The sequence below is a fragment of the Phyllostomus discolor genome, chromosome 8 (assembly GCF_004126475.2).
Source record: "Phyllostomus discolor isolate MPI-MPIP mPhyDis1 chromosome 8, mPhyDis1.pri.v3, whole genome shotgun sequence".
In the NCBI taxonomy this organism is placed as follows: domain Eukaryota; kingdom Metazoa; phylum Chordata; class Mammalia; order Chiroptera; family Phyllostomidae; genus Phyllostomus; species Phyllostomus discolor.
The window spans coordinates 69,867,122-70,001,580 of NC_040910.2; the positions used below are offsets into that span (position 1 = coordinate 69,867,122).

General features: G+C 45.8%; 1 protein-coding gene and 1 pseudogene across 4 annotated transcripts; one reads left to right on the forward strand and one right to left on the reverse strand.

The window, feature by feature from the left end:
• The first annotated feature begins 38,683 nt into the window (after positions 1 to 38,683).
• Positions 38,684 to 107,779, forward strand: PIK3R5 (phosphoinositide-3-kinase regulatory subunit 5). Of its 4 annotated transcripts, none has more exons than XM_028534358.2 (19): positions 38,684 to 38,825; positions 81,529 to 81,644; positions 83,445 to 83,545; positions 86,192 to 86,260; positions 87,029 to 87,167; positions 94,539 to 94,608; positions 97,014 to 97,188; positions 97,759 to 97,912; positions 98,581 to 98,664; positions 98,936 to 99,656; positions 99,787 to 99,949; positions 100,284 to 100,409; positions 100,965 to 101,093; positions 101,282 to 101,375; positions 101,599 to 101,675; positions 104,125 to 104,218; positions 104,300 to 104,382; positions 104,952 to 105,064; positions 105,201 to 107,779. In XM_028534358.2, exons 2-19 carry the CDS (start codon positions 81,542 to 81,544, stop codon positions 105,346 to 105,348), a joined length of 2,643 nt encoding a protein of 880 aa, XP_028390159.1. In that variant the 5' UTR covers positions 38,684 to 38,825; positions 81,529 to 81,541; the 3' UTR covers positions 105,349 to 107,779. The 4 variants fall into 4 exon arrangements, with proteins under 4 accessions (XP_028390159.1, XP_035888900.1, XP_035888898.1 ...); XM_036033007.1 differs by having other exon boundaries at positions 100,968 to 101,093; XM_036033005.1 differs by lacking the exon at positions 38,684 to 38,825 and adding an exon at positions 38,926 to 39,526.
• Positions 107,780 to 116,161: 8,382 nt separating this feature from the next.
• On the reverse strand, positions 116,162 to 118,360 carry LOC114515323 (annotated as a pseudogene).
• Positions 118,361 to 134,459: the final 16,099 nt, after the last annotated feature.

Sequence of the window (134,459 nt, forward strand, 5' to 3'; positions counted from 1 at the left end):
AAGCCAATGTGGGCTCCGCCCTCATGAAGCTCCCAGCAGAGCTGGGAATTAGGCATTGCAGGGCCCTACAATCTGCCAGGGGCATGAAACGCCCTCCTCCCACCTGGGCACGAGAATTTCCATGACTCGTAAAAAGGAAGGGGTTTTCTTCATCTCACCATGTCCTGATACTTAGGTATTAACTTGTTCTTCTCCCTCCTGCCCTGGAAGAGATGGCTGCAGGTGGCCCTACAGATTCAGCATAGTTTTTGACTTTCAAAATAGTGTCTTCCAATAGAGGAGCCTTGCAGGGCTGAAACACGATGACTGAGAATAGCAACTGTGAAAAAGAATAGCAAATGTGGAGGCAGATGCTGGGGTTCAAACCCCAGCCCTGCCTTGAACATACTCAAGACACTGACCTTCTCTGTGCCTCAGTTTCTTCACATGCAAAATGGGGGCAACAGTACCTGTGTTCTTCTAAGTATTGTGTAAATTAAATGAGTTAATATATATAAAATGATAGTCCATGGTAGGCACCCCATAAGCGTTAGCTGATGATATTCGGTTATTATTGATAACGATCTGAAAATTAGTGTCCTATTTCTCACAAACCTGCTACTTTCCTGTGTCCCACTAGGTGGCGTAGGTGCAACACCTGGGACAACATAAACGGTCCTAGGTCCCTTGCCTAGAGGACTCTGGGCTTTGATAACTGATGCAAATCATTTGCTAGTGCTGTTGTTGTGGTTCCATCTGTGAGCTATATATGGCAACATCGCCTATAATTCAGCAAAGTTTCCTATTCAGTGCCACTAACTGGACAAAATTCTCTCTAATCCAGAGAAACCAGTGCTTGTCTACAAATCAAGTGTGTGGTTAAGCTAAAACATTAGCCGCCCACCAGCTGGTGTTCCACCACCCACCCAAGGCATTGAAACCCACCTGGGTCTCCCCACAGCACCCTTCTCGTCTTTACCATGAGTATTTCGTGACACCCACCCTGACCACCCTGAAATGAGGTTTCTAGACAATATAGTTTCCTGGAACGCATAATTTTCTCCCCCATCAACATAACGGCTGATGGTAATATAAGGAAGAAATAAAAAACTAGGTCACACATAGTAAATTAGCATACATTTCAATATGTAAATGCTTGGGCACAACTACATTAGATGGCGTAACTGAATGCTTCCATCTAAAAGTAGAATCACTGAGAAGATCACAGTAACAAATGACGTCTGATAGAGGTGTGTCATCCTGCTGACCAAACATCCTGAGTGGTGTTGCACAAAGCCACACGATTTTCCAAAGTGGCCAATAGTTCTTGGTCAGGTTACCTCTCTGGAAATGCTAAGGTATGTTAAAACTGTGCATCAAGATGAAACCTAACCAAGCCTTTGTATTCATAAATGAACTAAAGTTACACTCTGAGCACAGATGATTTTTCATCTGTGAGTGTCCAGTGAGACTTTTAAAAGCTGCATGGGACGTCGTGCTGTGCAGGACTGTCCCCTCTGTGTGCTGCAAATTCTGCAGATGCCAGGCACCTCTGGCCCCTGACTGCTGAAGAGCAGCACTCCCAGTCACTGTGGCTGTCTGAGCCCCTGCATCGCAAAGTTTCAGTGGAACAACCGCATCTCCACTGGGAATTTCTGGGCCGGGGTCAAAATTGCTGTGTGCATTGCTAGCAAAGTGAGCACTTGGTTTGCGAAGGGCTCAACTTTGTTTTTGTTTGTTTGTTTTAAAGATTTTATTTATTTATTTCCAGAGAGGGAAGGGAGGGAGAAAGAGGGAGAGAGAAAGATCAATGTGCGGTTGCTGGGGGCCGTGGCCTGCAACCCAAGCATGTGCCCTGACTGGGAATCGAACCTGCGATGCTTTGGTTCACAGCCTGCGCTCAATCCACTGAGCTACGCCAGCCAGGGCGAAGGGCTCAACTTTTAAAGGGCATGTGCTTCTGGGACTAGAGCTGGGGCTCAAGGGGGTTCCAGAGAAAAAGAGGCTGTGGAATGGGGCCCCTTCCCCTGTCTCCCTTCGCCTTAGCTCTTTGTCCAGAGAGGGGAGGCTGCGCCTGCCAATTTTTGGCATAACCTGGGGGTCTCTTTGAGGCTCTTCCTAAAATCCAGCTGGGAAGTAAATCAGCACAGACATAATCCTGATTTTAGCCAGAGGGGCCGGGGCCTCTGAGCAAACGCCTGATTTGTGAATATTTCCTGCCGTCCATTTGCTTGGCATGTCAGTCTCAAGCTATTCTCGCTCTGCTTTCTAAGGGAGGGGCTAGCGAGACCAGGACTCCTTGGGACAAGGTTTTGACAAGTTGGCATGTATAGGCTCGCTCTCTGGGCTCCATTAATTATGTCCACCTCCACCTGCTATGGGGCTTTTTCCGGTCCATGCATCTGGCCCTTCCTTTCTCTCAGCAGTTATGGTACCTCCCTCCTACCCCGCCCCAACTGTCAGCTTGTTTGTCTTGAGAGGCAGGTAGGACATGACCCAATCTCCCCACTGGTATTCCTGGAATTCAGCTGCTTTAGCAAACCAAGGCAGGCTCTTTCCTGAGCAGGCCAGCTGCAGGTTTCTGTACACATTCCATCACTTCTGCCAATTGATGTCTCAGGGCCAGCTGGTCATCTACAACACAGGTTTTGATGCCTCAAGAATTCCTTCCCAGACTCTTTGGTCTACAAAGGGCAGCTGAAGGGCCCAGAAGCTTTCCCACCATCAAATGAAAAGGTCAGAAGCCTGTGACTCTGTGTACTTCTGTTCTTCAGACAGTGGTCCAGATGGCTTCTCAGGGAGGCATCCGTGCACCTGCAGCTGTGAGCCTGTGTGACTCACCCAGGGCGCAGGCGCTTACTGACCACCTCCTGTATGCCAGGCACTGTGCTTGCAGCCGAAACTGGGTAGACACAGGCCCTGTTCTCACAGGGCTCGAAATCTGATGGGAAAGGCAGATATCCAGTAAACAGCACGCAAACAACCAAGATGTGACTGCAACGACGGTGAGCATGACAAGGAGCACAGGAGCGCAGTGAGGGACTGTAACAAAGGCTAGGCAAGGCAGGAGTCTGGGACACCGGCCCCACTGAAGAAGTGACATTTAGGTTGACATGGAGGGGTGTGAAGGGGTTGTCCAGGAGAAGAGAGTGGGGAAGAGCCCCTCCAGCGGTGGTAACCGCAGAGGCGAAGGCCCTGAGTCAGAAGGCAGCTTGACGTGGTCAAGAAATCATGATCGTCGACACTGAGTGATCCCGCACTGTGTGCCCAGCACATCCTTACAGCTTTACCGTGTTGGTTCTTCCGATGCCCACGGTGCTATGACATAAGATGCTATCGGCCCTGTATTACAGAGGAGGAAACCAAGGCACAGACAAGTTAAATAACTGTCATACAGCTACAAAATGACAGGGCCAGCATGGGGACCCAGGTCCTCTGACCCTGGAGACTGTATCTTTTTTTTGAAGAAAAATTTCCCCCAGCTTTATTAAGATATAATTGATATATAATGTTATGTGAGTTTAAGGTGGACACTGTGATGATTTGATACATAAATAGGTTTGAAATGTTTTTACTGCAATAACGTTAGTTTCCACGGGCTTCACCTCACAAAATCACCATCTTGTTGTTTTTGCTGAAGTGAGAACATGAAAGCTCTGCTCCCATAATGACTCTCATGTACACAAATACAGTATTGTTAACTATAGCCACACACTATACACTGCATCCCCAGGACTTACTCATTTTATAACTGAAAGTCTTTACCCTTCATCTCTCTATGTCCCATGCCCCATAGCCCCTGGCGACCACCTTTCTAACAGGTGTGAGATGGTATCACATTGTGGTTTTGATTTACATTTCCCTGGTGATCAGTGATGTGCAACATCTCTTCATGTGCCAGTACCTGTCGGCCATCTGTACGTCTTCTTTGCAGAAATGTTTAGTTAAGTCCTCTGCCCGTTTTAAAATCTGATTGTTTGGGTTGTGGGTTTGTTTATTTATTTATTTATTTATTGCTGTTGAGTTGTATGAGTTCTTGTATATTTTGCCTATTAATCCCTTATCAGATTCCTTTCTATTTTTTTCTTTTTTCTCTCCTCTGACTGGGTAATTTAAATTAATCTGTCTTCTAACTGATGGATTCTTTCTTCTGCTTGGCCTAGTCTGCTGGCGTATGTCTGTTGAATTCTTCAGTTTGTCATTATATTCTTCAGCTCCAATATTTTTGTTTGCTTCTTTTTTATGTTTTCTATCTCTTTGTTGAATTCCCATTTTGTTCTTGTGTTGTTTTCATGATTTCATTAATGAGTTCATGTGTTCCTTTGTTGCTCTCTGAGCATCTTTAGAACACTATTTTTAATTCTTTGCTGGGTCCTTCACGCGTGTCCATTTCCTTGGGGCCAGTTATTGGACACCCACTGTGTTCCTTTGGTGGGGTCATGTTTCTCTGGTTTTTCACGGCCCTGCAGCCTTTCATAGGTGCCTGCACATTGGAAGCGGCAGTCACCTCTTCCAGATGTCATGAACAGACTGCAGTGTGGAAAGCCCTGCACCTGTGGTTGGAGGATGCTGGAGAGAGCTGTGGCCCTGGGTCTAGTGGTGCAGGTCCCCAGGAGCAGGGGCATGTGGAGGCGCTGGGTTGGAGGGGGCATGGTGTCTCACCAGCTCCGGCCACTGGGGTCCACAGCATCAATAACTGCATGGCTCTTGGCAAGTGCTGTGGGACACCTGTAGTGGCTGCAAGGGCTGTTGGGGTCCTCAGCACTGTCTCCAGGTCCAGCAGTTAGGGACCAAGGCAGGCAGCAGTGGTTGCTGGAGCCAGTGGTGTGGGGCCTTCTGCAGGTGCTTGTCTGGTGGCACAGGTCAGCTTTAGACACAAACACATGCCGTGGTGGGGCCGAGGCTGAGGCCAGCAGTGAGGGCCAGGGCCAACGGCAGGCAGGCCAGTGGTTGTGGGAACCCAGGCTGTAGGTGTGCACCGTGTGGTCTCACCTTGGGCATGCACAGGGCAGTAGAGAGACTGGGGGATGAATGGGGCCAGGCCGCTGGCACGCAGGCACACAGCTGGAGGGCCTAAAGCTCCTCAAATGAACTGAACTCTCCCAGAGCTATTTTTGTTTGGGGATGACTGTCTAATTGTGGGTCTTTGTCAGGGGACAGTGGCTGGGGTCTCCTACTTTGCCTCTTGGTGATGTCACTACCGGAGACCGAATCCTTAAGCTCTGTGTCAGATCAAAAGCTGTGGTCATAATAGAAATATATATGTTGCGCATGTGTATCCACAGTAGAAGGGTGAATGGACTACACTTTCTGATTTTCTGTACCCTTGATGCTGGGGCATCTGGGGCCTTGCTGGTTCTGGAGGGACTGGCCTCCCAGGGTTATCTCTAATTCTTAGAGATAGCAAACAGCTCCCCTGGGAGCATGCCTTTGATATGCAAACCAACCAATTCAGAGCCCACACCCAAGCTACCACAGGTTGGGCCACTATCTCTCCAGTTCTAATTACGCCACAATTAGAGACATCCCCTTTACCTCAGAGCTGCTGAACTGATTCAAAGTAGCCAATCCTGAGGCTGTTCACCCCACCTTACCTTGTCTTTCCCATCAAAACCACAGTAGAGGCTCTAGTCACAGTTTCCTTTCATTCCTGTGTCTCAAGGCTGATCCTGGTGCTTCCCTGTGTGGCGCCCCGCAGGGCACAGGAACTGTAACAAACAACCATTTCAGCAGCAGCAGTTGTCTCCTGATCTGTTGGCCTCACCACACCTGCATAATAGTAAAACCTACCTTTTAAACCAAAGGGACCCAAGACATTTTGCTGAGGCTCATGGAAGAGAAGCACAGAAGTAGGACGAGATGCAGGTCTCTGGGTTGTCTCCTATGCTTGTTCCACTGCTCTGAAGAGACAGTAGGGAGGGGTGGGGCAAGTTTGAGGGGGAAAGGAATAAACTCTTAAGACAGGGCAAGAAAAGCCCTGACTGGTGTGACTCAGTTGGTTGGAGCATCATCCTATACCCAAAGGGTTGCAGGTTCGATTTCTAGTTGGGGCGCATACCTGGGTTGCGGGTTCAACCCCCCACCTAGGAGCATGTGATCCCTGGTCCAGGCACGGGTGACCCCAGGTCAGGGTGCACACAGGAGGCAACCAAATAATGCTTTTCTCTCACATCGATGTTCTCTCCTTCCCTTCCTCTCTCCATTCCTGTCTCTCTAAAGCAATGGGAAAAAATGTCCTCAGGTGAGGATAAAAAGAAAAGTGGGGGAAAGACTAATTTCTCAGATAAAAAGTCACAAAGAGCCCTGGCTAGCGTAGCTCAGTGGATTGAGCGCAGGCTGCGAACCAAAGTGCCGCAGGTTCAATTCCCAGCCAGGGTACATGCTTGGGTTGCAGGCCATAACCCCCAGTAACCGCACATTGATGTTTCTCTCTCTCTCTCTCTCTCTCTCTCTCTCTCTCTCTCTCTGTCTCCCTCCCTTCCCTCTCTAAAAGTGAATAAATAAAAAATATTTTTTAAAAAGTCACAAAGAAAGAAAGAAATTGGAATGGATGTTTGGGTAAGTGGAGTTAATAAGGACAGAAGGAATAGCTGGAGTGTTTTATTTACTTATTTTATAAAATTCATGCCAATTATTAAGAATAGCAAAACCTCATTTGACACTTATGTGATCTGGACACTCTTCCAGGTGCTTTCTAAGCAACATGTCATTTAATCCACCTAACGACCTTATAAGGTGGGGCTATTATCTCCACTTTGGAGGTGAGGAAATGAAGGCGCAGGGGTTAACTAACTCACATAAACTCACATGTATAGTAGGCAGCGGGGCCAGGGCTTCTAATTCGGGTTGTCTGGACGGTGCTTCTTAACTACTCCACCACCCTGTCTCTCAGATGAATTCAAAGCCAGCTCAGGTAGCAACAGAGCGCGTGCGAGGCGGGGAGGGCTGACACTTTCCTCTGCTTTGCGTCTGGGGAATGGCAGCGACACAGTTAAACTCTGCTCCCAAAGAAAGTTATTTCCACTCCCGTCTGTGAGGCACTGGTCAGGGAGACTGCCACAACAGGGAGCTCTAGGATCACAGCATCACAACTCAGGGTGCAAGCGACATGCAGATCACTATTCTCTCAGGAGGGGCCCCCAAATATGGGCAGAGAACTTTCCAGGAAGCTAGTGACCCTCCAGAGATTTCATCCGAAGCTGCCCCCGTGGGCCCTGGCTTCCCCACCGGCCACAGAAAGAATGGCAGGGCCCAGGCCGGCGGCCTGGAACCGGAGCCCGTGACACTCCTGTGAATTCTTGCTGGTCAGACTGACCTGCAGTCAGGACGATTGTGACAGCCAAGGAAGGGCCCAGCCCTGGGCAGCTTTGAGGCGCGTCCCCCACGTAGGCAAACCCTCTGCCTGCTGGCTGGCGGATGATTCACCCTGAGAAGCCTCTGTGTGAGTTACAGACGATTTCACCTACAGTAACCCCTCCCGTCGACAGGTGTGTGTGAGGGAGGGGGATGGAGGTGAGGAAGAGACCGTGTGGGGTGCGAGATGCGAGGCTCAGCGGAGAACAGGGCGCGAGACTGGGTCTTGGGTAGTTTCTCTCCCTCCGCTAGAGGAGCTAACGCCTCTTTCTAAGATGCTTGCGCCCCCTCGTGGGAAGACGTCTCCATCCGCACTTCAGGATTCTGCACCTGCAGTCGCTGAACTGAGAGGAGAAAACACACATACCTTAATTTTCACCAGCCTCCAACCGAAATTTAGCACTTCCTTTGATTTGCACGCAAAAAATCATAGTAGTGTCAGCAAATAGTACCAGTGACTTTGTTGCAATGAACAGGTGTTTTTATTCGGCATTACAGTTGTGGCAGATAACTTGCAGTATCATTTTCATTTATCACTATGTCCAACTTATGCCAGCCAACAGGTCTGCCACTGGACCGTATTATTGAACACATTCATAAAGAAGCACACGGGTTACTGATTTCTAATTTTTTAAATGGCACGTTAAAGCTGTAATTCAGTATAATCGTTTTCCTTTTTATCTTACGTATTTTATTTTATGGATTTCAAAAATTATTCTGAAATGGAGTCCATAGGCTCTATTGGGTTGCTAAAGGGGCCTGTGACATAACATGGTTAAAGACCCCTGCTTCAGACGAAGTTGGTTCAGTTAGCCCCTCTTCCGTCACTGAGGTAGGGGCTGCTGACCCACGGTGCGGGTGTGGGGTTCTGGACAGCCAGGGTCAAGGAGAAAGGAGTAGGCAGGGAACGATGAACACAGTGTTTTTCCTTCAACCATGCACAGCTGACGCAATGGTTTGAGTTGAGACATCGAACACTGGAACTCCAGCGGGGCTGGTGTGGCTCAGTGGACTGAGGGCCAGCCCTCAAACTGAAAGGTCACTGCTTCGATCCCCAGTCAGGGCAACCAATCGATGTTTCTCTCCCTCTCTTTCTTCTTCCCTCCCCTCTCTAAACGTGAATAAACGAAATCTTTTTAAAAATGGAGTCTCCAAATCCTGCAGGTTTTAGTACACGAGTGTGGCAGTGGGACTCTTCCCAGGTGCCAGCAAATACTAGTGATGAGGTTGCCTGTGAGAGAAACACACAACAATGCGATGAGGCAGAGTTCAGTCTCACAGAACCGGGCAAAATTATCTTAGGGAGAGAAAATGGCTTCCAGATCTGAAAAGAGTATAACATCACTGTGTATGCTGATTTAAAGAAACAAGATGTCTACCTTCAAAGAACTTAAAAAACAGCATATGTGCACAGCATAATAAATAATTATTAAATGTGTTAACTACCACCAAGAAATAAAACACTGACCATCCACATCCACACCTACCATGGGCTTCTCCCTGATCACCCTCTCTTTCCACAGTTGACCACTCTCTTCACTTTGCATGTGATTTTTCTGCTCACTACTAATAAGCTTGTGCATCTTATTGGTTTATTGGCTATGCTCTTGTTTCCTGTGAAATGCATGTTCATGTCTTCTGTCCACTTTCTACTGAGATGTTTTCTTTTTTTTTAAGATTTTTAAAAAAGATTTAATTTATTTATTTTTAGAGAGGGAAGGGAGGGAGAAAGAGAGAGAAACATCAATGCGCGGTTGCTGGGGGCCGTGGCCTGTAACCCAGGAATGTGCCCGGACTGGGAATTGAACCTGAGATGCTTTGGTTTGCAGCCCAAGCTCAATCCACTGACCTACGCCAGCCAGGCGAGATGTTTTCTTTAACTTATTGATTTACATGGATACAGCAATCAAGGTATTAAGTGTTAATTATATGTGTTGGAAAGATATCTTCTATATATTTCTTGAGGTTTGTTTTTTTATTTTATAGTGTCTTTTAATTAATATTAATATTAACTTTAAGGTGGTTTAAATATTACAATCTTATTTTATGATGAAGACCTTCTACCATGTTAAAGAAGTCCTTCTTTAACCTGTGGTCATAAAGATAAGTTTGTATGTTTTCTTTTCAAAGTTTTAAAGTTTTATCATCACTTTTAAGTGTTTGGTCTGTATGAGGACTTCTAGTTCCAAGGAGAGTATAGTAAGTAGCACTAAGCTTCTGCCACAACAATTAGAAACAACTGGAGAAATTACAAAAATCATATTTTTAAACACATCAAAGAGCGGAGGAAGTGAAGAAAATTAGATTAGCTAGTGGGGGGGGGGAATGTAGACAACTGTAATTGAACAACAATAAAGTAATTTAAAAAAAGAAAATTAGATTAGCTAAAATTTCAGGAAAGGAAGAATGTTTCTCAGGTGAGCCAAGATCAACAATCTTTTTCTTCCAAAGGACATTTGTTGAAACTGAGCAAAGACTGAGGATCTGGCTTGCCATAGTGGGAGGCTTCTCAGAGGGGAAAGAGAAATGAGCAGTGCCTTCACCGGCTGCATGGGCTGGTGTGATGGTCTGAGGTTGGGTGGTTCTCCAACTGAGCATTGAATTTGCCCATGAGATATTTGCTGAGTGCTGGGGCAGCATGGAGGCTGGGGAGCTGAGCTGTAAATGCAACATGAGGTCTCCTGTAGTCTCGTAGTACTAAGGAATCAAAGTTCTGCTGGAGAGAGTTGCAAATACATCATCGATCTCACCATGCAGACACTGAAAGCAGAAGTGGACTGAGGGGAAATGGAGCTGGGCTCTATTATTGAACTAGCTTGTTTCTGACTGGACTGAGATGGTCAACCTCTCACTCCATGAGCCTAACCCAGGAAAGGACAAACTCTCACTGGAAGAAAATAACATTGACTTCAGTGTTCATGGTTCCTTTTTAAACATTGTCCAGAATACAATGGAAATTAATGGAACAAGTATGGAGGCAAGAAAACATGAACAATAATGAAGAGAAAAAAACCAGGCAGCAGACTTGCAGGTGTCCCAGATGTTGGAGCAGCCAGACAACGACTTTAAGATGACTATTATAAGTATGTTCCAGGAAACAGAGGAACAAACAGACAAAATGAATGAAAAGATGGAAAACTTCAGTAAAGAATTGGATCTAAAATAGAATCAAGTGGGCATTCCAGTACTAAGAAATATGGTATCTAAAATTAAGAACGAATGGATTTAACAGCACTCCTGGTAAACTCAAACACAGTTCAACAGAAAACAGACTGCTATAACACAGAAGGAAAAAGATAGGAAAAGAAGAAAAATAATTTTGATTCGCAGATAGCATAATTGTCTATGTTGAAATCCCAAAGAATGTATAAAAAGCTATTCCACCAATAAGCAATTTTAGCAATGTTTCAGGATACAAGGTCAGCATGCAAAATCAGTTATATCTCAATAGACCACTAACAAATAATTAAAAACTGAAACTAAAAAAAAACAATACTTTTTACAATAGTGTCAGAAAATATAAAGCACCTAGAGATAAATTTGGTAAAAATATTGAAGGCCTATATACTGAAAACTACAAAATATTGCAGAAATTAAAGAAGACCCATGTAAATGGAAAGATATATCATGTTGCTGGCTCAAAAGACTCAATACTTGTAAAATATGAATTCTGTCCAAATTGATCTATAGATTCAACAAAATCCCAAGTGAAATCCCAGTAGGCATTGTTTTGGTTTAAACTGACAAAATGATTCTAAAATTTATCTGAAAATGTAAACATAGACTAGCAAAACAACACTAAAGTGGGAGCATTACTACACTTGATTTCAAAACTTTATCAAACTACCCTAATCCAGACAGAGTGGTACTGGCATGAAAATACACAAGTACATCAGTGAAACAGACAGAATCAAGAAATAGATCTACAGAGATTGCAAACTGGCATAGCCACAACGGAAAACAGTTTGGAGGTTCCTCAAAAAATTAAAAATAGAACTACCATATGACTCAGCAATCCCACTACTGAGTACTTATTGAAAGAAGTGCAAAACACTAATTTAGAAAGGCATATGCACCCTTATGTGCATCACAGCAGTATTTACTAGTAGCCAAGGTATGGAAGCAACCTAAGTGTTCATCAGTAGACAATTGAATAAAAGAAGATGCAGTACATGGAACTTCCAGCCAAGATGGAGGCATAGGTAGACACACTGTGTCTTCTCGCACAACCAAAAAAAACAACAACAATTTAAAAACAAAAAACAACCAGAACTGACAGATGATCAAACTATATGGAAGTCCGACAACCAAGGAGTTAAGAAGAAATATTCATCTAGACCAGTAGGAGGGGCAGAGATGAGCAGCCAGGCTGAGAGGACTAAACGCAAGGTGGTGGCTGGTGGTCTGGGTGGTCCCACATTTGCGTGCAGATAAACTAGGTGAAACAAAGGGGGAACAGACAGACTATGCAACCCAGGACCCCAGTACAGCGAAATAAATCCTCAAACCTCTGACTGAAAACACCTGTGGGGGTTGAGACAGTAGCAGGGGAAACTCCCAGCCTCACAGAAGAGTTCATTGGAGAGACCCACAGGGTCCTAGAATGTACACAAGCCCACCCACCCGGGAATCAGCACCAGAAGGGCCCACTTTGCTTGTGGGAAGTGGGGGAAGTGACTGAAATCCAGCAGAGAGCGGAGCAAGCACCATTGTTCCCTCTCCGACTCCTGCCCCACATAAAGCATCACAACATAGTTATGTGGGTTACCCCACCCTGGTGAACCTAAGGCTCCACCCCTCACTACAAAACAGGTGTGTCAAGACAAAAAAAATGGCCCAAACAAAAGAACAGATCAAAGCTCCAGAAAAAAATACAACTAAGCAAGTGATGAAGAGATAGCCAACCTATAGGATGCGTAGTTCAAAACACTGGTAATCAGGATGTTCACAGAACTGGTTGAACTTGGTTACAAGTTAGATGAAAAAATGAAGGCTACGCTAAGTGAAATAAAGGAAAATGTATAGAGAACCAATAGTGTTAGGAAGGAAACTGGGACTCAAATCAATGGAGTAGACCAGAAGGAATAAAGAAACATCCAATCAAAAAAGAATGAAGAAACAAGAATTCAAAAAAATGAATAGAGGCGTAGGAACCTCCAGGATACCTTTAAATGTTCCAACATCTGAATTATAGGGGTACCAGAAGGAGAAGAGGAAGAGCAACAAGTGGAAAACTTATTTGAACAAATAATAAAGAAGAACTTCCCCAATTTGGCAAAGGAAATAGACTTCCAGAAGTCCAGGAAGCTCAGAGAATCCCAAAGAGTTTGAACCCAAAGAGGAACACACCAAGGCACATCATTAAGTTACCCAAAATTAAAGATAAGGAGACAATCTTAAAAGCAGCAAGAGAAAAGGAGACAGTTACCTACAAAGAAGTTCCCATAAGGCTATCAGCTGATTTCTCAAAAGAAACCTTACAGGCAAAACGGGGCTGGAAAGAAGTATTCAAAGTCATGAAAGACAAGGACCTATATCCCAGATTACTCTATCCAGCAAAGCTCTCATTTAGAATGGAAGGGCAGATAAAGTGCTCCAAGATAAGGTCAAGTTAAAGGAGTTCATCATCACCAAGCCCTTATTATAGGAAATGTGAAAGGGATTTATCTAAGAAAAAGAAGGTAAAAAATATGAACAGTAAAATGACAGCAAACACAATTAACAACTACACCTAAAACAAAAACAAACTAAGCAAACAACTAGAACAGAAACAGAACCACAAAAATGGAGATCACATGGAGGGTTAGCAACAGGGGAGTGGGAGGAGGAGAGAGGGGGAAAAGGTACAGAGAATAAGTAGCATAGATGGTAGGTAGAAAATAGAGGGGGAGGGTAAGAATAGTTTGGGAAATGGAGAAGCCAAAGAACTTATAAGTATGACACATGGACATGAACTAAAGGGGGGAATGTGGGTGGGAGGGGTATGCAGGGTGGAGGGGAGTGAGAGAGGGAAAATGGGACAACTGTAATAGCATAATCAATAAAATATATTAAAATAAAATAAAAAAGAAGATGCAGTACATATATACAATGGAATGTTATTCAGCCATAAAAAGAATGAAATCTTGCCATTTGCAACAGCATGGATGGACCTGGAGGGTTCTGTGCTAAGTGAAATAAGTCAGAGACAGACAAATGCCATATGATTTCACTTATATGTGGAATATAAAAACAAAATAAATGAACAAACAAACAGAAACAGACTCATAGATTCAGAGAACAAACTGATGGTTGCCTGATGAGAGAGGGGGTGGGGGAGCTGGGTGAAAAAAGGTAAAGGGATTAAGAAGTACCAACGGGCAGTTGCAAAATAGTCGTGGGAACATAGAGAACAGCATAGGGAATATAGTCAGTAATATTGTACTAATTGTGTACAGTGCAAGGTGGGTACTAGACTTATTAGGGGATCACTTCATGTGTTATATTAATATCCAACCACTACGCTATAAACTTGAAATGAATATAACATTGAATGCCAACTATAATCGAAAAATAAACAAATTAAATATATGTAACTGTATTAAATTAACATGTTGTACACCTTATACCAAGTTATATGTCAAATATATTTCAATAAATAAGAAAAGAGAAAAAGAAGGAAAAAATGAAAAGAAAAAGAAGTATACCCACACACAAATAGTCAACTGATTTTTGACAAAGAGGCAATGTTGGTAGAACAACTAGATATCCATATGTATAAACAGCAAAACAACAACTAAAAAACAGAAATTTGGATCCATACCTCACAAAAATAAGTGAAAATGGATCATAGACCTGTGGGGGAAAACGCGGAGAGGGATTCTGGGGAAAGTAACCTCACAGGGTGAACTGATTATAAATTCCTAACTGTGCAGGTCATAGTTGGTAGTCACACACCAGACATACATCGTCTTCAGTAAAAGGTTCGTCTTTGCAGTGGGCAAGCCTTATCCATTGTTTCTGTGCATCTAGGTGAACACACCTCTGAAATGCCTTTTTTCCCAGACCTCTCAGAAGGGTAACCATTTTCAAGAGAGCACACAACTATGTTGTAATCCAATCATAGATATTTCCCTGACTACCTTCCTCATGCATTCATCTGGCCTTGCTCCCTCCTTGATTTCAAATGCATTAAAAAAATACAAACTGTTATCCTGGGAACCATTTTTCTCAGTCCATTGAGATCTTTCTTCCAGGCATATCCTCTGTTGGATCAAACAAACTCTAATAAAAATATTCTACAGTTTGGGACATCCTTACATAAAAGCAGGTAGCAAATAAAACAGATGTCTGATCTAATTAGCTACCCAGGAAATGCGAAGTGAATCCACAAGTAGACACCACTACATATACAGTAGAATGGATTTAAAAAATGTAAAGATAATACTAAATTGTCAACCTAAGAATGTCCAAACCTGTAGAAAATGTTTCTAAGAGTTCCCCAGAGATTATTGGAGCCCAACAGAGGGCACACCTGGAAACAAGATCTCAAAAGACTGAGAAAAATGCTTCCCAGAGTGATAGTTTGCAGTTTCTTTTATGCATTTAGAATTAAAAAGGGCATAAGGAAGGATGGAGAGAAAGCAAGACAGGGAAATTCCTATGATTGGCTTACAGGATGAGTAACAGGATTATGTGCTCTTGTGAGGGTGGTTACCCTCCTGAAGGGTCTGAAAAAAAAAAGCATTTGGAAGATGCATTAACTGAGATGTACAGAAACATGGGCAGGGCTTGCTTAAGGCAAAGACATCCTTTTGCTAGGGAAGTTATAGGCTTGAGGTTAGTTTTGGTTAGATTAATTATAGAGCCCCTTCTTTTGTCCACAAAATGTTAGCAAGGATATGGAACAATTGGAACTCATACATATTGGCGGGAATGTAAATAATACAACCAGTTTGGAGAACAGTTTAACAGTTTCCTAAAATGTTAAATGCATGCCTATCATATAATCCAGCCATTCCCTTCTAGGTATTTGTCCAAAAGAGATGAAAGCATATGTCCATGCAAAGGCTTGTACGTGAACGATCATAGCGGATTGATTTGTAATAACCCCAAACTGGAAAAAGCCCAAATGTCCATCAAAGGTAAATGCTTAAATTATGGTAAATCCATGCAATGAAATATTACTTAGCAATGAAAAGCAGTGTGGATAATCACTTGTGTCAGCACCATCTTATTGAATGTGTTTCCCATCCCCGCTGATCTGTAGCACCGCCTCTCTCATAAACCACATTCTTGCGTATATGTAGACCCGTTTCCACTGACTTATGTTTGTCTAACCTGCAATAATACACATAGTCACAACTTTACAATACATTTTTATCTCTTATAAGAAAATAACCCATCAGAACCTCTGCCCACCCACATAGTCTTCTTCCTAAGGAGTGTCTTGTATATTCTTAGTCATTTGCTATTCCCCATCAGTTTAGAACACCTTTGCAAGTTCCAACTGCAGCTCTATTGAAATTTTTCTTGGTGCTGCATTAAATCTTCATCAAACTTGGTAAAACATGCCCTGACCAGTGTGGCTCAGTGGGTTGGGCATTATTTCACACAGCAAAGGGCACTGGTTTGATACCTGGTCAGGGCACATGCCTGGGTTGTGGGTTCAGTCCCGGTTGGGGTGCATACGAGAGGCAACCAAGGAATGTTTCTCACATCAATGTTTCTCTCCCTCCATTTCTCTCTCCCTTCTACTTTCTCTAAAATAAATAAATAAAAATCTTTTAAAAGTTTTGGTGAGACATAATTCTCATACTTCTTTTAACCTTTAGACATATTTTTTTTAGTCCATTGTATATATGTATAATGGCTGATTTAAAGTCTTTGTCTGGTAAGCACAACACCTAGACTTCCTCAGGGACAGTTTTTATTGACTATTTTATTTCCTGTGAATAGCCCATTCTTTCGTGGTTGAGTGTCATCATTTTCTGTTGAAAACAGGACATTTTCTTAAAAGATTTTATTTATTTATTTTTAGTCAGAGGGGAAGGGAGGGAGAAAAAGAGGGAGAGAAACATCAATGTGTGGTTGCCTCTCATGCACTCCCTACTGGGGACTTGGCCTGCAACCTAGGCATGTGCCCTGACTGGGAATCAAGCCAGCGACCTTTCGCTTTGTGTAATAATGCCCAATCCAGAGCCACATAAACCAGAGGAAAAAAACAGGACATTTTAAATGTCCTGGAAATCAAATTCATACCCTAGAATTTATTGTTGTTTCTGTTTATTGTTGCTGCTGCTGCTGCTGTGTTTTTAGCAACTTTCCTGCACTAATCTTGTAAAGTCTGTCTTATTTGTTGTGTATGGCCATGGAAGCCAGCTAATGATTAGAGAGAGCTTTCCTTAAATGCCTTCAACCAGTAAGTATCCCACCCTTTACCAGGGACTGTGTGTGTTGGGTAACACCCTCAGTGCTCTGAAAACTTACAACTCTGCCTTAGCTTTTACTTCCTGTTTGAGCAGATCTTCAAGGTCAGGCAGAGGTAAAAGATTAGGACCTTCTCAGGTCTTTGTGGGCATCCGCAGAGCTCTGCACCTGTACACGGCCTTCTCAACTGCCAGGAATAGGTTAGAGCTTTACAAAGCCCCCATCAGACAGCTCATTCCTCAGATTTTCCTTTTAGGTTTTTTGGTCAGCCTTTTGTCTGCCACAACTGGTGCTACTGCTTCAGGCAGCAGTACTGTTAAATAGTCGCTGAGGATTTCTTTAAACAAATGCCTGGAAGTAGAGCAAGCTCCGAGTCAGGTAAAATAAAAACAATCCCTGTGGCAGGGGCTTTTCTAGGGAGGTGTCAAACAGATTAAATAGTGACAACTCTCTGTTTGTGAGGTGTTGGATGCCCCAAATCCATTCTGCCTCCTTCACTGGCTGCAAGATGGATGATGTTCACAGCTACCATGATGTTAAGGCTGCTGATTTTCAAGTCTGCCCCAGAGGTCAGGATAAGGGGATGGAAACAGGGCAAGTTAAAAATGCCACAAAGCTTGTTGTTATTACTTAGTGTTGGACAATTTTCTTTCTTTTTTTTAAGTTAATTTTTTTAATTTTAAAGATTTTATTTATTTATTTTTAGAAAGGGAAGGGACGGAGAAAGAGAAAGAGAGAGAAACATCAATGTGTGGTTGCTGGGGGCCATGGCCTGAAACCCAGGCATGTGACCTGACTGGGAATCGAACCTGCGACGCTTTGGTTCCCAGCCTGTGCTTAATCCACTGAGCTATGCCAGCCAGGGCTTAATTTTCTTGAATAAAAATGCTCCTCATATTGTCAAAATTTGAGAATTAACCTTTGGTTAATTTCTGGAGTTCTGAAAAAGTTGATTTTGGCAGGTTTTTAGTTTGCCACCTCCGGTGATTGATAAAAACACAAGAATATTGGCAGGAAGAAAAAAAACAAAAACTAAAAAAAAACCTATCCTCAAACAAACCTGTCAACCAGTCAGAGAAAGAAAAATACTATATGATCTCACTATATGTGTAATCTAATGAACAAAATAAACTGATGAACAAAATAGAACCAGAGACACGGACACATGGAACAGATTGACATATGAGTGACAAGCTCCCTCTCAGAGGGAGCGAGGTGCAGGGAGGCTCGGTGAAAGAAGGTGAAGAGATTAGCCAAACAACGTATATGCAGGCCAAGGACACAGGACAATAGTGAGGTGAAGGTCAGGGAAGGGGGTGGGCAAAGTGGGGAATGGGAGACATCTGTAACAGTGTCAACAATTTAAAAGAAAGAAGTTTTTACTCTGCTGTTTTGGAAGTGCTTCTCCAGGATTGCATTACATATTATAGATTAGTTTGGAGAGAACTCCTAACCTGACCCTATAGCTAGGCACCTTGTTAGCATCTGTTCTTTCTATTAGTTTCTCTGTGTCTCCTTAGTTTTCTATGGCTGTTGCCATAGAAATATGATCTGTAAATAATGGCAATTTTTTCTTCCTTTACTGTGCCTTCCCATTGTATATCTTTTTTTAAACCATTTTTAAATTGTTATTCTATTATCTTAATGTTCTGGCTAGAATTTCTAATACAATGTGCCTAATTCTTTTTTTTTAATCCAGTTGTTTTTATTCCAACTCCACTGCTCTTGGCAATATCCCACAGCCCATTAACTGCTCTTTAAACACAGTTTTATTGAGATAAAATTCACATACCAGACAACCAGCCATTTAAGTATACAATTAAATGGTTCCAAGACTATTCAGAGTGGGGCAACCATCACTTCCACCAATATTTTTAATACCTTCGGAAGAAAGCCCATCCTGATCAGCTGTCACACGCCCCCATGATCAGCTGTCATCCCCATGCCCCCCAACCATTGCACCCTTAATCAACCACCAATTTACTTTCTGCCTGTATGGATTTGCCTATCCTGAACATTCCATAATAAAATGGAAACACTACAACACATGGTCCTTTGTCACTGGCTGATTTCACTTAGGATAAAGTTTTGAGGTTAACCTATGTTGTTGCTTGTGTCTGATTTTAAAGAGGATGCCTCCTCTCTAAAACTGGTTGTTCATCACAGGTATTGGTAGATGCCCCATTCAGGACAAGGAAGTTCTATTTCTATTTTTCTACATCGAGAATTTTATCAATGCCTTCTTGGCATCCAATCAAATAGTTAATTACATGATGTTTCTCCTTTTACACTATTAATATGATTAATGACAGAATTTTCTAATGTCAAATTACCCTCTTGCATCCCTGGGATAAATCCAAGTATAATCAGTTTAGCCTTCTAATATCTCTGCATCTAGATTCAGAAATAAAATTGGCCTCTAAATTCTTATACTGTTTTTCTTGAGTTTGGATACTGAGGTTATTGTAACTTCCTAACATGAGTTGGAGGCTATTCCTTTTCCAATTGTCTGAAAGGGCTTAGTATGTGACTGGAATGATTGGTCCCTTGGAATCTTCTAGAACTCACCTGTAAAATGACCTCATCCTGGGATAGTCTTTGTGAGAGGCTTCAGTTACTGCTTCAGTGTTTTAGTAAGTTATGAAATTGTAGGCATTCCATTTCTTCTTGACTTGGTTCTACTATTATCTTTTATAGCACAAAATCCCCATTGCATCAAAGTTTTGAAATTCACTAGCATAAGTTGTTCATTGTATTATATATTTTCATAATCTTTACTGTATCTCTAATTATGTCTTTTTTATCCCTAATATTATTTACTTGTGTTTTTTATTTCTATCTATCTTGCCAGATTTGTGTTTATCTCTTCAAAGAACCAGCTTTTACTTGGTTTTCTTTTATGACTATTTGTTTTTTTTTTTCATTGACATTGAGTCTCCAAATATTTGAAAACTAGGTAATATAATTTATGTTATCTTTGCCTAGTTGTCAGATGTAAGTTTATATCTCATTGTTTTAATTTACATTTTTTCTTGTACAGTTAATTTTTTTCCTTTTTTTAACATATTTTATTGATTATGCTATTACAGTTGTCCCATTTTCCCCCTTCACTCCCCTCCATCCTGTACACCCTCTCCCACCCATATCCCCTCCTTTAGTTATGTCTATGTGTCATACTTATAAGTTCTTTGGCTTCTACATTTCTCATACTATTCTTACCCTCCCCCTATCTATTTTCAACCTACCATCTATGCTACTCATTCTCTGTACCTTTTCCCCCTCTCTCCTCCTCCCACTCCCCTGTTGCTAACGCTCCATGTGATCGCCATTTCTGTGGTTCTGTTCCTGTTCTAGTTGTTGGCTTAGTTTCTTTTGGTTTTGCTTTAGGTGTGGTTGTTAATAATTGTGGGTTTGCTGTCCTTTTACTATACATGTTTTTTCTTTATCTTCTTTTCTTAGATAAGTCCCTTTAACATTTCATAAAATAAGGGCTTGGTGATGATGAACTCCTTTAACTTGACCTTATCTGAGAAGCACTTTATCTGCCCTTCCATTCTAAATGAGAGCTTTGCTGGATAGAGTAATCTGGGATATAGGTCCTTGTCTTTCATGACTTTGAATACTTCTTTCCAGCCCCTTCTTGCTTGTAGGGTCTCTTTTGAGAAATCAGCTGACAGTCTGATGGGAACTCCTTTGTAGGTGACTGTCCCCTTATCTCTTGCTGCTTCTAGGATTCTCTCCTTCATTTTTACTTTGGCTAATGTAATTATGATGTGCCTTGGTGTGTTTCTTCTTGGGTCCAACTTCCTTGGGTCTCTCTGAGCTTCCTGGATTTCCTGGAAGTCTATTTCCTTTGCCAAAATGGGGAAGTTCTCCTTTATTATTTGTTCAAATGCGTGTTCAATCTGTTGCTTTTCCTCTTCCCCTTCTGGTACCCCTATAATTCGGATGTTGGAACGTTTAAAGGTATCCTGGAGGTTCCTAAGCTTCCCCTCATTTTTTTGAATTCTTATTTCTCCATTCTTCCTGTTTGGTTGTTTTTTTTCTTCCTTCTGGTTTACTCTATTGTTTGAGTCCAGTTTCCTTCCCATCACTATGGTTCTCCGTACATCTTCCTTCATCTCTTTTATGGTAACCTGCATTTTTCATCTAATTTGCGCCCAAAATCAATCAGTTCTGTGAGCTTCCTGATCACCAGTGTTTTGAACTGTGCATCTGATAGATGGCTATCTCTTAGTCGCTCAAAAGGATCAGTTCTGGGGCACTGATTTGTTCTGTTTTGAGCCATCTCTCCCTCCCTCTCTCTCTCTCTCTTTTTTTTTTTTTTGGTCTGGTCACTGCTGTTACGGTGAGGGGCGGAGCCTTAGGTGTTCACCGGGACTGGGCACCCCAGTCACTAGATTGTGACATTGTATGTGGGGCGGGGGCGGGAGGGAACAATGGCGGTAGCTCTGTTCTCCTGGAACCTTAGTCACTTCTCTGGGATCCTGGGTTGTGAGCTCTGCCCTGGTCCACAATCACCACCTCACTGGGTCCACCAGCTGCGATCTTGCACACCCCAGATGGCTTATGAGCTCCCTCCCGGTTGCCTTATGCACCCAGTTCAACCTGTTCTCCGCACGCTGCAACCCACGCCCTGCTGCTCCTCTCCGCCCCTCCTACCGGTCTGGATGAACGGGTCTATTTCAACTTCTTGGCTGTCCGACTTCCATTCAGATAAATTCTCTATCAGTTCTAGGTGTTATTCTGCCTCTAAATTGTTGTTGTTTTAATCTTGGTTGTGCGTGGAGGTATGGTGCGTCCACCTATGCCTCCATCTTTTGCACCACCCTCGCCTCCGAATTTTTAATATATTTATTACAACTTGTATGTCTTTGGTGCATTGTTGTGTATCTGCTCAGACCACTTTTCTTTTGAGTATGTAATTTTTTAATATACAAATGCATTTTATATTAAGGATGGTATATTTGTTGTTTGTTGCAAACATGTTGTTCTAGTATGGCAGTTGCCTTTTACTTAATGTTTATGGTAACTTTTCATGTACAAATTATTTTACTTTTTCATATTCAAATCGATCTGTTTTTTCATAATTTCTTATTTTGGTGTCATGTTTTAAATGGTCTCCTCTTCTACAATTCCAACATTATGTGCACATTTCCTTTTTTCTTCTAAATTTTTTCTTGTTTTATTTGAATTTTTACATATGGATCTTTAATTAGTCAGGAATTTTTTGTGGTATGAGATTTGAGGTAGAAACCACAATTGTGTTTTTCTCCTAATTGTTATTTGATTGTCCTAGTCCATTTATTGAATAGTCAGTCCTACCTTCTGTTACTATATTTTAAGTTCATTCAGGTACTTGTGTTTGTTTCTGATAGACTGGTTTGGCTCCATTGGTCTGTTGCACTTTCTACCTCAGCACTATGTGCTTTAACTGTGGCTTTGATTATTCTCACACAATTATTTTTCAGGATGAACTGTAAAATCATTTTGTCAATCTTCTTCCTTCCAAAGAAGCCTTATCTGGCTATTGATTGAAACTATATTACATTTATATACTCAGCTTGAGAATAATGGATATCTTTTATAATACCATTTTCCAATCCAAGAACATTAAATGTTTTCCATTTATGCAAGGCTTCTTTTGTATCCCATAATAAAGCCTATAGTTTTTTTAAGTATGTTTGATTGATTATGCTATTACAATTGTCCCAATTTTTCCTCCTTTATTCCCCCTCTGCCCTGCACCCCCCACCCCCCAGCATTCCCCCCCCCCCCTTGGTTCATGTCCATGGGTTGTACATTTAGGTTCTTTGAATTCTGTTTCCTATACCATTGTTGACCTCTCCCTGTCTATTTTATGCCTACCAATTATGCTTCTTATTCCCTGTAACTTTCCGCCTTGTTCTGCCCCTCTTTCTCCCCACTGAAAACCCTCCATGTGATGTTTATATCTCTGATTCTGTTCCTGTTCTAGTTGTTTGCTTAGTTTTTGTTTTCATTGTTTTTCTTTTTTTTAGGTTCATTGGTTGATAGTTGTGAGTTTGTTATCATTTTACTTTTCATAGTTTTTTATTGTCTTCAATTTCTTAGATAAGTCTGTTTAACATTTCATATAATAAGAGCTTGGTGATGATGAACCCTTTTAACTTGGCTTTATCTGGGAAGCACTTTATCTGCCCTTCCATTCTAAATGATAGCTTGCTGGATAGAGTGTTCTTGGATGTAGGCCCTTGCCTTCAAGACTTCAAATACTTCTCTCCAGCCCCTTCTTGCCTGTAAGATTTCTTTTGAGAAATTAACTGATAGTCTTATGGGACTCCTTTGTAGGTAACTGTCTCCTTATCTCTTGCTGCTTTTAAGATTCTCTCCTTATCTTTAAATTTGGGTAACTTAATGATGATGTGCCTTGGTGTGTTCCTCTTTGGGTTCAAACTCTTTGGGATTCTCAGGGCTTCCTGGACTTCCTGGAAGTCTGTTTTCTTCTCCAGATTGAGGAAGTTTTCCTTTGTTGTTTGTTCAAATAAGTTTTCAATGTCTTGCTGTTGTTCTTCTCCTTCTGGCACCCCTATAATTCAGCTATTGGAACGTTACAGCTTGTCCCAGAGGTTTGTAAATCTCTCTTCACTTTTTAAAATTCTTGTTTCTTCATTCTGTTCCAATTAGATGTTTATTTCTTCTTTTTGTTTCAAATCATTGCTTTGAGTCCAGGTTTCCTTCCTGTCACTGTTGGTTCCCTGAATATTTTGCTTTGTTTCACTTTGGGTATCTTTCATTTATTCTTTCATTTTGCAACCAAGCTCAATCAGTTCTGTGAGCATTTTGATTACCAGGGCTTTGAACTCTCCATCAGATAGGTTGACTGTCTTCTCATCATTTAGCTCTCTTTCTGGCGTTTTTCTCTGTTCTTTCATTTGGGACCTATTTCTTTGTCTTGGTGCATCTGTTAAGTTGTAAGGGGGCGGGCCTTAGGTATTCACCAGGACAGAGCAACCCTCCTTGTTGCACTGCAGTGCTGTCTGTGGGGGAGGGGTCAGAGATGGAACAATGCAGCTGGCCTGCTCAGCTCTAGCCCCACTTTCCAATGAACCCTCATGTGAAACTGGGAGTTTCTCCCACCATGGCAACCCCAGCTTTAGTCCACAGTCAGGTCTAAGTCTCAGTTTCCTGTTCAACCAGCCCTGCCCTTGAGGTCTCGTGCCTTGCCTCTGGTTCTTTCCATCAGTTTGTCTTACCAGCCTGGCTGGTCAGGTTGACTGTTTCTTTAATTCCTTGGTTGTTGGAGTTCCATGCAGTTTGATTTTCTGGCACTTCTGGTTGTTTATTGTTTTTAGATTGGTTGTTATCCTTCTTTTGATTGTGTGTGGAAGCAAAGGATTTCTACCTACGCCTCCATCTTGGCCAGAACTCCAAACCCCGCCCCCCCCCAAAAACCCCAAAACTAAAGCCTGTAGTTTTTTAATAACAGCTTTATTGAGTTATAATTCACATACTATATGATTCACCCATTTAAAGTATATAATTAGGAGAACTTCCAGTCAAGATGCAGGCATAGGTAAACACAGCTCGCCTCCTTGCACAACTACAGCAAAAATTACAACTAGACTACAAAACAAACACCACCCATAATTATCAGAAAATCTAGCTGTGGAAGTCCATCAACCAAGAAATTAAAGAAGCCACATTCATCCAGATGGGTATGAAGGGTGGAGAGGCAAAGAGGACAGAAAGGCCTGGAGATGTGGAAAGGCATGGAGACACAGAATGGGCAGTCTCACACCCATGTGTGGTGGATAAAAATCAGGAGGGATACCTCAGGAGCGAGGGATCCCAGCCTCACACTAGACCATGCAGCCCAGGGTTCCAGCACCGGAAAGGTAAGTCCCCATACGTCTGGTTATAAAAACCAGTGGGGGTTGTGGTGGCAGAAAAAAATGTGGGATTCTCAGGAGTCTCCTCTTAAAGGCCCCACAATAGACTTAGGACTTACGCAGACTCACTCCCTCTGGGATTCAGCACCAGGGCAACAGCCGGAAGGGCACCAGTGGCATACAGGGAGAAATTGAAGTGACTGGCATCAGGGCAAGTGCCGAGAAACAGTTTCCTCCCTGATAAAACTCCAGAGGCCCGGCAGTAGCATTGTCCCTTTGCTGAGCTATCCCCCACACAGAGCCACAGAGTGGCAACATGGGTTGCCCCACCCTGGCAATAACCTAAGGCTCCACCCCATACAACTTAACAGGTATGTTTTTCTACAATAGGCCATGCTACTAAGACAGGGAATAAAAGCAGCTCTATCTAATACACAGAAACAAATACAGGAAGGCTGCCAAAATGAGGAGACAAAAAGAAATGTGGCCCAAATGAAAGAACAGAACAGAACTCCAGAAAAAGAACTAAATGAAATGGAGATAAGCAATCTCTCAGATGCAGAGCTCAAAGCACCAGTTATCAGGATGCTCAAGGAGCTCTTTGGGTTCCTTCAACAATATAAAAAAGAGCCAGGCAAAAATGAAGATTACACTAAGTGAAATAAAGAAAAATTTATAGGGAACCAACAGTGGAAGTGATGAAGATGAGAATCAAATCAACAATTTGGAACATAAGGAGGAAAAAGAAACATTCAATCAGAACAGCAAGAAGAAAAAAGAATCCCCCCCAAATGCAAATAGGCTAAGGAGCCTCTGGGACATCTTCAAACATGCCAATATCTGAATCATAGGGGTTCTGTGCTGGAGGAGAAGAGGAAGAGTAAGAAATTGATAACTAGTTTGAAAAAATAATGAAAGAAAACTTCCCTATTTTGATGAAGGAACTAGCTGTACAAATCCAGGAGCACAGAGAGTCCAAAACAAGATGGACCCAAACAGGACCACACTAAGACACATCATAATTAAAATGCCAAAGGTTAAAGATAAAGAGAGAATCTTAAAGGCAGCAAGAGAAAAGCAGATAGTTGCCTACAAAGGAGTTCCCATAAGACTGCCAGCTTAATTCTCAAAAGAAACTTTGCAGGCTAGAAGGGGCTGGCAAGAAGTATCCAAAGTGATGAGAAGCAAGGACCTACCACCAAGATTACTCTATCCAGCAAAGCTATCATTTAGAATTGAAGGGCAGATAAAGTGCTTCCCAGATAAAGTAAAGCTAAAAGAGTTCATCATCGCTAAGCTATTATTTGAAATGTTAAAGGACCCTATTTAAGAAAAAGAAGATCAAAACTATGAACATTAAAGTGGCGATAAACCAAGAACTGAATCTAAAAAACAAACTAAGCAAACAACTAGAACAGAAATAGAATTATAGATGTGGAGATTGTAAAGGGTTATCAGTTGGGAGGGAGAAGGGGGAGAAGGTACAGGGATTAAGAAGCACAAATTTGTAAATACAACATAGACAAGGGGATGTTAATAACAGTATAAGAATTGGAGTAGCCAAATAACTTATATGTATGATCTATGGACATGAACTAAGTGAGGCAGGGGGGTTGCTGAAAGGAAGATGGGTACCAGGTGAAGGGGGTAAAGTGGGAAAAATTGGGACAACTGTAATAGCATAATCAACAAAATATATTAAACTCAAAAAATAAAGTAAATAAAGTATATAATTAAATAGTTTTTAGTATGTTCAGGGTTGTGCAATCATACTCACAGTCAATTTTTTAACATTATATCACCCCCCAAAAAATCCCACATCCATTAGCATTCATTCCCAACTTTCTTCCAACAATCCCAGCACTAGGCAACCACCAATCTACTTTTTGCCTCAATGTGTTTGCCTTTTCTGACATTTTGTGTAAATGGAGTCATAGAATTTGTGGTCCTTTGTAACTGGCTTCTTTCACTTACCATATTTTCATGGTTCATCCAAGTTGTAGCATGTATCACTGCCTCATTTCTCTTTATAGCCAAATAATATTCCATTGTATGAATATAACACATTTTATTTATCCATTCACTAGTTGATGGGCATTTGTGTTGTTTCCACCTTTTGGGTATTAAGAATAATGCTGCTATGGATATCTGGGTATAATTTTTGTATGCACAATATGTTTTCACTTCTCCTGGGTTCTCCTGATCCAGGAGTGGAATTGCTGGGTCATATGGTTACTCTATGTTTAGCCTTTTGAGGAACTGCTAGATTGTTTTCCAAAGCAGCTGCTCCATCTACATTCCCATCAACATTGTATGTATGAAGGTTCCAAATTCTTTACATTCCTGTCAACACTTGTTATCACCTGTCTCTCTGATTATAGTGGAGGTGAAGTGCTATTTCATTGCGGTTTTGATTTGCATCTCTCTGATGACTAATGACATTGAGCGTTTTTTCAAATGCTTGTTGACCATTTGTATATCCTCTTTGGAGAAATATCTGTTCATGTTTTTGTCCATTTTCAATTTACTTATGTCTTTTTATTATTGAGTTAAAGAAATTCTTTATATAGTAGCCTAGATTCAAATCCTCTATCATATGTACGATTTGCAAAAATTTTATCCCATTCTGCAGGTTGTCTTTTGTTTCTTGATGGTGTCCTTGAAGCATGAAAGTTTTCAATTTTGATAATGTATATCTTATTTATTTTTACTTTTGTTGTTTGTGACTTTGATGTTATATCAAAACCAAAATCATTTTTTTGTTATATCAAAATCAAAATCATTTTTTGTTATGTCAAAAAAACCATTGCCTATTTCAAGGTCACAAAGATTTACACCTGTTTTCTTCTAAGAGTTTTACAGTTTTAACTCTTACATTTAGGTCTTGATCAAGTTTGAATTAAATTCTGTGTGTGTTGTGAATTAGTAAAGCATCTTTTTCACGTGGATATCCAATTGTCTCAGCAACAGTTCTTTCCCCCTTTGAATTGCCTTGATGAACAATTCACTCTTGTTTAAAAAAATCATTTGATTGTAAATTTGAGGGTTTATTTCTGGACTCTTAGTTTTACTCCACTGATTGATGTCTATCTGTAGCTTTGTGATAAGTTTTACATTGGGGAGTTTAAGTTCTCCAATTTTGTTCTTCATTTTCAAGATGTTTTGGCTATTCTGCATCCCTTGAATTTTCTACACCTTGGCATTTTGTTGCTGGGGTGAATAAGCTGTATTTTCTGTTTGGTCACTGCTGGTATATAGAAAATTATTGAATTACACATATTTTTGCATCTAGCTACTTTAACAAACTCTCTTATAAGTTCTAAACATTCCTCAGTCCATTAGCTAGTGTTTCTCAGGTAGACACTCACATCTTTTGCAAAAAATTTTAAGCTTGACTCTTCCTTCCCAAATTTATGTCTCATTTATTTTCTTAATTGTTTTTCCTTAAATTTCAGAATACTGTTGACATTATTCACAGTATGACATCCTTATTTTGCTCCTTGTTTTTGTAGTAATGTCTTTGTTATGAAGGGCTATATTTGCTCTTCATTCCAGGTCTTTGCTGAGTATCGTATCATATTGTCTTTTGGCTTGAGATTATACATTTATCATCTTGACATCTTAGTCCCTAAGTGTCTTAATTAGGGTACATCCTATTAGGATAATTACGCATTTTTTCTCCTGTGTCCTATTTATATGATGAACAACATTAATAAACTTTTAACATTGACCCTCCTTATATAAACTGTCTCCCAAGCCAATGGGAACAAATTAGCTCAAATTAACAGAAATAACTCAGATCCCACTGCTGTAGCTCCACCTGAACAATATAGAACAGATGCCACAAACTGAAAGATCATAGGTCATGTCTAGTTTGGACTGCAAGTTTTCAAATACTGTTTTGAATTTCTAACACTTAAAAACCAGGAGATTTCAGATTAAGAATTCCAATGTTTGGTTTTCTTTAAAAATTGTAAAATCTGACCACACCACTTCTGCACTCCCACATGGCTACAGTGGGCTGAAGATGGGCCCCAGGGGGGCCTCCTTTAGAGGTCCCTTCATTTGCATCCTTTCTAAACCTTATTGTCTCCATACCTGATTGTTCCCAGACATCAAGGTCAGGGGTCAGTTGCTGGTTTTTGTATTTGTGCAATTGTTTTTCTTATATTGAAATTAGGTAAACTCGAAATATTTTTTGTAATCATGTCGGTAACAAACATGAAAAATAAGAGACTGAGAGGGATATATGCTTCAAGAAAAAGGAGGGGAGGTGTATTTCTTGGTGGAAGTGAAGATTATTCCTTTATGTTTACTATACAAGCTGTGTCTATTGACAGAGTACAGTGTAAAATACCTCCAGAGAAGAAATCATAAGAAGAATATGGAAAAGCTGTATAGGGAAAGAAAACCTTATTGAACTGGGGGAAAAAAGAACTGAAATTTCAACAGGGGTTGTTTCAGGAGGCACGGAGTATAAACAGTGCTGCCATGAAATGTCATGATATAGTTCAGTGAATACAATACCATCTCACCAGTTCTGTCCAGGAGTTTGACCTGTTTGATTCTGGGAGACATTTGAGTTTCTGACCCCTGCTCCAGTCTTCCAGCTTCCTTCATTGTGTGCTACCCACTAAAGGAATCCCCTATTGTTCTGTTGTTGTACCCCAGGTCTCCAAGACCCTAATAGAAACCGTTTCTTTTGCAGCTCCCTAAAGCTCTTTCCTCCATAAGGTTCAGATGCCAACCTGTGAGGCTGACCTGGGACAGTGGCCACACCCCCTACCAGTAGAAACATCAATGGACTGGCTTGGGAGGGTTAGGGGTGGTTAAGGTTGACCCTCATTTTTATCAGCTCCTCCCAAAATGTCCATTCTAAATTTTAAAATGGTGACTGATCAGTCAGACCCTAAGTCTCCTATGTTGATCTTCTGGAGCTTCTACTGGAGACTACACCTCATCTTGTAACCCTGGGCCCACTCATAAAGCCCTCATTGCAGGCCCCTGACTTTTAACCACCCTTGCAGGCAGGCAACCAGGTCAGTTGAGCCATGGAGTATGCCTGAACCCTTCAGGGCTCATCCGGATGTTGGCATCCCTTGAACAAACTCAACCTTGACACGGCATATTATTATTTTAATTAAAGGTTGACTACAATTTGTGCTTGTTTTAATTCAGGCTTTTATATTTGGATCATAGAAAAGAGTGGTCTGTATCTTTCTTTTTAGGTTTTAGTAAAAGGAAAAATGAAATTGGAAGGTTTTCAAAAGTTTGTAAGATTTACAGTGTTTATTTTTTTAAGTTTATATTTTGAAGTAATGTTGGAATTATAAAAAAGTTGCATAGGGTTCCCATAAAACTTGCACCCAGATTTTCTGGATGTTAGCAGTGTACGTTAAACATAGCTTGATTACTGAAATTGGGAAATAGTATTGATAAAATACTATTAATGAATCTACACACTTTATTTCAATTTCACCAATTGTCCCACTGGTGTCCTTTTTCTGGGCCAGGATCCAATCCAGAATTGTTGTGTGACAACCTCTGACAGCCCTGCTGGCTTTCCTTGTGTTTCCTGACACTTACACTGTTCAGGGTTTTACACACTGCCTCTCAGTTTTGGTTACTCTGATGTTTTTTCTTGATTAGATTGAAGTACGACATTTTTGACAAAAATACCACAAAAATGATGTGCTGTTCTTGGTGCAACAAATCAAGAGATAAATAATATTGCTATGTCTCATTATGATACTGTTAACCTTTTCACTTGGTTAAAGTAGAGTTAGCCTGGTTTCTCCACTGTAAATTTATTAGTTTTTCCTTTGTGATTAGTAAGTATCTTGGAGGAGCTACTATAAGACTAAGCAAATATCCCACTCATCATCATGCCTTTGCCCACAATATCTAGCATCCATTGATGATTCTTGCCTGAAAAAATATTATATGGACTTCTGGTCAAGATGGAGGCATAGGTAGATACACTATGCCTTCTTGCACAACCAAAAGGAAGACAACAACAAATTTAAAAACAAAAACCAACCAGAACTGACAGACAATTGAACTGTACGCAAGTCCGACAACCAAGGAGTTGAAGAAACATTCATCCAGACTGGTAGAAGGGGTGGAGACAGGCAGGCAGGCGGAGAGGACTCATAGTAAGGCAGTGGCTGGTGGAATGGGTGAGGCAGTGGCTGGCAGAGCAGGCAGTCCCACATTTACATGTGGATAAACTGGGAGGAACATCTGGGGAGGAAGACAGACTGTGCAACCCAGGGTTCCAGTGCTGGGGAAACAAAGCCTCAAAACCTCTGACTGAAAAAACCTGTGGGAGTTGAGGCAGCGGGATAAACTCCCAGCCTCACAGGAGAGTTAATTGGAGAGACCTACAGGGTCCTAGAACATACACAAACCCACCCACCCAGGAATCAGCAACAAAAAGGCGCAATTTGCTTGTGGGTAGTGACAGAAATGACTGAAAGCCAGAGGAGAGCTGAGAAGCAGCATTGTTCCTTCTCAGACCTCTCCCCCACACACACCACCACAATGCGGTGAAGTGGGTAGCCCTGCCCTGGTAAATACCTAAGGGTCCACCCCTTACTAGGTAACAGGTGCTCTGAGACCAAAAAAAAAAAAAAAGGCCCAAATGAAAGAACAGATCAAAGCTCCAGAAAAAAAATACAACTAAGCAATGAAGAGATAGCCAACCTATCAGATGCACAGTTCAAAACACTGGTAATCAGGATGCTTACAGAAATGATTGAGTATAGTCACAAAATAGAGGACAAAGTGAAGGTTATGCAAAGTGAAATAAAGAAAAATGTACAGGGAACCACAAATGACTCAAATCAACAATTTGGAACATAAGGAAGCAATAAGCATTCAAGCAGAACAGAATGAAGAAACAACAATTCAAAAATTAGGAGAAGCTTAGGAACCTCTAGGACAATTTTAAGTGTTCCAACATCTGAATCATAGGGATGCCAGAAGGAGAAGAACAAGAGCAAGAAGTTGAAAACTTATTTGAACAAATAATGAAGGAGAACTTCCCCAGTCTGGCAAAAGAGATAGACTTCCAGGAAGTCCAGGAAGCCCAGAGAGTCCCAAAGAAGTTGGACCCAAGGAAGCACACACCAAGGCACATCATACTTACATTACCCAAGATTAAAGATAAGGAGAGAATCTAAAAAGCAGCAAGAGAAAAAGAGAGAGTTACCTACAAAGCAGTTCCCATTAGACTGTCAGCTGATTTCTCAAAAGAAAACTTACAGGCAAGAAGGGCCTGGAGAGAAGTATTTGAAGTCATGAAGACAAGGACCTACATCGAAGATTACTCTATCCAGCAAAGCTATCATTTAGAATGGAAGGGCAGATTAAGTGCTTCCCAGATAAGGTCAGGTTAAAAGAGTTCATCATCACCAAGCTCTTACTACATGAAATGTTAAAGGGACTTATCTAAGAAATTGAAGACAATAAAAAACTATGAAAAGTAAAATGACACCAAAATCACACCTATCAACAAACTAACCTAAAATACAACAAAAACAAAAGCAAACTAAGCAAACAACTAAAACAGGAACAGAATCACAGAAATGGAGATCACATGGAAGTTTACCCAAGGGGGTAGGGGAGAGAAAGGGGAAAAAAGTACAGGGAATAAGTAGCATAAAGGGTAGGTAGAAAATAGACAGAGGGAGGTTAAGAATAGTATAGGAAATGTAGAAGCCAAAGAACCTAAATGTACAACCCATGGACATGAACTAAAGGGGGAGGGGATGTGAAGGGTGTAGGGAAATAAAGGGGTTAAAATGGAACAACTGTAATAGCATAATCAATAAAATATATTTAAAAAATAAAAAAATAATTACTATGATGTTTACCAAGTAATTTTCTAATTCCATCATTCCTTCCACATTTACTTATTAGAATTCTACCATTAGGGGTTGCCTCTTCTCTTCCACTTATTTATTCAATTTTTATATCAGTGTGGACTCATGGATATTTATTCTACAGGCTATAATTTATAAGTATTATTATGTATTGCATCACCCAAATTTTTCTGGATTTGACCATTGGGAGTTGCCTCAAATTGGTTTCTGTGATTTTAGACAAGCCTCAATCACTTTTGGAGTGCTTCATTATTTTCTAGTACCACAAGATGTTCCAGATTAATCTTATTCTTTTTAAAAAAAATTTTAAATGATTTCAGAGAGAGAGAAAGGAGGGAGGGAGGGAGGGAGGGAGGAGAGAGAAAAAGAAAGAGATCAATTTCTTGTTCTTATTTATTAATTCATCAGTTGCTTCTTGAACGTGCCCTGAATGGAGATAGAACTAACAACCTTGGTGTACTGGGATGATGTTGTAACCAACTGAGCTACCTGGCCAGGGCTCATGTCATTCTTTCAGTCATGCATGTCAATCAGTTCTGTTCAATCAGCCATTTTCCAAGGAGTCCTTGTTTTTTTTTTTTTTATTTCCTGGGGTTTTATTTTTTTACCAAGACCTGGAAGCTAGCTGTCCTCGTTGCTACTTGATGACATTATTTCCAAGACACCTCAGAAGACAGAGCTAAGAAATACGCATACATCACTATCTGTGTCCATCTGCTGGTGTGTGTAGAACCATGAGTGTGCACTGATACCTCCAACTGCAGCCTAACACCACAATATTCATTCTAGCTTTTACTTTTCTTTATTTGCAATTTCTTTCACCAACAGTGAGAAACCTGACTCTCATCATCTACAATATATTTACTTATCTGTTTAGTCTTAGTATACACATATCAGGGTTTAAACACTGCTAATTCCCAGCCCCGTGAGAAAGATTTACTAACTAGAGCACCATATATGTGTATAGTTCTTTTTGTCTTTAGCCTTACAGTATGTAGTCAAAATAGTTTTCCTAATTTAGTTTTGTACTTCTGTCTCCACCCTCCTCAGTATAGTTATGCCATTCATTTGTAAAGGGGTTAAGTTCATTTACTACTGTTTGTTTTCCATTCTGTGTTTCCATCGCATCCTGACTGACTTTGATTACTTATTTCTCGGGGAAAGGGATATGTGAAACATGATCACAGTCCCAAAAGTGAGAACCACATGGAAAAGCATACTCAGAGAACTGCCATTTGTCCCACCCCTTCTACCCCGTTCCTGCTCCCCCATTCTTTCCACACCATTCCCACCCACCCCTGTGGTAAGCAAACTTGATAATTTTTTTAAAGATTTCGTTTATTTATTTTTAGAGAGAGAAGAAGGGAGGAAGAGAAACATTAATATGTGAGAGAGAAACATTGATCAGTTGACCCTTGTGACCCAACAAGGGACCTGGCCTGCAACCCAGGTGTACAATGTGACCTGGAATCGAACCAGTGACCCTTTGGTATGCAGGCCGGTGCTCAGTCCACTGAGCCACACCAGCCAGGGCTTACTGCAGTATAGGTTTTAAAAGCATAGCACAGTTCTGTCCTTTAAAGGTGGGCAGCAGTCACCCACGTACCTGTCAAGGCCTGGCGCCTCTCAAGAGAGAATTTCTTGGCTAATTTATAAATTTCAGACACTGTGTATTTTTTTACATTGTTTTTGGTAATTTGTATTTTATTGGAAAAGTTGTGATTTTGAGTAAAGGATGCAAATCTTTCTTCAGTTCAGAGAAAATTTCTTCTGGCACATATTTAAATTTTTCTCTCTCTCCCTGTGGAATTACTATTCTACATGTCTTACCTCTCTGTACTCGAAAGTCACAGTTCACCTCTTCTTTCACAGTTTTAACCCTTTATCTTTTCTTCTCTAAATTAGAGCTGAATTTTCAAGCTTTTAATCCACATATTTAGCTTTCTTCAATTCCCGATGTGCTGTTTACCCTCTCTACTAATCTTAACATTCAGCAATCCAAAAATGTTTCCTAATCTTAGCTTGTATTTTTTAAAAATAGTTCAGTTGTGTGAATGGAGGTGGAAGAGGGTATGCTGGGATAAATGGTAATGGAAAAAAATAAATAAAAATAATTAAGTCCACTACATTTATAAATGTGGCATCTTCCCAAGCATCATTGAAAATATATAGGAGAAATATTTCCCTAAAAAAATCTCAGTTTATGGAAATTTAGTTTTAAAGAATACTAATTTTCTCTGATCATATGCCTGTTTTTGAAATTCTGAATCTTGTGTTTTCCTTTTTTTCCTGTGTTTGTTCATCTTTCCAGAGAGAATCTATGTTTATCCAGTAATAACAGTTGAGGGGAGTCTGCTGGTCATCATGGATACACAGTAATTAGTCCTGGAAATAAATGGAGAAAGGCATTGTAAGTAGAGGGATTAGAGTGAGAAAGGGCATAAAGGTATGCAAGCATAACATGAACATTCTTTCCCATGTTTTATGCACTGAGATGATATTTACAAAGAGTGGAAAACAAAACTCTTAAGTGAACATCTCAATAACTTTTTCATACGTACACACTGTGTGTAACCACTGCCCAGATCAAGATAAAAAAACATTCCTATCTCCCCGGAAAGTTTGCTTGTCTCCCCTTTCCAGATAAACTGCTCCCTGCCACAAGATAGCCACCATTCTGGCATTGTCACTATAGATTAAATTGCTTTGGAACTTCATATAAATGAAACCATGAGGTGTAATTTCTTTTGTGTCTTGCTTCTTTTTCTCAACAAAATGTTTGTGATATTCATGTTGATACATGTATCAGTAACTTATTCCTTTTTATTGCTGAATAGCATTCTATTATATAAATACAGGTTGGGGCAAAAGAAGGTTTACAGCCCTGACCAGGTAGCTCAGTTGGTCAGAGCATTGTGCTGATACACCAAGGTTGTGGGTTCAATCCCTGGTCAGGGCACATACCAGAATCAACCAATGAATGCATAAATAAGTAAAACAACAAACTGATGTTTTTCTCTCTCTCTCAAATCAATAAGTAAAAAATTTTTAAAGTAGGTTTACAGTTGTCCATATGGAAAATAATACTAATTAATAATAATACAATAATAAACAGTTTCATGTACTTACAAATGCAAACCAATTTTTGCCCCACCTTGTGTACCACAATTATTTTTATCTGTTACACTATTAACAGATATTTGGGTTGTTTCTGGTGTTGGGCTATTATAAATAAAGCTGGTATAATCATTCATGTATATGTTTCTGTGTGGACATATAAATTCATTTATCTTGGATATATTTCTAAGAGTGGAATTACTGGGCCAGAGAAAGATGTATATTCAATTGTATTAGGTGCTGCCAATTAGTTTTCCAAAGTAGCTATGCCATTTCATCCTACTATAAGCAATGTGCGTGAGTCCCAGTAGCTCCACATCCTTACCAACATCTGGTGTTGTCGATTTTAATTTAGCTATTCTAATGGCTGTAAAGTGATACTTTGTGGTTTTAATTTGAGTTTCCCCAATGACTGTTGAACGCCTTTTCATGCACTTATCAGCTCTTTGTAAGTCTTCTTTTATAAAGTATCTGTTCAAGACTTTTGCCCATTTTAAAATGAGAGTGTCTTTTTATGTTCAAGTCATAGGGGTTCTTTACATACTCTGGGTATGTTACCTGTATAGTGAGGTTTCTAGTTTGGAAGCTGGCAGAGTGTAAAGATGTTAACTGAGATAGGGAAGGCAAGAGAAGAAGTTTAGGGAAGCTTGAGAAGCTCATTTCAGGACATGGAGTGGTTAAGTTGCCTTTGGGCTACCCAGATACGGATGTACAGTGAGCATTTGGACTTCTAGATCTGGAGCTAAAGAAAGAAGCCTGGGCTGTAGATTTGGAAGGGATCAGTGTGATGAGAAGGGACTAGGGTGTCCAGGTATAAGAGAAGCAGCCTCCAATAAAGCCACATGCATTCTAATATTTAAGAAATGATGAAGAAAATGAAGCCAGAAAAAAGAAAACAGAAATATTAGCCAGAGGAAGAGAAGTCAAGGGGGGTAATTCTCAAGGAGAGGTAGCATCAAATGCTAAAGTGAGGTAAGGACATGAGGCCATCGGGTTTGGCATTTGGGGTTTCCTTCGTCATATTTTCAGAGCATTGAAAAATAAATGTAAGATGAGGAAGTGGAGATGGGTAGATGTGTTTGAAAACTTAAGGCAGTGAAAGGCAGGAGAGAGGTAACAAACAAGACATATTTTTAAATGAAGCAACAACAGAGCTGTACAAAGTGATACAAAATCAGGTGCCACATGAATGACAGGCACATTGAGTCTCATCAGCCCCTTCTTTGAGGAAGTGGGAGTCGAAGGTGCCGCAGTGGCTGTAGTTCTAAGTTTTGGCCAACAGGTGTCAGGTGTTGATCAATCTCCTGGTTGGTGGTCTGCCTTGTGGGGCCTGGAGAAACAGGTGGAGCTAAGTGGGTGGGGGGTGGAGGGAGGGATAACATGAAAGTTCAATATGTGGGTCACACCTGCTGGTGGAGAAAAGAATGCCGACCTCTGAGGGGATGCAGGATGGGCCTAAGTGGGCTTCACGGGATATTCAGCTTCGTGGCAGTGACCGCTAAGGGGCAATTCTGCTTCAGCTTTCCTCCATCTTCAGTTTTAGGAATACCAAGGACATGGAGGAAGTCACAGATGCCATAACCTCCCTAGCATTTTCTTTAGCTTTCAAAATGATCTCATCATCCAATATGTCAGTCCGGTACCACTGTGTCACTCTTGCTACTCTATTCCTCATTCCAGAGCAGTTTCCCCCCTTCCCTCTACTTCGGACACCTCTGGGCCACCTCCTTCTGCCCCTCTTCTCCTTTTCGTGGTGAAAAGGTAGGGGCTGGGGAGACTAGAGCCCTCGCCCACCCTCACGGAATCATATGACCTTAGACGTGTCCTCTCACGGTCTTTCGTGGCTCTGGTTCCTTATTTGTAAAATGGGGGAGGGGCTCAGTGGTGAATGAGGAGAAGTCCTAGGTGGTTCTGCGCCCCTTACCACCTCTTGCCAGACAGGCTGGAACCAGTCCTCTGCGTTCACCCAAGGGTACTTTCTGTTTTTGTGCCTTTGAGGAAGTTGCTTTTTCTTGGTATTTAGGGAGCCAGGAACAAGAAAAGTCATTGGTGCTCACATCTCTCAAAGCCTCAGGTAGGGCTGCGGCTTTTGACCAACAATAACGTACAACTTTGTGGCGGATCTTGAACGCCTCTCACAGATATTGTGACACAAAGTCTCATTCAATAGTGGAAGTGAAAATTTCAGCCTTGCTCTTTGTTGACTCTGAAATGCAGTGCTGTTCTTTCATTGCGAGAGCTGCTTGCACGGCAGCCAACTTTCTGTATCCCCATTTTGTGAATGAGGAAACTGAGACACAGGGATGTGCTTTGATTCCAGGATTCTGTGACCCAGCTCTTGGTATAACAACATCTGCTGCATCATCTGTGAGGAGAGAAGGGGAGGCAGAAAGAGGGCCTTGACTCTGGAGGAGACCCCTCTCCCCGACCAGCGGCTGAGGAATGGATGAAGTGACAGCCACTGGAGAGGTTAGGTGGGAAAGTCAGGCCAGACGCTGGGGCAGCAGCGCTGATTGCCTGGATTGGCTGATACTTCCAGGAAGGTTTCTGCAGACTGGTGAAGGTGAAGGCGCCTGTCTGCACAGAAGTCGTGCGTTTTAAATGTTAAGAGCCCTGAAAGAAAATAGAAGTAGTAAAAGGAAGTGGGGTGCTAGGTCGCAGTGAGAGACGGAAGCAGCTCTTCGGAGCTTCCCCTTTCTCCTCCTTCCCCGAAGCCCCCACCCCAAGCGTTTCTCCTGCTCCGCCCACCTCTCCTGCCGGGGCCAAAACCGCGCTTCCGCTGCCTTGGTGGAACCGCACCTTATTCTCGGGGGTCGCTGGTGGTTGGTGCTGGCAACCTTCCGACCGTGGCTGCCCACCCGTCGGGGCCGGTTCCTTCCGAGGGCAGCTGGGTTCCGAGCTGAGGGCTACTTCTCTGAAGCTGTGCAGCGGTACTCCCACGAGGATACACAGACTAGAACAGCCTCTCTCACACACTGCCCCGCCACCAGGTGGCGTGAGAGGCCCGCTGGGCGGCCTGCCTCACCCGGACCCGCCCCAGAGAAAGCCCGGCCCCCTGGTGTGGCCCCGCCCCCGGCCCGCGTCGGAGCGGATCCCGGCAGATGCTGGGACCAGTCGTGCGATTCCAACCTGGGTGCAGTGGTTTAGACCGTACTCCAAATAGCAGGGAGTCGTCACTGGAGGGGGGCTTGGAGCCCGGCGGGGACTGCAGGTATGTAGCCCAGCGGCCCAGGCATGGAGGCACCGAGGGCACTCGTGAGCCTCGGGCAGAGCCGGAGCGGGTGGGGGACAGTTGGGGAGCAGTGGGCTCTGAGAGCAGCGGCTGCAGCGGGAAGGCTGGACTGGTCCTGCTGTCCTATGGCTCTGTGGACAGGAGCCGCTGCCAGGGCACGGGGTCTGCACAGCAGCGTTTCCAATAACCTCGGAGACAGAAGGGGCGTTCCGGGACCGTCTGTAGTTGTCTAGGTGGCCGCTGCTGAATTGCCTGCCTTTGTGCGATTCAAGTGTGGCTGAGGCTTCCTGCCGTCTACCCAGGCCGCTGTGTGTAGTGGAGTCCAGGGGTCTCACCTCTCTGCCTGGGAACTCTTTTGAGGAGCATTGGCCTCCGGGGTCCTTTGCCAACGGACCTGGGAGTCATGAGAGTGCCTGCCACAGCCTGCACCTGCTCACGAGCGTGAGTCCCCAGACAGTGGCTGCTTTTCTAGACAGGTGCACACTTGGCACTGTCAGAGTGTGGATTTGTGTTTACAACCTGGCTGTACCTTGCGTGACTCTGTGTGCAAGTTTGCGTCTGCGCATGCGGGCTGGCCCATCCCAGTCCTGGGGTAAATAAGAAGTTCAGGTCAGTAGGAGGAAGGAGATTATTCAGAGGGAAAAGGAAGGCAAGATGAAAGCAGCAGGATGTGGTATCTAGTGAGTTAACAAGCCCCTGTGCGGAGAGGAGGGGTGGGTTTAGGCACAATGAGGACTAAAAGTAGGCCAGGTCTGCCTCCAAGGGGCCTTCTGGATTGCTCTTCTCTCCCCTCCCCCCATGGGCGCTGATTCTTTCCATCCACACTTTCCTTCCTCCTGGTCTTGGACCACCTAGAAAGGAACAAGTTTCCAGAGCTTGTTAAAACACTCCTTCTCCAGGTCCCCACACTACAGCACAGCTCTCCAGGGCAGGGGTCTGGAGTCCGTAGTATTCTAAAATTGGAATATGCTCCTTAAGTGATGATACTGGAACCATTGCATGGGCATGGCTCCCTGTGATCAGGAAAGGATACCTGAGTTCTAGCCAGGCCCAGTTGTGCAACCTTGAGCATCTTCCTGACCCCTCTCCCAGTCCATTTCCCTGTCCGTAAAATGGGCTCTAACAGCAACTTCACAGGACTGTGAGGGAGGAAGGCTTGGGGCCTTTGTGTGCTGGGCCTCATTGGGGTTTTAAGAAATCCTTCCCCCTTATCTCTAGCTTGGGGGGGGGTATGATTAATATCTTCTCTCACCAAGCTGCAGTGGAGGTGTCCACTCCAGCCTCCCCTGCCTACTCTTTCCTCCTCCCTCCTTTTGTTTCTTCCAGAAATACTAGGTGGTACTGGGCACAAGCGTGTTTGGAGCTACTGGAGTGCTAATGATGAGGAGGCTCCACAGTGAAGGCTGCCTCGGCCAGCTGTTAGAGGCTGCCCCACATTCCCAGGGTAATCGCTGATCAGGGGCCTGCTGGCTGAGAGGTAGGAGGAGAGGACAGCCAGTAGATGTTTTTTGCCTGGGCAACCTAGAGCTGGAGGCCCCCGCTGGAGTTCAGTTGAGCTCAAGCTGTGCAAACTTGGCCTTGGTTCAAGGTGGCTCACCCAAGGGGCTGAGCTGGTGGCTCGGTGGCACCCCTGTGAATCTGAGGACATTTGGCTGAAAGCCTCTCTGCTTCTTGAGAGAGGAAGCTTCTGGAGGGGCAAGATAGGGTGATCAGCAGGAGGCCCAAGGAAACATTTTATGTTCAATTTTTGAGTGTCTGGCATAGATGAAGGTAGGGTATTAGGTGAAGGAAAGACTATATCTTACTTCTGCCCAAGAGGAAGAAGACACAGCAAACATACTGCATATTCAGATTTCTATTGACTTGAAGGTATATGTACTTTCACGTTTTAACAACTCTGAAATCAAGATGCATCTTATCATCAGTGGCATCTTACCATTGTAATAGATAGCAGTGTTTCTTTCTTACTGGCACACCAAATAATGATGCATCTCACAGCTGATGGCAGCTTAGGTTATGTTAAATAAGATATTTTACAGATTTTGAGGGGCACTTTAGATGTACACAGGTATACAAAGAATTGTCATTTCCATAGGTAAATCTGCATACATTAATTCTTCCAGCATTTCCACCTTCTAAACACCAAAACTTTTCAATATGTCTAGTTTTAAGGGTAATCTTTGTAAAACATACTGCTTGCATTTATAAATGTAGCACCTTGTGCCTAATTTAATAAGTTCTTGAAAATATTGCATGGTTCTACCTGTCATTCTCTTTTGTATCTTGGGTCTGCTCAGGACACATTTTCTGCCTTTCCCCCAGTATTTCATTCTCTACCCTTCACAGCCACACTCTGAAGTAGCCACAACTGTTGCCCCATTTGATGCATGAGGACACTGAGGGCCAAGGCCACATGGCTAGACAGTGGTGCAGCTGTGCTGACTAGCTGGTGTCTACTCTTACCAGAGATAATTAAGCTTGAGTGGCAGCCTGCATGTGCCCTTGGGTGTGACGTGCATGCCCTGTAGGGCATGACTTTTGGGGCATAAGTGTGGTTGTCCATGGGTCTTTTCCATCTCCTTTCAGGCTGGCAGCTAGGTTCTGGATAGTTGGGGCCATCAGTTTGGGACTTCTGGATAAGTGAGATATTGCTGCAGCAAGGTGCACCCAATAGAAGGGTGAGGGCAATGAATTGGAAGAAGTGGGTGACTTTGGTGGCATAAAGCAGACACTGGGTCCTTCTGGAGCCTGCTGAGTTACCAATTTGGGTCCTAGTCTTTAGGCTTTAGAGTCCAGCTTCAGTGGGAGAGTCCTGCCTCCAGCCGCCCCCCACCCCCAGTCCAGCCACTCTCCTGCCACCGTAGTGATGTAAGACAACAAACCAGAGCAAGTTGCTTTTCGACTGCAAACTCTGCAGAGTCGGCACTGCTCTTTGGAGAAGGCCAGTACCCTCAGAATGACTAGCAAGGCCTTCTGCCACCCACCCGCTTTGTCCTCTGAAGCTCAGGCCAAACTCTGTGCCTTTGCTTGTGATATTCCTTCTCCCTCCACTGCCCTTCACTTCCTCTACCTGCCTGGTAGACCATGAATTCATCCTTGGATGTCCAGCTCAAGCATCATCATCTTTGGAGTCTTCCCTAACCCCTTCCTCACTCCACAGCACTGAACGCCCCCTCCTTCTGTCCTCACCATGCCTGTCATGGCCTCCTACCAGAGCACTGACTGCCCTGGTCTACAGGTTCTGGCCAATGATTTGGTAGCTTGCTCACCAGAGCCACCTGATGCTCAGTGTGGCTGTTAAGTTGTCACCATGAAACTCTCTAGGGTCTCATAGGCAAGAAGTCCATGCATTAACAGTGGAAGCTACCTGAACGCAGGACGGTATGGGGGGTAGGAGGGTGGGGTCAGGAGGGAGTGGTGTGCTTTTCATTTTCGTGTCCTCCAGAGTCTTCTTGCTGCTGTTGTTGATCTAGGCAAATAAGCCCATGTGGTTTCCTTGTGGGGGGCAGGTCTTGGGGCTGAGGGCTGAGGGTGGCTTCCAGGCCTCTGCCTCCCACAGTGTTAGGGATTTTTGTTTCTGCCTGAGTCCTTCTCTCGCAGCCATGTGACCTTGGATACGTAAGTCCATATGTCCCTCCGGATGTCAGTTTCCCCATCTGTATGGCAGCGAGGCACTAGTTGCTTTCTGTGAACCGTTCCTAATCTCCAGCATCTCACACACTGGTTCATCATTTCAACATGGAGCCCTTTCTGTGTACCGGCCTGTGCTGGACTCAGATCCTGAGCAAGACACATAACGCTCCTGCCCTCATGGAAATTCCTGTCCAGCAGACAAGACACCAAACACACGTATCGTCTAATTACAGTCCTGAGAATTATGGGCTCCTGTGAGATTATGTAAAGAGAGACCAATATAGTTTGGATGTTAAGGAAAGTCTTCCCTAAAGAAGTCATATTTGAGTGGAGACTTGAGGTATGAAATAACGAGAATAGTAATACTAATAATAGTGAAACCTAACATTGAGCAGACATGTGCTAAGTGTTCTTTGGGTGCATCATTGAGGTACTCCTTTTAGCATCTCTGGGTTTACGTAGACTTCCGGTCCTGTGAGACTCAGAGGAGATGACTGCTAGCAAGTACGATACCTCACCCAGTGTCTGGCATGGACCGGGGCACATTCCCTGCCGCCCCTTCCTCCCTGCCTCCCTTGAACCCCAAGGCCCAGCTTAGCCCTGTAACAGTATTACAGGGTGTCTCTTTTTTTCTTTCATGGCTCATCACCAGTGCCGCCACCAGTGGCTCTGAGCAGGAGTCTCCCTGGACGTGTGCTCTCATGCTGGCCATCAACAGCCAAGGGTGCCCCATGCTCAGAAAACCATTGCCTCGTTTGCTGGGCCTTCCTTATGTTCATCCCCAGAGCTGCTCTTCTCTCAGGGTTGAGAAATCCCGATTTTCTGTACCACCGATGAAGTCACCTGTTCAGTCCCCATGTCCTTCTTCTTAATCCAAAGTTGTTGCCCCAGAACCATGAAGTCTCTGCAGACATATCTCTGGGTTTGGGGTCTGAGCACTTGTTCCTGAATGGCTTGGTGGTTTTGACTCTTGTCAGGCAAATCACACAGCTGCTTCCACACAGCCTGGCTGAGGTGACCTCCCTCCTCTTTGCATTTTCTGGGTTTGTTAGATCACAGATATACTTAACAGCTCCTAAAGGTGAGTTTCAAGCTCTCTCTAGATAACAGGCCCTTTTAAAAAACTGGTAACAGTGACAGATCATCTTCCCCTGTCCCCCAAAAGCACATGCGTGTGTGTGAGAGTGTGTCTCAAAGTTTTGGTTAAAACTTTGGGTCTTCTGAGACCTTGTAATACACCCAGCAACCCAGTTTAATAACCCCTAGAAGACAGGACTCTCTCCACACGGATTTCTTTGAATAAGCCCCAGCTGTTGAGTAAGAGGCAAGCGGGGAGTGATGGTGGGTAATGGGAAGCTGCAGCCTGCAGAGCAGGCCCCTGGTGACTCACTGGTGGGATCTCTAGGCAGCTGCAGGGCGCTGAGCTCCCTGACCACTCACTGAGCCACTGTGGTGCACGTGGACGCTTTCTGAATGTCTCATCAAGTCTTGAATTCAGCCCATTCCCAAGTTGATTAAAGAGCATTACTTTTGCTGCTGGTGTCCTTACAAGAAGCCTCCTGTCCCCACCTCCTCACCTACCTCCTCCCCACCATTCCACCGCCCAACCAGAGAACTAGACTTAAGGCTAGGTATGAGGGTCAGAGAAAATGTGTGTTTGTGGCTGTTTACATCAATAGAGACTGTCTAGGAGGCAGAGAGGCAGCCATTGCTCTTCCTTTGCCAGAGTTATTTGTGCCCCCTCCCCCACCCTACCCCCAGGTTCCCAGGGTCTGGCATTGGTTTGGGGCTTTGTTTCTCTGATGTGGTCACAGCTCTTTAGAGCTGGTGCCTTGAAGTGAGGAGCCATGTGTGAAGCATATTCACTTCAATTTTTCATGTCTAAGGATTTTAAAAAGCAAGAATGGAAGTTAAGTTTGTCAAATACTTCTCTAGGCACCTACTAGGAAATTTTTGTATTCTTTCACCTTAAGATTAGATTTATGTGACACGTTATTTCAACTTCCTTATATTGAACCCCCCTTGCACTTCTGGAACAAACTCCACTTGATCACAGTGTTTTATTCTTTCAATACAATTGGGTTTGATTTGCTGTGATTCTTTGTAGGATTTTTACCTCAAGACTCACAAGTAAGGCCAGCCTCCATTTTCCTCTCCTGTCCTGCTGTTGCCAGGTTTTGATGTGCTGGCTTTGCAAAGTGGTTTGGAGACGTTTATTTTTCTCCTGAACCCTGGGCCAGGTTAGAGTGCAGGGGAGTGATCCATCCCTTGAAAGTTGGGAGAACGGCTCTGGTCTTTAGTTCCTTTACTGCCAGATTCTTGGTTTCCTGCTCTCGCAGCCTCCCTCTCCTCTCTTGGCTTCCTCAGTTCTCCCAGGCACACCCCTGTCACCTCGGTGCTCTGGAACCAGCACCTGACAACCGTCTTCGACTTGTGGTCCATTTCCACACTGATCTGTTTAGAGCCATGTGGAGTGCAGGTCGCCTGCAGGTGCTGCATCAACCACTTCACACCCAGAGAAGGGGGACCAAGATGTGGGTGCCATAGCACCGAATGATTAAAGAAATAGAGGTGTTTTCCTCCAAGAAGAGGACACAAGGAGAAGTACCCTCCTCTCTTCAGATGTCTGAAGGGCAGCATCCTTTGGAAAAGGGGAAGACCTGTTCTGTGCAGGTCTCTCTTCAGAAGGAAAGGGAATAAGGAAGAGAAAAGGAAGAGAAATTGTGAAGAAATAGATGTCAGCTGGCCACAAAGAAGGTCTTGGAGAAATCCAGAGCAGAGCAACAGTGGAATAGGTGGCCTTGTAGTTGTGAGTTCCCTGTGGGGGGAAGTATTCAGGGAAAATACATGTCACATGTCGAAATGATAGCTGTGAGAATGAAGACCAAGATCACCCCATTTTTAAGAGTCTAGTCTCGAGCCCTGGCTGGCATAGCTCAGTGGATGGAGCGCGGGCTGGGAACCAAAGTGTCCCATGTTCAATTCCCAGCCAGGGTACATGCCTGGGTTGCAGGCCATAACCCCCAGCAACCGCACATTGATGTTTCTCTCTCTCTCTCTCTATCTCTCTCCCTTCCCTCTCTAAAAATAAATAAATAAAATCTTTAAAAAAAAAAAAAAAAAAAAAAGAGTCTAGTCTCTAGTTCTCCAAATCATACCGGCTGTGCCTGACTGGTTGTATAAAAATTGGTTGTCCTGAGAACGAAATTTGAATTTAAGTTCACCGACCTTGAATAAACAAATCCCAAAGCTGGGAAGTTCCCTCACAAATCCCATAGCCTTGCTTCACAGCCCATTCCCCCAGAGCAGGGGTACTTTGGCGGTTAGGAAAATTGTAGCTACCCATGGGGAAAGACCCTGGCGCCATCACTGAACACGGGGACCCTTGCCCACATCCTATGCGGGAGCATGGGCCGTTCTTGGGGTCTCTTGTTCTTGGCTCCTTCTGACACCTGGTGAAATAAACAAATTAAGCTCCACTTCAGAATCACCTTCCTCTGTGGCTGAATGAGATAGCTTCTCAAGGCCAACCTACCCAACCTGTAGGTTGAGCTGGGAATTAATGGCCTCTTGCTCATGGGGTTTTCGAGCTAATGTTTCATAGGCCTTTGCATTTCGCATTCACTTCTACAGTGACATCAAGAGAAAGCTAAAAGCTCAGAGAGCTTTCCTTAGCCTGCTATTGTGTTTAAGAGAAAACAAGGTGTTGTGGCGGGATGTTCAGACTACAGAATGGGAGTAGGAGATGTGACCTGTAGTCCGAGCTGCCCCTGCTTATCTCCTTGTCCTCCTGAGCCTGTTCCCTCCTGGATCTAATGGTCTCTACTGCTCTGACATCCCCTGCTCAGTTTTCAAAGTCTTCTCTTCAAGCATGGGAGCTGCTCTGAGGGGCTGAGCAGAGGAGAACTGCTTCTTCTCTCTGAGGGCCCACCTCAGGGCAGGACTCCCAGGGACAACAAACCCTTCCTCAGATCCGAGTGGTGCCATGCCGTCTCCTGCCCTATGCTTCCAATGCTTCTCTATTAGGTGGCTTCTTCTAAGGTCCCTGGTGGCTTTGTAATGGCAAAGTCCAACAGCCTCCTCCCAACCTGCATCTCTGAAGTTTCTGTAGCATTTGATGCCCAACACGTTCACCTGGAGCCTTTTCTCTTACCATTTCCTCCTCCCACTGTTGCTCCGCAGACTCCTGTTCTTGCCATTCCCAGTGAGCTTGTGTCCCTCACCCAAACCCTTCCCCCCCAGTCCAGATCATCTTCCACACGTGTCCAGAGCCCAGCTCTTTATCCACAAAACAGGCTTCCTCTGAAGACTTCCCTGTTTTTTCTCCTGGTCTTGAAAGCTTAGAGTCATCTCTGAGTCTTCCCTCCATCTTCCTGCTCTCCACTATTGCCACTATCCAGCCAGTTTTTAAAAAGATTAAATTTATTGCAGTAACATCAGTCAGTAACATTATACAGGTTTCAGGGGTACAATTCTACAATACGTCATCTGTGTATCGTGTGCTCACCACCCCAAGTCAAGTCTCCTTCCCTCAGTTTCGATGGTGCTTCCTTTCCCTGGGGCTCTTGCCTCTCTCACTTCCCCATCGTTCTCTCTGCCATCTAATTCAGCTTTCGTCACTGCAAGCCTCTCGTGGTGCCTTCTGGGCCACAGTCTCTCCCTTGCTTCACCAAGAGATTTTTCTTATGAAAACTCCTTTGTCGTGTTTGGAAACCTCTGATGCCATCTTGCTTCATAGGGAAAGTCCAAAGTCCTTTGTCTTCTATTCAGGTTTCGAAGGTGAGTGCTGCTTGTTGAGTCTTCTCCAGGAATTCTCTCCCTGTCCTCCAGCCAGACTGCCTGACTCCTCCTAAGACCTAACGTGTGTTCTGGCCTCTCCCATCTTTCTCCTGATGGGAAAACTTCCCTACCATCTTGTTCAGCACTGACCTCCCAGTGCCTGGAATTGCCAGTTTTGGGTGTGGATGAGCCAGCGTTTGCTGTGTGAAAGACTGCCTGGTCGGGCAGCCCGCACCTGGGAGACCTGTGCCTCTACCCAGGATAGCTGTTGATCTGGCAGCTGGGCTGTCCCCCATCTGTGATCTCTGTGGGTCTCAGTCACCCTCCCCCTCAAGGACTGCACCTTGCAGGCACCTCCCTGGCCTTCTATGGGCATCCAAAGGGCCAAAACTATGTGTCTTTGCTCTCCAGTATGGGCAAAGCAGGTGTCCTCCTCTGAGCTGTTTCAGTCCCTGTGAGTCCCTGGCAGACCTCAGAACCCAAGCCTCCGCTCCTTGGAACTCTTCTTCCTACCCCTGCAGGCAGGTCAGTCAGATTTAAGATGAGCTGTTCTCTAAGTCTGACCAGTGGGAGACCTGGGGAACTGCCCCCAGGCAAGCCACTCCCAGGCTGTGACCTTTATGGGAGCCTGGGGAAGTGACTGTTTGCAACACCATGTTTACAAGGCAGAGGGGCTTCCTGTCCTGCCTGCCCAGCAGGCTGTGGGGCAATAAGGAGCTGTGTTTTCAGGGGGAGCAGGGGAGAGAAAGGCTTGGAGGACTTCTGGGGATCTCCAAATGTCCCCAGGGGGTTCCTGGCCAAGTGGACCCTGGAGGAAGTCAAGAAAGATGTAGAACTCAGGTTTAAATTGGAAGAAAATAAAGTATTACTAATAATTATTATTAATTTTCATATTGCCCTTTGCAGCTTGCAGTCTTGTTTGCCAGTGCGGCCCTAAGGTGGAACCATTCAGAGCGGAAAGCTGCTCTCTTCTATTGCTCTGCAGCAGGGTGCATGGTGCTCTTTTTTTTTTAAGGGGAATTATGCTCTGAAGAGGGAAGAGGGCTTTCAGAGAAAGGGCAGGAGAGTGTAGTAGAAAGGGCTCCCCAGGAGAGAGAATGCCCCATTCTGAGGCAGAGTTTAACCAACACAGAGTAATGCCCCTTCCTGTGCCCACCTGACACTGACTTCCTGGCTTCCTCAGGGCAGTGGAGGCCCTGGGGTGCCCACCCACCGGCCTGGAACCACCGCTATAATACCACCACAGGCTCATGTCCAGGGTCCCTTGCCATCTCTGGTCTCAGTGCAAGTCTGTAGAAAGGCCTGGAAAAGTGCCTAAGGCTCTCTTGGCCCTGGGGACAGGAATACTCCATATTCCCTTTCTGGTAAATGTGATCCAAGAGTGGGAGACCCAATGATGCAGCTCACCCTCCCCATTTGACTTCTAATGACCTGAGGGTGTTTTCTGAACTCATTAGAGAAAGGATGTGGAACAAGGGCTGCCCAGCTGTAGGGCAGAGGTGCAAAGGCCTCCTGTGACATCCACACGTTAGCCTGTGGGTCACGGCACAATAATATTGGTTTGTGCAGGGAAGTTTGCTATAAATAAAATAAGGGCAGGGCCCTTTAAAGAAACTGATCATAAAAATCAACTTGAAAGAGATAAAGGTTAGCCTGAGAGGTAGGGTTGAGAAGGTTGATGGGAAGCGAGTTTGGGCAGGAACTAGCCTTGTGTAGCATCAAAAAAATGCATTTCTGAACTAGTGAGGCTAAGGAGCTCAGGTCCAAGGCATATGAGCTATTCAGGGGCCTGGAGAGGAGGTTGTTCTAGAAGATACCTGAGTCAGCTAGGAAAACAAGATGATGGGGACTTGTGGGAGTTGATAGAAGTAAGCCCATATTGGATGCAATGGGTAAAGAAAGAGGTACCATTCCTCTTGTTCTCCCACCCCTGGCCACCCAAGGGAAGGCACTCTTATGGTCCAACATTCTCCTGAGACGGACGTGGCTGAGAATGCCCCTTCTAAAGTCTACTGGGTTTTCATCACAGCTCCTGTAGAGGGAATTCCAAAGGGATTGATTGGGTTGGGGCTGCAGTTTATTTCCACCTTGGGTCCAGAACTCAGTCCTCTCAGAGAGTCCTGTTTCCAAAGATAAGGGATTACTTCTCATTGGTTGCATTGTTTCTAAGACCTGCTCAGTAGATAGAGGTGGAAATATCATTATTATATTTTAAAAAATTTAAATTTCTTTAGAGGAAATTTAGGTTTACAACAAAATTGAGAGGAAAGTACAGAGATTTCTCATAGATCTCCTGCCCCTACTCATACATAGCCTCCCCCATTATCGACATCACCAGGATGGAACATTTTTTTACCAAGGATGAGCCTACACTGACATATCATAATCACCCAAAGTCCATAATTTACCTTAGGGGGCACTCTTGGTATTGTATATTCTATAAGTGGGTCATGGCATATATCCATCATTATAATAGTACAGAGTGTATTAATTGCCCTAAAATCCCTCTGTGCTTTGCCTATTCATCTCTCCCTCTCCCTCCACCTGACAATCATTGATCTGTTTATTGTCTCTACAGTTTTGCCTTGGGAACGTTATTTTTCACTAAACTATTTTATCTTATTTAAGGAGGGAAAGTTTTTTAATGCCCATACTTTATTTTCATGGTACCTTTTTATTGCCCAATAGGAGATTATCTTTAATTCATTTACCAAAACAGTACTCTCTCAACTTGAATGCCTTTAACACTAGCTGGCCAACCCAGTTTGTTCCAAAGAATCTCCGACCATTAAATATCTTAGCCTCTGCTGTTGCTTCCCTAGAGCTGGATACACAGAGGGGGTGTGTCATGTAGAAACTATATGCTGTTTCTCTGAAGGATGACTTCAGCTTTTATGAGCTGTCCCCTTACAAGGGAATTTTGGGTATGCCATGTGGTCTCTATTTAAGGTCAGATTATAAAATGTACTCCCCAGATTTGGGGAAAATCCCCCTAGCTGTATCTAGATGACATAGTAACAAACTAACAAAAACATTATTTTGCTTCTTAGGTTAGTTCAGTGTTGACTGAAATACTAGTTTGTATATTGGTTTGATGTTATAGTGGAGCGACCCAAAATAGTAGTGACTTAATCATCTGAGAATAAGTGACCCAGACTTTACATGTCATCTTCATAGGTTGGAAACCTACACCTACACTCCTTATGTCTTGTTGCTCTTCCTGCCTCAACACATGGCTTTCATCTCATGTCCCAGGATGGCTGCTCTGGCAATTGCATTACATCTGCCTTCCAGCCGGCAGGAGGAGGAGGAAGGAAGAAGAAGGCATACCTCTTCCATTTAAAGGCATTTGGAAATTGCAGTTGTCAATGTTTACTCATATTCTATTGGCCAGAATGTAGTCATATGCCACATTTAGTTATAAGAGAATCTGGCAGATGTAATCTAAAATTCCCTCAAATTGTAGTACTGTAGAAGAAGGGAGAATGGATAAAGAAAGACCGTTATGAGTCTCATCCATATCTGAACTCTACTAGTTTGAGATCTTTGTGAATCTTCACTTGTCATATAAATGTTCTTCATCCCTTTTGCTGTACAGTGGGCATATGTTCTAAGTCCTATTGAAAACTGTTCATTAAAAAAATGGCATGCTATGCCTAAAGATGAAGTCAACCCACATGGCCATCTATGGATAAATGGGTAAACAAAACATGGCACATACATACAACGGAATAATATTATTTAGCCTTAAAAGGGAAGGAAATTCTGATACATGCTACAACATGGAAGAAACTTGAAGGCATTATACTAAGTGAAATAAGCCAGATGCAAAAAGACAAATACTGTATGATTCCACTTTTGTTAGGTATCTGTGAGTCAAACTCATAAAGACAGAAAGTGGAATGACGGTTACAAAGGGCTGGGAGGAGGTAGGAGGGGAGTCAGTGTCTAATGGGCACGGAGTTCCCGTTTGGGAAGATGACGTGGTGATGGTTGCACAACACTGAGAATGTACTAAATGCCACAGAACTGTACATAGAAATGGTTAAAATTATAAATTCTATCTTATTTATATTTTGCCACAGTTTTTTAAATGGCATATCCTAATGATCCAAAAGGAGAGCTCTCTGGCATTTTGGGAGAGGTGCCCCTGTAGAAAAAGATTCTCAACACCCTTTGGGTGAGGTTATTAGGGGAGTGGGATTCCATCTGTTTCTGTTGCCATTTTGGGTCACATTTTTCTACATGGTCGTGAGACTAGAGCAGGACATGCCAAATTCCAGATATGCTCTTTTTGTGGCACTTTTTTGGTTTACGTGTTTTGTTAGTGAATCTGTTGTAGTGCCTGGTTGTCTCTAGATCCTTGGCTGAGAGCTCATGAACTGCCACTTAATTACATGCAGAGAACACCACTGGGGGCCAGTGGGCTAAGAGACTGTAGTTTCCAAGACTCTACCTGTTTTATGTTCTTCAAAATTGGGCCAGCCTTTTCCAGTGTCTGTCTTTGCATCTCTGTCTTTCTCTGTCTGTCTCACTCTGTCTCTCTTATACATCTTTCATTTTCTCTGGTGTTTCAAAACTTATTAGTAGCAGTTCCCTTCCACAAATTTCAGGTTTCTTTATGACTCTGAGATTCGTTTCTCCTCATCTGCAATCCTCCATTCATTTTCAGTCAGCCCTCTATTTGACTTCAGAGCCCTCCATGTGGGGCCCTTTTCCCCCAGTCTCCTCCTCACCCCCTGTGGCTATAGTCTTCTACATCCAAGGCTGTGTCATTTCCACTTAGAAAGTGGATGTACCAGTTGAAAATTTGGCAATGGCTCCACATGGCCCGCCTGTGAGCAAACCCTTAAGCACTTAGCTTGGCACATAAAACCATGTGCAATCTGCCATCTTAGCTCATGCAGCTTTATCTCCCAGCATGCCTGTGTCCTGCTTCATTCTGCAGCGGGGCTGATCACCTGGCTGTCTCCTAAAGGAACCATGCTGGCTCATACCTCTTCCCTCTGTCTATTTTCCCACCATCATGCCTGAATTCCAGGGCAGCTTTGTCTTCCTGGTGAGTTATCTCAGGAGCAACTTTCTTGGAGGAGCTATGCTAATTGACCACCTCCCTCCTCCAAGTTTCTATTGCACTTGCCCCACATTAACCTCCACTGGGACAACTCACCCATTGGGTAGTGTCTGGTTTGAAGGTTGCTTTGAATAGTGCTGCTGTGAACGTTCTGGCTCATGTCCTTTGAATACATTCCTAGGAGCGGAATTGCTGTGTCACAGTGGCTTGTGCTTTAGTGGCTACTGCTACACAGTTTTCCATTTGGGAAGTGGCTGTACCAGTTTGCACTCTCACCTGCAGCCCTGAGGCTTCACATGCTCACAGACAGAGTTTTCCATCTTTTTCATTTGCACAGTCCTGATGGGTGTCTGGTGGTATTGCATCTTAATTTGAATTTGCATTTCTCTTACAACTAATGAAATTGGCCACCATTTCATGTTTATTGGCCATTTGGATATTCTCTTTTGTAAAAGACCTATTCATGTCTTTTACCCATTTTTCTATCGGGTTGTCTGTCTGTTTTGTATTTCTTGCAGCTCCTAATGCTTGGTATGGAGGTCTCTGGGCATGAGCTCCTTGAGATAGATTTCTGTCCCGACCCCGCTGCCAGTAAAGGCCCTCCAGTAAAGACCCTGCTTATCTATCTGCTATTGGCTAAACAGTCGTTGATCCATGCTTTCCAGAAAGACAACTATCCTCCTTGAGGAAGAAGATGGATGAATGGCAGCAGAGCAGTTCTGCCCTCTCTCGGGGGACCACTGCCTGTCCTGTTCTGAGTGGTTAGCCTAATCCCAAGGTTTGGCTCTGAAAATAACTCTGTGGGCCCTTACTTATGTCTTCAATGTTTTTCTCAGGGCTTCCTCTCGCACCTACTCACTCTTGCTCTTTTATGTCCATTCTTATTTGGGAACCTCGCTCCCACCTTTTGTGTATGCCCCCGAAATTCACACTGGCCCCTCTGCATTCCCATGGGACTGTGCCTTCAGAATTTAATTTTCCGAGTCTTCTTTTCCTGTTAAGCCATCCTGTCTGATTATGTGTTCTTAAAGCCTAAGATGTATGTCTGAATCTAGCAATTTCTTCCATTATTAGTCCAAACTTTGAGGTGATGTGGTCATTTTCACCCTGTCTTCCCCTCACTCCTATTTTATGAACCTTCCTTATTGTTGATCAGAATCAAAGACACAAGATGGGATAGTTTTTCTCTGCGCTTCCTCAGCCTTCCAAGAGATGAGATGATCGGAGGAGCAAGGGTTTGTCAGACAACCTGGTTTTAACCTAGTGAGACTTCCAGGTACTGTCAGGGTGAATTGCTGCATCCCTAGGCCTTGCTGTGGGTCAGTTTTGTGATTCATATGAGACAACGGCATTTATATCTCATTTAAGCTACGTGCATGTGATCCCATGTGCTTCTCTCTTCTTTCACCTTCTTTTAGACTTCTGTTTCATTTATTTATTCATTCAACATTCATTTGTTCATCCAGCAAATATGTGCCAGGCACTCTTCAAAGCCCTTGTGGAGATTACAATCTAATGGGACTGCAGGAGAGAGACAGACAATAAGCACAATAAATAATAAGTAAGTTTTGTGTGTCAGTTGGTGATTAGAGGGGTGGGAAAAAGAAAGCAGGGTGTGTCAGAGGTGGGGTTTGCCAGAAGTCCTTGTTGAGAATATAATGTAAAAACTAGACAGAGGTGAGGGAGTGAGCCGAGGGAGTGGCATCTGGGAGAAGAGCACTCTAGGCAGAGGGAACACTAGGTACAAAGTCCTGAGGCAGGAGCATGCCTGGTATGTTGCTGTGGTTACTCTAGTCCTTAGAATGTGGTGCTTTCCATGCTGGCATCAGCAAAGCTTAATATCTGAAACAAAGGACAGTGTATTAGTCATCTTGAGATCTATCACACCATCCAGCAAAGTATCTTGTGGTCATATTCACTTAGTGAGACAACTTTTGTTTGTTTATTTATTTATTTATTTATTTATATAACTTATTTATTTATTTTTAGAGGAAGGGGAAGGGGGGAGAAAGAAAAGGAGAAAAACACTGATGTGTGAGAGAAACATCCATCCGTTGCCTCTGTGTCCCCTACCGGGCACCTGGCCCACAACCCAGGCATGTGCCCTAACTCAGAATTGAACCAGCAATTCCTTTGGTTTGCAGGCCAACACTCAATCCACTGAGCCACACCAGCAGGGACCCAAGATAACTTTTTACTTGAATCGGTGAATTTAAGTTGGACAACCTCTAAGGGCCCTTGTGCCTCTGAAGTGCCATGATTATCTTAGCTGCCTGGCAGATGGCACCCATCTCTGCGTAGCTTTCTCTAGGGCTGTTCCATCTGAGCTCTTCTGAACATGTGGCTTCTGGCCATGTGGCCTGGTCTCTGTCAAGGTGTGGGCCCTCTGCCAGATATGTGTGTTCCAGATACTATTGCTGTGCAATAAACTACCCAAAACGTAGTGTAGAAGACTGTGATTACTTTAGTATGCTTGTGGACTCTGTGAGCCAGGAATCTGGGGAGAGCACAGTGGGGATGGCTCATCTGCGCTCAGTGACGTCGGGGCCTCAGCTGGGAAGACTTGAACAACTGGGGATGGGAGCTGCAGCCGGAACACCTGCAATGGCCTCTCCATGTGGCTTGGGCTTCCACACCTGATGGCAGCCTCTACATGGCCAGTCAGTTTTCTTGCAGGACAGCTCAGAGCTCCACGCGCAAGGGTTCTAGTGAATGAGACAGGAGCTGCATCCTCTTAATGACCTAGCTTGGAATGCCACACAATGTCACCTTCACTGTCTCTGGTTGAAGCAGTTACGAGCCCACCCAAATTTATGGGGAGGGGAATTACATTCTACTCTTGATGGGGAAGTGGCAAGGCCACATTATCAAAGAGACTGTAGGATGGGCAATGTTGGGACCACCTTTGGAAAATCCAATCCCATAATATACTTCCTACTTCCCCTGGGAGAGATTCTCATTGTGTGTTGTCATGGGTTGTCGTGGGTTTTCAGGTGTCTGCTTTGCACCTGTCCAGAGTGAACTCCCAGTGTGAGGGAGTTGCTGGGACCAGCAGCCTCCCTCCTCCCACTGCTTGTCCCCTGTATGGCCCAGGTCCTGACTCGGCGTGGGGAAGGTGGGTACACAGGCACATAGCAGGTGCCCTGCAAGACTACGTGTGCCTCGGGGCACAGCAGATGGTGTGTAATTGTCATTATCTTGCTCTGTGTGTGATAATGGTATCCCCGGGGTGGAGACTGTCCTCGTTCTCAGGGGACACATGCTCAAGTGTCAGGTTGAACCGTATGAACTTGCTGATATCTGTTTGTGGTTCATATGGTTAAATCTAATATGTAGGAGTGACTCGTCAAGATGTCTGCAACCTGCAACTTACTTTCAGATGGCTAGGCAAAATATGTGTGTGTGGTGTTGGCCTGAGGGTCTGCTCTGCCCACTAGGGTAGACCAGGAATGAGGCTACAGGCAGGTAAGGTTGGGCTCTCTGTCTCCCTTCCTTCCATCCATGATGCCCACCCACAGCCTGCCTATGGGCCCTGGACTGGGGACAGGTCTGGTGCTGATAGGGCTCAGCGGTGTCTGGGCATGCCGGCTTGCAGGTTTGTACATAGAGCTGAATTGCCACCAGCCTGCATGAGTGAGGCAAGATGCTCGGTTTTCTGGAAGAACCAGCAGGGAAGATGCTGGTGAGACAGCAGAAGAGGGGGGAGGCATTACAGAGAAGACTCTGGTCACAGACAGAGGAGAGAAGAGGGCCTGGGATGGCTGGGAGGGGATCTCCAGGGGGCAGCTCTGTTTTCCTGGAGTGGGGTGAAGCAGGCAGGGGCAGAGAGGGCTCCTGGGGGTGCTGAGGGAGGAGCAGGTGGCCTGGCAGGAAGGGGTGGGGGTCCTGGGTTGAGAACACTGATCTTTAGCCCCAGCTCTGGGGTCTGCCTGTCACTCCAGGGGTTTTTGAAAAAGCCCAGGACCCTGTGAGACCCTCCTCAGCAAGAGGGACAGAAGCTGAGACCGGAAGGGGAGGGATGGTGGCTGGATGCCCACTTCTGAGGGTGTCTTGTCCTCCTTGGGTGATCTGCTCCCAGTCTCTCAGGACACCTGGCCCAGCCTGGCCTCCCTGGAGCCCCCCACAGCCTGCTGACTGGAAATTCTCAGAGAATTCAGTCAGGTCTGGGGAAGCCTGTCCGTGGGAATCCTCTGAAAGTGTCCTCTAAGCTTGAAGGGAGAACCCTCCTGCTTTTCCGGGGACCCGAGGAAACTGAAGTGCAGGTGGGCGGCTGGATCCCCGAGGAGCTCCTGGCCCGTGCCCCCATGCCTCCTCGGGCTGCAGACCTTTCGGTGGCCCTGCCACATCCTGTGCCCGGTCCTGCCACCCTCTCGAAGCACAGGCCAGATGTGCAAATTCTGCGGCTGTGCCCAGGACCGCGCATAGCACGGCTTGCTTTTCTTGGAAATCATTGGTGATTTGTTAGAAAAACAGGAAACATTGGGGCTGCCGTTGTACATTTTGACTTTTTTGTTTTTGTTTTTCAGCCCCTTTCATCTATCTCAGCCTCAGGTTGTTACAAGGGTGTTTCTGCCCAGCCCTGCTTTTCAAGCCTCCTCCTTACTGTTCTGGCCCCTCCTGCGCATCCTCTGTTCTCTGTCCCTCCAGCCTCTGCCACCGTCTCCCCAACCCCAGTCGCTGTCGTGGGGATAGGGCAGGTCTAGAGAACAATGGAAATAGGTGCCACGTCTTGGCAACCTGTATAACTTGGAACAGGTGCTTCTGTGGAGTCCGGCTTCCCTGCACCTGCCCTTCTCTCCCCTACCCTGGCGCCCCTCCCACCTGTCCAGTCACCATGGGTAGACCGGAAGCAGAGTGGTCTCTGCTCACCAGGACCTGCTGCAGCTGGGGCAGCTGCCCTGGGGCTGGCAAATGGGGATGATGTGGCTGGAAGGGGAATCCTTCCTCCCCCACATCCATCCTGGGTCTGATTGGAGCAGGAGGGACCCTCAGGAGTCACTTCATCTATGGAGACACTGAGACTGAGAGGCTGGGGACTTCCCAAGGGCCCCAGATCAGATAGATGTCTTGATTAAAAAGGAGGAACGAGAAGGGGGTGGGAGGTCTAAGGGTCCAAGTGCTGCCTCTGCCCCTGGTCGCCCCTCCTGGGCTAGGCCTCTGAAGCGCAGGAAGCAGGGGCGAAGGAGGTGCACCGGCCAGCTGCGGTCATGTTGTCCATCGGGCCTTCAGTGAAGAGCCAGAAAGCGCTGCTGCTTCCTGGTGTCACTTGGAAAGTTTTTCCTGGCTCTCATCTGAGGTGAACTCTGAGCAGGTTTGGAAATGCAGTCCAGCCTTCTTGCTGTTTACTCCTCACCCCATCACGCCTCCTTGGAGAGGCCCATTTCCCAATTCATGCATGAAGAAACTGAGGTCCACAGAGGTTGCATGGCTTAACCTGTTGTCCTCCGTGCCCCAGACTGGCCCTCGTGAGGTGAGAAAGCCAGTGGCTCTCTGCACAGGGAGCTGCTGTGTCCCCAGGGCCCCCCTTGCTGGGCTGCACTCTGGGTCTTCACTCAGTGCCTCTGTACCACGCCTTAGGCTGGGGCCTCCCCCTCTTGCAGGGGAACCACCTTAGGGGCTGCCCTTCTGAAGTCATATAAGAAGTTTGATATGAGAGATGAGAAACTCCCCAAACCTCACAGGGGGTTGTTTAAAAAGGCATTAAACTGTCCAGAGAGAGATAGGATGTATAAGACAGACAGATGGAGACCAGCCCGAGAAACTGAAACACTGTTTAGGGAGCTTCCCAGAAAAGCCCCAGACTGAGGAATTCCAGGCCAGGCAGAGCTAGTGAACAGGAAGGTGACCCCTCCTCACACCAGGCCTGCTAAAGGTGGTAGACATCCAGAGGCACCAACAGGTCCTGGGAGGGGCAGGGTCTCCCTTCTCCCCAGCCCATGTTCCCATTCCTCTGGGGAGCAGAGACTCTAACCCAGGGCCCGTGTGCTGGGTGGGCACCATGTGACATCTTATTTGCACTCACCTCTAACTGAACTTTAGTGTTTCTTTCCACTATGAATGTGGGCAACAAACTCCATCACATTACCAACACCTGTGCCTTAGTCTAGATGTTTTCTCATGCAGATCTTTGCATATTACTGTGCAGTTGGGCAGGTACCTCAAACGTCGTTTATGCTTTCTACTATTTCGAAGTGATGGTAGTGATTAGAACCACTGCTGGATTTTGTTATTTAGTGTGTTGATGAAAAGAACATATATTACCATTTCACCAATCTGATTATTTAAAATATCCATCATTGTATTTCAGTGTAATTCATTTCCTTTACAGTCCAGTGTATTTTATTTCATACATTTGAAACATTATTTTAAAGAGGGGTTTATAAATTTCTCCAAGTTGCGAAATGGGTCTGGGACACAAAGAGGTGAGGAAATTTGGCTCCTGGGACAGTTAAGGAGGGCTTCACTATTTGGCAGGCCTGAGTTAGTGTTGCTGCAGCAGACGCTGAGGCCGTGGCTCTACCCCTCAGAGCCAAGCGTCCTCACATGGGAGTGGGGATCGTTCTGTGTACATGTGCCTGCCTGCCTGCTCTGGTGCCCAGCAGGAAGTAGGAACTTCATGGGTAGTAACTGGTGGTGGCGGCAGTGGGTTATTTAAGCCCACGAGACTCAAGCAGAATTCCTTTTTATTACAGAAGAAACTCCAGCTGAGGCTCATTACTCACTGTCCCTCACGCGGAAGGAAAAACTGCCTACTGGGGCAATGCCTCTTGTCTTTTCCTTTGGCTTTGGGCTGGGAGCAAGTAGCACCCAGGTATCCAATATGAATCTTAGTCCATACATTGAAGTATTTAAGAAATAGCCATGATATACCCATACAATGGAACATTATTTAGTCATAAAAGTACCTGTTACATGCTATGACATGGATGAACCTAGAAAACATGCAAGTAGAAGAAAGCCAGGTGCCAAAGACCACATTTTGTATGATTCCTTTTATATGAAAGATATAAGAAAAGCAAATTCATAGATAGAGAGAGTAGATTAGTGGTTACCAGACGACAGGGGGAAGAGGAATGGGGAGTGACTGCTAATAGGTATGAGGTTTCTTTCTGCGTTGATAGGAATGTTCTAGATTTAGGTAGATCTCGGTTGTGGCTGCACAACACAGTGAGTGTGCTGAAAAACCACATAAATGTGTGCTTATAAACTGAACAGTAAGATCTGAATCACTCACCAAAGAAGATACACAGATGACAAATAAGCATATAAAAAGATGCTCAATATCATATGTCATTAGGAAGTTGGAAGTTAAAAAAAGGAGATACCTCTAAATATCTCTTAGAACGGCAAAAATGCGAAACACCGCCCGCACCAACTGCTGCCGAGGAGGCGAGGCGGCACCAGCAGGCACGCAGACTGCGCAGCCCCTTCAGAAGGCAGCTTAACAGTTTCTTAGAAAGCCCAGAAGTCTTGCCAAATGGTCCAGCAATCATGCTTCTAGGCATTTACCCAAATGAATTGAAAACTTACTTCCACACAAAAACCTGCACATGACTGTTTAGCTGCCAAAAATGGGAACCAACCAAGACGTCCTTCACTAGGTGGAAGGATAAACAAAACATGGAACGTGCATAGATCAGAATATTAGTTAGTGGTAGAAAAAAAATAGCCACGAAAAGACGTGCAAGAGCCTCAAATGCATATTACTAAGTGGAAAAAAACAGTCTGAAAAGTCTACATAATGTATAACGCCAATCGTGTGATATCCTGGAAAAGGCAAAACCGTAGAGACAGGAAAACAATGTGGTCGCCGGCAGTGGGAGAGACGGGGAGAGGCGAACAGACAGCACAGGGGATTTTCTGGGCAGCGACACTGTTCTGTGTGATACTGTCATGGTGGTACATGACATTTTGTATTTGGCAAAATCCATCAGACTGTACAACAAAGTAAACTGTGGGCTTCAATTAATACTGTTATATCAACATTGGTTCATCAGTTGTAACAAATATACCTCACTAATGGGCAATATTAATAAGAGTGGAAACTGTGGGTGGGAGAGGAGTGGGAGGGTGTAAAACCTGAAACTGCTCTAAGAATTAAAGTTAATAAAAAGAAAAGAAAAGAAAAGAAAAGAAAAGAAAAGAAAAGAAAAGAAAAGAAAAGAAAAATAACTATTTATTTATCTCCTTGTATCAACTGAAACCCGCTCTGAGTCCCATCCCTCCTGCCCAGAGCTGTCCAGGAGCTCAGAGATTTTTACTTTCCTGCCACAAACCTTCCACAAAGTGGTTGCCTTATTAGCATGGGGACATGAGGGGAGGGAACAATGGACAGGAAGAAATAAATTAATAACGCCATACATTGTCCCGTGTTTGTACTCCGTGACCCAAGCAATAGCTCCTAGAAAGCCTGGGTTCTGGCCAGGATTGTCCTTTGGCCTCTGGCAGAGCCAACCTGCCTCCACTTCTGCCCCCACTGTGGGCGGCTAAAAATGACTCGGTCGGTCTGGTCGACACCTCTGAGGACTGACTCACTGGGAAGTTAAAATAGATGTGATTTCCCCTAGAGGCCTGAGGAATCTCCCCTATCGCTCGCGTGGCCATAACATCAGGGCCACATATCTGGGTGGGGCTTTTGGTTTGCAGAGCAGGTTCACACATTTATGTAACTGTCCCGGGGGACCTGACAAGGAAGGCCCCAGGCCAGATGCAGCTGTCGAAGGAGCTGTTTGCATGGCGGAGGAGCCACTGTCAGCAGAACCGACAGTCTGGTAGAGAAGCCAGTTACCACACAGGCACAGGGAAGCAGGGAGGGCTGGGTGGGCACCCAACCCAGCGCGGGGGAGGGGCCAGTCAGGAGGCCTTCCCTGAAAAAGTGAGCTTGAAATGGAAGATGGGAAAATGCACCTTAGAAGCCACATCAAAAGCCCGGGCAGGTGGTGGGAACGTCAGGCAAGAGGGAGCCTGGAAGAGGTATATGAAAGAGGTAAGGCGAGGGTGGCACTGGTCAGGGAAGGAGGGTCCAGATCTCTCAGGGCTGGGTAGGCTGGCGTGGGAGTCCAACTTTGTCCTGAGGCAGTGGAAAACCATGAGCTTTAAGGGGCAGGGAGGGAATGACAATCAGATGCACTTTTGGGGAGACAACTCTGCACAGAACCATGCCTGCACTGTGATCCCACCTATGTAAGAAGAAAATGCATGTGTGTGGGTATGTCTGTGGGCGTATAAAGGCATAAAAGGACTGGAAGGGTAAGAGGTCAAACCAAGGAGGAGAAAACTTTAAAGATTTATACTCTTTAAAAAATTTTTTATTGAGGTATGGTTTACATACAGGGAAAGGCACAGATTTTGTTGTACAGTTTGATGAGTTATGGAAAATATGTGTACCCTGTAACCTATACTCCCATCAAGACATGGAATATTTCTGTCATCTCAGAAAGTTCCCTCGATCCATGCCTGGTTAACTCCTGAGGTACCTTCCAGAGACAACCACCACTTTGACTTATTTCATCATGGATCAGTTTGGCCTGTTCTGGAACGTTCTATAAATGGAAACATACGATATCTATCTTTCTGTGTCCAGCTTTATTCACACAGTATGTTTTTGATAGCCATACTTGTTAGTATACACGTTAGTGGTTTGTTCTTTTTTACTCTTTGCATTGCTAAGTAGCAGTGTATTGTATGAATATACCAGGTGTGTCCATCCATTCCGCTGCTGAGGGGTCAGGTTGCTTCCAGACTGAGGCTGTGACGAATAAAGCTGCTTCGAACACTTCTGCACAAGCCTTTTTGTCGACATGTATTTTCTTCTAGTTTGGGTAAAGAAGTGGAATTATTGGGTCACAGCAGTAGGTATTTGCTAACTTTATGACAATGTCAAGCTGATTTTCAAAGTGGTTGCACCATTCTATGCTTCTACCAATGATGTTTGGTTGCTCCACATCCTCACCAGTTTGGTATTGCTCATTTTATTAATTTTAGCAATTCTAGTGTAGTGTAATCTCATTGTGGCTTTACTCTCACATTTTCCTGATGACCAGTAATGATGAGCATATTTTTATGTCTTTATTGACATTGGATATTTTTTGTGAAGTGGCTGTTCTTATTTGTCCATTTCTGGGATATAAGTCATTTGTCAGATGTATACACACACGCACACATGCACACACAGCAAGTATTTTCTCCCAGTCTGTGGCCATTCTATAATTTTATCATTTCAAAAATCTTTTATAAGTGGAATCATATAGTAGGTAATCAAGAGTAGGTAACTACTGCCAACTCTTTTGAGGTTGGCTTTTGATTCAGCATAGTTTTCTGGATGTTGTGTATTTTAATAATTGTTTTCTTGGTATTACTGATTAGTATTCCATAGTGCAGAGATGTGCTCACCCACTAAAGGACATTGGGGTTGTTTCCAGTTTGGGGCTATTCCAAATGAAGCCACTCACTATAAACATCCATGCACAGGTGTTTGTGGGAACATAGGTTTTCATTTCTCTGAGATAAATGCCCAGGAGTGAAATTCCTGGGCCATCTGGCATTTCTAATGTATGTATTTATGCTGTGAATTCCCCTCATAGGCTTTAGCTGTGTCCCACAAATTTTGATATGTTGTATATTTATTTTCAATCTATTGATTGTATTTTTGGATTTCCCTTGAGACTTCTTCTCTGACCAATTATTTAGCTGTGTGCTTAGTTTTTCAGTGTTTGGAGATTTCCCTGTTATTTTTTTCTGTTATGACTTTCTAGTTCAATTCCATGGAGGTTATAGAACACACTCTATGATTTCAACTCTTTTATTTTATTTATTTAAACAATTTTTAAATATGTTCATGATTTTAGAGAGAGAAACATCGATTAAATGGACCCTGACCTGAAATCAACCCCCAACCTTTTGGTGTATGGGGCAATGCTCCAGTCAACTGAGCCACCCAGCTAGGGCTGATTTTAATTGTTTTACTGAGATTTTTTCTTTATTTTTAAATTATTTTTGACATATTTTATTGGTCATGTTGTTACAGTTGTCCCATTTTCCCCCTTCACTCCCCTCCACCCTGCACAGCCCCTCCCACACACATTCCCCCTCTTTAGTTCATGTCCATGTGTCATACATATAAGTTCTTTGGCTTCTCCATTTCCCAAACTATTCTTACCCTCCCCCTGTCTATTTTCTACCTACCAATATGCTTCTTATTCCCTGTATATTTTCCCCATCTCTCCCCCTCATAATAACCCTGTTAATAACCCTCCATGTGATCTCCATTTTTGTGTTTCTGTTCCTGTTCTAGTTGTTTGCTTAGTTTGTTTTTGTTTTTGTTTTAGGTGTGGTTGTTAATGATTGTGAGTTTGCTGTCATTTTACTGTTCATATTTTTTATCTTCTTTTTCTTAGATAAATCCCTTTAACATGTCATAAAATAAGGGCTTGGTGATGATCAACTCCTTTAACTTGATCTTATCTGAGAAACACTTTATCTGCCCCTCCATTCTAAATGAAAGCTTTGCTGGATAGAGCAATCTTGGATGTAGGTCCTTGCCTTTCATGACTTTGAATACTTCTTTCCAGCCCCTTCTTGCCTGTAATTATGGTCTCTGTTGAGAAATCAGCTGACAGTCTGATGGGAACTCCTTTGTAGGTGGCTGTCTCCTTCTCTCCTGCTGCTTCTAGAATTCTCTCCTTTATTTTAATATTGGGTAATGTAATTATGGTGTGCCTTGGTTTTTTCCTCCTTGGGTCCAACTGCTTTGGGACTCCCTGAGCTTCCTAGACTTCCTGGAAGTCTATTTCCTTTACCAGATTGGGGAAGTTCTCCTTTATTATTTGTTCAAATAACTCTTCCACTTGTTGCTCTTCCTCTTCCCCTTCTATAATTCAGATGTTTAAAGATGTCTTGGAGGTTCCTAAGCCTCTCCTCATTTTTTTGAATTCTTGTTTCTTCATTCTTTTCTGGCTGGTTGTTTCTTTCTTCCTTCTGATCCAAATTGTTGATTTAAGTCCTAGTTTCCTTCCCATCACTATTGGTTCCCTGTACATTTTCCTTTATTTCACTTAACGTAGCCTTCATTTTTTCATCTAATTTGCAACCAAATTCAGCCAATTCTGTGAGCATCCTGATTACCAGTGTTTTGAACTATGCATCTGATAGGTTGGCTATCTCTTCATCACTCAGTTGTATTTTTTCTGGAGCTTTGATCTGCTTTTTTATTTAGGCCATTTTTTTCTCAGCACTCCTGTTATGTAGTGAGGGGTGGAGCCTTAAGTGTTCATCAGGGTAAGGCAACCCACAATGCTGTGCTGTGGTGCTGTATGTGGGGAAGGGGTCAGAGAGGGAGCAATGGCGCTTGCTCCTCTCTCTGCCGGATTTCAGTCACTTCCCCCACTTCCCACAAGCAAATTGGGCCCTTCTGGTGTTGATTCCCATGTGGGTGGGTTTGTGTACATTGTAGGACTCTGCGGGTCTCTCCAACAAAGTCTCCTGTGAGGCTGGGAGTCTCTCCCAACACAGCAACAGGTACAGGTGTTTTCAATTGGTGGTTTGAGGCTTTATTTCTCCCAGCTGGGGCTCTGGGTTGCGAGGTCCGTCCCACTCCCCAGTTGTTTCTACTGGTTTATCTGTGTGTGAATGTGGGACTATCTGCACCGCCAGCCACCTTGCGTGCTGCGCCCCTCCACAGTCTGCTGCCTTGCTGGGTCTGCCAGCCATGGCTTTGCCATGAGTGCTCTCTGCTAGGCTGCCTGACTCCGCCCCTCCTACCGGTCTGGATGAGTGTTTCTTCTTTAACTCCTTGATTGTCGGACTTCCATACAGTTCGATTTTCTGTCAGTTCTGGTTGTTTTTTGTTATTAAATTGTTGTTGTCCTTCTTTTGGTCATGCAAGGAGGCATAGTGTGTCTACCTACACCTCCATCTTGGCCGGAAGTCCCTTTTACTGAGATTTTTTAAAAAGATTTCTATTTATTTATTTTTAGAGAGAAGGAAAGGAAAGGAGAAAGAGAGGGAGAGAAACATCAATATATGGTTGCCTCTTGCACGCCCCCTACTGAGGACCAGGTCTACAACCCAGGCGTGCGCCCTGACTGGGAATCAAACAAGCCACTCTTTGGTTCATAGGCTGGAACTCAATCCACTCAGCCACACCAGCTAGGATTGATTTTAATTCTTTTAAATGTGTTGAGATTGGTTTTATGGCCCAGGATATGATCTATCCTGGTATATGTTCCATGGGTACTTGAAAAGAATGTGTATTCTGCTGTCATTGGGCAAAATTTTCTAGAAATATTGATTAGGTCCTGTTGGCGGATAGTATTAGAGTTTTTCTGTATTCTTGCTCATTTTCTACCAATTGTTGAGAGAGGGATGTTGAAGTCTTCAACTCTAATTATGGATTTGTCTATCTCTCTGTTTTGTTTTATCAGCTTTTCTTCACATATTTTGCAACTCTGTTGTTTGGTGAAATCATATTTAGGATTACTGTGTCTTCTTGGTGGATTGATCTTTTTGTCATTATATAACGTCCCTCTCTCTCTCTGGTAATTTTCTTTGCTTTGAAGTTGGCTCTGTCTGATGTAATATAGCCACTTAAGCTTCCTTTTGATTAACATTATCATGATATAGTTTTGTACCTTTGTTACTTTCAACTTGCCTGTATCGCTATATATGGAAGTAAGTCTATTGTAGACAGCGAATAGTTGGGTCATGCTTTGTAATCTGCTACCAATCTCTGTCTTTTAATTGGTATACTCAGCCCAGTAAGTTTAATGTAATTGTTGATAACTTGGAGCTTTAGTCTGCTATTTTATTATTTGTTTTCCTGGGTTTTTTTTCCTTCTGCTTTTGTTGTTGTTCTTAGGTTTTCTGCCTTCCTGTGGATTACTTGAATGCTTTTTAGAATTCATTTTGATTTATAGATAATGTTTTTGTGTGTTTCTCTTTGTATAGTGTTTTTAGTGGTTGCTCTAGGTATTACATTATATATACATAACTTATCAGTCTAATGATGTAATAATTTTACCAGTTCTAATGAAATGTGGAAGCCTTACCTCCCTCTAGGCCCCATCACCTTTCCCATGTATAACTGTCTTAAATATTTATTCTGCATACATTTAGAACCATGTCAGACAATGTTATAACTTTTGATTCAACCACCAAACATGATTGAGAAAACTCAAGAGAAGGGAAGTCTATTATATTTACCTAGATTTTTGCTTGCCATGTTCTTTCTTCATTCCTGATGTTCCAAGATATTTTCTTTTATAATCTTATTTCCAATTTCCTTTAGCCGTTCTTTTAGGGTAAGTATGCTGATGACAAATTCTCTTAGTTTTCCTTCATCTGAGAATGTCTTGATTCCTGTTGGCTATAGGACTCTGGGTTTGACAGTTCTTTTCTTTCAGCTCCTGAAATGTGTTGTTCCATTCCTTTTGGCCTTTGTGACTTCTGATGAGAAATCCACTATCCTTTGAATTGTTTTTCCTCTAAGAGAAGGTATTGCTCCTTTCTTGCTGCTTTCAAGATTTTTTTCTTTGTCTTTAGTTTTCAGAAGTTTGGCTAATGATGTGTCTTTGTGTGTATTTTTTGGCTTTAGCCTGTCTAGGATTCACACAGCTCCTTGAGTCCATAGTTTTATATATTTTGCCAGATTTGTCAAGTTTTTGGCCATCATTTCTTTGACTTCTTTCTCTGCTCTGCCCTCTCCCATGGGTATTGGGATGACATGAACATTAGACCTGTTGCTAGGGCCGCACACACCGCTGAGCTCTGTTCATTGTTCTTCAGTTTACTTTCTCTCTGTTGTTCAGACTGGATAAAGTTATTGTTTTATATTCAAGTTCATTGGTTATTCCCTCTGTTCTCTCCACTCTGCTGTTGATCCCATCCACTGAGTTTTTTATTGCATTTATTGTAGTTTTCAGTTCTAAAATTTTCATTTGGTACTTATTGATCTCTTCAAGTTATTTGCTGAGACCCTTCTAGTTTTCATTTGTTTGTAATTGTTTATTGGAGCATTTTTAAAGATGGCTGCTTTAAAATCTTTGTCAGATAATTTTAACATCTGCTAACATCTATTGGTGTTGGCATCTACTGCTTGCCTTTTTTACTCTGTTTGAGGTCTCCCTTGGTCTTGGTGTGATGAGTTATGGGTGGTATGAGAGTTATAAGGCTCTGCATCTACTTAGACCTTTTATTTTAGCCGGCTTTCTCTAACATGCCCCTGAAGGGGGAAGTAGGGCGGGGACACCACCTCATCACTGTCAGGTGAGGGTGGGAGCCCTGGTCCCATTCTCAGCTTCTGCTGAAATCTGGGCAGTGCTCTGGGAATTCTGGCTTCCCATCAGGCCTCCACTGGTACCTGACTGGCCGGGAGGGACTGAGGGGCCTCATTACTGTCTGTTGACTCCATGGGATGGAGGGAATGATTTCATTACCCCTGGGCAGTGGTGAAAGCCCTGACTCCCTGGCTAGGCTTCCTCTGATACCACCTGGAGTGGGGGCACTGCTCTTGACTGTCCAGTGGGGCCAAAAGTCCAGGTTCCCCAGTGGTCTCCACTGATAACAGAGGGCTGAAGGGGACTCCTTCAGTGGATATGAAAAGTTTGGCCCCTGCTTGGCTTTCCCAGATACCACCCATGGTGAGGGCTCTCTAATCTCACTATGCACAGCCTGGCCAGAGTGAAGTCAAGGCTCCCCACCTCGGCCTCACTAGTGAAGATGGTACCATGGTTTCTTCTGCAGTGTTTGGCTGGAGCAGAGAGACTACTGTCTTCAAGTTCTCTGCCTTGCTAAGCTACCCTTTTCCTGGTCCTTTAGCTAGAGAGAGCAGGCTTTTCTTTTTATTTGTTTGTTTGGGGTTTTTGTTGTTGTTGTTTTGTTTTTTGTTTATTTTTGCATGCATTGGTGTTTCCAGCTTGCTGTCTCCTTAGCTCCAAGTCTAGGATATACAAGGCAAAAACAAAATACAACCCAGGGACTTTGCCACCATGTCACTTCCTGTTCCCAAGGTCCCTACCTGGTCTGCTTTTCCCACCTTTCAGAGATTTTTATGCTAGTTGTTGTTGTTGTTTTTTTAAATACAATGTTCGGGTTTTGTACTTAGCAGGAAGAATAAGGAAAAGTACATCTACTCCACTTTCCCAGAAATGCTGTCCATTTTTTATGTACTTAACACCTATAATTTGTGTGATGAAACAACACATAAAATGTATTATTGAAATGTTTGTAGAAAAATAAAAATTATATCTGATCTTGTCTCTCAGAGATGACCAATGTTAACATGGCAGGTGGTCATAGAGAGTTGTGTCTTTACATGTAGATACAGCTCTTTAAGAAACAGTTGAAAGCATCTTAGGGTCCTTCTGGTCACAATTACGAGAAATGAGCTTGTGTTATGTAAAGAAAAAAAAGGAACTTAGCAAAAGGATACTGAGCATCACATCAAACCCACTTCTCGGCAAAACTCAGAGAAGTTGCCTCTCTCCCACCTGTCAATTAAATCTCTGTCTTTGTCTCCTCTGCCTATTCCACTGGGTCTGTCGCCCTCCACTTATTCCTCCCAGGTCACCAAAACCTCCATGTCACCAGGTGCAGCAGCCACTCTCTGCCCTCATTCTAGGGATCTTGCAGTTGCATTCCACACTCCCTCCTGGAAGCACTCTTTGTCTTGAGTTTCTGTGACATCGTGTTCTCCTCTTCCTTCATGAGTCGTAGCTTCTCAGTGTCCTTTTGCTGATTCTTCATGTGCCACCTCTTCACACTGGATGCCCCAGGGCTGAGCCCTGGGCACCGGCACTCTCTCTTCATAGAGTTCCAAGTCTCTGTGACCCATAGACTGAACTCCCAGATTTAGAGCTGCCGTCCAGACCTCTCCATTGGGGTCAAAATGGGATATAACTTGGACAATGCAGGACATTTGTTCTCCCCTCTCATACTGTCCTCATGTCCTAATGACCCCATCTCAGCAGGTGTGACCCACCAATCTTCATGGAAGGAAAAGACAGAAAATTTAATATCTGAAAAGGCTGCCCACCCACTTAAGTGCCAACTTTAATCAGCCACGGTGCAAAACCAGCTGCCTACCTCCTACAGAGATTTTGGCCAGAACTGAAGTCTAGATTTCCTTAATCCATTTCCCTCCTGTTTAGACGTAATGTCAGTCCTTGACTCTGGCCCATCAGTATTGGTTTTCAGTTTGGGTGGTGTGCATGTCTTCCTTTGTTCTGGTCGTCATGGGTATATTCAGCAAGAAGTTGGCAACATTGCATCAATGCCTGCTGTCCTAATGCCACAGCAAACAGCCCCTAGAGAGTTCTAGGCTAGGCTAAGTGGAGCTCTTGAAATCAGTGTCTGTTTTATAAAAAGTTGTAAAAAATCACACCTGGCCAAGTATCAGAGGAGCATCTGATTTCGGCTCTTGTCCACAAACATTGATGGTTTCTTTTCTTGTTAGAGAAGTTTCTTGCACTAATACACCATATTCATGAATGGGATAAAGAAGAGAGAGATTTTTCTTCTTCAATTGGGCAGGAGTTTAAAGAGAAAAGGAGACGAAAGAAGATGGATATGCCTGTGTCTGAGAGCAGTTACCTGTTGCCGGATGACAGAGAGGCAGTGCGGTGCTAAATGGCTTTCACTCTGGGAGGGAAGGAAAGATGGCAGATGGAAGAGGTGATGGATTAGGCCAGTCTGTGCCCAACTTTTGCCACTGGTAAAGCATCTGGAAATCACAGTGCTCCATAAAATCATTGCCCAAACTAGGAAATATTCATGCCTGTCTTGCAAACTGAAAATGATTCTGCAGAAACTGTGCAGCCTGTAATGAATGCAATTTGCAACAACCAGTCTTATTTCCATATCCAGAAAAACCAGAAAGCTGCCAATATATTGAGCTGGCCAAAAAGTTCATTTGTTTTTTCCGAAAGATGGCTCTAGTCATCATGCTTAGTTGACTTTAACTTCATGTGAAACATTTTGTTAGATTGTATTGTGATGGTGTGCATTAAAAAAAAATCAAAACTGGTGAATTTTTATGTAGCCACATTAATATTGAAGATGTAAGAAAATGAGTAACATTTTTAGCATATTATGCTTCATTGTTTCAAGAAAGGTAAAAACACAACTGAAATGCAAAAAAAGGATTAGTGTAATGTATGGAGAAGGTGCTGTGACTGATTGAACATGTTAAAAGTGGTTTGCACAGTTTTATGCTAGAGATTTCTCACTGGATGATGCTGGTTGAGCAGACCAGTCGAAGTCGATAGCAATGAAATTGGGACATGAACTGAGAACCATCAACATTCTACTACATAGGAGTTAGCCAACATACTCAAAATATCCAAATCAATAAAGTTATCATTGAAAATGAAAAGTATGTCTTTTATTTTATATATAAAACTACATGAACTTTTTGGCCAACCCAGTATGTGTAATTGGCTTTTCTTGAGTTTCTACATCTAGGTTCTTCCTCTCTGCCTGTTATTCTGAGAGCATTTGCAGGCAAACAAGACAGGCTCTGCATTTGAAAGGAGGCAGATTCAACACTCTCCAGGGCCAGATGCCCATGGTGTAGCCTAGGGGCTCGTAGAGTTTGGTAGCTGCCTGGAGTTTATACTTTAGTAAATTCTTAGTCTTTCTCTGGTTCCCCACTGTGGCAGTAATTTCAGTGTGCCAATTATGGATTCCTTTAATGTGCATAGAGAAGCTAAGTTGCCTAGGACAGGCCAGGATGGGACATATATCACATACCAGCTAAGAGAACACTGTGCCTCAGTCTCCTCATCTTTAAGATGGGAATAAGAGCGTCTCTGCTTCATATAGATTCAATGAGTTAGTTCATAGGAAACACCTAGAAGAGTGCCTGGCACATAGCAAGCCCTTAATTAGCATTAGCTGCAATTATTATAGTTAGGATACGTGAAGGCAAGTTCATGTACCCTGCTTTCTTTGCAGTCTTCTTCCAGATGGTTACCTGGGTGGAAGGGAGTCATTCCTACGTTCACATTCTGCCCAGGCCACTTGCTCATTGTGCAACCTTGGGAAAGTCATTTAGCCATGAGGAGCTGCGCTTTCCTCATCCTTGTGTGTTCGGAGTTTTATGGGGATCTTCAGAATCAATGAGATCTTGTGCTTCGAGCCCTGAGCACAGTGTCTGGCATAGAACCAGCACTGTGTACACATCGGTATCTTTCTCCTTCCCTCTTCTGTTCCTCATCTCCTTTCTTTGCAGTCTTAACCACAACCTTGTCTTCCTGAGCATTCCTGGGCCCCTTCCTTGGTAAAGAAGAGCGTGGGCAAAGTTGGGAAGTAGGTAAAGGCTTATCTGTGCTCCCTTAGTGGTTCCCCCTGTTTTGTATACTTCTACGTCATCCTGCTCCTCCTGTCCCCACCCCATGCCATCTCCACCTACCTTTTCATATTTCCTCCCTCCCCTGGCCTTGGAGTCCTTCCTCTGCCCACTGTCTGCTGTCAGTGCCATAATAGACTCATTTGTTAGGTAAATGTCTGCCCAGGGATCTTACATCTTGAAAAAGAAGCTAGAGCAGAGGAAGTGAGTAACCCTAACCCGTGGAGAATGAATCACTGACAATGAGAATCCAGGCACTTTTGGTGCGAAGACATCTTCCCTGGAAATTAAAATGCAGAGGCGAAACCGCATCCTCAGTCCTTTGTCTAGAAAACAGCAGAAATGATTTCCTATGAACATGGCGTAGGAAAGAACGTGGGCTTTGGGAGTCAAGCCAACTTTGGATGTGTTTCCAGTTCAGGCTGTAGGAACTATTACCCCAGGAACATGGGCAAATAAATGGCGGACTCTCCCTGGACTGCAGGGATTGTGAAAACTGTGATTATGTCATGGAGTGGTTGTGATCACTAAACAATTGCAGTGTGACATTCTTTTGAGTTAATAAAGCTATTGTAATAGTAGTAACCTGCTTAGTAATAACCTAAGTCTTTTTCCACATGAACAACTAACTGTAAACCTACTTTTGGCCACATTTGTATATCTTCTTTGTAGGAATGTTTATTCAAGTCCTTTGTCCATTTTTATTATTTTTTTAAATTTTACTTCTTTATTTTTAGAAAGGGGAAGGGAGGGAGAATGAGAGGGAGAGAAATATCAATGTGTGGTTTCCTCTCACACGGTCCCTACTGGGACCTGGCCCACAACCCAGTCATGTGCCCTGACTGGGAATCGAACCTGTGACCCTTTGGTTCTCAGGCTGGCACTCCGTCCACTGAGCCACACCAGCCAGAGTCTTTGTCCATTTTTAAACTGGGTTGTTTTGTTGTTGTTGAGTTTATAGTAGTTCTTTATATATCCTGGTTATTAACTTCTTATCAGATATATGATTTGCAAATATTTTTCCTACTCTGTAGGGTTCCTTTTCACTCTGTTGTTTCTTTTTGCTACACAGCTTTAAGTTTTGATGTAGTCCAGTTTATCTGTTTTTCTTCTGTTACCTGTGCTTTTAGCACCATTGACAAATCTAATGTGATGAAGCTTTTCACCTGTTTTTAAGAGTTTTTAGCTCTTTGTACGTTGTGATCCATTTCAAATTAATTCTTTATGATGTCGAATCTTCTTCTGTAACAACAGGAGATGCATTTCCATTTACCTGCCTGCTTTTATTTCCCTCAACAGTTTTATTTCATTCAAATTTTGCACACTTGTAAGTTTATTTTCTCTTCTTTTGTTCTTTTTGTTGCTATTATGTATGGGATCTTCTACCACAATTTCTGGGGGGGGTTATTTGTATAATTGAACAATATCAATTTCTATTTTAATTTGTACCCCACTACTCTACCTAATTCTATTTTTTTTCAGTGTCTATAATAAAGTTTTATTGGAACTCAGCCACACTCATTCATTTAATACTATCTATGGCTGCTTCTGCACCTCTACGGCAGCATTGAGTAGCTGCGACAGACTCATTGCCCCAGAGCCTAAGATACTTACTATCTGTCCCTTTACAGAAAAAGTTTGCCAATCCTCAGTCAAGGGCATAGGGAAGCAATCAGAGTAACTTCGTGAGAGTCAACATAATTCTATTTTTTGTTATAGCCATTTCTTCAGTTGATTATTTTGCATTTCCATGAACATTTTCAGGGTGAAAAAAGCGAATTACACCAATATGGTATTTGGCAAAGCTATAATTTATAGTAAGCCTCAGTGCATGACATATGACATGTGGTCTCAGAAAGTACCTAAGCCACATACTCATCCTGTTACTCGAAATACCCCAGCTGAGCAAGAAATGAATCACTACAAACAACTAGTAAATAGGGGTATAATGGCACAAAACAAAAAAACCACGAGCAATAAAATCAAATCAAAGGTAGAGCCACTGTCCAAAGCAAACAGTTGCAAAATAGTTACTACATTTTCTATAAATGTCAAAAATATTTTTAAAAATTGTGATGTAGTGTAAAAATATACAAATCAGACCTGTATTAAAGAAAACATAATATTATACAACATTAAGATTAAAAGAGGGGCTAAAATCACTGACTCAGATATAATTTTAAAAGTTACATAGGAATTCTAGATTTAGATCTTTGCTAATAAAATTTTAAATCTCAATTAAAATGAATGATATTGTCAAAACCCCAGATTCACAAAATGGACATGTGAGGAGGTCCAATACCTAAACAGCCCCAAAAGTCCAGAAGAAATCTGTGAAATGATCCTCAAACTAACTTCGAGGAGAGAAGCAGAGGCTGCTCACTGTGGGGTGGCCAAGGCCGGCTCCCTCCTAAGCCAGGGCCAAGACTCTCCCCGGCTCAAGGCTCAGTTTCTCCCTGGAGATGTGCCACTTTCCTGCCCGAGCAAGTCACTGCACTGCTCAGTCTTCATGTTTTCTCTGCAGCATGGGAGAGTGGCACTGGCTGGTCTCTGAGGTGCCCTCCTAGCCTCACAGGCTGGTGTGTGTATATGTGTACTTGTAAAGTAGAAAACACTACTTTCTGAGCCTGACTAGGCATCAGAACCTCCCAGGGAGGGCTTGATTTTTTTGGTCCCATCTCAAAGGCATCTAGAGCTGGGCAGCAGACTGGTGTATGCTAGGGAACTACCCTGATAGTATACAGACGGCATTTATTGAAAAGCCGGGGACTAGCCATTTTCCATATATGAACTCATCTGATCAACCTTGAGCTCTCGAAGACCCCAAGAGCACAGCTGGCATGTTCTGTCCTCTTAGGTGACAACAAAGCAAACTGAGCACCAACACCTTATGATGTTACCTTATGGTAACATTTGGTCAAAGGTGCCACTGAGATGTTCCAGAATAGATTAACTGTTAACTTTGCAGAGATTGCTATCCAAGTGAAAACACGATTTAGCTGTTCTCACAGAGAGTACTTGGAAGCCTTTCAAGAACCCCAAGAACCTCAACCCCAGTTTGGGGATATCGAGTTACTGGATTTTAAGGCAGGCAACCCTGTACCGGTCTACTGACCAGTAACTAGGAACTATGAGTATACAGGAAATAGCAACTTGAAACAAGTGTATGAAGGGCAGCAAGGCATTGGATAACCACCCGGAAAGATATATAAAGGATACATAAGGTTCGCAACTATAAAAAGGGTCTTAGAGCCATGTGTGCCCTCCCCTCAGCTTCCTCTGATGCTTACAACTCACATACTGTGGTGCAGCTATCAAAACAAGGAACAGCTGGTACCATACTACACAATACTCGAGACTTCATTTGGATTTTAGCCACTTTCCTGCAAATGTGCCCTTTTAGCTCCAGAATCCAATCCAGGATCCCACATTGCATTTAGCTTTATTTTTATTTTTTGATTAACGTTGGTGTGTAAGAGATACATCGATTCGTTGTCTCTCTCACTCCCCCAACTGGGGACCTAGCCTGCAACCCAGGCATGTGCCCTGACTGGGAATCAAACCGGCCACCTTTCAGTTCACAGGCCAGCACTCAGTCTACCTGGCCACACCAGCCAGGGCTGCGTTTAGCTTTTTATGTCTCCTCAGTCTCCTCCGATCAGTGACAGTTGCTCAGTCTTCCCTTATCTTTTATGGCCTTGCCACTGTGGGGAATACTGCTCAGTCATTTTATAGAATTTCTTTCAGTTGAGTTTCAAATGATCTTTCTTCATGTTTAGGTTGTGGTTATGTGTTTTTGGGAGCATCCCACAGAAGTGATGTCATGTCCCTCTTAGAGCATTGTATCTGGATGGATGCATCGTGATGTTGACACGTCTTCTTAGTGGTAATATTAACTTTGATCGTGAGGTTTAGGTGGTGCTGGGTTTCTCTACTCTGAAATTATTACTTTCCCTTTGTAATTGATCCATTACTTGGGGGGAAGTACTCTGAGATTATGCAAATACCCTGTTTCCGCTCAGATTTTCACCTGTAGATTGTATCATTCATTGGTGGCTCTTGCCTACAAAACTATTACTGTGGTGTTTGCCTAATGGTGATTTTGTATTTCTCCCATCCCTCCCACATTTATTAATTGGACTTCCTTTGTAAAGGAGACCTGTTTCCTCTCCTCTTTATTTTATTTTGTTTTATTATTTATAACAATAATGTAGACTTTCATTATTTATTTTGTTTGACACCCCTCATCCTTTTGCAAGTATTGACTTATTTTCTGGCACAACAGGGTGCTCCAGGTTTGTCTTGTACAGTTCCTGCCCTGGCACTAGAATCAGCCATTTCTCTAAGGAGCCCTGGTTCCTTTGGTTAGAGAGTGGTATTTAGAAACCAAGGTCTGGGCACTAGGTGTGCTCATTGGTACTGGGACATTGTTGCTTCTAGGCTCTCTCAGCAGACAGAGCCAGAAAATATATACATGCATGTTAATCAAAGCATATACACATTTTTTACTTCCATGTATATCTATCTGTATATACATTAAAAACCATGAGTTCATACTGATTTCTCCAGTTGCAGTCTAATACCATAAAATTGGTTCATTCTAGACTTCCTCTTTTTCCTTATTTGTGACTTCTTTCTCCAACAATGAGAAACTGGCTCTCATCATCCATGACAGATTTGCTTCTTCATTTCATCCTAGCACACACATAAAGAAGTTTCAAGATTTTGATGTAGCCCACATCCCTACAAAAAAACAGTATTTGTGTATAGTTTTGTTTTCTTTAGCCTTATAGTATCCAGTCAAAATGCTGTTTTCCACAGTGACTCAGGTTAGTTCTTTCACTCCGCATCCCTTTCAGTGTGGTCATATTATTTATAATGCAGGTAGGTGAATTTGTTATTGTTGTGTTCCATTGTTTGCCTCCCCCAGGTCCTGTTTCATTTGCATTCCTTATTTAACTTGGGGTGTGTAGAGTACTGCTGTGGTCCTGAAAGTCCAAACAGCACAGAAAGGTCTCCCTAGGGAGGTATTGCTCCACCTCACCCACTCCCAGCTCTCTGCCTTCTCCTTTCCACCCCTTTCTCACCCCAGTCTTTAGATTCTGGCATATACTTCTGGTATTGGAAGTGAGAATTTTTAAAATTAGTTCTCACAAGAGATTCTGCCTTCAGCAGTTATGAGGGCAGGAGTTGGGGCAGAAAGGGAGGTCAAGCCCCAGGGGCCAGAAGGAAGGGGGAGAGGGAGGAGCGACACGGGACTGAAGCAGGTGGGGTCAGACAGGCCTTGGTGTCTCTGTCCTGTTCCCACCTGTGGGATGACGGCTTCTGAGCACGGGCCTGTTCAGAACTGCAGGGGAGCAGAACAGGGTGCCTGCCAGAGCCCGGAGGACCATGCTCCCCTCCCTAAGAGTTGGGGGCCCCCCACTGTTTGGGATGTTCCCCAAGGAAAGGGGCCCTCTTCCCTGCCGTGCAGGCTGCCTCAGGAAGCTGGGCCCAGGCACACGCTGGCCCTCTGACTGGTCCTGCACTTTAGGGAAGACAACCCCTGGTTTGCATGGCCCTGTCCTGCTCAGAGTTCCCAGTAAAGACTCATCCTTACTGGATCAGAAGAGGAACTTGGAGGCTGGGGCCAGCGCTGTTGCTGGGTGTTTCAACACTACCCCACCGCAGATGTGGGGGCATTCCCATTCCGGCAGCCACTGGAATTTCACAACAGGAGCTCCTTTTATCAGGGTGGAGAGGGGGGATGGGAATGGAGTGCCAGGGGAAACCAGGCCTTGCTTGCTAATCCTTTGAAAAAAGGCATCATCCCTCAGGAGAAAGTGATGCCACTTTCTTCCCTCTTCATCTCCGCCCCAAAGCCACTGGGGTTCTGCTGACAAGTCACAAGAAACGGCTGATGCCTGACTCATCAGACGGAAATGAGAGTCCCAGAGGACCAAGCAGTGAGCTGGGTTAACCCCCAGGGCAGCTCTACCAGACATCCCCGCTCCACCCCCTGTGCCTTGGGCAGGTCCTGCCTCTGACAGGAGCTGGGAGCAAGCTCTAGCTGGCCTCCCACACCAGGGAGGCTGGCATGCCAGGAGCTCTGCCAGTGCCTGTCCATGGAGACGGCCTTGGCGCTCTCCCTTGAATGGCCGGGGACACTGAGTCCAGGAGATGGGAAGGTCCCAGGCACCTGGAGAAGGAGTGAAGCGTGAGGCAGCAGGCATTGCAGGGATGCAAGAGCAGCCTTTCACCTCTTGTAGAATGCTGTGTGCTGGCCCCTGAGGATGGCGGTGAGGTAGAAGGGGCGCTGGCTGAGACTGTTCATTTGTATCTTGTGTTAGTATCAGTTATAGTGACACAACAGAGCAGGGTGACTCATTTCTACCTCATGACACAATGGACTTAGCCACTGCAGAAGTGCTGGACAGAGGGTGGCCTTAAACCCAGTTCCCCTGGAAAGGCCCAGAGGTCTCCAGTGTCTCTAGTCTGAGGCCCTGTGGGCCACCATGATCATCGCCCAGGCCAGCCAGGAATGCTGCTGCTATGAGCCCTGGTCCTCTGTTGGGAGGGTGGCAGTGGTATAGACAGACATGGTGGCCTCAGGATTCCTAGCCACTGGGAGTATGGGTCACTTAAAGCAAGATCATGTCATAGTTAACTGAGTCTTCACTTGTGAGGTAGAAGCATGGATGGGTTTTATTTTTCTTCTAGTAACTGCATTTGATGGAGGGAGAGTGGTCAAGAGCCAGACCTCCTGGGTTTCTCTCCTGGCTTTGCCTTCTCCTAACTGTGTAACCTTAGGTCCGTGGTTTAACGTTTCTGTGCCCCAGATTTTCCAGCTCTTCTTCCTGTCCCCACCTCCTAAGGTGGTCCAGCCTTCAGGCCTCTACTGCTAAGCTCCCCTTTCCTTGCTGGGGACCCCCCGGGGTGAAGTATCAACAAAGCAACTCAAGTCCAGCTTCTGTTCCTAGTGTCTCATCCCCCCACCTCTGCATATGCACGCGGACCTCACATCTTTGCCTTGGCCAACAGTGGACTTGCTAGCTGCTCCCCACGAGGGGAGTGAACTGAGAGCGGAATGGCAGCGCCACCACCTGGGAGTCAGAATACCAGATTTTCTTAAGGCCCCTCTGCCCTGGCTGATAGCCTTCTTCTCCCCGCAGTGTTCTCGTACTGACAGGTGTGGGGGTGGGCAGGCAGGCAGCCATGCTGGCTCTGGACTGACGCTGCCTGACCAGCCCCCCAGTATGGTTGCTGGCCCCCATCCCTGACATGCACTGTGACTCTAGAGCTTCAGCATACGGGTCATCAGGCACTGTTTGTCCTCAGAGTTGGGCCTTGACCACGGTTTGGGAATACAGAAGTCCTACTCAATACCCTTGTCTGGAGATACCTGTGTTGATCCCCCCAGATTGGCCCCATCCCCAGGCAGTCCCTCTTCCTTTCTGGGTCTCTTCCTCCCCATCTGTAAAATGAGAAACTTGCAGGGGCTGACCTCCGAACTCCCTCCAAAAAGCTGCCTGAGGCTGAAAGGAAGAAGGCCAGTGGAGATAAAGACCTGTGGAGGGCGTCTGTTAGGGCCAGTTAGCCCTTCACGTCCCACACTCATCCTTCTGAGGAGCCTGGTGTCCCAGCTCCTCCAGCAGCTCCGTTAGTCCTCAGCCGGGTAGGACCAGGCTTGAGAGGGTCTTGTATTTGGGCTGCCACTGCAGGGGGCAGAAGGTGAGCCCCATCAGGAGTGGCCATTCCCAGGGACACACCTCCACGCTGGCACCAGCACAGTCTGCGTGGAGGAGGGCCCCGGAAGCCTGAAACCTGCCCGCCTGGCCCGGGTGCTCAGACTCGCTGCCTGGACTTCCCGGGAGCAGCCGGCCAACACGAGGGCCAGAGGCGGCCATGAAAGGTGCCCTGGAAGGGCCCCAGGACATCTTCAGACATTGAGGTGCCACTGATGGAAACACCCAAGGTGCATGGTCCTGACTAACCAGCGAGAGATTTTTTTTACTCAGTCTGCCACCTGAGTAGCTGGAAGGTGTGGGGCCGGGAGGGCTGGCCTGTGCTCCAGGGTCTTAGTCCTTGCCTGGCTGGTTCCTGTGCCCAGACCTTTCCACATGCTGTCTTCTTTTTCTGGAACATTCCCTTCCTCCCCCACCCTTTTCTCCTGACTGCCTCATTCATCTTAAATGTCTCTTCTGAGAGGCTTTCCTGACCTCCAACAACCTCAAGTGGGCTTCCCGTTTGGCCCCACCAGCAGGTCTTCACCATGTGACCCCCTGCGATGGCCTCCTTTCTGGTCTGTTAATCGTTCTCCAGTGTCTCTGTCTCCTACACAGGAGCTGGCCCGCTTCCTTCAATGCTGTGTCCCTACTGCCTGACGCATAGTAGGTGGTCATTAAATATATGAAAGAATGCATGCATGCAGACCCTTGCACCTGCCCAGGAATATCACTGAAGTGACATGATGTTGGGAAGTTCATAAAGGGCCATTCCCCTGGACGCGTGGTTCCTCCCAGGCTGTGGGGGCAGGAGGACTTGACTCCTGGGGTCTCCATGAGCTGGATGCCTGGCCCACTGCTGAGTCCAGGCTCGGATCCCACGGCTCTTTGCATGTTGTTTGCATGGCTTGGCTCTGAGCTTGATGTTTCTGCTTGTGGTTTCCTGGTCTGTCCCCAGTGCCACAGAGCTTCCCTCTCCGACCCGGCCTGATTAGCCTGCCATGGCATCTGCCTGGAAGGGTGAATGTGGCGAAATTCCCAAGGAAAAGAGTGGTTGTGGCCAAGACTGTACCATGCTAGCTTCTGTGTCTCGGAAGCTTGCCCAGCACTATCTATCCCTGTAACAATACCTTCATTCTCCTGTTTTACAGATAGGTAAACTGGAGGTTTGGAAAAGTAAAAAAAAAAAATTGTCCCAAGTCACATGGGTAGCAAATAGCAGGATCAAGATGTGAGTCCTAGTCTGCTGGCCCAGAGGCCAGGCTCATTCACTGTCTGAGCCACCTGCCATGCTATGCTTCCCAGCTTCCCGAGGGGTATAACCAAAAAGCTCTCTGAATTTGGCATTTCCCCCAGTTCCCCATCTGGTGCTAAAACCCCTTCATAAGTCCCCTCCTCAGTACCCCCCCAGCCTGTCTGAGGGCCTGTCTAAGCACCCCTGGCCTGTCTGAAGTAGGACAGGGAGGGAGCCACAAGGGGTCGTTGGGTAACTGGTAACACTGCCAAGCCTCAGAGAAAGCAAAGAAAATGGCCAGAGTGGAGGGTAGGGCAGAAAAGGAGCAGGGGTCTGTGGCCCAGGCGCCCAAGCAGAGGGTGTGGCAGGGCAGGAGTGGGGGTGAGGTGTGTGAGACAGCCCCCACCAGGCCTTGGCATCAGAGCACCCTGTGCTGAGGAGGGGTCTCTATGCTCTTCTCTGTAGACTGGGCTTCCTGCCCATCCTTGGGGGCTGGCGGTGCAGACCTGGAAATTCAGGAGAAGCCCCTGGAGCGATTCTGAGTTTTCCCTTGAGGTCCTTCCGCCTGGCCTACTGGGGGGTTGGGCCACATCCTGGGCACTTCCCAGGCTGTTGGAGACACTCACCACTGCCAGAGACAGGCACCCCTGCACTCCTATCCCTGACTCCTTGCTTCCTGTAGTGACATGCTATTGGGCTGCAGGAGCACCCCTCCTGCCACCCAGAGCTGCACCTCCAGGAGCCATTCCAGCACTGGAGGCAGCAGTAAGCCCCCTCATGGTGTGCTCACAGCACCCAAGCAATAGCAAAGCTGAGAGCACTGGGCTGTGGGTGCCCATTGTGCCATCTGCCCTCTGGGCCATGTGCTCTTCACACTTGGGGGCCTCTGGGCTGACCAAAGTCTGTCTCCCGTGCAGGCGATGACTCAGGATGCAGCCAGGGGCTACGACGTGCACAGAGGACCGCATCCAGCATGCCCTGGAGCGCTGCTTGCACGGACTCAGCCTCAACCGCCGCTCCACCTCTTGGTCAGGTAGGTCTGAGACAACAGTGCATTGCTCTTAAAGCCCAAGGAAGCCTCAAGGGCCACAAGGAGCGCTGGACAAGCCTTGGAAACTGGCAGATCCTGGTTCCAACTCTGTGACTTGAGCACAGGACCTGAAGTCCTTAACTGGACCTCACCTGGGCAGGTGCCTGGTTCAGCAGCTGGTAGAGAGCAGGCCCTCAGTAGGCAGCAGTTTCTCCTTTCTCCTGTGCTGTCTTCGTCGTCCTTCTCGGGGCTGTATCTCGAGTCCTTAGCATATGCTAGAAATACCACAGTGGCTGATTCCAAAAGAGTAGCTATGAATTCACAGACAGCTCTCCCTAGAATTCCATTTACTTGGCTTCTAGTTCCTTTTATAGACTCCTCATCCTGTTCCCCACAGAGCAAGGGACGATCTCAGCAAAGCTGTAGATGGCAGGGGCCTCCCTGGTCCATGCTTGCCCAGGACTGAGGAAAGGGGGTGACTGAAGGCTAGGGCGCTCTGTCTCTGAAGGCAGTGACTAGTTGCAGTAATTCCTTATGCTTGTAAAGATTTTTCCTATCCCATATCTCACTAGCTTCCCTGACCACCTCATGAGAGAGATACCTACTGCTCCTTGAACATACCAGGACCTTTGCACTTGCTGCCTGGAATTCTTCCCTTGGAACCGTGCACAGCTGGCTCTTTCTCATCCAGGCCTCAGCTCAAAAGTCACCTCCTCTGAGAGGCTTTCCTTGGCCCTTGGCATTAAATAGCTCTGGACTAAAAGTCTGTCTCACTGGCTGTGTAAACTTGTGTGAATCACTGAACCCCTCAGGACCTCCCCTGCCTTGTCTGTAGAAAGAGAATAACAACAGGAACCAGCTTCCTGAAGGGAGGGTGGGAGACTCAGTGGAGGTGGTGTACGTGAAGGCCGAGCACACTGTAGGTGGTCAGTAAGTGGTAGCTTTTCTCTTCTTGCCTTCTACACAGATTTCGATGGAGCTTAAGCTTATAGAATTGAGAGGGTCATCATTAGGTAAACTGATGCAAAGTATCTGACTTTTACAATTTTGCAAAAACCTGTGACCACATGAGACACACGGGGAGGGACCTCCTGGACGTTGGGAGACCCCCATGCGCAGGAGGGTCCCTGGGCCTCCACAAAACTCATGATCGGGCCACTTCTGCCCCTCCTGCTGTCACTCCCCACTACACATGGACACACTCACACTCACACACACTCAGAAGTCTCTGTGTCCACCCCTTTAATTTTTAGGGGTTTGCCCTTGCTGACTTCAGAGAAAAAGACACTGGCAGAATAAGAAAGTCAGGGGAAGTCAGAGTGACAAAATGTTCATTGTAGCTTTCTAAATGTGAGTGAATGTAGCTTCCCCTTCCTGGGCTCCGTCCGGGCAGGCCTGGGAAGTTCCGCAGCTACCACAGCCTCAGCTTTGTGTTGGCTGGGGGTGAGGTCACCCTGGCTCCTCTCCTTGGTCTCCCAGCAGTCTCTGCCTCTGCCCTCTTGCCTGCATCTCGGAGGTTCTGGCACCTACTGTAGGAACCCAGGGCAGGGTGCCCTCTGGAGACACGGGGACCAGAATCATGGCAGTTCATTGGCCTTTGAAAGGTATCCCAGCCCCTCTTGGTGTCTCTTGAGCTTCCAGGAATAAGAAACTTGTCATTGCATGTTAATGGGGCATGATAGGGTTGAGTGTTGACCCAGAATTTTCTGAGACTCTTCCTTCACAAAGGAATGCTCCAGTGCAGCCCCAGAGGCCCCCAGCACTCCCCACCCCCAGACTGACCACTGGCATCTCCCTTTCCAGCTGGGCTGTGTCTGAACTGCTGGAGCCTACAGGAGCTGGTCAGCAGGGACCCAGGTCACTTCCTCATCCTCCTGGAACAGATCCTGAAGAAAACCCGAGAGGTGAGGGCAGAGCTGGGACCGGCCTCACAGTGGCAAGACAGAGGTCCTCACAGAGTGCCAGTTCTGGGGCGCCTGGTCCCCCAAGGGGCCGGGCACAGGTGCTGGGGCCCTGCGAGCTCTCCATCTCAGCTGTGCATGTGGATTTCAGGTTTCTGGGAGGGGATATGGCTCTCTCATTGAGAACACGTGGCACGTTAGCCAGGGTCCTCCTGGAAGCTGCTTTTTTAAAAATATATTTTATTGATTATGCTATTACAGTTGTTCCATTTGCCCCCTTCACTCCCCTCCACCCTGTATGCCCTCTCCCACCCACATTCTCCCTCTTTAGTTCATGTCCATGTGTCATACTTATAAGTTCTTTAGTTTCTGCATTTCTCATACTATTCTTGCCCTCCCCCTGTCTATTTTCTACCTACCATCTATGCTACTCATTCTCTGTACCTTTTCCCCCTCTCTCCTCCTCCCACTCCCCTGTTGCTAACCTTCCATGTGGTCTCCATTTCTGTGGTTCTGTTCCTGTTCTAGTTGTTTGCTTAGTTTCTTTTGGTTTTGTTTTAGGTGTGGTTGTTAATAATTGTGAGTTTGCTATCATTTTACTATACATGTTTTTTTTATCTTCTTTTTCCTAGATAAGTCCCTTTAACATGTCATAAAATAAGGGCTTGGTGATGATGAACTCCTTTAACTTGATCTTATCTGAGAAGCACTTTATCTGCCCTTCCATTCTAAATGAAAGCTTTGCTGGATAGAGCAATCTGGGATGTAGGTCCTTGCCTTTCATGACTTGGAATACTTCTTTCCAGCCCCTTCTTGCCTGTAAGGTTTCTTTTGAGAAATCAGCTGACAGTCTGATGGGAACTCCTTTGGAAGCTGCTTTTTAAGACAGACATTGCTTGTAAGTCGAGGTATTGACCAGAAAGGACGGAGTAAGACTTACTGAATTTCTTTCCTCAAAAAGATCCGTAAAAACAAAGACACAACAGAGAAAACTGATTGGAGAGGTAAACTGAGACCTCCTGTAACAGTTCAGTAAACAGGCTTTTACATCTGAGAGGAAGAGTGTGCTTAATGCTGAGTGGGCCTGGGCTTCCAGAACAGCTGTGAGTCCCTAAGGAGGATTCCGGCCTCTTAGAACTGAGTTGGAAAATAGTTGACTTCCTCAGTTAGCTGACCCTTTACCTCTAAGAAGAAAGCATTGGTTTATCAAGACACCCGAGATCCCAGTTCTGGTGCCACCCTTGACCCAGTGCCTTGGGGAGAGCTGAACCATCACTGGAGAGAGAGTGGAGCAGACGCATGGTCTACTCGAGATAAAGAAAAGGAGAACTTTAAGTGTGAGTCTGCCGAGGTCAGCAGGCACCGCAGAGATGGGGGGCTTTCCCTGGGTCTCCAGCCCCATGAGTTCTAGGCTGGGCTGGGAGACCCAAGAATTCTAATTGTGTGTATACAGGTGCGGACACAGGGTGGGGGTGAGCTCTACCAAAGAGACAATATGCAAAAGAATAACTAGAGCTTGTAAACATATATGGGAAAATGTTGCCCCGGTGGTAGTAAAATAAATGCAAATTTAAACCATATTGAGACAGACTTTGCCTACCAAATTAGCAAAAACTTATGAGCAATGCCGAGAAGAATGTAATAAAACTGAAACTTTCTTACATGGAAGATATTATAAATGATGAAATCCTATGGAAGGCACTTGGGCAATATGTTTCAAAGATCATAAATATGTTTATAATCTTGATTGATTGATTCCACTTCTTGAGCTCTCTCCTAGGTAAATCATACAAATCATAGAAAAAGAAATTTTTTCAAAGGTTTTCATTGCAAAAGTAATTACAGTAAATAGCAAGGAATAATCTCAAATATCTAAAATGAAACTAGTAAATTATGGAAGTCTACCAGCAGGAATATTATGCAGCTAATAAAAATAATAGATATTATCCAAGGGTATTAACACAATTTAGTATGTAATAAAATTATATCAGTAATATTAAATGGTTGAGGGAAAATTGATTAAACATTTGGAAAAATACAGAGTGAGAATCCTAATTCATGCCATATAGCAGATGGAATTAGAGGTGTATTAAAGACTTAAACTTAAGAAAATAAAGCTTCAAAGAAAAGAAGAAAATATGTAATAAGAGTATTCACATGATCCTTGCACAACAAAACAGAAATCCATGAAGGAAAAAAATAGCACCTCTAATTTACAGACATCCAACAAATCCGTAGCTTTAAAAGACAAACAGCAGACTAGAAAACATATTTATAATATAAATAATGGGTAAATGTACAACCAGGAGGGGAGCAATAGGTGGTCTTAGGGGCCAAGTAACAGAACAGAAATTCTTTTATAACATTTTCCTTAAAGGACATTAAGAGAACAAACACACGTACCGTGGTTACAGCTCTGCAGAGGAAAGACACTGAGAGATGGTGTGAGGAGAAGTGTGTCAAAATGTTAGCTGTGGTTGAGTTTGGAAGTGGGAGATTGTGAGTGGGGTTTTTTTCTAACTTCTATTTTCCAGATTTTCGTCTTGTGGTTCCATTGCTTTTCACTTAGAAGAGAACAGAACAAGAAAGTGCTGTTCTGTTCTGCACCCTGTGAAGGAGCCTCACCTTCCTCTCTTGTCCTCTCCGCAGGTCCAAGAAAAGGGGACCTATGACCTGCTGCCCCCGCTGGCCCTGCTCTTCTACTCCACTGTCCTCTGCGTAAGTTCCAGGCTGGCCCAGCTGGGGCAGTCCGGGGAGGGGACAGCAGAACAACTTACCTAGGGCAGGCACAGCCCATCTGAGGAGACACTAAGAGGGAAACTTTCCGGTGGTGACACTTGAGATGCCTGTCCACCTTCTGATGGCTTCAGACTGGCCATCTTGAGAGGTCTCAGTAACTCCACATGGAGGCCACTGTGCCTGGCATGCCTGGGCACCCACGGAGGAGCTGCTGCCACAGCCTGTTCACAAGCCGTGAGAGAGGTCCTGTCAAGGAGATTTTATGTCCAACTCATTTTGTGCCCCAGTGGTCGGTTTTCCCTGATGTCACAACTGTGTTCTCCAGACCCACGGCATCAAATGAGCCCATGTACATTGAGTCAGTTCACTTCAAAGAATAAACATTTCCCTCTAGTAAGGGTAAATGTGGTCTGGGCATCGAAGACCACTCCCCAAATTGAGAGACAGCAACAGTGTTGTTTCAGATGACGCCCCGCTTTTCAGAGAGCTGCCCTTGTGGACCAGGGTATGCTTAGTAAGCACACGGCCCTTCCAGTAGAGATGTCCCTTGGCACCGTCTCGCCCGTGTGTCATGCATTCCCCATGGGTGACTCCCCATTCTTCCTGACCTTGTCCTTGGACATACTGCTGCCAGGAAATGTGTGCCCTTTGTGGAACATTCCAGAAAAGTGGCAGGTTCTGTTGTGGAATGGCAGTGAACTTTCTCTCACCCAGACTTCTCTGCTTGCCACTCCCTCTCAACTCCAGACCCCCCACTTCCCACCAGACTCAGATCTCCTTCTGAAAGCAGCTGAAACCTACCACCGATTCCTGACCTGGCCCGTCCCTTACTGCAGCATCAGCCAGGAGCTGCTCACCTTCATTGATGCTGAACTCAAGGCCCCAGGTAGGTGCTGAGTCAGCTGCACGTGGAGCAGGGATTGTGCAGTCAGGAGGTCTTCCGAACCCATTCGTCAGCTATGAGCCTCCTCACCTGTCACCCTTCAGCTCATCTCTGCCCATGTGTCAAAGTGCTGGTGCCCCCTCTTCACAGTGCTGTGTGTAGCCTATGTGCACCAGCGCCAGACGGCTGGACGCAGGGGCCACAGGCAGTCAGCAAAGAAGGAATTCTTATGGGAAGCTGAGCAGGGGCTCAGGGTGAGGAGAGCCCACCATGTGGCTGGAGCCTCTGCTCTGCTCACCCAAGTGGTCTCTGAGGCTGCCCTCATTTGTTCTCTTTGCCTCAGGAGCAAACAGGGGAATGTGTGTGTGGGTAGATTCAGTTCTGGCCATGGAGGGCAGCTGCCGTTGGGAGTGGACAGGTTGGTGGTTAATTGGCGCCTTGACAAGTATGGACAAGGGCCTGACACTCAGTTCTCATGTGTGGGCTCTGCCGAGTAGGAATTCTTGAGAAATTGCAGGCACTATAATACATATGAAAAAGAGGTCGAAGAAAACTATCGTAGAGCAAGAGAAAACACAGTCAAGTATGATTTACTAAGAGGTACCCTGATATGAGAGTAATTCATTACCTCAGTAGCTTGAAGTCAATAAATAACTGAATAGGTGCCTCTAAAACATTTGATAAAATTCCACATCCATTTCTGATATTTAAAACCCTTCTGATATGTGGAAACTATTAATATATGGAAGAGTTCTTAATAAGGTAACAGCCCACAGTGAAATAAGAGAGGCATTTCCATTTAAGTCAATAACTTCCTCTTCATGCTTATAAGTATTTTGCCTATGCAAAAAAAAGAATATTTCCTCTTCCAGAGAAAATGAAATTTTAATATGTAGAAATCAAACCATTGCTTATTCATCGAGACTAAGAGCATCACACAAAGAACTGTCAGACTCGTGAATAAGTAGCCAAGAGCTTTGCCAAATAAGGGCCTTAACCAGTAAGACATATGAAAAAAACAATTTACAGTAACAACTAAAAATACAAAATGAATAGAATAAATGTGACTGGCTGCAAACCAAAGTGTCGCAGGTTTGATTCTCAGCCAGGGTACGTGCCTGGGTTGCAGGCCATAACCCCCAGCAACAGCACATTGATGTTTCTCTCTCTCTATCTCCCTCCCTTCACTCTCTAAAAATAAATAAATAAAATCTTTAAAAACAAACAAAAAATGTGACTAACCTACATAGAGAAAACAAATTTAACTGAAGGATAAATAATTTAAGACATGTTGTTAGACTGAATCAATGTTATAATAATATCAGGTGTTATGGAAATAAATGTTACTGTGATCAAAAGAGCAACAACATCTTTTAAAATTTAACAAAATAGATAAAGTCTGTCTGAAAGAACCAGCGCTCTATGATAGTATTTATCTATGCATTTATTATATATTTATGTATTCTTAAAGAAGAATATGTATGGATGTTTCCTTACTAGGTCTTTGAAGGTATGCTAAGGCTATATATAGTTATTAAAATAATCCACTATTGGTAAAAAATATATAAATTAATGGAATAAAATGTAATTTCTAAAAAATAAATCAAATATTTAAAAAATATTATATAACAAAATGGCATCCTCAAATGAGTCATGAAAAAAATTGATCATTTAGTAAATGGTATCAGGATAATTGAGAGGCCATAAAAAATGAGTTAGAATTTTATCTCCAAAAAACAAAATTGTGTTTTATAAAATAACTTACAGTAGGATTAAAGGTGTAAGTGTAGAAAACAAGACCATAAAAGTAACAGAAGAAAAATAGGGCACATGAGCCTAGAATGGAGACAGAGTGTCCCTGCAAGGCAAAAATTACAAAAGAAAAAGCCAACAGTAAGAGAGCATAAAGTTTAAAGCTTTTTATATGGCAAATCCCATTCTAAGTGAAGGGTAAATGCTAAGAAAAATATTTTCAATAAAAATTAATAGTATTCAAACCCATGAAGAGTTCTTTTGAGTTGATTAAAACTAAGCAAATAGCCCTGGCCAGTGTGGCTCAGTTGGTTTGAGGTTGTCTGGTGAACCAAAAGATTGAGGGTTCAATTCCCAGTCAGGGCACATACCCAAGTTGCAGGTTTGATCCCTGGTCAGGGCATGCATGAGAAGGCAAACAGTTGATGTTTCTGTCTCTCTCTTCCTCCCTTCCATTCTCTCTAAGAAAAGCAATGAAAAAAATGTCTTCTGGTGAGGATAAAAAATAAAACAGGCAATATGCCAATGTAAATATAAATAAAGAACATGATTTAAGTACATAAAAAAGAGTCATAAACAGCTGAGGAACACCCTCAAAACATTCGCCCTCACTAGTAATACAGAAAATGCAAAACTTAACAGTGAGACATCATTCCCCACCCCCCATCAAATTGGCAAAGATACAAAAACAAGTACCAGTATTGGTCAGGAAAAGGGGGCTACATTCTCTAAAACATTAAAAAGAATATCCTTTCACCCAGCAATTCCATTCTTAGAAATTTGGGCAGTTGTGGGTATGCAAAGATTTCCCTACAAAAATGTTCATTGATGCATTCTTTCTAATAATCAACCAATTCCAAAAAACCTAAATATTGAATTAGGTTGAGTATATTGTAGCAAATTGTTTGGTGGAATGCTAGTCTATTATTAAAAATGACAAATACAATTACTGATATCAAAAAATGTTGAGTAACTTGAGTTTTTAAAAAAGCAGGACCCAAAATACAATGCATGTTGTAATCCCATTTTTTTCCTTTTAAATCCATATGCACACCAGGCCCTGTTTAGTACTGACAGCATTTAATTCTCCTTGTACACATTCAGCACACACTGAGCAGAAGTAGCAAGTCTTACTCCCCAGCAATTCCTGAAGCCTAGAAAGCTCAGGGCTGAAGCTCTGTCTGTAAAGGGCTGTGAGGGTTCATGCCCTCCTTCCCCAACCAACCGTCTGATCCACCTGCCCCCAACCAGTCAGCTGTGTGTGCCACCGAGAAGCCGAGCAGACCCACACCTACCGATTACATGGACCTCACCTCGTGGGAGAGACCTGGGTGGGAGAGTTAAGAAATCAGGAAGCCCCTGAGGAGAAGGTGTCAAACTAGGAAAGGTGCTTGTGCACATGATGAATTGAGAAACTGCCAACCTAACTTTTCAAGGCACCCTAAGTGAGCAAATGATCCAAAGGTTAATCTCTTTCATCCCCATCCTCCCCACTGCCCCCCAAAACATGTGGATCTAGATCATTTCCGAGTTGATGAGAATTCCTTTAATAAGAATGCAGTCTTCTTTCTGTTTATAATTTAGACAGAAGAGATTTAAATGCAAACACCAGGCAGGGCCTTCGGTCTACACCAGATATTTAAGTTACTCTTCCCTACTTTGAAATGGATAAGGGAGATATGCTGGGCTGGGGGAGGGCCATCACCTGCATGTGGGGAGACTGCTTCCCATTTTCAAATGGAACCAGCTGGCTCTCCTCTGCTGCACGCACACTCTGCCTGGAGATGTTTCTGTGGTGGCTGAGCAGGAACTCTGTTCTGGAAAGCCCTATGAACAGGTGTGGAGCAGAGGGGTGGGCTGTGGTGAGGCCCAGACTTGGGGACATGGGGTTCTAAGCCCGGGGGACAAGAGCCAGGCAGAGCAGCAACTGGAGTGGGACTCGGAGCAGAGAGGACGCTCGGAACTCTTGTCCCTCACTGCAGAGGGCCTTCCCCTGAACATGGCCCCAGGGGCCACGTGAGGCTTCAGGTATGTGGGTGATAGAGAAGGCAAATATGAGGGGGGACCCAAAAAACCTGGAATTATCTTCTGGAGGACGGGCCCCTTGCAGTACAGATTTCTCCGGCTAGGTGAGTGTTCTAGGAAACCATCTGGACCAGTGCACCAGCTGGTGGTGTGAGAGGCTGTGTTTGGCTTCAGTGAATTTTGTTTTTTAAGACTCTTTCAACGTGTTTGCCCATTTCATGATGGGTAATTTACAAGTGCACCTGCCCACACAGTGCTGAGTATTCAGGAGTTCTTGACCAAAAATGGCATGACCCCCATGCACCCCCACCCCCATTCACCTGATTTTGGCCCTAGTGACATTTTTGTTTCCTGGATGAATAAAGTCCTCAAAGGCAATGTCTTGCCCATGTGGAAGAGGTGAAAGAAAAAAATGGCAGAAGCACTAAAAAGCATCAAATTTAAGGAGGTCAAAAACTGTTTTGAATGGTGGAAAAAGTGTCTTGATGAGTGTATTGCATCAAATGGAGAGTACTTTGAAGGTGACTGAAGTTTAAATGTGTAAGAATAACTACACAATTTTTTGTACATAAATTCCGGGTTTGGGGGTCTCCTCTTTAACTGCCTGGAGAGGGACACTCAGGGCAGGCTGCCCACACCATGAAATTCCCCTCTTCCCAGGAAAGCAGAACTGAGACAAGAAACCATTAACTCTCCCTCGTGTCAGAGAGTCGTTTTCAAACAATGAAGGCACCTAACTCTCATCCAAATGCACAGAGAGCCCGTGTCGCAGGTGTGTGCAGCTCGCCCCCGAAGGAACCAGCGAGGTGGAGGAGCCAGAGTTGAGAAGGGTCTGAGAAACTGAAATCAGTGTCTCATAGAAGCTAGAATAAGATTGCAAAATTAGATGCAAGTCAGTTGATGTCATATAGGGTAATATAACTGTGACCTTTGAGGTTATCTTTTGTGGGGAATAAAAGTCACTCATCCCACATCCACAAATTAACCTCTGACTTCACAGAACATGAGCCCTCATCCACAGCAAATAGTGATTTAAACAAAATTAGCCTCACCTACATGAGCCTGAGGTGGGCTTGTCAGAAAGTGCTGGGGTGTGATTTTGTAGAGGCATGTTGATTATAGTTTTGCCTTATTGCTGAGTGCCCCCACCCCAAATGAGCCCAGCTGAGGCGGGCGCTGAGGGAGCTGGGACCAGGGGCTAGAATGCAGGCCAGGAGGGAGCTCTCACAGGAGAGGCCGAGGCTGCGTCCCTCAGCGGGCACCTGCACTAGGTGTTAGACCATTGTGGTTTCAAACCCTGGGGTTCTGGGGCCGTTGGCAAGATGTTTTACTTATGGGAGCTTCAGTTTCCTCATCCATAGAATGGGAGGGTGATAGTACCTCCCTCTCAGAGCAGTTTGTGAGAACAAAGGCTGACCTACATTGATTTCACATTGCTTGGCCAGTAGGGTTTGGGGTGACTTTAGCTTGTGAGAGAAGTCCTGGTAAGGTCACAGGGAGATGACAAGAGACCTGAAGAGCTGGCCCTTCCACCCAGGGAGCCCTAGGGAGCCTTAGGGAGCTAGTTGCCGTGGAGACGAATTAAACAGTTTACTCCACTTTGATGTGGTTGGGTAGCAGAGGAAGTGGGCAGGTATGAAGCCTCGGGCCTCCCCCTTCTTCCTGACTCCACCCCCAACAGGGTGCCTACTGCCTCCACTGTGGGGGTGGCAGGAAACCTCACGCCAGTGCCACCAGGTCCTGCCCACCACAGCTCTCTGGGGTGAAGCCCGCGTGCTTGTTGACTATTTACTGCACGCCTGCATGGCTGTGCAGACCACAGTTGTTGCCTGCAAAGAATTCGTCTGCAAGCCTGAGGGTGACGGTGGGCCTCACGTGTGTGAGTCACTCAGCACACCAGCCTCCACGACTGCATCTCACCCAGACCACAGCCCTGCGAAGTGAGAAGGAAAAGCAAGGTTATTCCCATTTTGTACATGAGACAACCAAGACTCAGAGAAGTTGAATGTTTCTTACCCAATCTATAACATCGAGTGTGAGAGAAGGAACGTGGGCCTTGGTGTGACAAACACCTATATTACTTAGTAGTTGACGACCCGGGACAGGTTACATAAGTTCTCCTTGTCAAAAGGAGGACTACAATTGATGACGATGACAGCAGTGGTGATGGCAATGGCTGCATTACCTGTGTGCTTACAGTACATCAAACACTGCCACGAGTTGGTCCCATCCACCCCCAGAACACCCCCCTGGATAATTCTAGTATTTCCATCTTTCAGATGGTGCATCTGAAGGCTGGACAACTAAGTAGCTTGCCCGGGGTCACGTAGCAAACAAGAGCTCTACCACCTGAACCTGTCTGCTCAAGTCTATAAACCATATTCTTTGACTCAAAAAACCACATTCTCACATTGCATAATGCTATTTCTACCAAAAGACCCTGGCAGGTGACTGCGTGATGTGACGGAAAGACCCAGGGCCACCCTGGCTCCCAGGCACTTCCTGCCCTCAGGCAATCCCCCCCGCCTTTCCTCGCACTCGGTGCCTCCCTACCTCGGCCTCCTGTCAACCAGGAGCGAACCTGGATGAATCAGTTTTGCCTGTCGGCTGGTAGCAGGCAAAGTCTTGTGAAGTCTTCAGTTTCTCTTGGGACATTCCTGATCATAAATATTTGCATCTTCTACTTTTTGTCTCTGATCAGGGAATGAAAGGTTTGAACCCCTTAAAGGAAAGTCAAGCACACACGGGTGTTTCCAGCTGTTGGAAACCCCAGGTGTGGCCTCGCACTTTCCGCAGGGATGGCCTCCCTGCGCCCAGCTCACACCCTGTCCAGGGTGCTGTCCCGACAGGGAGACGGACCCCGTAAGGACTTCCAAGCCCTGACAGGGAGGCTGCCTGCTTCTGTCACCCTTGTCAGTGAGGAGGGCGGAATGTTCCATCTCCTCACTGAGGCTGACGCAGAACTGAATACACACTGTGAAGGGTCTGTTTTCCAGCGGCAGAGCTGAGCCAAGTTGCAGGGACACGTGGAAAACCTTGAGCTCATTTCCTCTCCACACATCTGAAGTCAGAGGGGACAGAAAGGTGGCTGAGGGCAGAGAGGAAGGCGGGGGGCATTCGGGTGCGGAGGCTCAACCTTCGAGGGACAACACCAGGCAGGACCTCAGTCCCCTGAAAAGCTGTGGGAGCCAGACTGGGATGCTGAGGGGAAGGCGAGAGCTGTGGAAGGTGCTGAGACTGACTGACTAGTCTGAGGGGTGCCTGGACACACCCTGCAGGACACCAGCACTGCGGAGGGGGTTGGTGACAGGAGCAGCTGAACAGCAGAGACCCCGCCTCGGTCCCCTTCTCAGGGTGCTCCGCCCACAGTCTCTGCAGGGCGAAGCTCTGTGAGTGGCTTCAGCCACCGTGGGGCCTGGACTCCTGTCATGGATCCAAGGCCTTGTGGGCCTCAGGCCTAATCTGCCCCTTGTCCTGAACCTCACCAGGAGCCCCCAGCCTAACTGCCCAGTGCCAGGTTCTCTGTGAGGTGCAGGGCTGTGGTAGCTGAAGGAATAGGCAAACCTGTGAACTCTGCCCTTTTCTTTTTGGTCACAGGAATCTCCTACCAGCGGCTGGTGAGGGCTGAGCAGGGTCTGCCCACTCGGAGTCAGCGCAGCTCCACTGTGTGAGTGCTCGTGGGGAGGGAGCCACAGCATGGGGAGCGGGGCAGGGATGGGACCCACCCCCCACGGTTTCACCGTTCCTGCACCACCCAGCCTGTGCTTCTGGCACGCCCTCTATCACTGCACCCCCTCCCACCCAAGCCATAAACACACGGGCTTAGACCCGGAACCCCCTGCAATTGCCAGGGATGTTTACAAGAGTCACTTTTCTGGGCTGAGGTCTTTCATCAGATTCCTAAGTAAGTCTGAGATTTAAAAAAAAAAGGTTAAGAACTACATGAATTGATTGTGGCAGGTGCTGGGCACACATTACCTCACTTGACCCCACTTTTCCGATGAGGAAACTGGAGGTCAGAGAGCCCAAGTAACTTCCCCAAGGCCACACAGCTAGTAAGCATGTCAGGATTTGCACCTCGATCTTACTCAAAATCCCATACTCTTTACACAGTGTCTTTCTGCATGTCATTAAAACAGCATTTCCCAGCCTTTTTTGACCAGAATCTACAATAAAAATTTCATGTTCTATGACAGGCTGGCATGCACACACACACACACACACACACCCCAGCTGGAACAGGCTTCATGAAGCAAAGCTTCCCCTGACCTCAGAGGATGGGCTCTGTCCCATTCTGTTCTGTTTTATTTAAAAGACAATTCTGGTTGTGATTCCCCACATTGATTCCGTGACCCACTGGCAGGGCCTGGGCTGCGGTTTGGCAAACACCAGAAAAAGCCTGTATTCTGAGGACCCTCCAGCAGGTCTCTGGTGTCTCACCTGGACACCCAGGAGCCCAGAGCTTCCAGCCTCCTTCAGCGGAAATGAAAGTCACCCTAGTCCCTCCCCATCCTTAGCCCCAGGGGGCCACCGTGCACTCACACTGCTAAGAAAACATGTCTTGTGTCCCTTCTAGGTAAAAACAAACAAAAAAAGCCAGTGTTAGGTTTTGAAAGAGACAGAAGGGCATAAAACTGTTCAGTGAAATTTAGTTCAGTAAGTAAAATGAGATGCCGGGGCAGGGGCAGAGGCAGGCGGCTGGTGAACATGCGCCGCATCTTTGCAGACTTGCTGAGCTTTGGGCATCACTGTTGGCATCACTGCTTCATCCAGTCCTCCTGTGAACCTTATGGAAAAGGTATTTTTAAGGTCAGGAAGCTGAGGTGCAGAGGGGTTAGTGGAAGGTCTTTGTGCTGAGATGGTCTGCCTTCTGTTTCCTGTAAGCTGGGGATGATGGTAACTTGTCTGGCAGAGAGAGCGAGCAGGTGGCGCGGGAGCAGGCCTGGCCGCTCTGCTCCTGCACACAGAGGGGCTTAGCGTGTCTGTGCAAGAAGCCACCACACCCTCAGGAAAGGGGCGCTCAGAGGGGGCTTACATGAGCCTGCCCCCTTTTCCTTACAAATAGAGAAATGAAAATTAGCTTCTCCCAAAAGGGCAGTGACTGACAGAGCCTGGTCCTGAGCCCAGGGCCGGTGCAGGAACAGATGCCCAGAGACCAGAGGGCATGCCACCTGCCTGGTGCCTCTTTGCACCGAGTTTACACACAACGAAGGTTTAAGCGAAAACAATAGTGAATGTGAGCAGTTCACACTAAAGCTTTTATAGGCATAATAACACCGTGATGGCTCGAATATACTTCGAGAAAACACAGTGGTGAGGGTTGGTGTGGGCGAAGTGAGAACAGTCCTGTGTTGTTAACCGTTAACTGAGTGAGCGGCACCCTCAGGGTTCATGATTCTCTTAACCTTTGTGTGTTTGAGATTTTCATAATGAACACAGTTTCCCACGGGCACCAGGGAGGAGCCCGTGCAGTGGGAGGAGAGGCAGCGTGGGCTGGACACACCCCAGCCCCGAGCTAGCCTGCATGAGGGCTTGGGCAAGGCAGAAATGGGTCCCCTGGGAGTGGAGGACTCAGATGCAGCCCCGCCATGGCTCCCTTCTGCCTGGCAGAGGCCACCCCTCATCACAACCCTTGGCCTGAGGAGCAAGGTGTGGACTGAAATTTCAGGCCACACTGCTCCACGGCACGTGTCTGCCCCCTGCCCCCTCCCCAAAGTGATTGCCTGGCTCCAAGTCACCTCACCTAAAAGACAGTCGTCTCTTGAGTAATCTTGCATCCATTCAGATATCCTGTAGAAACATATGTTTATATAAAAATGTAGCTAAATTTTTTTTTAAATTAAGTTCAGATTTTAAAAGGTCTTTGAAAATGCTGGGTGAAAAGTACTCAAGTGGACCCTAAACTTTCCTGTGGGAACTGGGCCCCTGGAGCCCCACCCCCTCTCCCCAGCCTTGGGCCCTGCCTGGGCTGCAGGAGGCCTGGGCTGCAGGAGGCCTGGCCTCAGGGCGGCACGCCCTGTGGGGTAGATGGCTGCCCCTCCCGCACCCACAGCCTCTCCTCTGTGCTCCCAGCACTGTGCTGTTGCTGAACCCCGTGGAGGTGCAGGCAGAGTTCCTCGCCGTGGCCAACAAGCTGAGTGCGCCCGGCCATTCGCCTCATAGCGCCTACATCACCCTGCTCCTGCATGCCTTCCAGGCCGCCTTCGGGGTCCACTGTGACCTGCCCAGTCTGCACTGCAAGCTGCAGGTATGTGTCTGGGGCCTGGGGCTGAGCACAGCCCCCTTGTAACAGAACACATCTCTGAGAGGCAGAGTCCTCTCTCTGCTCCATCTCAGCACTGCAGTCTCCAGGGTGCTGGCCTCCCTTGCTCCCAGGGGCAGGGCGGGCAGGGGCTGGAGAGCTGGCTTTGTTGACAGGGTTTGAGTTGGTTGTGCTGCGTCCTGACCCGGGGTGGGGGGCGCACAGAGCTTCGGAGGAGCAAGGTTTAGATGACAGCTGGTGGACCTGGGTTCTAGTCCAAGTGCTGTGATGGGTCAGTCGTGTGGCCCTGGACAGCCCCGTCCCCTCTCTGGGCTGCAGGGGTGAGCTCTGAAGTCCCTCCCGTCTGCGGTGCTCTGGCTCTGGGCTCTCTCTCATGACCACTTCCTGAGATAGGGGTTGGAGGCAGGCCTGGCTCCCTGGTCTCTGGATGCAGATGGGTGACGAGGCTGGAGAGGGGACTGGCCACTGCTGCCCTCACTGGGACCCTGGACAGTGGAGAAGTCAGGCAGCCAGGCCGTGGTATGGAAGCAAGTCTTTCTCCTCCTGGGATTTCAGTCCAAGACCCTGGCCGAGCTTGAGGACATCTTCACAGAGACTGCAGAGACACAGGAGCTGGCATCTGGCATTGGGGATACAGCCGAGGCCCGGCAGTGGCTCGGGACCAAGCTGCGGGCGGTGGCAGAGAAAGCCGGCTTCCCCGATGTCTTAGGTGAGGCTCTTGGAATAGTGGGGCCCACTTTCCTGTCATCTGCTCTGGCTGCCACAGTGGGCGGGCCAGGTCAGCCTGGCAGCTCTGCTCCACACAGTCACTCAGGGACGCATGTTGCTCCACCTGCCCCTGGTGCATTGTTCCTGCCTGCAGGGTTAGGGCTGGGTTGCCATCATATGGTGGCTTGTGGGGAGAGAAAAGGAATGTGCTGATCCAGGGTAAGGGGCTTTCCTTTTACATTGAAGATAATAGGGAAGTTGCATGCGTCAGGGCTACAGGTATCCCCTCGGCCCACTTCAGGCACGTGGCCACACCTCTCACTCCAAGGTGCTTGGGAAACTTCCTCTCTGCAGCTCTGCTACCAGGGAAGAGAGGGCACAATACTCCTCACAACACCTGGAGAGATAATGCCATTGTTCTCCTGTTTGAACCCTGTAAAATGAGGGTTCACATACTTACACAGCTTATAAAAGGGCACGGCATCCACATGGGGCCCTCTGGCCGAGAGCCAGGCTCCCCAGCTTACTGCTCAGCCTCGGCCCACCCAGCCTGGTGGCCTAGGCCGGTCGTCTCCCAACCCTGGTCTCTTCTCTCAGATTAGGGGACTGGGCTGGCTAATCTCAAGGCCCCCTCCCAGGCCTCACCCTCTGCCCACCCCGTTCTTACAGACACTGCGAAACCCGGCAAGCTCCGCACCATTCCCATCCCTGTTGCCAGGTGCTACACCTACAACTGGAACCAGGACAGCTTTGGTAAGCAGCTGGCCAGGGGCCCTGAGATGCCCACCCCCAAACTACCGGGGCCCTTTTCCTGGTCCCAGTGCCTGTCCCGCCGTGCAGCAGCCCTATGCCTCACCAGCCTTCCCGCCTGAGCTGGCACTCAGTGGAGCAGAGGGAGCGCTCCAGGTCCCACCACCTTCTCCCTAGGTCCACCCTGTCTGAACCTGTCACCCCTCCCAAGGTGAGCAAGAGAGGTTCTGAGGGTCCAGATGCCCAGATGGCACCTCCTCTTGCTTCTGTACAGACATCCTGCAGGAAATCCTACTCAAGGAGCAGGAGCTGCTCCAGCCAGGGATCCTGGGGGACGACGAGGAGGAGGAGGAGGAGGAGGAAGAGGAGGAAGAGGACTTGGAAACGGATGGGCAGTGTGCCAAGAGGGACTCACTGCTTTCCACCAGCTCGGAGACCTCCCATGACTCCACCCTGTCCCTTGCCTCATACCAGGCCTCGGGGGCCACCCTGCCCCGCCAGCTGCTGACCTCCTTTGTCTCGGGCCTCTCGGACGGCATGGACAGTGGCTACGTGGAGGACAGTGAAGAGAGCTCCCCAGAGTGGTACAAGAGACCCGGCGGGCGGGAACGCCGGGGCTACCGCAGGCCCGGGCAGAAGTTCAACAGGATCTACAAACTCTTCAAGAGCACCAGCCAGCTGATGCTACGGAGGGACTCTCGGGGCATGGAGGGCAGCTCGGACTCGGCGCTGCCCCTGCGGCGGGCCGGGAGCCTCTGCAGCCCCCAGGGCAGCCCGGGGCCACCCCTGACCCGGGCTCAGCGCTCCCGCTCCCTGCCCCAGCCCAAGCTCAGCACCCAGCTGCCCAGCTGGCTCCTGGCCCCCGCCTCACGGCATCAGCGCCGCCGCCCCTTCCTGAGTGGGGATGAGGACCCCAAGGCTTCCACACTACGCGTTGTGGTCTTCGGCTCCGATCGGATTTCAGGGAAGGTAGCTCGAGCATATAGCAACCTGCGGTAAGAACTGGAATAGGGCTGCATCACTCTGCCTTGGGACAGGGTAGCAGTGGCGGTGGTGTCGGAGGCTTGAGGCTGGCTTGGCCAGAAGAGACCAAGGGGCTCCTTCTCACCATCTTCTTGTTTCCAGGCGGCTGGAGAACAATCGCCCACTCCTCACACGGTTCTTCAAGCTTCAGTTCTTCTACGTGCCTGTGAAGCGAAGCCAGGGGGTCAGCTCCAGCGCCTGCCCAGCCGCTCTGAGCCAGACACCCCCACTCCCCCCAGACTCCCCGAGGCACCCCATCCCGACAGTATGTCCCCAGTCCGAGACCAAACAGGGTGGGAAAGTAGAGTAGACAGGAACAGGTTCCAGTGACCTGAAAGGGCTGGTTGGGAGTCACCAAAAGCAATTTCTTGAATTCGTGGGGCACCTCCTCCTGCCTGGCCCTGGTTCCCAGGAGTGGTCCCTCCCTGCACTTTGGGGTGGCCTTTGGCTGTATGACACAGACTGAAACGTGTCAGATTGGTCCAAGGGCAGGAAGAAGCTCAGATTGGGGCTGCAGGGCTGCCCAGGGCCCTGGGGCCGCAACGGCAGGCCTCCTGGCTACCTGGGAACCTGAGGATGACTCTCGCCCCCTGTTTCAGGAGCTGGGCATCGCCCACTGGGAGGAGAGCACCAATGATATCTCTCACTACCTCGGCATGCTTGACCCCTGGTATGAGCGCAATGTGCTGGGCCTCATGCACCTGCCCCCTGAAGTGCTGTGCCAGGTGAGTGGCCCCTGGGGTGGGCAGAGAAGGCCCACTGGCTATAGTCCATCAGCCTTGCTTAGAAGGCTCTGGTTTGGGGACATCCAGCTTGAGGGCTCCATGGAGGGCCAGGGAGCACTTGGAGATGAGCAGGGAGAATAGGTGAGAAGCAGGACTGAACCAGAACCCAGGGCATGGGGGTGCAGAGGGGGCCAAGGGCTGGAGTCACCACCGTGACAGGGAGGGTCCTCAGAAGGATCCAGGGGACCTTAGGCTTTAGCCCCCGTCCTCAGGTCAGCTTTGTCCAGCTCTATGCCGGGCCTTCCTAGAGGCCCACGTGCCGGGTTAGGGGGAGGGACGGAGACTGGGCTGTGGGTCCTCCCTGACGTTTTTGTCTCTCGCTTTCCTCTCCCTGCCCCCCACCCTGGCTCACTGCCTCTGTGTCTTTCTTCTCTGCATGTGTGTGTGTGTGTGTGTGTGTGTGTGTGTGTGTTCCTCTGTGTCTTTCCTTCTCATGTTCCCATTCTCTCCCCTTCCGCGTCCCCTGTCCCTCTGCCTTGGGCTCCCCACACACAGCAGTCCCTGAAAGCTGACTCCCGGCCCCTGGAGGGCTCCCCCACCCAGCTGCCCATCCTGGCCGACATGCTGCTGTATTATTGCCGCTTTGCTGCACGGCCGGTGCTGCTGCAGGTCTACCAGACGGAGGTAAGCTGCCCGGCCGCCCCAGGCCTCCTTTTCCCTCAGGCTCCCCAGCAGGCCTCCTGGCCCTGCCTGTGCCTGTGGGCCTGTAGGTCCTGTCCCCACCCCATGGCAGCCCCAGCCTGTGCTGGAGAAGCCGGGGTGGGGGTCCCCACAGGAGGTCTGCACTGATGCTCTGGTCTTGCCCTCTCCAGCTGACCTTCATCACCGGGGAGAAGACAACAGAGATCTTCATTCATTCCCTGGAGCTGGGTCACTCTGCTGCCACACGAGCCATCAAGGCTTCGGGTGAGCACTGCCAAAATCCCGGTGGAGACAGGTGGGGGGCTAGAAAGGTGGGGCTCCCAGTGGTAGCCCCTGGGGAGAGGGGTGGCTTCATAAAGGGCTGGAGTCCTGGGGAAGTATGACCCTGGAAAGGCAGGGTCACAGGTGGGAGTGGGGCTGGGGGAGGGGAGGCAGAGTCCCGGGCCTGTAAGTGGCACTCAGTAAAGGGCCTGTCTGCATGGCACAGGTCCTGGCAGCAAGAGGCTGGGCATTGATGGGGACCGGGAGGCCGTCCCTTTAACACTACAGATTATTTACAGCAAGGTAAGGCCTATGCTGGGCCCCATGCCCCTCTGGAACCCTCCCACCCCTTCCAGCTGACCCTGACCCCTGGGTCTCCTGACCCTCCTCACCCAGAGCCAGACTCTGAGGTCCCTGGGCCCCAGTGTTTAAGCTGCTTGAGGCTACAGAACCAGGCAACCAGGGCCTGGCTGCAGGGCTAGGGCTGAGAGCGGAGCAGGTGGGGCCGCCGAGGCACAGCGAGGCAAAGCGAGGCACAGCGAGGCACAGGCCTGGGCTGGGGCAGGGGGCCTGGCTGTGGGCCTGGGAGGTGGGATTGGTGCGAAGGGAGTGAAGAGATTTTGGAGAAGGGGGTACCCAAGAGCTTGCCAGAGGATATGTGTCTCTGAGTGGGTCACATCATGGGGTACAGGCCCCAAGAGGCTGGACTCACCTGTGGGGAGCCCTCCTGCCTTTTTGTTTTCTTCCCCCTTCAACCATCCAAAAGATATTCACTCAGTATCTCCTCCTGCCAGGCTCCATGCTGGGTGGGGGAAGTGCAGTAAGCAGGAAGGGCTGGGCCCTCCCTTGAGCTTTTCAGAGGAGAGAGGCAGACAAGAAACCAGGAGACAGGCACATGGCCATGATACTGTCAGGGTGGTGAGTGATGACGAGGCCACAGAAGGGCTGATGGGGTGGTGATGACGGAGCCGCTTTCCATTTGGCGGCCACAGGGATGGGCGGGAGGGGCGCACCCCGAGAGTCTGTGCCGGGTCAAACACCTGCTGTGTTCTAGGCTCAGGTGTGTTCTTCAGGGTGAACAGAATGCTTACAGCCTAGAGGGGACAGTGGGCATTGGTTAGACAAACCCACAGATGTGTGAATACAGCTCTGGCCACCGGGTGGAGGTGAGGTACGTGGTACTGTGAGTACCACCAAGGGGATTATTCAACCAGTCGGGAAAGTTAGACAAGGCTTCCTGGGGAAGGGGCTTTGGGCTGATGTTGGAAAGAAAACCAGAGTCAGTTAAGCTAAAAGAGAGGGGCGTGTTCTCCAGATAGAGGGAAGAGCGTGTTCAAAGGCCCCAAGTGGAGGAGAACAGGAACACTAAAGGTGATGAAGTGAGCCCTGACCGGTGTGACTCAGTTGGTTGAGTGTCATCCTGCAATGCAAAAGGTCGCTGGTTCGATTCCCAGTCAGGGCACATGCCTGCGTTGTAGGTTTGGTCCCTGCTGTGGACACATGTTGGTGGCGGCTGATCGATGCTTGTCTCTCACTTTGATCTTTCTCTCCCTCTCTTTCTCTCTCCTTTTCCCCTTCCCTCAATCTAAAAATAAATAAATACAATCTTAAAAAAAAAGTGAGGCTAAAGGGATAGGTGGGGCCAGAATGCCAAGGGCCTTGATTCTAATGAGAGTTTGGTCCTGTCCTAAGAGCAGTGGGTACCTTTTAAGGGGCTCCAGTGTGCGGCAGTGCTGGCACTGTGTGTGACAGGGTCAGACGTGAGGTTCGGACGTGCCCTCTGGCAGCTCTGTGGGGAACAGACTGGAGGGGCCGGGGGGCCCTGGCAAGGCCAATAGGAGGCTAACATTTTCCAGGAGAGTGAGGTGGGCAGCCAGCACAGGGCCGGTGGCCGCGATGGAGGAGATGGGAGCTGTGTGTGGATTGTGGGAGCAGCAGGGCTTAGGAATGGGCTGGATTTCAGTCTTCTGTGACTAACCGCCCCATTTTCTCAGAAGCAGCCAGCATCTAGTAGGGGCAGATCAGGCAGGTGGGCCATGGTGAGTTCGAAGTGCCCTGGAGAGATAGAAGGAAGAAGTCAGCACAGGCAGTCGGATGGATGCGCCTGAACTCAGACGTGGAACACGGAGATGGGTGTGTAGGCGGCCGGGGCTCCCCGCTGGAGAAGTAAGAGTGCAGGAGCAGAGGACCCGGGAGAGGGTCCTGAGACCGGTGTCATGTGACCCAGGCAGAAGAGGGTGTCGTGCTGAGCGGAGGCCCCGGCCAAAAATGTGGTAGAGAACCAGGAGTGTGCCCCCACAGAAGCCCAGGAAAGGAGAGGGGGGAACAGAACCAAATTCTGTAAGGTCAAGTACACTCAACTTGACACTGACCAAGGACTGAGAAATGCTCTTAGGTTTGGCAACACGGGGGTCCCCAAAGAAAGAGGGCCTCCAGGCTGGCTCTGCCAGGGACTCTGGGACTGTGGGGTCCTCTCCTCCTTGCTCTGGGCTCAGCAGATTGTTAAGACCCCCTTGAGATGCCCTCAGCTCTCGTGTCCTATGACCTCAGAGTCACTGAGGTCTGTACAGGGGTCAGGGGCTCTTCATGAAGAAGCTGGCAGGCCTGGGTAAATGAGAGAAAGGAGCTTCCTGGCTGCACTGGTGGCAGGTAGCTCCCTGTCACTGGTGATCTGGAACCCCCTCTTGAAGGGAAGGTAGCTAGCAGCGGGGCCTCCAAGCTGAGAGAGGATCTGCCTTTGCTGCCTCTCCAGGGGGGTGTCAGTGGACGAAGTCGCTGGAATAACATGGAGAAGGTCTGCACTTCCATCAACCTCAACAAGGCCTGCCGGAAGCTGGAGGAGCTAGGTGAATTGGGTGGGCAGGGAGGGCACAGGGGCAGTGGCAGGGAGGGCATCCGAGCCCGGCCTGAGCTGCCCTGCCCCTCAGATGCTGGCACGGAGGCCCTGATGCTAAACCTGACAGAAGTGGTGAAAAGACAAAATCCCAAGTCCAAGAAGGGCTTCAACCAGGTAAGGGCTCTGGTCTCCGTGAAGCCACACCCTCAGGAGACTTACTGGACGTGTGTGTGTGCGCACGTGCATGCCTGGGTGTGTGTGTGGGAGAGGAGGGTTGTCTGCAAGGTATGGGGGGCTGGGGGAGAAGGAGAAGCAGGGAGAGGCTGTGGTTTAGGGGTGTGTGCACATGTGGAGTGCTGTGGGGGGTTAGGAGGAAGGGGTGCCTTTGGGAGAAAATGTGTGTGGGGTCAAGTTCTGCCCTGAGTCTGAGGCAGAGCAGGTGGAGACAGGGGCCCCAGGGCTGCCCCAGGGAGGGCAGAGAGCAGTGCAGTTTCTCCTCAGGGGCACTTGCTTCTTCCAGACTCAGGGGAGGGCAGAGGATGGAGAGGAGCCAGGGCCTGATGGCATCCTCAGAACCAGCCCCCCGACACCCCCGGCCTGAGCTGGCCCTTATCAGTGGAGAGCTGCCCAGCAAACCCCCCTCCTCTGCCACAGCAGCTTGGGCAGTTCCAAGGGAAGGAGCTGCCAGGGGCCGGGACGTCTGTGGCCAGGGCTCTGGGGACTGACCTGGGCCTTCCTTCCAGATTAGCACATCACAGGTCAAAGTGGACAAGGTACAGATTATCGGCTCCAACGGCTGCCCCTTTGCAGTGTGTCTGGACCAGGATGAGAAGAAGATCCTGCAGAGTGTGGTCAGGTAGGAAAGGGGCCCTCGATCTGCTTCAGTTAAGTGGGGTTTGGGGCAGGGGTCAGTTTCCATATACTCCCACCCAGAGGCCTGAAAGTTGCTGGAGGGACGGGACACCTGTCCTTACTCCTGCCCTGCCTCCCAGGTGTGAGGTCTCACCTTGCTACAAGCCAGAGAAGAACAGCCTCTGCCCGCAACCCCAGAGGTCCCCCTACCCTGCTGCCCAGGCCACGTCGGACCTCTGCTCCCTCCTCTGCCTGCCCATCATGACTTTCAGCGGAGCTCTGCCCTAGCGAGACCCTGCGCCGGCCTGGACGGAAAGCCTGGAAGCAGCCTCTTCTGAGCCTCTCCCAGATGGTGGGCCGTGAGGGTCTCGCTCCTTGTGGAGAACCAAATGGCCCGTGAGGGCCAGAGTCCTGCTGTGGGCTCTGCACTGGGCAGGTGGCAGAGCCTCGGCAGTTTCTGGGGCCTTGGACCTCTCTTTGGGGCAGAAACAGGCTTTGGGGAGAGAGGAGTTTAGCCACACCATCTCTCAGGTTCCTTGAGGTAGAAAGGAGAGCCGACCTCTGGAGGCCCCGGCCACTGACATAGTCAAGTGTCCTTGCAGGGAGGGAGGTCGGAGGCTCCGGTGCTCTGGGGTGTGGTGTAGGCCTCTCCTCCTAACCTGTGGCTGGGCCCGCTCCTTCCTTTGTCAAAGACTTGAAAGCCCTTTGTGTCTGGAGTTCAGACTCCTCTGCTTTGGATACATGGATGAGACTTTTCATTCCTGGCCTTCAGTACCTCCCACCTCTCTCCCTGCGTCCCCCGTTCCTGAAAAACAGCACTAACACTTTACTTGTCCATTGTCAGAACCTGGTCAGGTTCTCTCTGGGGCCCCTTTCTGGACCTGAGGTCCTGGGGAGATAGGACAGGTTAGATTCAGTTGCAGCTCAGTCACCTTCTAGCTAAATGACCAGAAGGAAGTTAATTAGTTTCTTCAAGCCTTCCTTTCCTTAGCACTAAGATGAGGGGGACTCAGGCCACTTCAAAGGGCTACAGAGGAAGGGCACAGTGCCCGGCCCTATGGCTGGCGCGGAGCAGGTGCTCAGGAAAGGCCAGCAGCCTCGCTTTCAAAACGCTGGCGCCCCTTCTGGTCCTAGGGGGCTCTCAGGGCCTCCGGGAAGCTCTCCATTCACTCTTTTCCAGTTCACCAAGACTGAGCACTGAGGAGCAATTAGCTTTTCCCTCTGCAGGAGGAACTGCCTGTGTCAGGGTGACGGGAGGGTTGCTCAGGCACCCTGGCCTTTACCTCCTCTCCCAGGTTGGCCCCCCATTCCCCCACTTCCATCTCCCTCCTTGGGCTGCTGTACATGGTGTGCAGAATCTTGTAGCCCCAGGTTCACTGGCACCTTTCTGGTGCATGGGCAAGATCCCAGGGGAGTAGAGAGTGGCATGACTGGCATTGCAGAGCTTTGGCCTGACTGCGGAGATGGGGGATAGAACATAAGAAGAGAGCAGCAGTGGAAAACTGCCAGGTGGGAGGAGTCCAAAGTGAAGATGGGCTCGGGTGATAGGGTAGAGGGCAGGCTTGGGGCCAGGATTTGAACTGGTCGAGGTGGGGAAGGGAAGTGCGGAAGCTGACCACCGTATCCCACACAGAGCCTTTTCCAATTGACTCTCCTCCCGCTCCATCCTGCTCCAAAGGCTCTGGGTCTGTAGGAGCCCCTGGAACCCCAGTCCTGAGGATTCACACCGTGAGGGGAGTGAACAGAGCCGCCTCCTACCTGGTATCGCCATGTCTGCCCTGCCCTGGCCAGGCTCCAGAGACTGACTGGCCATATACCTTTAATACCTTTTGTTGTGTCAATAGATTATTTTACTTTGTAACCACTGGTTACCTAAGAAGAATAAATGAAATGTAATATTATTGTTAAATAAAACTTATTAATCTTGTATTTAATGACCTAGAGCTATTTTGCTGCATGATAATTAACTGCTAGTTGAGCAGTTCATATAAATCATTTTACATATAGCAGAAATGAGATTCTTGGGGGGTTGTTTTTCTTTTTTAATCTTTTTGTAATTTTCCTCTCTGTAGAAAATATATTTGTGCTTAAATTTTCCATGGCACTGTTCCAGAGGGAAGGAGGTGAGCCCAAAGCAGGCCCTCTGGATCTGGGCAGTTCTTAGACCTGGATCACAGGGAGGGAGAGGAGAGGAGGCCAACGGGTGACAGGGACCCCTGCGCCTTGGGAGAAGCGCATGAGCACCAGGCTCTGAACACAGCTAGCTGCTGGGGAGGGAGGAAGAAGGAACCGTGGCTGCCCCAGCTCTGCAGCAGCTAGCTACTGCAAACAGTAAAGCAGACCTCATGCTCTGTGGTGTAGACTGGGATTATTTATTCTTGCTCCTGCATCCGTACGACATCTAGGGATCCCTTGATGTAGGTTGGGATAAGAGTGGCTTGGCTCCGAGCAGCAGGCTGGGTTCAGGCCTGCTCTGTGGGTCTCTCAGGCACCTGGGGTCAGCAGTTAGCACAAGGCAAGTAAGCAGAGGCATGTGGCACCTCCTAGGGCCTGGGCCTGGGCACAGTATTTACTCTTGACATTCAACAGGCCAAAATTGAAGAAGCACATGAACTCATAGGTTCAATAAACTCAGCAAGTCTTGCACTGGATGAAAGCAAAATTACATGAGATCACTTCACCTCTGATGCTTTTCTAAAACCCTATAACCCTGGTCTAATCATGAAGGAAAACATCAGGTAGCCCAGACTGTGGGACATTCGATGGGATAATCCAACCTGTTGTCCGCTAGACAGTCAGCCTTGTGAAAAATGAGGAAAGACCGAAGGTGAATGAGGAAACCTGAAAACTAAATGCAATGTGGTACCCGGGATTGGCTGTCACCAAGAAAGAGAATATTAATGGGGAAACTGGTGAAATTCCAATAAAGTCTAGAGTTTACTTTTTAGAACACACACACATGCCCACCTCATTGTCAGACTCCTGGGGGAAAACCATTATTTTCTTAATTAGACTGGAAACTAATCTTTTTACTGCCTCCATTATTATACATTTTCCAGAAATACAGTTGGAACCATCCAGTATGGAGTCTTTTCCAATTGACTTCTTGCACGTGGAAATTTGCATTTAGGGCTCCTCTGTGTCTTTCCATGGCTTCGTAGAGCATTTCTTTCTGTTGCTGAATAATATGCATTGTGCTGATGCAGCTCAGTTTGCTCATTCGTTCACCTCCTGAAGGACATCCTGGTGAATGCTAATTTTTGGCAACTATGAATAAAATTGCTATAAACGTTCGTGTGCTATTTTTAATGTGGACATGTGTTTCCAACATATTTTGGTAAATACCAAAAAGCACAATTACTCAACTGTATTATATGAGTTTTTTTCTAAATGCTAGACTGCCTTCCAAAGTGGCTGTGTGCTTTCTCATTCTCACCAAATGCAGGGGAGTTCCTGTGGCCTCACACCTTCATCGGCATTGGGCTTTTTGGTGTTTACCAAAATGTGTTGTCAGTGTTTTGGGTTTTATCCATTCTAATGGGTGTGTAGTGATATCTCATTATTGTTTAATTTCAGTTTGCCAGTGACCGTGATGTTGAGCATCTTATCATGTGTTGATTTCCCATGTGTGTATCTTCTTTGGTGAGGTGTCTGTTCAAATCTTTTGCCCATTTTTACATTGGGTTGTTTGTTTTCTTAATGTTAAACTTTAAGTTTACTTTGTGTATTTTGGTTACCAGTCCTTTATGAGATAACTGTTTTGCAAATATTTCTCCCAGGCTGTGGTTTGTCTTTTCATTCTCTTAACAGTGCCTTTTACAGAGCAGATGGTCTTAATTTTAATGAAGTCCAATTTACCAATTTGTTCTCTTCTGACAGCTTGGAACTTCCTCTGGGGCCCAGAATGTAGTGTCTGTCACCGTTCTCCGGCCCCTTCCTAAGGTCCCTGGCATGCAATTCATGTGTCCTCCAGAGGAGCAGCCTGCTTGGTGCCTCCCCCAGAGCTTCAGCCTTCCGATCCTCCACCACCAGACCCACCACACCCACCACACCCACCACACCCACCTCACCCTCAGCACTGAGGTGGGAGCCCCTGCCCTCAGAAGAGGGCTTCTTGATTTTCTTGAGGAAGAAGCTGCTTCATCCTTTCCCATTTCTGAATCCTATTTTGCCCCCACAACCCTACCCATAAAATCAGGTTCTCTTGGGGAAGGGGTACTGTCCCCACTTCTCTGGGGGCAAAGACAGTGTGAAGGGACTTCAATATAAAATGGAACCAGAGGATATGAAATAGAAAACCTCATGCATAGTCATGCAAACAAAATAACCCTTATAAACATTTGTGCACCCAACATAGGAGCACCTAAATATATAAAGCAAATATTAATGGATATAAAGGGAGAGATCAACAGTAATACAATCATAGTAGGAAATGTTAATACCCACTGACATCAATGGGTAGATCTTCCAGACAAAAAGTCAACAAGAAAAAAGCAGTCTTATGTGACACATTAGATCAGATGGATTTAATTGATGTTTTCAGAGCATTACACCCTAAAACTGCAGAGTATACAATTTTTTAAAGTGTACATAAAACATTTTCCAGGATAGAGCACACGTTAGTCCATAAAACAAGCCTCAGTAAATGTAAGAAGATTGAAATCATTTCAAACATCTTCTCTGACCACAACATATGAAACTAGAAGTCAATTATAAAAAACTGAAAACCACACAAACACATGGAGGGTAAATAACATGATAACTAAGCAATGAACAGGTTAACAATGAGATCAAGGAAGAAATCAAAAGATGCCTTGAGATGAATGAAAATGAGAACACAATAATCCAAGATCTATGGGACATAGTGAAGGCAATTCTAAGGGAAATTCATAGCAATTCAGGACTACCTCAAAAAAAAAAAACACAAGAAAAAATCTCAAATTAAGAATTTAAACTTCACTTAAAGGAACTAGAAAAAGAACAACAAACCAAGTCCAAAGTGAGCAGAAGGAAAAAAATAATATCAGAGCAGAAATAAATAAAATAGAATCTTAAAATAAAAACAATTACAAAAGATCAACAAAACCAAAATATGTTTTCCTGAAAAGATAAGCAAGATTGGTAAGCCTTTAACCAGACTCATCAAGAAAAAGAGAGAATCCAAATAAATAAAATCAGAAAGGAAAGAGGAAAGTTAACAACTGACCCCACAGAAATACAACATATTATGAAGAAATACTACAAACAATTATATGCCAATAAATTGGACAATCTGAAAGAAATGAGTGTTTCTATAGCAGACAAACCCCCAAAACTGAATCAAGAAGAATCAGAATATCTGAACAGATTGATTACCTCCAATGAAATCGAAGCAGTAATTTTAAAAAGCTCTCAACAAACAAAAGTCTGGGAGCAAACGGCTTTACAGGTGAATTTTATCAAACACTCAAAGAAGAACTAACACCTATCCTTCTCAAACTATTCCAAAAAATTCAAAAGGAGGGCAGACTCCTAAGCTCATTTTGTGAGGCAGTCATTATCCTAATTCCAAAACCAGATAAGGACATTACAAAGAAAATTATAAGCCTATATATCTGATGAAAATAGATGCTAAAATCAACTACAGAATATTATAAAACTAATAGGTTTCTGAGGTTGCTGGTTCAATTCTCAGTCAGGGCACATGCCTGGGTTACAGGCCTGGTCCCTAGTAGAGGTGTGTGAGAGGCAACCAGTCAATGTTTCTCATCCTCTCTTTCTCCTTCCCTCCTCTCTAAAACTAAATAAAAAGATCACACACCATGAACAAGTGGGATTTATTCATAGGATACAAGAATGGTTCAACATTCACAAATCAATTAACATGATACACCATAAACAAAATGAAAGATAAAAACCACATGATCATATCAATAGATGCAGAAAAAAATTAATAAAATTCAGTACAATTTGCTGAGAGTTTTTATCATAATAGAGAACACATGCCTCTATTAATAAAAGCCATAAATGACCAACCCACATCCAACATCATACTCAAAGGAGAAAAACTAAAAGCATTTCCCTTAAGATCAGGAACAAGACAAGGATGTCCACTTTCACTGCTGTTATTCAACATAGTACACGTCGTAGCCACAGCAATCAGACAAGAAAAAGAAATAAAAGGCATCTAAATTGAGAAGGAAGAGGTAAAACTGTCATATGGTCATTATTTGTAAATAGCATGACAGTATATATAGAGAACCCTAATGGTTCCATAAAAAAACTGCTAGAACTGATAAATGAATTCAGTAAAGTAACAAGATACAAAATAAATATCCCGAAATTGGTTGCATTTTTATACACCAATAATAAACTATCAGAAAGTGAAACTAAGAAGACAACCTCACCAAAAGTGAAACTCATAAAACAATTGCACTAAAAATAAAAGAAACTATCTAGATATAAATTTAACCAAGGAGGTAAAAAAACCTGCACTCAGCACATTATAAAACATTGAAGAAAGAAAATTAAGAAAATACTAATAAATGGAAACATATACCATGCTCATGGATAGGAAGAATTAAAATCATTAAAATGTTCATACTGTCCAAAGCAACTCCTATCAAAATGCCAAAGGCATTTTTAACAGAAGTAGAACAAACAACCCAAAAATTTGTATGGAAACACAAAAGACCCTGAATAGTGATAGCAATCTTGAAGAAGATCAAAGTGGGCAGTATCGTACTACTTGTTACCAAATCATCCTATAAGGCTACAGTAATCAGAACAGCATAAAAAACAGACACATAGACCCATGGAACCAAGTAGAGAGCAAAGAAATAAACCTACACACATGGTCAGTCAACCTATGATGAAGAAAGCAAGAACATGCAACAGGGCAACGAAGGACCATTCCATAAATGGTGCTGGGAAAATTGGACAGATACAGGCAAAAAAATAAAACTAGACTACCTTCTTACACCATATACAAGAATAAACTCAAAATGGGTTAAAGACTTAAATGTAACACCTGATACCATAAACTCCTAAAAGAAAACATAGTAAAATCTCAGACATTTTTCTTAGCAAAATTTTTTCTGACATATCTCCTTGGGCAAGGGAAACAAAAGCAAAAATAAACAAATGGGACTACATCAGACTAAAAAGTTTTTGCACAGCAAAGGAAACCATCAACAAAACAAAAAAGACAACCTACTGAATGGGAGAAGATATTTACCAATAATACATCAAATAAGGGGTTAATATCCTAAATTTATAAAGAACTCAGACAACTCAATACCAAAAAAATAAAGAACCCAATTAAAAAGTGGGCAGAACATCTAATTAGACACTTCTCCAAAGAATACATACAGACAGCCAATAGACGTATGAAAAGTTGCTCAACATCACTAATCATCAGAGAAATGCAACTCAAAACCACAATGAGATATCACCTCACATCTGTCAGAATGGCTGTCATCAATAAATCAACAAAACACAAGTGTTGGTGAGGATGTGAAGAAAAGGAAACCATTGTGCACTATTGGTAAGAAGGCAAGTTTGTGCAGCCACTGTGGAAAACAGTATGAAGTTTTCTCAAAAAATTAAAAATGGAACTGCCTTATGACCCAGTGATTCTACTTCTGGGTATATATCAGGGAAAAACCCCAAAACACTAATTCAAAAGAATATATGCACCCCTATGTTCACTGAAGCAGTAGTTATAGTAGTCAAGATATGGAAGCAACCCAGGTGCCCACCAACAGACAAGTGGATAAAAAAATAGTGGTACATATATACAATGTAATATTCCTCAGCCATAAACAGAATGAAATCTTACCAATTGCGACAGCATGGGTGGACCTAGAGGGTATTATGCTAAGGGAAATTAGGCAGTCAGAGAAAGACACGTACTGTATGACCTCACTCACACACGGAATGGTTTGATAGATAACTGGAACGGGCAATGAAAGCACTGGCTGTCTAAAACAGCTGGAGACACACGCATGTGGGCTGGTTCACATGCCTTCAGGAGTGTTTGCTCACGCTCACCACGGGGGTGCTGAGGGTGTGTCCCCCTCAGACAGATCCCTCCGCTGTTCTGGTGGGTCTGTGGGTGAGGGGGTGGGAGAGGAGGCTGGCACCACTATACCACTCTTCCCATCGAGGGAACATCATAGGAATGACACCACATTTGTCTTTCTTCCACACACCACAGCTTTCTCCTACCTGAGGCAGGAACTCCAGGTCTGGGAGGCAACTACAATGGTCAGAAGCAGGCGTGCTTCCTAGGCAAGAAACTTTAAATATGCTGTTACACTTTTTTGTCAGAATTCCTAAGGCCCTGAGTGAGTGGGTTGTGGCTTCACTCCATCCGACACAAACAGGGTTAAGATGAATGTACCTATATGGCCTAATGGTAGAAATTGCCCATTGGTCCTGTACCAACAGGGAGAAGGGGAAATAACAGCTGAGGGCAAAGGAATGAAGCCATGGCTTATGCAGTGAGAGAAATCCAATGTTTTTCACAAAAAAGGTTCTGAGCTCTCTTATGCCAAATGCCTGAGAGGGTACAGCCCTATACAGCTAAGACCATTCCTTTTTTTGGAACCTGAACCTCAAAGGAAGCCTGCACACCTGTGTGGCCTTGCCCCAGGGGACATTTTTATCACATGATATGATGATGGACTGGGCTAATCATTAATGACTAAAAGGAACTCCAGGAATGTGCCAGTACTTTTGACCTTTATTTTTCAGGTTATAGCTACCACCACTGCAATGTGGTCTAACACTGGCATTGTTGGTAAAATTATAATACCAATATAGTCAAATGTGCTGGGAAATACACCTAAACTAAAAACCTACTAAATGTACCCCCACACACACTCCTCCAGATATTAGGTATATTCACAATGGTACTGTTGCTATGTCTGTAACACAAACGCTGCATCCAGTGGAGATGCTCAGACAGGCAGGATCACGTTGCCATAAGGTAACCAAGGCCAAAGACAGGAGAGGGGAGGGCAGATAGAGATTCATGTCGATCATGTGGTCCATGCTTTCATCAATTCTGCCTACAGGACAAAAGCCTTGTAAACATTGCTGAGGCTGAACTAAGTGGATTTTTGTTGTCTGGTGAGCCTGGTGATGGGCCCGGGAGGGGCCCACAGGGCTTGCCCTGTGTGTGCCCTTCATAATAAACTATAATGAACAAGTGTAGAGCGTTCCTGATTCCGAGTCATTTATAATGAGTGAACTATCCAATTTAAAGTGTCAGGGAACCTCTGAATTTATAGCCAATCTTTTGGAAACATGGGTGGTGGCCTGGGGACCCCTAACGCCTGGCTGGTGTCTGAAGAAAGAGCGGCCTTGTAAAGGACTTTGTCCCTACCTTGTGGGCTCTGACAGTAACTCTGGGTGGTCAGTGTCAGAGTGGCTTTGCAGGGCACCCAGTTGGGGGGAAAGAGGGCACACCCACACTCATACAGCCACAGTGATGGGACTTTGTATGTCATTGTGCTCCGTAAGGGGGATGTCACTCCAGGGGAAAGAACCACCCATGTGCATACAATAACACCACACCAACTCACACTAGGCGCCACCCCATGTCCCATGACACCAGCATGTACCATCTGAAGGGAATACAGCTGCTTGTGGGAACACAGCCATAGGTCTTTACCCAGAAATTCATTTCCTTGCACTGCACTAGTAGTCCTCACTCCCATCAGAGAGCTGGAATCGGGCTGGTTCTCTGGAGGAAAGCTAGCAAGGAGGGCTCACCTTGCTTAGCATCTGGGTTTTGTTTCCTCAGGAAGTGACTGACCTAGAAAATGCAATTTTTTTGTTTTGTCATTTGTTTTTCTCTTGAGGCCACCAGCATTTCAGAAAAGAAAGCCCTGGGAGTATCAGGTCATACAGTGTCCTGTTTGCACAGGTCACTTGTTCTGCTGACTTTAGCAAATCAGATGGGAAGCAGTGGTCAGGATGAGGGCAACTATAAGCGAGAGCAGAGGACACTTACACCAGAGGGATGGGTCTCTTGAGTTTTTCTTGAGTGGCAACTAAAATATTCTTAATCAAAAAGGACAAGCTGCTGCTTAAGAAAGGTCTCCTCCCAACAGTGTATACCTGCCTGAAGTTCTCACATCTGAGAGCCTGTGGAACTGGGCATCAGTTGGTCAGAGACTATCATCCCAGACCCTTCAAGGAAACTGTAACTAACCTGTAATGCACATGCCCAGGTTTTCATAGATGGACATTGAGTAAGAAAAATAAATCAAGGAAGCAACATCTCTTTTGTCTTGGAGGGTAAAGCATAGTCAATTTTATTCTTCTTAAACCACAAAATAGTCTTTGGTTGTACAAACATCACTAGTTATAGTCTTGCCAAGAGGTTAGGGAGGGTGCAGTTAGTCAATGGCCAGAACTCCTGAGGGATCACTTTAAAATGCTAATATCCATGTTAAAACATTCCGGTAAGGGTGGTGTTGGGGCTGGTAGAGTCCCCTCCCATCCCAAGTCTAGGGTAAGTGTGAATACCATGACCCCCTAGGACAGGGATATCAAACTCATTTTCACCAGGGGCTGCATCAGCCTTGTGGTTGCCTTCAAAGGGCTGAAATAATTTTAGGACTGTATAAATGTAACTACTCCTTAACTGTTAAGGAGTTGAAATTACATTCAGCATTTTGAAGGCAACCGTGAAATGATATAGCCCCTGGTGAAAATGAGTTTGACACCCCTGCTCTAGGGGGACACCAGGCCCAGCCAAAGTGCACCTCCCTGGGGCCAGTAGCTCCTCTGCAAAATCTGGGGACAGCTGTTTCAGGGAGGTATTGGGGGTGGGTCAGGGGAGGGAGTTGGCGGGGTGCTCGAGCAGCCTCTTTAGGGGCCCATGGCTTGCTCTGTCCCTCCTGGGACTTGCTCTGTGTCATCCTGGCTGCCCTCCACAGCACGCACTTCTCTGCTGAGCCCTAGACAGGCTTCAATGCTTTATTTTTTATCCTCACCTGAGGCCATTTTTTCATTGCTTTTGGAGAGATAAAGAGGGAGAGAGAGGAACTTCAATGCGAGAGAGACACATCAATGAACGAGAGAAGATCTGGAATCGAACCCACAACCCTTTGGTTACAGGACAGCACTCCAACCAACTGAGCCACAGCTGCCAGGGCCAATTGGATGCTCTTCCACACCCATCTTCATCACCTGGAGCTTGCGGGGGTGGGGGGGTGGTGTGGCCCCAATGCTACAGGCCCTGCTTCTCAGGCCCTGCTTCTCAGCAGCTGCCTCCTGGGTATTCTTGTCACTTTAGGGGCCCCCAGGAACTTGATGACACCGATTTAGGATGTCGCTTCAGCTCTCAGAAGGGCTGCTCCACAGCCCCGGGTCATCAAGGCTGGGTGGGGGCTGCTGGGACCACAGGTAAGGCAAACACCTTCTCACAGATCTGGGCGTCATCCTAGGTCTCAGTCATGAGCCTTGAGGTTGAGGTTGGTGAGCCACAATAGCAGTCTCTGCAACCAGTTCCCAGGCACATCCAGCACCGGCAGCTCGGCTGTGTGGGCAAGCTCCCACAGCGGGATGACTAGGTAGGTGGTTGTCCCTCAAAGAGAGGACACAGACCCCAATCTTGGGCTGCAGCACCTCCAGGTGGTTCCAGTGCATGTCACTGTTGGTCAGCTTGGTCAGCCTCCCCAGGGAGCGGGGCAGGGCCATCAGTAGGTTCTCTGTGAGGACTGGCTCAGACAAGTTCTCGCAGGACTCGACAGCCTCAGTCACCTTGCACAGGTGGTTCTGGTCCACGTTTAGGGTGGACAGCTGCTTCAGTTGACCTAGGCAGTGAGGAAGCCACTGTAGTAGGATCTGTGAGAGCTGCCAGTGAGTGAACAGCGCCCCCCCCTCCCCAGCAGCCTCCAGTCAGTTCTCCGACACACCCAGGCACACCAGGCAGCAGTGCACAGGTTCCGAGCCCCAGAGGCAGTGTCAACAGCCGGTTCCAGTCCAGCCACCGCTCACCAAGTTGGGCAGAGCTCCCAGGGTGTCAGGCAGCACTTCCACATCATTGCCTCCCAGATCCAAAACGCGGGGGACGCAGGCGGGACTTGAGCATGCTCCACTGGAGCTCCAGGGTCACCAGGTTGGTGCGGTTGCCTAGATTCCGGGGCAGAGCCTGCAACCATGCATTGTCATTCAGAGCCAGGTGAGCAAGGCTGTGCGGCTGAGCAGTGCCCCTGGGGAGCCTCAACAAGGGATTCCCACTATAGTCCGCAGTCTCACGGTCTTGTAGAACTTGATGTCCTCGGGGATCTTCGGGCTGTGTTCTGGGACATGTCCAGCTCTGCCAGCTGCATGCAGCTGGCCACCTCCAGGGGCAACCGCGGGATCTCGTTGTCACTCAGGCCCAGCTTGCACAGGTTCCGCAGCCCGAAGAAGGGATTGGGCAGCAGACTCAGCTGGTTGGCGTTGGGGAGCAGTTCCTCCAGGCTGCGGCTATAGCTGTAGATCTCTTGGAACGCAGCCTGCAGAGGGAGTGCCTTTTGTCCACCGACTCCGTTCCTGTTGTAGCGCCACAGCCGGATGCACTGGAGCACGGTGCCAATAGCCTGGGTACAGGCAGGCAGGAGCGCTGTTTCGGGCCCCAGTGGCAGGTCGGGTGGAGGTCGGCCCGCATGAGCTCCTGGGCGCCTGGGCTGGGAGGGGGCAGCGTGGGACGGGAGTCCCGGGAGCAGCAGGGCCAGGTCCGGCCCAGACTCCGCAGGCCCGGAACACTGCTACTCGCCCTCTCTTCCGTCCTGGTCTCCGGGGCCCGGCCCTTCTGCTGGTCTGTGGAAGTAGGCAGCACGCAGAGGCTCACCTTTCTCCCTGGAACACTCCAGGACTGCTCCAGCCGTCCAGCCAGGGACCTGGAGCCTTGGCGGCGAGTCCGGTTGGCCGTGTATGTCCTCTCCTTTCACCTCCTTGCACCCCCTTGAAGCATCCTCTCCCCCTTCCCCACATCTGGTTCCAGTTCTTGTGGACCGTCTCCAGGGCGCCCCCCAGAGGACTCACACAGGCATCCCAGCCTCCAATGAGGAGTGTCCACAGGTCCGGGGTACAGTTCTTTCCCCGGCACCAGCGTTTGGAGTGCTGCTGCCCACTTGCCCTCCGAATTCTGGTGATCTCATGGCCGTCCGACACCCTCCATTTCCTTAACCCAGTGGTGAGCAATTAACCTGTGATCTTCCACCACTGAAACGCAGACAGGATGTCCTTCATTTCTGTGGGAGGAGGGCTCCACCTGTGGGGTTATAATTATAGCACCATGCCCACACACCTCTCCCATGTTCCCCGGGGAGAGTAGGGGGTACAGAGCTCCTACTGTGTGCTCCTGTCTTACAATATTTAATTTTTACAGTATTCCTACCTGGGAGATGCTGTGGTCCCATTTTATTGATAGGAAAACTGAGAGTTGTGAGTGGATGAAAGTTGCAGAAATGGAACTTGGACTCCTCTGCCCCTGTCTTACTGGTAATTGGCCCTGCTTCAGGGGCCTGGGCACATCAGAAGGGGCCTCACATTTCCAATCTATAAAACGGGAAGACGAAGTCTTTGCATCTGTTATCTATTGCTCGTGAAACACTGTCCCGAAGTGTAGTGGGTTAGAACAACAACATTTACTCAGTCCACCCTTCTGGGCGCAGGGCCTGGCTGTGGGTTTCCTTCTGTATCTGTGGTCAGCTGGCAGGTCGGCTCCTGAGCTCCAGCGGCCTCCCTCACATGTCTAGGGTTTGGCAGCTGCTGGCTGGGTGATGGGGTGTAACTGGGCCCTGGGGTTCTCGTCCTCTGGCAGGCTGCCCTGGCCTTGTCACGTGGCAGTGGGGGTCAGAGCGCAGCGGGACAGAGCGAGCTCCACACAGCAGCGTCGGTCACACTCACAAGTCTGCTCTTCTGTGTGTTCCACGTTGCCCAGCCTCCCCGTGGCCAGAGCACGTCACGCGATCATGGTTGGAGTCCGTGTGTGAGGGAAGACCACAGGGCGTGGCTAGATGGAGGGGAATATTGCGGTCATTTTTGCAATTGGCCACAAGGTCCCTGGCAGAGATATTGGGAAGGGCAGATGAGAAGTGACTAAATAGATTCAGAGTAATAATCATAAAAATAATGGCAAATACCTGCCCATAGTAGGAGATCAAAATGCATTAAATAAATGATTCTCATTTCTATAGATGACGTTCAGAGAAGTTGAATAACCTCCAGGGTAACACAGGCAACTTGTGGAAAAGCTAGAATTTGCACCCAGGGCAGTCTGCTTCCAAAGCTCATGTTCCCAGCTGCCGTCCTCTGCCCGCCTGTCAGTACATTCATTCTGTTCCATCATCTGTCAGTAATTGGGACTAAAAGGAGCTTTAACCTGGGTTGCAAGCGCTGTTTCTCCCTCTGACTCTCCCCTTGCTGTTCTCAGACACCGAGACTACCTGGCCTCGTTTGGAGAAGCCAGATGACTGTTCTCATCTGCACCACAGGGTCAGGGCAGCCAAGCCAGCCATAAAGTAGAAACCAGAGATGATTTGTTTAAATAAATCATCCACTGAAACCCACAGAGACCTAATGGGGAGTCTCAACTTTCGTCCTTGCCAGGTTGTAATGAGTTTCCCCAGCCCCCTTGGGACCAGGGACTGTGGCTGGTGGTGGTATCAGCAAAGGCTCAGCAGGGAGCCGGGACTTCCATCCCCACCTGATATTAAGAAAGTCAGTCCTTCACTCCCTGGTGTCAGGCAGGTATGGGAAGAGGCTGGACTTCCACCCCCCGAGCCAGCAGTAAAGAGGGAGTGGCCCTCTCCCCACTGGGGTGATATCAGAGAAGTCTTTCACCACCACCCAATGACAATGAGGTCATGTGTGAGGAATAATGATATACTCACGCTGGTCCCTACAGCAAAGGTGTCACTGGAGCCCCGTGGGGAGCAGATCTGTGCCCTCCCACCCACCAGCAGTAGGGAGAGCCTCACTGCTCAGACCTTAATGGAAGCTAAGCAGGGAGCCTGGGTGTCCACACCTGGCAGTATGAGGCAGGACCCCACCCCTTGAGCAGACTGAGAAAATACAGCTAAAGCAGATGGTTTAAACGAGACCCAGAGGTACATACTACTCAGATGTCCAGGTTTCAATTCGTGACCCTCCACCCTAGTTCCCAGCCTTGACACATTGCCTGGCCAAGCGGCAGAAATTGGGTGGCATTGGCCCCTTGCCACCACGGCCTGGTGAGCAGCTGGCTGAGGGGAGTGTACTGTATTGTGGCAGGCGACGGTCATGTGAACTGGGGGTTGAACAAAGATTGCTGTAAAGAACAGGTGTGATTACCAATAGGAATAAAGGAATTCCGTGGGGTAGTAGAAATGTTCTAAAACCAGAGCAGGGTGATAGTATCACAACTTGATAGATTTACCAAAAATCATTAAGCTGCACACTTAAAGAGTGTGGATTTTATGGCATGTAGATTATACCTGAATGATGTAGTTAAATAAAGAGTAAAGTAGTCAAAATATTCAAAAAAAAAAAAAAACAAAAACCTGGACTAAAAGTTAAACTCGATGATGGGGGTAACTTTTAGTTTCAAATAGCCTAGGATCACAGAGGAAACTTCCTCTAACATGAAAAGTTATCAGGTAAACAATAGACTGCTTAAAAATAAGTTGTTTAACATAAGAGACAAAATATTTAGCATCCCAAAAAGAAAAAACTAAAGAAGGGACCACCTTCCCATGAGCATCAACCTCAGGTCAGATTTAGTCACCACAAGGTGCAGCATCCCTCACCTCTCCCCTCCCCACCTGTGCCAGGAACTGCTAGGTTGGTACTGCAGTGGCCTCCACTCAACCTACCCTAAAATAAAGGTGAAAGAGTAAAGTTTGTAAAAAGAAAAAAGAAAAAGAAGAAAGAAAGAAAGAAAAAGAAGAAAGAAAGAAAGAAGAAAGAAAGAAAGAAAGAAAGAAAGAAGAAGAAAGAAGAAGGAAGGAAGGAAGGAAGGAAGGAAGGAAGGAAGGAAGGAAGGAAGAGAAAGAAAGAAAATAAAAGAAAAAGAAAAAAGAAGAGGAAAAGAAAGGAAGAAAAGAAAGAAAGACGGAGGCACCACACATGAATACTTGGAGGGCAATATTTTGCAATCAAAGTAGGAATATCATAGTTGGGCCAATAATGCAAGCAAGTCAGTGAACTTTTTCTAGAAAGGCACATGTAAGATCTTTGTCATGTATTCACCTGTTTTGTTTTTGTTCTTACAACTCTTTAAAGATATAAAGACCATTTTTAGCTTGGGGCTGTACAAAAACTAAGCAGGTGGCTGGTACCTCGGGTGGAGTATTAATGCTCCATTACAATGATAAGCAACAGATGAGGAATTCTACCCCTATTTCACAGTCTTCTGATCAAAGGTAAAGAGTCTATCTCTGGTTTGTAAATAGTCACCACAAATCCACCAGCAGAGGTGGTTTGAAGAGAGACTGGGATGAGCAAATCTGCTCCTGGCTTCTGAAGAACAAAATTTTACAATTTTGTATTTTTCATGTTTGGAAGACTAGAGTGAATGAGAACACTTGCTTTTCACTGCTCACACATCAGTTTTTTTAGTACATACACGTTACTCTTGTAGTTGTCTTATAATTTGTAAGAAGACACACAAAAACAATATTCTTTCTAATGGATTGGGCCATTTATCAATGAAAAAGATGGATCTTTTGGTCAAGATTAAAGGGGACTGAGGAGCTAGTGTTTATTGGGGACAGGGCTCTGTCTGCGACAGTGACAGACCTGGATCGAGATGGTGGTGATGGTCACTCAGCAGTGTGCTCACACTTAAGACCCTTGAACTGCACACTTAAAAATGGCTAAGATGATAAATTTCATGTTTGTATATTTTAAACACAGGAAAAAGATTAGGGGAGGATTCTAAAAGTGTATTGTACACTGGCTGCTATGAGGTGGGGTTAAAGACCCAAATCAAGCACACACAACCAGGGAAAACACACCAGGCCAAGAGGCACTGTAAACACACAAGCTGTACATACCAAGTCTTCACTTGCCACACACAGCTGCCTGTTTGTCGCCCCGCACCCCTCGCCCACCACGAAGAACACCCGCACTCGGGCGCATGACACTACTGCGATTTGGCAGAAATGACTCCAAATGGATTTCTAAAATTAAAATAACAAATTAAGCCAAGAACTTAGCTAGAAAAGCACAAACTGATTTTTCTATCAACAAGTAAGTATCAAGCAACCCACTCGGTGCCAGGCTTTAGGGACCACCACGGCAAGGGAGACCAGATTCTGCCCCAGCCCACATTCTCGGCAGGAAACCTGCAAGCTTATTGTGAGCTGAGATGACTGTATCAACAAAGCAAAGCCGGAGAAGTACCGGACTTCCAGGGGAGCCAAGGACTTTTACACATGACAAGAGGGGGTCACAGAGTCTAAGACATTCCGCGGATTCGGGCTGGTAATTTAGAATACGTTTCACCTAGCAACTGTGTAACTTCCCTGGTATTATCCTTCTCTTTCCAATACTTTTTCTCCCCACAAAGTTTGCTTATAATGCTCTGCTCATATTTATGCCAGAATCTCAGAATTCTCATAAAGCTATCAGAAGCAACAGGTTAATGTAATAAATAGAGTAATGCAGAAAGTCGAGATTTTCTCAAAGCGAGTAATTTCCATACATTTGTTTCATAAATAAGTATTGAACACACACTACCCACTGCCCACAGTGTGAGACTGTCTAAATGGTAAGATGTATCAGATATAGTTGCACCTTCCAGAGCTCACAGGCTGTACAAAGCTGCCGACAGATGAGACCAGTGACTAGGGGACAATGACAAGTCACACTGGGAGGATGGGGAGAGGAGGTAAAAGGAAGTTATCAGGAGACCTAAACAGCCATCCTTTTTTATTATGAAATATTATAAGCATATAGTAAAATTTGGAAAGCATCCTAACACTTGAGTATCCAACACCCAGCTTTATCAAATGTCTGCATTTCCCACCCTTTCCCCAGCTTTGTTATAAGTAAGATGTTACAGGTAATAAAAACACAGCACAAGGTATTCATTCTCACCAATAAAGAAATGTTCATTAAAATGTGATTCCATTTTTTGATCATCATCTTGGGAAACATTTAAAAAAATTGACTACTATGAATGTTGTCAAGAGTGTGGGGAAATGGGTATTCATAGAGAGAGTATTTCCCAAGTCAGACTGCAGCATCAGCTTTAAAGAAATACAGTACGTGTGCCCCAACAACTGAACTTACAGAATACAGCCAACAAAATTACCCACTAGCCTGAGTGCATTAAGGCATCGCACACTCTGGCAGCAAACGGATTATGACAAAGACCCTCTCCATAGCTTAACCAATAATTGGAGTACTTTACAACTAACAATACAGTGAGTCTGATGTATACCAAGTGACTTGGAAAGAGGTCTGCTGTGTGGCAAATTAAAAAATAAGATTGAAGAATGTGCAGGATCTCTGTGGCCCACAGAATCTAAAATAATTGTATCTGAGTGTATTCTAGTTTCTTTAGTATTAAATAGTCTCCTCTAGTTGATAGCCTACTTACTACACATGCTGTTTTGCACCTGACTTTTTCACTCAATATTTCATTGTATTTATGCAACAATTTAATCTGCTTACTAGCATTAGTTGACTTATTCCAATGTTTTGCTATCATCTCTGTACACAGCAATAAATCACCTTGCTCATATATGCTGAAATTGGCACATATACTAGAATATCCATAGAATAAATTTCTAGAAGTAGAATTGAATGGGACAAGGCATACATTTCAAAATCAGCATCAAATGGATATACCTGTTTTCTACGTCCTTGCCAGCCACGTTATCAAACAGCTTGATATTTCATGCTTCAGATGAAAATTTTTTTAATATATTTGATTGATTATGCTATTACAGTTGTCCCATTCTCCCCCTCACTCCCCTCCCCCTGCCCACCCCCTCCACCCACATTCCCCCCCTTTAGTTCATGTCCATGTGTCATAAGTTCTTTCGCTTCTACATTTCCCACATCATTCCTGCCCTCCCCCTATTTTCTACCTATTGTCAATGCTACTTATTCTCTATATCTTTTCTCCCGCTTTCCTACTCCCACTTCCCTGCTGCTAACCCTCCATGTGATCTCCATTTTCTGTGGTTCCACTCCTGTTCTCTTTGCTTTGTTTTAGGTGTGCTTGTTACTAACTGTGAGTTTTGATGTCTTTTTACCGTTCATATTTTTTATCTTCTTTTTCTTAGATAAGTCCCTTTAACATTTCATATAATAAGGGCTTGGTGATGATGAATTCCTTTAATTTGGCCTTATCTGAGAAGCACTTTTTCCCCCTTCCATTCTAAATGAAAGCTTTGCTGGATAGAGTATTCTCGGATGTAGGTCCTTGCCTTTCATGACTTGGAATACTTCTTTCCAGCCCCTTCTTGCCTGTAATTATGGTCTCTTTGAGAAATCAGCTGACAGTCTGATGGGAACTCCTTTGTAGGTAACTGTCCCCTTATCTCTTGCTGCTTCTAGAATTCTCTCCTTCATTTTTACCTTGGGGAATGTAATTATGATGTGCCTTGGCATGTTCCTCTTTGGGCCAGCCTCTTTGGGACTCTGAGCTTCCTGGACTTCCTGGAAGTCTATTTCCCTTGCTAGATTGGGGAAGTTCTCCTTTATTATTTGTTCAAATAACTTTTCCACTTGTGTTTCCTCTTCCCCTTCTGGTACCCCTATAATTCGGATATTGGAACGTTTAAAGGTGTCCTGGAGGTCCTTAAGCCTCTCCTCATTTTTTTGAATTCTTGTTTCTTCATTCTTTTCTGTTTGGTTGTTCCTTTCCTCCTTCTGGTCCCTTCCATTGATTTGAAACCCAGTTTTCTTTCCATCACTATTGGTTTTGTGTGCATTTTTCTTCATTTCACTTATTGTAATCTGCATTTTTTCATCTAATTTATGACCAAAGTCCACCAATTCTGTGAGCATCCTGATCACCAGTGCTTTGAACAGTGCATCTGATAGGTTGGCTATTTCTCGGTTGCTTAACAAAATTGGCTCTGGGGCTTTTAACTCTGTTTGAGCCATCTTTTTTATTTTATTTTATTTTTTTCCTTTTGTCTGGTTGCGCCTGTTACATATGAAGGGCGGAGCCTTAGGTGTTCACCAGGGCGGGCACCTCAGTCCACTGGGTTGTGACGTTGTATGTGGGGGCGGGGTCCGAGAGGAAACAATGGCGCCCGCTCTGCTCTCACCAGGACTCCAGTCCCTCTTGCCACTTCCCACAAGCAAATTGGTCTCCTCTGGTGCTGGCTCCGGGTGGGTGGGCTTGTGCACTCTCTCGGACTCTGTGGGTTTCTCCAAGGAGCCTCCTGCGAGGCTGGTAGAATCTCCCAGCCTCAACTTCCACAGGTGTTTTTAATCGGTGCCTTCAGGCTTTGTTTCCCAGGGCTGGCTCCCTGGGATGCTCAGTCTGTGTCACACTGCCCGTTTTCACTAAGTTCTGTGCGAGAATGTGTGGCTGCAGACAGCCAGCTGCCTTGCGCACCTCACTGGGTCTGCTGGTTGCCTCCGAGCCCAGAGTCTGCCACCGGTCTGTCAGCTGTGGTCTGCAGTCTGCGGTCTGTGCCCTGCGCGAGCACATCTGCCAGCCACCGATTTTTCCTGCCGGTACCCCTCCACCCCTTTCTGTAGGCCTCCGATTCCGCCCCTCCTTACCGGACTGGATGTATGGTATTCAGACTTCCGTTGGGTTCATTTCTCTCTGTTCTGGTTGTTTTTTGTTTGTAATTCTTGTTGTCCTTAGTTTTGGTGCACGAGGAGGTACAGTGCAACTGCCTATGCCTCCTTCTTGGATCCTCTTAGTAGACAAAAATTTTTAATTTATACTTCTCACATGTACAGCTTCTACATCCTTTCATGTTCAAGAGCCATTCCTGCATCTTCTCCTATAAACTGTCTAAATATCCTCACCAGTTTTTCTGCTTGACTATTAAAGTCTCTTATGGCTTGGAAGAAACTTTTTATGTATTGAAATTAATAAAGTTAGCTCCCTGAAATGAGCTGAAAGCCTTTTGAGTCTGTTTATGCAAATATTTTTATGCAGTCTAATTCATCAGTCCTGTCCAAGCATACGTGTGTCCCGGATCTGGTATCATACTTAGAAAGACTTACACTACATTTCCTTCTAAGACTTCTTCCTTCCTTTTTTTCTTTCATTTTTTTCTTTCTTTCCTTCTTTCCTCCCTCCTCCCACTTCCTTCCTCCCTTCCTTCCTTCCTTCCTTCTTTTCCTTCTGTTTCAGATCTACTGAGCATTCATTTTGGTATAGGGTTCCAGCTTCTGCCTTTTCTAAGTGGCTGTTCCATTTTCTCAGCATCATTCGTTAATCATCTTTTCCCCACTCATTTGAATGCTGCCCTCATCTCACACTACATTCCCAAATGTAGCTGGTCTACCTGCATGTGTCTGGTTGTGACTCTAGTCTGTTCCTTTGATCTGCCTAAGTATTAGCACCATACTTTTGTTTACTGAGGCTTTACATAGTTTTAAAACACCTGGTAGAGTTTGCCCTCCCCAACACTCATTACTTTCAGAATTTTTTTAGATATTATATTATTTAACTTTTTGTTTAAGTCAAAAGGAAAATTTCAGCCCCCAAAATAACAATACAGAGGTCACGGAAATTCCGCTTCTGTGTTTTTATCTGAAGAAATCCAAAACACTAATTCAAAAAGATCTATGCATCCCTATGTCCACTGTGGCATTATTTACAATAGCCCAAACATGGAAGCAGTTGAACTGCCCATCAGTAGACAACTGGATAAAGATGGGGTACATATATATAGTGGTCTATTACTCAGCCATAAAAAGAATGAAATGTGGAGTTAATGTTAACTCCCAGTCCAGCTGGAGGTGTAGGTAGATACACTATACCTTGTTGTACAACCAAAAGGACAACGACAAATTTAAAAACAAAAAATAACCAGAACTGACAGAAAATTGAACTATATGGAAGTCTGACAACCAAGGAGTTAAAGAAGAAACATTCATCCAGACTGGTAGGAGGGACAGAGACAGGCAGCCAGGGTGGAGAGGACTTGCGGCAAGGCAGCTAGCAGACTGGGTGGTCCCACATTTGCATGTGGATAAACCAGGAGGAACGAGTGGGGAGGAGACAGACCACACACCAGGGTTCCAGTGCAGGGAAGTAAAGCCTCAAAACCTCTGACTGAAAAAATCTGTGGTGGTTGAGGTGCTGGGAGAAACTCCCAGCCTCACAGGAGAGTTCACTGGAGAGACCCATGGGGTCCTAGAATGTACACAAACCCACCCACCCAGGCATTAGCACCAGAAGGGCCCAATTTGATTGTGGGAAGCAGGGAAAGTGACTGAAAGTAAGCTGAGAGCAAAGCAAGCAGCGTTGTTCCCTCTCAGACCCCTCCCCCACATACAGTACCACAACACAGCAACATAGGTTGCCCTTCTCTGGTGAATACCTAAGGCTCTTCCCTCTACTACATAACAGGCATGCCAAGATTTAAAAAAAAAATGGCTCAAATGAAGGAACAGATAAAAGCGCCAGAAAAAATACAACTAAGTGAGGAAGAGATAGTCAACCTATCAGATAACACAGGTTATCAGGATGCTCACAGAATTGGTTGAGTATGGTCACAAAATAGAGGAAAGAGTGAAAGCTATGAAAAGTGAATTAAAGGAAGATGTACAGGGAACCAACAGTGACAGAAAGGAAACTGGGACTCAGATCAGCAGTTTGGACCAGAAGGAAAAAAGAAATATTCAACCAGAACAGAATGAAGAAACAAGAATTCAAAAAAATGAGGAGAGTCTTAGGAACCTCCAGGACAACTTTAACATTCCAACATCTGAATCATAGGGGTGTCAGGAGGAAAGAGAAAGAGAGAGAATTGAAAACTTATTTGAAAAATAATGAAGGAGAACTTCCCCAATCTGGCAAAGGAGACAGACTTCCAGGAAGTCCAGTAAGCTCAGAGAGTCCAAAGAAGCTGGACCCAAGGAAGCACACACCAAGACACATCATACTTACATTAGCCAAGATTAAAGATAAGGAGAGAAGTGGGAACCGCTCTGCCTGGTTTCAGAAGCTGTAATTCCCAGTGCTAAGAATGAGTAAAAAACTTGAGATCATAAACCACTTAGGAGACAAAGCTATCTTCTTTCCGTGGTGCTGCCTCTGTCCCCTTTACTTCACCCTGCTTGGCCCCGAGTAGATGGCCAATTAGCCAACGACAGGTAAGATTCCTCAAAGGATGAATGACCTAAGACAGGCATTGTCACAAAGGGGCCTTTAGGGAAGGACTTGGGAGTCTATAGAAAAAGAGGGTGATGGACCCTCACCCCTCGGCTTTGACATAGCCTGAGTCCTCATTCTGTCTGCAAGAAGCCTCCTAATCTCTTGGCTGCCTTACTTCCCCTGCCTGATTTAAGCATGAAACAATGCCTTATGCCTGAAACAATGTGGGAGGTGGGTGAGGCCCTGTTCTGGAAAGAGCCAGTTCCTTAGGATAATCAGGCCTAAGAAAGAATGCATAAAATTCTATGAAACCTACTTTGTTAATACCCTCAATTTAAATAAGGGTCCAAGCCTAAAGTGACTTTGTTTCCTCAAAGTTTTATGGCCTTTTAACTACTAGACCCTGACTCAGAATAAGCCCTCAGAGTTCTTTGAATGTTACCCATTGTTTGATCATTTCTGCCTGACAATGACTGATGAGCTTTATGTATATACCCTGTATTCCTATGCAAATTAAACCCAGTAAAAGTCCATTGAGGAACAGGTTCCTGGCCCTTCTCCTTTGAGTGATCCACCACCTTTCCTCTCCAAGCAGATCACATCTTGGTAGACTTATTTTCATCTGTGGCAGCAGGGGGTAGGGGGCGGAGGGGCCTGCAGGTGGAGCCCCCCATCCCCTACAGAAAGAATCTTAAAAGCAGCAAGAGAAAAGGAGACAGCTTTCCTTATGGGAGACAAAGGAGTTCCCATAAGACTATCAGCTGATTTCTCAGAAGAAACCTTGCAGGCAAGAAGGAGCTGGAAACAAGTATTCCAAGTCATGAAAGTCAAGGGCCTACATCCAAGATTACTAAAACTATGAACAGTAAAATAGCAACAAACTCACAACCAATAACAACCGAACCTAAAAAAACAAAAAAGGACTAAGCAAACAACTAGAACAGGAGCGGAATCACAGAAATAGAGATTATCTGGAGGGTTATCAGTGAGGAGTGGGAGGAGGAGAGAGGGGGAAAAGGTACAGGGATAAGAAGCATAAATCGTAGGTACAAAATAGACAGGGTGAGGTTAAGAACAGTATAGGAAATGTAGAAGCCAAAAAACTTATATGTATGACCCATAGATATGGGGGAACTAAAGAGGGGGAATGTGGGTGGGAGGAGGGATGCAAGGCAGAGGGAAATGAAGGAGGGAAAAATGGGACAAGTATAATAGCATAATCAATAAAATATATTAAAAAATAAAATGAAATGTTACCATTTGTGACATGGAGGGACCTAGGAGGTATTATGCAAAGTGGATTAAGGCAGACAGAGAAAAACAAATGTTATATGTGACATCTAAAAAACACAAAATGAACAAACAGATGCAGTGCTACAGCAAACAAATTGAAGGTTGCCAAATGCGGGGCGGCTTAGGGGCTGGCTGAAAATGGTAAGGGAGTTAAGCACAAACTGGCAGTTACAAAGTAGTCACAGGGATGTCAGGTACAGACAACACAGGGAATATAGTAAAAAGCATTGTAATAACTATCTATGGTGTCAGGTGGGTGCCAGACCTAGCAGGGGAATCACTTCCTAAGTTATTTAAATGTCTAACCACTATTCTGTACACCTGAAACTAATATAAATTGAACATCAACTGTAATTGAAAATTAAAATTAAAAATAATAGAATTTGGCTACACTGAACATATATATTTAAAAATTTCTTGAGAGATATGAGTTTTATATTAATTATATGTAAAAAATAAATTTAATAATAAATTTATGACCGGAATATAAAAAAACGCAGGGGTCGTCTATGTGCCAGGGGTAGGGAAGCAGGAGCCTGGGTGAAGTCACCCAGAGGCGTGAGGAGCGAGACGACGGGCGTGGACCCCGTGGCACAACCCCAGGGAAACGCCAAGACTTGGAAGGGAGGCAGAGCAGCTGCACGTAAGGATGAACACAGTTTAGTTAAAGATAGCATCTTTAACTAAACAGGAGTGAGAAATAACAGAAATCCCACAGGACAACAACCACTGAGGCTCCCCAACCCAAGAAACTCCACACCTCACAAAAAAACCTCCCAGTCCAACCAGATTCCTTATGTATGAGCCACACCCAAAGTCCTTTTCCTTGTCCCCCTTCATTCCCTGCTGGTTTGCAGGACAATGTCTGCCATCACAAATCCCTGGAGCATGTGGATCAGATTAGTTTGATTTACTCTGTCTGCAGGAACAGCCTAGGTAATGGAGTGATGCCAATGTCCCAGACAGCACAACATTCAAACCAGAGGGCAGTGGGATTCTAGAAGAAAGACTGATGCATCTGAGGTCTCCCACTCCTTGTTCTACAACATTGTCCATCAGATGATTTGTGAGTCCTTTGAACAGAAAATCATGAATACCTGGAGTCAATTTGGGATCGCTAAGATGTCATGACAAACCAACCTCATTTTGTTGAAGCCAAACAAATGTGGTAAAAATAAATCAGCTCAGCAAAGCATCTGGCTTAGCTCTGATAAAGCAGCGGGAGGTCACTCCCACAGCCAGTACCCCTCCCGCACCAGACACCACGCCTTTTCTCTATAGCACTTTTATGGCACGCAGAACTCTTCCGTGTATTCATTATTCACATACACCCTATCGCTCATTTATTCTTAGAGTCAGATTTGGGGGCTCCTCATTCTGAATCCATCAAAACATCTAATACAAAAAAGCTCAAGCAACATACAAAACACAAGGAATTTGGAATGAGATGGAAAGCATGAAGTGGCATTGTACACAACGTTCAAGCAAGTGCACAGCTGAGCCACACCACGAGGTGTGGGCTGAAGGGACTGCTGTCCCCTAGTGTTAGACCCAGGGCTCTGACCCCCATCACCTGCTAGTCAATATTTTGAAAAATTACTCAAATTGAAGCCACAGATGGGATTTTTATTATCTGCTGAGGGTCTTCTCTGAGACTGTCAATATACTAGGATAACAATCAGAATAGAACCTTAATAGATTTGAAAGAACTATAAAATTAAAAAGATAGATGTATACAAAAACAAATAAAATACTATGTTTGTGTTAAGTATCAAAAAGTAAGGTCAGCCCTGGCTGGCGTAGGTCAGTGGATTGAGCGCAGGCTGTGAACCAAAGCATCGCAGGTTTGATTCCCAGTCAGGGCACATGCCTGGGTTGCAGGCCACGGCCCCCAGCAACCGCACATTGATGCTTCTCTCTCTCTCTTTCTCCCTCCCTTCCCTCTCTAAAAATAAATAAATAAAATCTTTAAAAAAAAGTAAGGTCAAAGATTTGCTCAGCCCTAGCTGGTGTGGCTCAGTGGATTGAGCGCCAGCCTGCGAACCAAAGGGTCACGGGTTCAATTCCCAGTCAGGGAACATATCTAGGTTGCAGGCCAAGTCAGGTCTCCAGTGGGGGGCATGCAAGAGGCAACCACACATTGAAGTTTCTCTCCCTCTCTTCCTCCCTTCCCCCCTGTCTAAAATAAGTAAATAAACTCTTTTAAAAAAAAGATTTGCTCAAAAAGCTCCAAGATATAAAATATTGACTAAATGCAATGTGTGGGCTTTTTTGGATGCTGATTCAAAGAAACCAAATGTTTAAAATACTTAATACAAACAGAGAAATGTATCACTAACAAGGTATTTGATATTGAGAAATTACCAATTTTTAGGTGTGATGTCATTAGCATATGTTTGAAGAATAAAGAGTTCTTAGTGTCTATTAACAGATGGATGGATAAGCAGAATGTGGCATATGTGTAAAATAATACTCAACCTTAAAAAGGAAATACATTCTGAAAGATGGCACACCATGGATCAGCCTTGAGGATGTTTTGCTAAGTGAAACAAGACAATCACAAAAAAAGACAAACACTGTATGATTCCACTTACTTGAGTCCTCCTTAGAGTAGTCATGCTCACAGAGACAAGGCGGGGAGTGGCGGGTGCCAGCGGTGTGGGGAGTCACTGATGCGGACAAGCTTCAGTTGTCCGAGGGGAAGACGCTGGAGATAAATGGCGCCAACTGCTGCACAAAAGTGTGAATGCACTTCAAACCACTGAACTGTATACTTAAAATGGTTAAGATAATAAGTTTTATGGTATATATATTTTCCACATAAAAAAAAAAAAAACAAAAAGAGTCCTCTCTAGAGAAAGTATTTAACCCATATCCGAAAGGTTTCGAGTTTGATTCCTGCTCAGGGCATATGCCTAGGTTGTGGGTTGGACCCCTCCCTGGCCAGGGTATATATGGGAGGCAACCAATTGGTATTTCTCTCTCACATCAATGTTTCTCTCTCTCCCTTCCTTTCTCTCTAAAAGCAAGAAAACAAAATGTCCTTGGGTGAAGATTTAATTTAAACAAATTTTTAAATAGACAAAGTACTAGATCCTTTCAGTTCTCAAGACCTGCATTTAAATGAATCCACATTCAAATCTGACACTGGGTCATCAGAGAAATGCAATTTAAAACCACAATGAGATATCACCTCACATCTGTCAGAATGGCTATTATCACTAAATCAACACAGAACAAGTGCCAGTGAGGATGTAGAGAAAAGGGAAACTTCATGCAACTGTTGGTGAGATTGGTGCAGTCGCCATGGAAAACAGTATTTAGGATCCTCAAAAAATTTCCAATGAAACTGCTTTAAGACGCAGTGACTCCACTTCTGGGTATATATCCAAAGAAACCCAAAACATTAATTCACAAGAATACATGTACCCCTATGTTCATTGCAGTGCTATTTACAATAGCCAAGATATAGAAGTAACTCAGGTACCCACCAATGGACCAGTGGATAAAAAAGTAGTAGTATAGCCCTGGCTAGTGTGGCTCAGTGGATTGAGTGCTGGCCTGTCTCTGGTTCGATTCCCAGTCAGGGCACATCCATGGGTTAAGGGTCAGGTCCCCAGTAGGGGGTGCATGAGAGGCAACCACACACTGATGTTTCTCTTACTCTCTCCCCTCCCCTCTGTTTAAAAATAAATAAATAAAATATATATTTTTAAAAGTAGTGGTACGTATATGCAATGGAATATTCCTCAGCCATAACAAAAATGAGTAAAAGACGTAGAAATTCCGTTAGCATTACCATTTGTTGCGTGTAACTGCAGATAAGTGATTGCTCTTTAATAAACTAACATGAGGATCTTAATCATTAATAAAATTTGTCAGGTATGGCAGAAAAAAAAAGAATGAATCTTAACATTTGTGACAGCATGCCCAGACCTAGAGGGCACTATACTAAGTGAACTAAGTGACATAAGTCAATCAGAGAATAACAATCATCACACGATTTTACTCCTATATGTAATCTAAAGAGCAGTGAACAAACAAAACAGAAACAGACTCATAGACACAGAGAATAGACCGGTGGTTGCCAGAGGGGGTGGGGGTTGGGGACTGGGTGAAAAAGGTTGAAGGGATTAAGGAATAAAAATTGGTAAAGTACAGCATAGGGAATCTAGTCAGTAATATTGTAATAACTATGTGTGGTGCCAGGTGGGCACTTGCAACATCGGGTGGACACTTTGTAAAGTATATGATTTCCTAACCACAACTCTGTCCACCTGAAACTAGTGCAGAATAATATTGAATGCGAACTGTAATTGAAAAAGGTTAAAAAAGAGAGAGGGAGAGAAACAAGATGTATTTCTCTGACTTGGAAGGGACTGGGCAGGACTGTCCGGGAAAGAGGAGTGAGGGTGGGACGGAGCCGCCTGCTGAAAGGCTCCGCAACTTCACAGCCCCAGGGCAGGTTACAGGAAGACTCCCAAAGGCCAGCGCAGAGCAGAGAGAGGAAGCTGTGAGGAAGGCTCAGCTCCTCCCTGCAGGGGACAGCTCCGGAGCTGTCAGCAGGCACCAAGGAGCCCCGCTGTGGCTACACCCCCCCAGTGGAGTTACAGACAGCTGCTGACGATAAGAGGAGCCACGCAGTCGCAAGAGGCGACATTGGCTTGTGATTTCCGATTCAGTTAGGCCAAGGCTGATAAGAATGGCTACGCTGCCCCCCTCCCCCACCCCCGGCCACTGCTGAGTCCTCAGCACGCGGGAATGAGTCCTTGGTCCTTGTTCATTTCACTCTTCCCTCCTTTCCTCTCTTTCTCCCTCCCTCCCTCCCTTC

Coding starts and splice junctions, on each gene's coding strand:
- PIK3R5 (XM_028534358.2), top strand. CDS start 81,542: ATGCAGCCAGGGGCTACGACGTGCACAGAGGACCGCATCCAGCATGCC. Junction 97,189..97,758: donor GTCTGCACTGCAAGCTGCAG/GTATGTGTCTGG, acceptor CTGGGATTTCAG/TCCAAGACCCTGGCCGAGCT. Junction 105,065..105,200: donor ATCCTGCAGAGTGTGGTCAG/GTAGGAAAGGGG, acceptor CCTGCCTCCCAG/GTGTGAGGTCTCACCTTGCT.